At 44.0% G+C, this 144,179-nt stretch overlaps 2 protein-coding genes across 2 annotated transcripts; one reads left to right on the forward strand and one right to left on the reverse strand.

Annotated features, from left to right (window-relative positions):
* The first annotated feature begins 1,873 nt into the window (after positions 1–1,873).
* LOC112221079 (palmitoyltransferase ZDHHC9) lies at positions 1,874–46,247 on the forward strand. The gene is made up of 9 exons (XM_024383177.2): positions 1,874–2,732; positions 21,920–22,080; positions 33,599–33,757; positions 35,171–35,308; positions 36,033–36,081; positions 36,578–36,680; positions 41,394–41,497; positions 42,258–42,354; positions 42,844–46,247. The coding sequence occupies exons 1-9, from the start codon at positions 2,569–2,571 to the stop codon at positions 43,066–43,068; spliced, it is 1,200 nt and encodes a 399-aa protein (XP_024238945.2). The 5' UTR covers positions 1,874–2,568; the 3' UTR covers positions 43,069–46,247.
* A 7,386-nt stretch (positions 46,248–53,633) lies between these two features.
* On the reverse strand, positions 53,634–66,758 carry LOC112221080 (SAM and SH3 domain-containing protein 3). The gene is made up of 8 exons (XM_024383179.2): positions 66,567–66,758; positions 63,798–63,887; positions 61,924–62,058; positions 59,205–59,343; positions 58,747–58,904; positions 55,734–55,952; positions 55,314–55,458; positions 53,634–54,532 (listed from the first exon to the last, which is right to left on the reverse strand). The coding sequence occupies exons 1-8, from the start codon at positions 66,633–66,635 to the stop codon at positions 54,288–54,290; spliced, it is 1,200 nt and encodes a 399-aa protein (XP_024238947.1). The 5' UTR covers positions 66,636–66,758; the 3' UTR covers positions 53,634–54,287.
* Between the last annotated feature and the right edge of the window lie 77,421 nt (positions 66,759–144,179).

Genomic DNA, 144,179 nt, shown 5'->3' on the forward strand with positions numbered 1-144,179 from the left:
CAGGTTAAGGGATTCACCATGAAAATCATGTGCAACGCTATCAATAATCAACATTTATCATTGATATAGTTTTTTTGGTGCGAATTGTCATTCAGTTATCAGAAATACAATTATTTAACATACAAATAACCTACATGGCATAACCTACAGTATTCCAGAGTATGTTTTATATAAATCAAATTGTTTTGTTTTTCAATTAATATTAATCCCTGATTTTACCTCACTGTTTAGAGAGGGTAAAACATTCTAAAAGCCTACATCCTGACATCCCAAGTGACATTATGATTCAGAAAACAACGGTGAATGATATCGGATTAAACAATAAACTCAAGTTTAAAACTACTCATCGATGGTAGCCTCTGACAAGTCATAAATTGGCTGATTGAAATAGACAGAATCCCTGGTGGTGATGATGTAGACAGAATGGTTCCCGCTCTGCTTGTTTACTACCTCCGGTCCAGCCCTTCCAGAGGATCTGCCAAACCCCCTCCCTTCTCTGACTCCTCTAGTTCCTTTACGACCCTCTCATCCTCACTGGAGTTCCTGCTGATGCTCTTTAAGCATGGGTTACGCCCTGCACAGTGGATCTCCTTATGTTCTGATAGAATTTGCTAATTTGCCTAAATTGTGAAAATGGGCACTTTAATAAACCAATACTGATCAATACTAATTTCCCCCTATTTGATGACATGTAATACAATTTTTCCATAGACTAATTTTATTATGAAGGATATAGATTTTCTACCGATGCTTTTCTGTTCAGGAGTAGGCTAACATCTGTGTGCTTTGTTCTCTATGGAGAATGCATATTACAGACACAATTATGTTCTTTGTTGTTTTTTTATTGACAATGATAATAGAGACTCTAGCCTAGAGTAGAACACAATAGAATAGAACACAGTAAAATAAAACACAGAATATAACACAATAGAATAGAACACAACAGAATAGAACACGGTCAACTAAAACGCAATAGAATAGATCACAGTAAAATAGAACACAATATAACAGAACACACTCTAAAAGGCCACTCTAAAATGTGCAGTTTTGTCACACAACACTATGTTCCAGATGTCTCAAGTTTTGGAGGAGCGTGCAATTGGCATGCTGACTGCAGGAATGTCCACCATAGCTGTTGCCAGAGAATGTAATGTTAATTTCTCTATCATATATCGACTCCAACATTGTTTTAGAGAATTTGGCAGTATATCCAACTGGCCTTACAACCGCAGACCACGTGTACGGCACAGCGTCAGCGACGGTTTTGCTGATGTCAACGTTGTGAACAGAGTGCCCCATGGTGGCGGTGGGTTTATGGTATGGGCAGGCATAAGCTATGGACAACGAATCCAATTGCATTTTATCATGCAATTTGATTGCACAGAGATACTGTGATGAGATCCTGAGGCCCATTGTCGTGCCAATCATCCGCCGCCATCACCTCATGTTTCAGCATTATAATGCACGGCCCCATGTCGCAAGGATCGGTACACATTTCCTGGAAGCTAAAAATGTCCCAGTTCTTCCATGGCCTGCATACTCTCCAGACATGTCACCCATTGAGCATGTATGGGATGGTCTGGATCGACGCGTACAACCTTTTTTAAAGGTATCTGTGACCAACAGATGCATATCTGTATTCCCAGCCATGTGAAATCCATAGATTACGGACTAATTTATTTAAATTGACTGATTTCCTTATATGAACTGTAACTCAGTAAAATCTTTGAAATTGTTGCGTTTATATTTTTAATTGGTAGCGTAATATCCCAATGTTTCAAATAGAGAACTCAACCTCCTTTGTTCCTTGCTTTCTGTACTGCCCCTTTAAAATAAGACATTTTAATCTAGGCGTGTTTCCTGCACCCATTGATTAGAAACGAGACAAACTCGCATCGCGTCTTGCGGGAAATCAAAACACCTTATTTAGGCAACGATTATTTATGATATAGAACTATTGTTTTTTTTTTTTTTTTTAAATGTGTTATGTCTTACTGAATAGACTAATATCAACATAAACCAAGCGATGACTGTCATGTGCGCGCATGTATTATCAGTTTTATGGATGTCACTCGGTCAAGGTCCACGCTCCTGATGCGAGTAGCAAGACTGGAATTCTTTCCTTTGGGCCAAAAAGATCTGACTCAAACAAATTCCGTTATTAAAGGGGAGAATTTAAGATACTGATTACTGTTCTACTCTAGAATGGAAGCCCTCTGGCACTGGAAGGATGTGGACGCACTGAAACGAGGAGAACTTTGATTGTCGAAAATATGGATAGATGCATGGATTTGTTAAAATGAATGACACGAACGACAAGTGCTTCACAATCATGTCATTTCAGAACAGCTAACGTGGAGTGTTCATAGGAATACGCTTATTTGTGAGCTGAATCGCCCGTATAAAAGGTGAAGGAAAAAAAACATCTCACGGATATTTCCTGTCTCAGGGAAATGTACTTTACCGTATAATTTTCGTTTTGAAAGTCAAGTAAATTTTGTAATTTACATCCAGTGGCCTATAAACATATGTCACTATAGCTTACTGAGTTGATCGAAAACTGTCAGCATGTCGGCGGTAATGATGACACGGAAGGTACGAAAATGGGAAAAGCTCCCAGGGAAAAACACTTTCTGCTGTGATGGACGCGTAATGATGGCCCGGCAGAAAGGCGTCTTCTATCTAACCTTATTTCTCATCGTTGGCACCTGCTCCTTGTTCTTCGCATTCGAGTAAGTAGATCTGTTTATCCATTGTTTATTTGGGCGATGATCAAACAACCAAGCAAGCTGTCAAAATAATTCGGCCGTGTTTTCTCAATAAATTCTGAACAAATCAATGTCCCATGACGTTTCCTTAGGTGTGTAAAATGTTTTCTAGGATGAGGTACTTTTAGGGCCGCAAGTCTGATGAAACTAATAACATGTAGTAGGCCTAAAATAGCCTTTATTTACCCTGTACCAAGCTATGCATTAAGTGATGAGGCATATCAAATATTGAAGAAAAAAAATTCTCCCCACGAAAATCGTTGGCTGAGTGGTATCGGACAGAAACCATTATTGATTAATATCTAGTCTTTCATATTTAATTCCCTTACTGTCCAGTGAAAGGGGCCCTAGCTAAACATTAAGCATTGCCTTTCAGAACATAATAATAAAACATCAAACCTAGCTTTACAGCCTGGTCTCATAGACGACGTAACATAGTAAGTGTAAATCCGTAACACTCAAATTAGTATTATATGTTTAGGAGAGCTACATATGACATACTTTGATTGTGGTGGATGAAAATCTAGGTAACAAAGGTTGCGTGTTTGAATCTCATCATGGACAACTTTAGCATTTTAGCTAATTATCAATTTTTCAACTACTTGCTACTTTCCAACTACTAGCATGTTAGCTAACCCTTCCCCTAACTGTAACCATTTAACCTAACCTGCACCTGTATTTGACTTGGCAGGTGGAGCTAGCTGGCCAGGTGTTTTACAACTGAGGTTTCAGAGTGAAACCGTAGCCCCCCAGAAACAGACTGGCCAAAGAGCAGTTCGGGCAATTTTATTTATTTTACCTTTATTTAAGCAGGTAGGCAAGTTGAGAACAAGTTCTCATTTACAATTGCGACCTGGCCAAGATAAAGCAAAGCAGTTCGACAGATACAACGACACAGAGTTACACATGGAGTAAAACAAACATACAGTCAATAATACAGTATAAACAAGTCTATATACAATGTGAGCAAATGAGGTGAGAAGGGAGGTAAAGGCAAAAAAGGCCATGGTGGCAAAGTAAATACAATATAGCAAGTAAAACACTGGAATGGTAGTTTTGCAATGGAAGAATGTGCAAAGTAGAAATAAAAATAATGGGGTGCAAAGGAGCAAAATAAATAAATAAATAAAAATTAAATACAGTTGGGAAAGAGGTAGTTGTTTGGGCTAAATTATAGGTGGGCTATGTACAGGTGCAGTAATCTGTGAGCTGCTCTGACAGTTGGTGCTTAAAGCTAGTGAGGGAGATAAGTGTTTCCAGTTTCAGAGATTTTTGTAGTTCATTCCAGTCATTGGCAGCAGAGAACTGGAAGGAGAGGCGGCCAAAGAAAGAATTGGTTTTGGGGGTGACTAGAGAGATATACCTGCTGGAGCGTGTGCTACAGGTGGGAGATGCTATGGTGACCAGCGAGCTGAGATAAGGGGGGACTTTACCTAGCAGGGTCTTGTAGATGACATGGAGCCAGTGGGTTTGGCGACGAGTATGAAGCGACGGCCAGCCAACGAGAGCGTACAGGTCGCAATGGTGGGTAGTATATGGGGCTTTGGTGACAAAACGGATTGCACTGTAATAGACTGCATCCAATTTGTTGAGTAGGGTATTGGAGGCTATTTTGTAAATGACATCGCCAAAGTCGAGGATTGGTAGGATGGTCAGTTTTACAAGGGTATGTTTGGCAGCATGAGTGAAGGATGCTTTGTTGCGAAATAGGAAGCCAATTCTAGATTTAACTTTGGATTGGAGATGTTTGATATGGGTCTGGAAGGAGAGTTTACAGTCTAACCAGACACCTAAGTATTTGTAGTTGTCCACGTATTTTAAGTCAGAGCCGTCCAGAGTAGTGATGTTGGACAGGCGGTTAGGTGCAGGTAGCGATCGGTTGAAGAGCATGCATTTAGTTTTACTTGTATTTAAGAGCAATTGGAGGCCACGGAAGGAGAGTTGTATGGCATTGAAGCTTGCCTGGAGGGTTGTTAACACAGTGTCCAAAGAAGGGCCGGAAGTATATAGAATGGTGTCGTCTGCGTAGAGGTGGATCAGAGACTCACCAGCAGCAAGAGCGACCTCATTGATGTATACAGAGAAGAGAGTCGGTCCAAGAATTGAACCCTGTGGCACCCCCATAGAGACTGCCAGAGGTCCGGACAGCAGACCCTCCGATTTGACACACTGAACTCTATCAGAGAAGTAGTTGGTGAACCAGGCGAGGCAATCATTTGAGAAACCAAGGCTGTCGAGTCTGCCGATGAGGATGTGGTGATTGACAGAGTCGAAAGTGTCAATGCCTTGTCAGTGTGCCTGTCTAAATATTTTTTGGTTTGTTGCAGATTTATCATTCATTAATAAAAATAATTGAGGCCTCAAGTAAAAGTGGTCCAGTGTCCAGGCTGATGACTAGTTTTGCCCTATAAATACAAAATGTTTTCCTCCATGAAATGTAATGCATGATATTCTAACAGCTGGAATCAAGTTTTACCAAGTAATTCTACTGGACAGGGACCGTCACTGCTAGGCTTCTTGGCCTAATGTAATTATCCAGTGGACTGCTGAGGAGCTACAGCGGTGGCTGCAGACTGTAGCTCCCTGGGGCCTCTGGCCTTACAGTAAATGTGCAGCCCTTTCCATCTGTGTGTGCTCAATGGGAGTCTGGGTCGTGTTCATTAGGCACCAAATGTAAGAAAACGGACCGAAACAGGGAGGGGCTATATCTGGACTCGTCCAATCAATAACGCTCAATTTTATTTTACGTTATTGAAACATTTTGGCATAATGAACAGAACATGTTCTCTGAATCTCCACAGAGGGAACTGTTGTCTCGCCCCGGAGCCAGAGTGGAGACTGATATTGCTGATCCCACTAGTTTAGCGCCTGAGGTTGGACCAGGCCCAACAGTAACTAATGGCCAGATCGCCGTTAGCACACTACGTTCGTATTACAGTTGCCCTATAATCATCTCTCATGGCGAGGCCTGAATATTAACATAGAGATTGAGCTGGGGAACAGGGGCTGTAATTCAAAACTCTCCATTACAGAGCAATTTGAGCCATATCAGATCTAGCCCCTTGACAGGCTAATGACAATTTGCTGAAGAAAGAGGCACTGTGGTTTTCATGCTTTTCAGGAGGCATGTTTGAGAGAGTAGCTCACTACCACTAACCAACATCTAGTCACTCCTCTATCGGAAACTGAAGTGATATCTGGGATCTTTCATTTCCACTATACTATATCTCAAAAAATATTAAATGTCCTAACATAGTGGTTCCCAAACTTTTTATAGTCCCGTACACCTACAAACATTTAACCTCCAGCTGCATACCTCCTCTAGCACCAGGGTCAGCACACTCTCAAATGTTGTTTTTTGCCATCATTGTTCGCCTGCCACACGCAAATTATACAATACATTTATTAAACTTAAGAACGAGTGTAAGTTCATCACAACCCGGCTCGTGAGAAGGAGCTCTTATACGTAGGACCAGGGCACAAATAATAATAATCAATAATTTTACTCTTTATTTAACCATCCTACATATAAAACCTTATTTGTTCATTGACAATTGTGAATAACTCACCACAGGTTAATGAAGGGAGTGCTGGAAAGGATACACATAACTCTGCAATGTTGGGTTGTATTGGAGAGAGTCTCAGCCTTAAATCATTTCCCCCACACAGTCTTGTGCCTCTTTAGTTTTCATTGTAGTGAGGGCAGAGAATCCACTCTCACATAGGTATGTGGTTGCAATGGTCATCAGTGTCTTACCAGTGCAATTTGCCAAGGCAGGATCCTCTGAGCACAGCCCAATCCAGAAATCTGGCAGTGGCTTCTGATTAAATTACATTTTCACAGAACCGCTTGTTGCAATTTCGATGAGGCTCTCTTGTTCAGATATTGGTAAGTGGACTGGCATGAAAGGGATAATGAATCCAGTTGTTTGTCATCTGTTATATCACATTTGACATTGTCTGTAAGCTTGAGTTCATTTGCACACAAAAAATCATACAATGATGGAAACACCTGTGTGTTGTCCTTGTTAATGCAGACAGAGAAGAGCTCCAACTTCTTAATCATAGCCTCAATTTTGTCCCGCATATTGAATATAATTGCGAAGACTCCCTGTAATCCTGGATTCAGATCATTCAGGCGAGAAAAAGCATCACCCAGATAGGCCAGTTGTGTGAGAAACATCATGCAAGCAGTCAGACAAGTGAAAATTATGGCCAGAAAAGAACTTTAAGCTCGTCTCTCAATTTAAAAAAAAAAAAACGTGTCAATATTTTGCCCCTTGATAACCAGCTCAATTCTGTATGTTGTAAAAGCATTACATGGTCGCTGTCCATATCATTACATAATGAAGAAAATACACAAGAGTTCAGGGGCCTTGCTTTAACAAAGTTAACCATTTTCACTGTAGTGTCCAAAACCTATTTCAAGCTGTCAGGCATTTCCTTGGCAGCAAGAGACTTGGTGGATGCTGCAGTGTACCCAAGTGGCGTCTGGAGCAACTGTTTGCACGCACGTTACCACTCCCTGTCATGGCTTTTGCGCCATCAATACACATACCAACACATCTTGACCACCAAAGTCAATTTAATGTCACAAAGTTGTCCTGTACTTTAAAAATATCCTCTCCTGTTGTCCTGGTTTCCAGTGGTGTGCAGAAGAGGATGTCTTCCTTAATTGACACCCCATAAAAGTAACGGACAAATACCAGGAGCTGTGCCAGGCCCGCCACATCTGTTGACTCATCCAGCTGTAATGCAAATAATTCACTGGGTTGTATGCGAAGCAGTGATTGTTTCAAAACATCTTCTGCCATGTCACTGATGTGTCGTGAAACAGTGTTGTTTGATGGAGGAATTGTCTGTATAGTTTTTTTGGCCTTTTCCCCCGTGTTGTCCCAGCCATATCCGCAGCAGCAGGAAGAATTAAGTCCTCCACAATAGTATGGGGCTTGCCTGGTCTAGCCACACGGTAGCTCACCATATAAGACACTTCTAGCCCCTTATTAATGGTATCTGTTGCTTTTATGTCTTACTACTCGAAAGTCGTCTTAATTCTCGCTCAAACTCCCTCGGCTTATTTTTCAAAATGGCTTTTTGGTTTCTAAGTTTCTGCGCAAGAGTTGTGACGGTTTCATCGAGTTGTGACGGTTTCATCGAGTTGTGACGGTTTCATCGAGTTGTGACGGTTTCATCGAGTTGTGAAGGTTTCATCGAGTTGTGACGGTTTCATCGAGTTGTGAGAGAGTACTTTTGCACATAAACTCAGCAAAAAAAGAAACTTTCTTTCAAAGATAATTTGTAAAAATCCAAATAACTTCACAGATCTTCATTGTAAAGGGTTTAAACACTGTTTCCTATGCTTGTTCAATGAACCATAAGCAATTAATGAACATGCACCTGTGGAATGGTCGTTAAGACACGAACAGCTTATAGAGGGTAGGCAGTTAAGGTCACAGTTATGAGAACTTAGGAGGCCTTTCTACTGACTCTGAAAAACACCAAAAGAAAGATGCCCAGGGTCCCTGCTCATCTGTGTAAACGTGCCTTAGGCATGCTGCAAGGAGGAATGAGGACTACAGATGTGGCCAGATAAATAAATTGCAATGTCTGTACTGTGAGACGCCTAAGACAGCGCTACATGGAGACAGGACGGACAGCTGATGGTCCTCGCAGTGGCAGACCATGTGTAACAACACCTGCACAGGATCGGTACATCCGAACATCACACCTGCGGGACAGGTACAGGATGGCAACAACAACTGCCCGAGTTACACCAGGAACGCACAATCACTCCATCAGTGCTCAGAGTCTCCGCAATAGGCTGAGAGAGGCTGGACTGAGGGTTTGTAGGCCACAAACCAACTGTCGCTGGACCAGACAGGACTGGCAAAAAGTGCACTTCACTGATGAGTTGCGGTTTTGTCTCACCATGGGTGAGGGTCGGATTCGTGTTTATTGTCGAAGGAATGCGCATTATACCGAGGCCTGTACTCTGGAGTGGGATCGATTTGGAGGTGGAGGGTCTGTCATGGTCTGGGGTGGTGTCACAGCATCATCGGACTGAGCTTGTTGTCATTGCAGGCAATATCAACACTGTGCGTAACAAGGAGACATCCTCCTCCGTCATGTGGTACCCTTCCTGCAGGCTCATCCTGACATGTCCCTCCAGCATGAGAATGCCACCAGCCATACTGCGCGTTCTGTGAGTGATTCCCTGCAAGATAGGAATGTCGGTGGTCTGCCATGGCCAGCAAAGAGCCCGGCCCTCAGTCCCATTGTGCTCGTCTGGGACCTGTTGGATCGGCGGGTGAGGGCTAGGGCCATTCCCCCCAGAAATGTCCGGGAACTTGCAGGTGCCTTGGTGGAAGAGTGGGGGAACACCCACAGCAAGAACTGGCTAATCTGGTACAGTCCATGAGGAGGGGATGCACTGCAGTACTTAATGCAGCTGGTGGCTACACCAGATACTGACTGTTACTTTTGATTTTGACCCCCCCCCCTCCCCCTGTTGTTCAGGGACACATTATTCCATTTCTGTTAGTCACATGTCTGTGGAACTTGTTAGATTTGTCCTTGTAGAATATTATGTTCATACAAATATTTACACATGTAAATTTACACAGTTGACAGTGAGAGGATGTTTCTTTTTTTGCTGAGTTTATAACACACTGTGGCTGAGGAAAGGCTCTACTCCCAAATATAAGTGAACCCCAAATCAGTGTATTTCTCATCATATTTGGACCTCTTCGATGGTCCATGTCCCTGTCTGTTCGGAGCTTTCTCGGGTAAGGGGGCAGTAGCTCTTTGGCTGCATCAGCTTCACAACTGTGTGTCCATGCTAGCTGGGCTAACAACATGTAGAATTACTGATGCTAGCATTGGATGTGATCGTTGACACAGAACAACTTGTTTCGTCAACAGGTGCAGGTGTACTGTTGGCAGTAGCAGTACTACCAGTAGAGATGGTATGTGTCTCTGTGGATGCGGGGCTAAATTTTATTTAACCATTTATTAATTTTCGAGTAAATGGAAAGAGCAGCAGCTACGGTTTGGCTACATACAGACCGTTAGTGGAATTATTTGACTAGGCTACCTGTATTTGACATTGTTATTTCGCTGAACACTAGATGGTTTAATTTTATTTTTGGCAGTGAAACGTGGCTACTCACATTGGAAAATATAAATGTATTGATTGAAAATGTGGAGGTGAATCACATTTTTACTTGCGGGTACGCGCAATGGGAATACCTGTCCTAACACATAGATGTCTACATCTTAAAATGCCCATGGATCATGGGCCAGACAAGTCAAAATCACGTAAAAATAGAGAGACATCTATATAGACGGGACTTCTCCAATTCCCATGGATCTGGCCTTGTCCCATGAGCTCTTTGGACTGTATGTACAGTACAAGTCAAAAGTTTGGACACCTACTCATTCAAGGGTTTTTCTATTTGAAATAATATGTATTTTTGACATTGTAGAATAGTGAAGACATCTACATGAGAAATAACACTTACGGAATCATGTAGTAATCAAAAAAGTGTTAAACTATATTTGTTTATATTTGAGATTCTTCAAAGTAGCCACCCTTTGCTTTGATTATAGCTTTGCACACTCTTGACATTCTCTCAACCAGCTTCATGAGGTAGTCACCTGGAATGCATTTAAATGAATAGGTGTGCATTGTTAAGTTAATTTGTTGAATTTCTTTCCTTAATGCGTTTGAGACAATCAGTTGTGCTGTGACAAGGTAGGGGTGGTATAAAGAAGATATCCCTATTGGTAAATGACCAAGTCCATATTATGACAAGAACAGCTCAAATAAGCAAACTGAAACGATAGTCCATCATTACTTTAAGACATGAAGGTCAGTCAATCTGGAGCATTTCAAGAACTTCAAGAAGTTTCTTCAAGTGCGGTCGCAAAAAAACATCAAGCACTATGACAAAACTAGCTCTCATGAGGATCGCCACAGGAAAGGAAGACCTAGAGTTACCTCTGCTGCAGAGGACAAGTTCATTAGAGTTAACTGCACCTCAGATTGCAGCCCAAATAAATGTGTCGTAGGGTTCAAGTAACAGAAGCATCTCAACCTCAACTGTTCAGAGGAGACTGTGTGAATCAGGCCTTCATGGTCGAATTGCTGCAAATAAACCACTACTAAAGGACACCAACGAGAAGAAGAGACTTGCTTAGGCCAAGAAACACGAGCAATGGACATTAGACTGGTGGAAATCTGTCCTTTTGATCTGATGAGTCCAAATTGGAGATTTTTGGTTTATTTCACATTTATTTAACCAGGTAGGCTAGTTGAGAACAAGTTCTCATTTGCAACTGCGACCTGGCCAAGATAAAGCATAGCAGTGTGAACAGACAACAGAGTTACACATGGAGTAAACAATTAACAAGTCAATAACACAGTAGAAAAAAAGAGTCTATATACATTGTGTGCAAAAGGCATGAGGTAGGTGAATAATTACAATTTTGCAGATTAACACTGGAGTGATAAATGATCAGATGGTCATGTACAGGTAGAGATATTGGTGTGCAAAAGAGCAGAACAGTAAATAAATATAAACAGTATGGGGATGAGGTAGGTAAAATTGGGTGGGCTATTTACCAATAGACTATGTACAGCTGCAGCGATCGGTTAGCTGCTCAGATAGCAGATGTTTGAAGTTGGTGAGGGAGATAAGTCTCGAACTTCAGCGATTTTTGCAATTCGTTCCAGTCACAGGCAGCAGAGAAGGTGTTGGCTTTAGGGATGATCAGTGAGATACACCTGCTGGAGCGCGTGCTACGGGTGCTTGTTGCCATCGTGACCAGTGAACTGAGAAGGCGGAGCTTTACCTAGCATGGACTTGTAGATGACCTGGAGCCAGTGGGTCTGGCGACGAATATGTAGCGAGGGCCAGCCGACTAGAACATACAGGTCGCAGTGGTGGGTGGTATAAGGTGCTTTAGTAACAAAACGGATGGCACTGCGATAAACTGCATCCAGTTTGCTGAGTAGAGTGTTGGAAGCTATTTTGTAGATGACATCGCCGAAGTCGAGGATCGGTAGGATAGGCAGTTTTACTAGGGTAAGTTTGGCGGCATGAGTGAAGGAGGCTTTGTTGCGGAATAGAAAGCCGACTCTAGATTAGATTTTAGATTGGAGATGTTTGATATGAGTCTGGAAGGAGAGTTTACAGTCTAGCCAGACACCTAGGTACTTATAGATGTCCACACATTCTAGGTCGGAACCATCCAGGGTGGTGATGCTAGTCGGGCGTGCGGGTGCAGGCAGCGAACGGTTGAAAAGCATGCATTTGGTTTTACTAGTGTTTAAGAGCAGTTGGAGGCCACGGAAGGAGTGTTGTATGGCATTGAAGCTCGTTTGGAGGTTAGATAGCACAGTGTCCAAGGACGGGCCGGAAGTATACAGAATGGTGTCTGCGTAGAGGTGGATCAGGGAATCGCCCGCAGCAAGAGCAACATCATTGATATATACAGAGAAAAGAGTCGGCCCGAGAATTGAACCCTGTGGGCACCCCCATAGAGACTGCCAGAGGACCGGACAGCATGCCTTCCGATTTGACACACTAAACTCTGTCTGCTAAGTAGTTGGTGAACCAGGCAAGGCAGTCATCAGAAAAACCGAGGCTACTGAGTCTGCCGATAAGAATATGGTGATTGACAGAGTCGAAAGCCTTGGGAACTCCTTCAAGACAGTAGGAAAAGCATTCCAGGTGAAGCTGGTTAAGATATTGCTAAGTGTGTAAAGCTGTCAACAAGCAAAGAGCGGCTACTTTGAAGAATCTCAAATTTAAAATACATTTTGATTTGTGTAACACTTTTTATTACTTACTATATGATTCCATAAGTGTTATTTTATAGTTTTGATGTCTTCACTATTCTACTATGTAGAAAATAGTAAAAAATACCCTTGAATGAGTAGGTGTGTCCAAACTTTTGACTGGTACTGTATGTCCATTATGGACTGTATGGCATGACAATAGGCGTTGGCTACAGCACATGGAATTATGGAATGAGGTTGCCATGGATCATCTATGGGACAGATTCTGCAGCTGGACACGGAGGGTCTGTTGTATCTGGCGACAGTTTGACATTCCTCATTTAGCAAGAATGTTACTAATATAGTAGACTAAACTACTAGTCTTATGTGAGTAAGGAAACAATGATGGAAACCCCTTTTGATGGCTGTGCTTTCATGGTTTACACCAATAGGCTACTGGTCAGGATAATCATCGCTGGTGTAGCATCCTCTTTTTACTAGAGGTCGACCGATTATGATTTTTCAACGCCGATACCGATTTTTAAAATTTGTATATTTTTTAAATATATATATATATATTTTTTTTTGTTTTGTTTGTAGTAATGACAATTACAACAATACTTAATGAACACTTATTTTAACTTAATATAATACATCAATAAAATCAATTTAGCCTCAAATAAATAATGAAACGTGTTCAATTTGGTTTAAATAATGCAAAAACAAAGTGTTGGAGAAGAAAGTAAAAGTGCAATATGTGCCATGTAAGAAAGCTAACGTTTTAAGTTCCTTGCTCAGAACATGAGAACATATGAAAGCTGGTGGTTCCTTTTAACATGAGTCTTCAATATTCCCAGGTAAGAAGTTTTAGGTTGTACTTATTATAGGAATTATAGGACTATTTCTCTCTACCATTTGTATTTCATTAACCTTTGACTATTGGATGTTCTTATAGGCACTTTAGTAATGCCAGTGTAACAGTATAGCTTCCGTCCCTCTCCTCGCTCCTACCTGGGCTCGAACCAGGAACACAACGACAACTGCCACCCTCGAAGTAGCGTTACCCATCGCTCCACAAAAGCCGCGGCCCTTGCAGAGCAAGGGGAACAACCACTCCAAGTCTCAGAGCGAGTGACGTTTGAAACGCTATTCGCTCGCACCCCGCTAACTAGCTAGCCAGTTCACATCGGTTACACGAGCCTAATCTCGGGAGGTGATAGGCTTGAAGTCATAAACAGCAGAGCTGCTGGCAAAACGTACTAAAGTGCTGTTTGAATGAATGCTTACGAGCCTGCTGCTGTCAGACTGCTCTATCAAATCATAGACTTAGTTATAACATGAAAACACACAGAAATATGAGCTGTAGGTCATATCCGGAAACTATTTTTTTATTTTACCGTCATTGAAAATAAGAATGTGTTCTTAACTGACTTGCCTAGTTAAATGAAAGTGTTAAAATATATTTTTTAAATTGGCCAAATCGGTGTCCAAAAATTCCTATTTGTTATGAGAACTTGAAATCGACCCTAATTAATCAGCCATTACGATTAATCGGTCAACCTCTACTCTTTACACTGAATATATGTAGTTGTTTTCAGAGGGGAGATAGATCTAACCATGGGTTCGTTCTTTAGGCACCAAACTAAAGAAAACCGTCTGAATCTGAGTGCAACTGAGCGGTCCTATCTGAGCTTGGCCAAGAACAAAGGCTTGTGTTCATTTTCCATTTTCGTTTGCACACTGTTCTGCTTTATGTACCCTAACAAATCACAGCCCAGTTCTGACAGCCCATGGGCAACAACTTTAGAGGAATCCTACGATTACATTACTCTAGGAGATCCGGCTTAGTTCTCCTTCCACTAATTATATTGATGTTTGTCCGTGAAGATCCAACACACACATCTTCCTTGGGAATCAATTCACTGCATTAGGGCCAAGTTCCTTTCATGTTAGTTTTTGGATTAAAAAGTAGCAACAGGGCATAGATTGGAGGACAGAGAGGCAGTGTCCTCTTGAGCAGGCTGGACCCAGTCCAAGAACAACCAACCAACTGGGTAAACCTCTACTTATCACCAACCATCAGCAGTCTAGTGATGGAGGCTCCCCCTGAAGAGTAGCTGCCCTACTAATGAGCAACACCTACACAAAACAGATGAACCAAATTGGTAGAAACAAATTGTAGGATGAAGCGATCTCCATGCTTTTGTTCCTTGTTCCAGCATTGATTCGTACAATAGGATTGTGTGGTCTTTGTATGTTTTGCAACAAACAGAAATGAGCATTTCTTATTGGTCCAGGTCCCTAATTTTCTGTATTTTCTTCTGTTTGATGCTAAATGAACAGGCTCAGGCTTTGATAGTCATTTGGCTCTGTGAACTGAAGGCCTGGCTGCTGCTGTACAAGTCCTCATGGGGGTGGCTAGTCTAGCAGAGAGGCCCTTGGCTTCTCCCGGTCAGATCCCTCAAATATTGTGTGTGGCTCGGGAGGGGGAGAGATTGCACTGCCAAGTGCTGACCTTAGTGTGACTCTGGCCAGAGGATATCTAGTAACAGACCTGAGGTCCCCCCGGGTATCCATCTTCCCCTCTGTGTGTGTGTCTAAATTAGCCAATTAAATGTGTTTTTTATGATTGAACAGGTAAAGGTAGTCACTCCCTGGTTGTCTGTTTTCTTCTTCATTTTGGTGTCTAATAAACACAACCCAGTCAGTGCCCTGATTTCATATTCAGAACAACTATCTATTTCCAATTATCATAAAGTAGTCTTTCTTCCCTAAAATATTTGTTTTAGGTTTTGTTTATAGGGAGAGGGAATTTCAGTGAAATGATCCTGTTCATAACTGTACTTCAAGTCCAGGAGGTGAGCTAGGGGGAGAGACTTTCCATGTTTTTCACCTCCATCCAAGTGCTTTGAAATGGAAGACACATGCCACCATTCTCCCAAGAGATGTCTGTTGTCATCTCTACAAAGGACTCAGGTGTGCGGTACTGCCTCATAGCCACTCTGGCAGCATTTTGGGTCTTACGGTTTCGGTCCCTTCTCAATTAGTAGATATTGATCTACTGGGCCCTGGTCAGAAGTAGTGCACTATAGGGGAAAGGGTGCCATTTGGAACACAGCCGTTGTATTGCAGTGGCTTGTTGGGTCCTTATTGATTCTCCACACTACTATGTTCCTTTTTCCTCTCTGTCAGAGGTCACTGGTGTGGTATTTCATGTAATCACATCATTGTGATCTGATTTATTAATGAATCACTTTGCTCTGCTCCACTGTTACAACTTTTTGTTGCTGATGCAACTTGTTTCTGAACATTAATATCAGACAGTTTTCAATTCCAACTGGTTTATTTGATTGTCCTTAAGTTGAGAAACCAATTGTAGTGTTATTTTTTTTTTTTATAGTTCATTATTATATATTGATGTCACTGAACTGCACCCTAAACTGTAGGTTGGGGTTTCTTTCTTATTGTTCAAAGGGCAATGTCCAGACTGCACCTTTAGTCTTGTGGCCATTCTTGGTCTCAAGCCAATATGTCATGAAGACAACCGGGCACAAACCTTGGTAAGCTCAGATAGGAGATTTATGTCTAGCACAAACATGACATGTAGAATAAGGAATCACACACTACCTGCAGAACATGCCCCAGTTGTTGCTGAGATGACTGTGGCCTAGAGATCACTAGGGACTCTGGTCAGAATATACAGCGGCGAATATTATGGAACTCTTTCCTGGGTCAGAGAACTGTTTACTGTGTGTGTGTGTGTGAGAGAAAGCTTACAAAATAGAGAGGTTGCACAGCAGGCCTACTGCATAGTACATAATAGTACATAAGTACATAATCACTTCTGCTTTCCAACAGACAGCTAGCGCCGGTGTTATGTATTCATAAAGGCTTGGTATGAGATACTCAGTGAAGGCAAATGTCAGGAGTGGCAAAGCTAAGGCATGACATATTCCTTGGTTCAACTTTTTTTTAAGGCTGCAACGTCTCCACCTTAGAGGCCTCTCCTCATCTCCACTCTTGAAATACATGATCAGCCGGTTTCCCAGACACAGATTAAGCCTAGTCCTGGGCTAAAAAGCAGGAAATTGGGCAGATAAGTCTCAAACTGAGAATTGCTCCCATTTTCATGGACACCTCAACTACAGTTGAGGGGAACCAAAAAAATATTATTTCTTAGTTCTTGTTACTTAACAAGTCCTGTACCTATCCTCTTATCAGTGTTGAGTGTGAAGTTAAATGGTTTAAAGTCTAGATTAGAGAGCCCTCAATCAAATGTCCCTCCCCCTCCAGTGGTTAAAATTTAACAGTAAAGTGTTTACTCTGCATCTGTTACCTATTATAATTGATACCAGGTAGTGGTTGATATGTTAGCTCTGCTTTCAATGTATTCAAAGAACTGGCTGTTACAAGCCTCATGTGTTAGGAAAGTGTGTGACAAATTGTACAGGTTGTATGGCATGCAGGTTGGGCTCAAGGCACAATTTTAAAGGGATAGTTAAGAGAAATTACATATTTAGATTTCTTAAAGGAATTTTGTTGCTCAATGACTTGGTTTGATGTTATTTTGAGATGACTTGAGGGCATAAATATAGCCTACTTTGAACACTAATTTGAGGAGCCTTTCTCACCGACGACAACGGGAGAGAGAAAGAACAAACAAGGGAATATATGACAACATATTAAAGGCCCAGTGCAGTCAAAAAATGAGATTTCCTGTTTTTTATATATATTTCCACACTGAGGTTGGAATAGTATTGCTAAATTGTGAAAATTAGGATAATGCTGATTTTTAAATGTAAGATCTGTTTGAAAATAATGCCTGTTTTGGAGGGATGTAGTTGTGGCCTGCCTTGTGATATCACCAGGTGGTAAATTAGGTTGTGTCTACTGTTACATGCGAGTTCGGCTATCAGAACATAAAGCTTGCAATGAAAAGACTGGTCTAGACCCACAAGTTGCTTTGTGGTCTGATTGTGTTCAGATCTGTCTGACCATTTCAGGAGGTGGTCAGGGATGCATTGTGTGGAGATTTCTCCTCAATCTGGATTCTACCAGAACTCCATTATCAGAATGCTAAAGTTGCATGAACTGTCAGGTCCAGAGACAGCCTTAGTTAATAGACCAATAAGAGTTCCAAACCCCTCGGCCAATAACAGCTAGTTTTCAGTTTTCCCCTCCCCACCCAGACCACTCCCAGATAGTCCTAGCAAAATTCTTGCTTGAGAAATTGCTATTTTTGTTTCTTTTTCACCACGTTTTCAATTTAAAAAATCATAGTAAGGTGCTTAATTATAACCCAGCAAGGATTTGATGTTGAGACAAAAATGGCTGCATTGATCATATTGAGAGATTTTCAGAAGGCAAATAATACTGAACACAGAATATGACAATGAGTGTTGAGTCTGAACTTGATTAATTACGCTGTTGATGAAAACTGAAACAGCAAAATGAAAAGAGCCATGCTTAAATTTGACTGGTTTATCGCATTGTTAATTTTTTTTTAAATATAGCTCAGTCCATCTGCCTCAGGGCTTAATCTAGTGGAAATGTATATTGATTGGATGGATCTCTGCTCCTTTTCATTTTTCCATTAGTGTTGAAAAGGTAGCCTGTTCCCAGATCTGTTTGTGCCATCTTTCCAACTCCTATGGTCATTGTCAAGCAAAGGAGTTGGACACAGCGCAAACAGATGTGGAACCAGACTATTAAATAGGTACTGGGTGGAAATGTATGGCACCTGTATGCAGACTTACCTGTCTAATCTACATAGTGCCTTTTGCCCCACTAAGTTCAAAGTAATAAATCCTGAAGTCAAGTCAATCTCCATAATGTGAAAGGAACAGGTAGACTTTGTCACCCTGTGTTTTGTTGACTCACTCTTGTACGCTGTAGCTACACCCCTCCCTCTTACCGAACATTTTCACTATGATGTATGAGTGTTTGAGTCAGCATAAAATGGCACCCAAACAAAAAGAGGAAATGAAACATTTTTAAATGGGAACTGAATATGACAGAACCAGCCTAACCAGTCAGTGTCTGGGGCTTCCATCATAAACGTGCCTTGTGCATGTGTACCAGACTGATTTGGGAGAAAGTTTGTTCTTCAACTAGAACGTATTTTCTTGGATTGATTTTGTAGGAAGATCCACCATCTTTATACATCAGGATCCACAAAAATATGGTTTAAAAAAATATAATTTCCGTTTGCATAATCAAACCCATATCCTGTTACACCAGTTACACTGTGAAATACACTCAAGACTCATCAACCTGTCCAACATGGACATTGGCCTGTACTGTATGACCAGATGTGGTAATACTTTCCCATTTTGTCTTCATAAGGAATTATATGCGTCATGTATAGCTCATAAGGCGTAATACATGTGCTTATGCATTATGAAGAGGGTGTTCATAGGCCATGTTATCAAAATACATCTCTCCACATGGGGAGCAGTACATTATAATGCATCATGCACAGCTTATATGGCATTACAAATGTGATTATTATGAAGGGGGAAGTGTTCTATATTAGTACAAGTCAAGATTGGACACCTACTCATTCAAGGGTTTTTCTTTATTTTCACTACTTTCTACATTGTAGATTAATAGTGAAGACATCAAAACTATGAAATAACACATGGACTAATGTAGTAATGAAAAAATTGTTCAATCAAAATATATTTGAGATTATTCAAAGTAGCCACCCTTTGCCTTGACAGCTTTGCATACTCTTGGCATTCTCTCAACCAGCTTCACCTGGAATACTTTTCCAAAAGTCTTGAAGGAGTTCTCACATGCTGAGCACTTGTTGGCAGCTTTTCCTTTACTCTGTGGTCCAACTCATCCTAAACCATCTCAATTTGGTTGAGTTCAGGTGATTATGGAGGCCAGGTCATCTGATGCAGCACTCCATCATTCTCCTTCTTGGTCAAATTGCCCTTACACAGCCTGGAGGGGTGTTGGGTCATTGTCTTGTTGAAAAACAAATGATGGGATGGTGTATCACTGCAGAATGCTGTGGTAGCCATGCTGGTTATTAAGTGTGCCTTGAGTTCTACATAACTGACAGTGTCACCAAGAAAGCACCATCACAACACCACCTCCATGCTTCACTGTGGAAACCACACATACGGAGATCATCTTTTCACCTACTCTGCGTCTCACAAAGACATGGCGGTTGGAACCAAAAATATAATTTGGACTCATCAGTCCAAAAGGACAGATTTCCACCGGTCTAATGTCCATTGCTTGTGTTTCTTGGCCCAAGCAAGTCTCTCTTATTCTTATTGTTGTCCTCTAGTGATGGTTTCTTTGCAGAAATTTGACCATGAAGGCCTGATTCATGCAGTCTCCTCTGAACTGTTGATGTGTCTGTTACTTGAACTCTGAAGCATTTATTTCGTCTGCAATTTCTGAGGCTATTATCCTCTGCAGCAGAGGTAACTCTTCCTTTCCTGTGGTGCTCCTCATGAGAGCCAGTTTTTCATCATAGCACATTATGGTTTTTGCGACTGCACTTGAAGAAACTTTAAAAGTGCTTGAAATTTTCAGAATTGACTGACCTTCATGTCTTGAAGTAATGATGCTGCTGTTTCTCTTTGCTTATTTGAGATGTTCTTGCCATAATATGGAGTTGGTCTTTCACCAAATAGGGGTGGTATACAGAAGATAGCCCTATCTTGTCACAACACAACTGATGTACAATGTAGAATATAGTAGCAATAAAGACAAACCCTTAAATGAGTAGTTGTCAACTTTTGACTGGTACTATATATATATTCTTACATTGTGGATGTATGATCTCTCCACACGGGGAAGAAGGAGAGCAGCTTCTCTATTAATAGCTCAATGCAGTGGCCTGTGGTGCTTGCCAATCTGCCGCAGCACTTTACAGAATGGCTTTGCCACCATGACAGGAAAAAGGGCTTTTTTTGTGGGGCGTCCTGGCTGCAGAGTGGCGTCCTGAGTCTATTGGCAGTTTTACAGTTTAGGCGTGCCAATTGGACTCGTGTTAATACTGCTCCTCCCCCCTCCGGAGGGTGAGAGCATTTAGAAGTGTAAACATGGTCTCCGGCTGTTGTTGATTCTTGGGCCATGGCTGCAGTGTGTGTGTGAAGCCCTAGGGAAGGGTTGCAGACCAAACTGTTTTAACTGCATGCTGCGTCAGTAAACAACTTCTGAACACCGTTCTACAAGGACGTGTAGAGGCTTGTTTCTCAGTGCCGACTGTTTGTGCAGCGCTTTCGTTGACAATTAGGGGATTCTAATAGTCGCATGTGTAAGACGAGGTCTTCTTCAACCTCTGGTGTAGTTATCTTCTCAGCCGTATTATTGTGCTGCCACAGATTTGCTCCTGGGCCATGTAAATATATATATTTTTTAAAATCAGATATTGAGCGTGTTTTGATGTGAAATTGAAGACTAGAAATTCAAATGTTCCACTCACAATTCATGAGGATTTGCATCATCATAACTAAACAGAATAATCACATGGTACTGTAACTACCGTGCTTTAGCTTAATGTTTCACGAGTCAATTACATTATCAAATCAAATTTATTTATAGCCCTTCTTACATCAGCTGATATCTCAAAGTGCTGTACAGAAACCCAGCCTAAAACACCAAACGGCAAGCAATGCAGGTGTAGAAGCACGGTGGCTTGGAAAAACTCCCTAGAAAGGCCAAAATCTAGGAAGAAACCTAGAGCGGAACCAGGCTATGAGTGGTGGCCAGTCCGCTTCTGGCTGTGCCGGGTGGAGATTATAACAGAACATGGCCAAGATGTTCAAATGTTCATAAATGTCCAGCATGGTCAAATAATAATAATCACAGTAGTTGTCGAGGGTGCAGCAAGTCAGCACCTCAGGAGTACATGTCAGTTGGCTTTTCATAGCCGATCATTAAGAGTACCTCTACCGCTCCTGCTGTCTCTAGAGAGTTGAAAACAGCAGGTCTGCGACAGGTAGCATGTCCAGTGAACAGGTCAGGGTTCCATAGCCGCAGGCAGAACAGTTGAAACTGGAGCAGCAGCACGGCCAAGTGGACTGGGGACAGCAAGGGGTCATCAGGCCAGGTAGTCAGTCCTGAGGCATGGTCCTAGGGCTCAGGTCCTCCGAGAGAAAGAGAGAATTAGAGAGAGCATACTTAAATTTACACAGGACACCGGGTAAGACAGGATAAGTACTCCAGATATAACAGACTGACCCTAGCCCCCCGACACAAACTACTGCTGCATAAATACTGGAGGTTGAGACAGGAGGGGTCAGGAGACATTCTAATCACTCACTATGGAGTATTCAGTCAACATTGAGAGAGTTGTGTGGTGCTGGAATATTATTAATCTATGGTCCTCTTGTCACATCTGCAGGTGCCCATACCTGGCAATCCACCTGTCCCCTGCCATCCCGGTCTTCGCGATCCTCCTCTTCTTTTTCGTCATGGCCATGCTGCTGAGGACCAGCTTTAGTGACCCGGGCGTGTTGCCGCGCGCACTCCCCGAGGAGGCCACCTTCATCGAGATGGAGATCGGTGAGAAAGTTTACCCTACCTGTGTTATCATCCTTCCATTGGCCCTGTATAGAAACAACCCCTAGGCCATATCCCATATATACACTGAACAAAAATATAAACGTGACATGTGAAATGTTGATCCCATGTTTCATGAGCTGAAATAAACGATCCCAGAAGTGTTCCATACACACACACACACACAGCTTAATTATCAACAACAGCAAAAGGTTTGTGGCATATCAAGAAGCTAATACAACAGCATAATAATTGAACAGGTGCACCTTGTGCTGGGGATAATAAAAGGCTATTCTAAAATGTGCAGTTTTGTCACACAACACAATGCTGCTGATGTCTCAAGTTTTGAGAAAGCATGAAATTGGCATGCTGACTGCAGGAATGTCCACCAGAGTTGGTGCCAGAGAATTGAATTCCCATTTCTCTACCATAAGCTGCCGCCAATGTAATTTTCGAGAATTTAGCAGTACGTCCAACCGGCCTCATAACCGCAGACCATGTGTAACCACGCCAGCCCAGGAACACCACATCTGGCTTGTTCACCTGCGGGATGGTCTGAGACTAGCCACCGGAAAGCTGATGAAACTGTGGGTTTGCACAACCGAAGAATTTCTGCACAAACTGCAAGAAACCATACCGTGCAGACGGCGTGTATGTCGTCGTGTGGGTGAGCAGTGTCAATGTTGTGAACAGAGTGCACCATGGTGGGGTTATGGTATGGGCAGGCATAAGCTACAATTGCATTTTATCAATGGCAATTTGAATGACAATGATCCTGGGGCCCATTGTTGTGCCATTCATCTGCCACCATCACATCATGTTTCAGCATGATAATGCACATCCCCATCTCGCAAGGATCTGTACAGATTTCCTGGAATCTGATTGGTTTTCTGATCCATGTCCCTACCTTTAAAATAAAATGCATGCATGCACACATGCACACATGCACACATACATACATACATACATACATACATACATACATACATACATACATGCATACATGCATACATGCATACATGCATACATGCATACATGCATGCATACAGTACCAGTCAAAGTTTGGACACCTACAGATTCAATTCTGTATACATCTGGCCCTTTAGATAGTGTGTTAACAAACCACTGTCGTGACGTTGTATTAGTTAATGTGACAACTGTTGCTCATCGAATGATTACATTTTTCTAATTACATGATTTAACTGAATCAAGCAATTATTAACCTGAGGCACCATGGGAAAAGTAGTTTTTATTGAGTTTCTATTTCCCAAATTAACTCATAGAATATCAGAATATCGATTATACAACAGCCGCTAATTAACCAGTTGCCTCTGAACAATCTCGTTCTGAACGTCTTATAGCCTGTGAATCTGCACGGACCCGGGTCCCACTAATGAATTCATACCACACCAATCTCAATTGAATATTTATTTACTAAAAAGCTAAAATGATGATAAAAGATAGGCTATTGATTAGAACTTAGTATAACGGGCCAACACACTATGGCGTGTGTTACCCACAATGGGAATTTCAAAAGAGAGAGAAAAAGAAAGTACACGAGAATATACATTTGGGTGAATTTGTCAGCTATGCTATTCTAACCCTAGCCTTGCCCAAACTGCCCCCCTTATGGGTCAGAATATAATGATGTAATTACGTGGGGACGATCTCCGGGGATTCTCTGCGTGGACCGTTCCGTTGTTCGATGACTCACTTCTTCTGCGCACCTCCCTGCTCGTCCTCCCGTTGTCAGTGTCCTTTTTGGCTTAGGAGTCTGTTCCCTCACCCCTTTCTCTGGAAGGGGTCTTCTGAGGACAGACAGCTCTGTAGCTCAGAGCTCACAGCGTTGGAATGAAACCCTTTCGATACCACGATTCGATGGGAGATGGAGGCTAGGTGGTTCGACTTGAATTCACCCACTTAGACACATCTACTCATCCGTAGCTTGGGTAGAAAAGGATTTCTTTGTCCTCAAACTTGCGTTGCGTTCTGGGTTGGTTGACTTTTTCAGACCCTGCTGCAGCTGGGGTTACGTAGTCCTGTTATAAATTCTATACTCACAGGTTTTATACCCTTGGGTCAGAAGTGGGCGTAGTCGCCTGACCTGATCAAGACAGTCATGACACCACCAAACGAGCTTCAACGCCATACAACACTCCCTCCTTGGCCTCCAACTGCTCTTAAATGCTAGTAAAACTAAATGCATGCTCTTCAACCGATCGCTACCCACCCGCCCGACTAGCATCACTACTCTGGGTGGTTCTGACTTATGTGGACAACTATAAATACCTAGCTGTCTGGTTAGACTGTAAACTCTCCTTCCAGACTCACATTAAGCATCTCCAATCCAAATATAATTCTAGAATTGGCTTCCTATTTCGCAACAAAGTCTCCTTCACCCATGCTGCCAAACATACCCTCGTAAAACTGACTATCCTACCGATCCTTGACTTCGGTGATGTAATTTACAAAATAGCCTCCAACACTCTACTCAGCAAACTGGATGCAGTCTATCACAGTGCCATCCGCTTCGTCACCAATGCCCCATTAACTACCCACCGCTGCGACATGTCTGCTCTCGTTGGCTGGTCCTCGCTACATATTCGTTGCCAAACCCACTGGCTCCAGGTCATCTATAAGTCTTTGCTAGGTAAAGCGCCACCTTATCTCAGCTTACTGGTCACCATAGCAACACCCACCCGTAGGACGTGCTCCAGCAGGTATATTTCACTGGTCATTCCCAAACCCTACCTTGGCCGCCTTTCCTTCCAGTTCTCTGCTGCTAATGACTGAAACGAATTGCAAAATCACTGAAGTTGGAGACATATCTCCCTCACTAACTTTAAGCGTCAGCTGTCAGAGCCGCTTACCGATCACTGTAGCTGTACACAGCCCATCTGTAAATAGCCCATCCAACTACCTACCTCATCCCCATATTTGTTTTTGTTTATGTAAAACCTTGAATGAGTTGGTGTCCCAACTTCTGACTAGTACTGTATATCTATGACCAACAGATGCATATCTGTATTCCCAGTCATGTGAAATGCATAGAATAGGGCCTAATGAATTGTTTTCAATTGACTGATTTCCTTATATGAACTAACTCAGTAAAATCTTAGAAATTGGTTGCATTTTTTTGTTCAGTGTATTTGTAGATTTGAAACCCAAACTTGAATCAATGTAATGTGACATTTTCTGTAGCTCTTAAAGAATTTTAGAGTTTAAGGTAAGCAATATTGTGAGCGTTCCATCTAGCCTATCAGAGATAAGGTAGAGCTACTGTCATGCTGCTCAGGCCTATCTAATCCTCTCCGATGTACATGAAGTGCCTAAGGGGTAGGGGCAAGCGAAGTCTCTTCCGGATGTGGGGCCTAGGAGGACTGTGGCCCACCACCCAAGGCGATTTAAGAAGCAAGTGAAGTGTAAAGCATTTTAGAGTCATGAATACTGCAGCAGACGTGTGTGTCAAGCAGCAGTGTGGAGACCAGAGCCCCTGCCTGTTGGTTAATTCATGTTTGTTATGCTTTATGCCACTAAAGGTTAGCTAATCATCCATGTTGTTCAGAGCTTATCCCCTAGTCAAAACCCTGCATTGTTACCAACTTTTTCTGCAATTTGAGGTGTACTGTTTCGAGCCTTGATGACGTCTGAATTCATCAGTTTGGCCCTCCATGCCGTTCTCATTACCTAGACAACATTAGTATGCATTCATTATTATGACGGCACAACCAAATAGGAGGGTTTTGCAGACGTGTCCTTCCTATGTTCCCACGTATAAGCTTGCCAGATGTGGCTCTTAATGAACATGCTGCACTTGTAATGGCCTTTGTTTTTGATAACCTGACCACTCCCTAGTGGACTATCCACTCTTTTAGCCAGACTCTCTTTCCTGTCCATCTCTTGAGGGAAAAGCCTGTCTGCTCTGCAGTAGCCCTGCCACAGCCCAACCCTTTCTCCCTCTCTATCTAGCTGTTCAATGTGCAGGGAATATTCACAGTGCCCTTCATGCATCCCCCATATGGTCGAAAGGCTTGGGTGGGGGACTCGTCAGAGTTCGTCTACAGATGAGCGGTCTGGAAATGATTTGCCTATCCTGCAGGTGGTCCACTGAGAGTGCCTTTGCTGGCAGTGCTCCTTTTTTGTCACGGCTCTGACTCAAGCCTTCCAGTCAGAATGCATAGAGATGCTAACATGCTAATGGATATTGCTTGTTTGACTGATTTGCTTCCTTTGTGATGGCTCTGACTCAGGCCTTCTAGTGAGACAACAGTGAACCATGTTAAAGGCGATTGCCTATTAGGATAACATGTGAATTGTTATTGCCTGTTCAGCTAATGGCTATTTAGCTAACATGCTATTGGGCTAACATATTAATGGATGTAGGGATTTTGTCTAACAATGGCCGTAATGGCATTACTTAGAACAGCAAGGCCGTTCAGTTTGTGTGACATGACCTTGTTTAGTATTTTGAGTCACAGATTGCATTCTGCAGCAGGATCCTGCCCTCAACCTATTTTGCTCTCAAACTGGTCTTCCTCATCGTACACTAGTCTCAAAAAATCTGACCCTAGTCAACAGTGACTTGGGTCTGTGTTCAATCATATACTTTTTTGGCATAGAGGAAATACGTCACTGCCTACAGTACGTCACCATCTTATCCGCTTGAATAAAATACTAAATAGTATCTAGCAAGATGGAGATCAGAGGTTATTTTTAATGAGTGCATTTCGCAAGTGACTCATTTGCATCAACTACCTTAACTAAAACCACTGCAAAGGTTTTGCCTGCAAACTTTGATTTTGAATCGTGACGTTCTAGCATGCCTGCCTCGTTTTATTGGTAGAGTCGCCAGAAGAGTTTTCATCTTGCCTTTACATCCCCAAAATGTCTTGAATGTGCCATCATTGGCCAGCGTGGCAATCGGTGGGGTCTGTGATGGGAATGTGGGGTGTGTTAATGGGAGACAGGCAGGTGCAGATGTGTAGGCTCTAGAACCCAGGCTGCCCGGCATATAGATGAAGGCTCAGCTGTGGTGCTCTGTCACTTAGACCCGTTAGTAGCTGGCTCCTGGAGGACAACTTATCGGATGAGAGCCTATCCTCCTGGAATATAAAATGGGCCGACCAGGACCAGCTCTTCACAAAGGGCCGCATGTATGGTCTCATTCACCGCTGAAGTGCTCCCTTAATGAATTAACAAAGCAATGGTTTTAAGTGGAAAGTGGTTTGATATAACTTACTGTGATTCGACATTGATTTGTTAAAAAGCCTGGTGTTTCTTTAAACATGTTTTGCAGCATTTGGTGAAGCCATTTGACCACCGTCTTGTGTCCTGTACAGTACACTGTGCTGATTTGTCCTGTACATGGTGTTGATTTGTACGTTTTTCATCAATGGTGGTAGCAAGATCCTTTTTAATAATGTATTCTGCTTTCTTGCAGAGCCTCTTGTTCAATCATACAAAGACTTTGGGGGTGGTATGGCCTCTATGCTTTTAGAGCAAACTGTGTAAATGTTTGATTTTGTTCAAGTTCTGATGTCTCTCCACCTATCCTAGCATTCATTCCCCCTGGTAGTATTCAGTAATGTTATTTGAATAATTAAAATGTAAGTGATTTACACTACATGCAGTTGAAGTCGGAAGTTTACATACATCTTAGCCAAGTACATTTAAACTCAGTTTTTCACAATTCCTGACATTTAATCCTAGTAGAAATGTCCTGTCTTAGGTCAGTTAGGATCACCACTTTATTTTAAGAATGTGAAATGTCAGAATAACAGTAGTGGTTTTTCAGCTTTTATTTCTTTCATCACATTCCCAGTTGGTCAGAAGTTTACATACACTCAATTAGTATTTGGTAGCATTGCCTTTTTAAATGGTGTAACTTGGGTCAAACGTTTCAGATAGCCTTCCACAAGCTTCCCACAATAAGTTGGGTGAATTTTGGCCCATTCCTTCTGACAGAGCTGGTGTAACTGAGTCAGGTTTGTAGGCCTCCTTGCTCACACACGCCTTTTCAGTTCTGCCCATGAATTTTCTATGGGATTGAGGTCAGGGCCTTGTGATGGCCACTCCATTACCTTGACTTTGTTGTCCTTAAGCCATTTTGCCACAACTTTGGAAGTATGCTTGGAGTCATTGCAAACCGTAGTCTGTTTTTTTTATGGCTGTTTTGGAGCAGTGACTTCTTCCTTGCTGAGCGGCCTTTCAGGGTTTGTCAATATAGGACTCGTTTTTACTGTGGATATAGATACTTTTGTACCTGTTTCCTCCAGCATCTTCACAAGGTTGTTGTTCTGTGATTGATTTGCACTTTTCGCACCACAGTACGTTCATCTCTAGGAGACAGAAGGCTTCTCCTTCCTGAGCGGTATGACGGCTGCGTGGTACCATGGTGTTTAATACTTGCGTACTATTGTTTGTACAGATGAACGTGGTACCTTCAGGCTTTTGGAAATTGCACCCAAGAATGAACCAGACTTGTGTATGTCTACAATTATTTGATTTATTTTGAATTTTCCATGATGTCAAGCAAAGAGCCACTGAGTTTGAAGGTAGGCCTTGAAATACATCCACAGGTGCACCTCCAATTGACTCAAATGATATCAATTAGCCTATCTATTTGTCAGTTTCTTCTGAAACTCATCAGTCTATTCTTGTTCTAAGAAATTAAGGCTATTACATGACTTTTTCTGGCCACTCTTCTGTAAAACCCAGCTCTGTGGAGTGTATGGCTTAGTGGTCCTACGGACAGATACTCCAATCTCCGCTGTGGAGCTTTGCAGCTCCTTCAGGGTTATCTTTGTTGTGCCTCTGATTAATGCCCACCTTGCCTGGTCTGTGAGTTTTGGTGAGCGGCCCTCTCTTGGCAGGTTTGTTGTGGTGCCATATTCTTTCAAAATAATGTATAAGGGATTTAACGGTGCTCTGTGGGATGTTCAAAGTTTTGTATATATTTTTATAACCCAACCCTGATCTGTACTTTCCAACAACTTTAACTTTGTCCCTGACCGGTTTGAACAGTGCCTTGGTGCTGCTTCATGGTGCTGCTTGCTTAGTGGTGCCCCTTGCTTAGTGGTATTGCAGACTCTGGGGCCTTTCAGAACAGGTGTACGGTCGTGGCCAAAAGTTTTTAATGACACAAATATACATTTTTGTTTGTATGATGGCAATTTGCATATACTCCAGAATGTTGTCATTCTTGAAAAAGAAGGGTCAACACTGCAAATATTGACTCTTTGCATCAACTTCATGTAATTGTCAATTAAAGCCTTTGACACAAAAGAAATTAATGTTTGTGTCATTCTCAAGACTTTTGGCCACGACTGTGTGTATATACTTAGATTGCACACAGGTGGACATTTAACTAATTACGTGACTTCTGAAGGTAATTGGTTGCACCAGATCTTATTTAGGGGCTTCATAGCAAATACATATGCACGCACCACTTTTCTGTGAATTTTTTTAGAATATTTTGACACAAGTGTTTTTTAAAATCACTTCACCAATGTGGACTGTTTGTATGTCCATTACGTCACATCCCAAAAAAAATCAATTTAAATTACAAGTTGTAATGCAACAAAATAGGAAAAACATCAAGGGGGATGAGTACTTCTGCAAGGCATTGTAGCACGTGAAAATCTTCTATCATCGGTTGCAACACTCACTACCAAGTTCCAAACTGCCTCTGGCAGCAATGTCAGCACAAGAACCATTTGCCGGGAAACTCATGAAATGGGTTTCCGTGGCCGAGTAGCCACACACAAGCTTAAAAGATCACCATGCACAATTTGCTGGTGTGGTGTAATGCTCGCCGCCAGTGGACTCTGGAGCAGTGGAAACGTGTTCTCTGGAATGATGAAGCGGGATTCATCATCTTGCAGTCAGACGGACAAATCTGGGTTTGGCGGATGCCAGGATAATGCTACCTGCCCCAATACGTAGTGCCAACTACAAAGTTTGGAGGAGGAATAATGGTCTGGGGCTGTTTTTCATGGTCTGGGATAGTCCCCTTAGTTCCAGTGAAGGGTAATCTTAACGCTGACTCTGACATTCTAGACAATTCTGTGTTTCCAACTTTGTGGCAACAGTTTGGGAAGGCCCTTTTCCTGTTTCATTATGACAATGCCCCCGTGCACAATGCAAGGTCCATACAGAAATGCTTTGTCGATCGGTGTGGAAGAACTTGACTGGCCTGCACAGAGCCCTGACCTCAAACACACCAAACACCTTATGGATGAATTGGAACGCCGACTGCGAGCCAGGCCTAATCGCCCAACATCACTGCTCGACCTCACTAATGCTCTTGTGGCTGAATGGAAGCAAGGCCCCACAGCAATTTTTCCAACATCTAATGGAAAGCCTTTCCAGAAGAGTGGAGGCTGTTATAGCAGCAAAGGGGGGACCAACACCATATTAATGCCAATGATTTTGAAATGAGATGGTCGATGAGCAGGTGTCCACATACTTTTGTACATCTAGTGTTTGTGAAACAGGACTATATACTAGAGGTCGACCGATTTAAAAAAAAAAAAATTGGAATGGCCGATTTTAATTAGGGCCGATTTTTCAAATTTTCATACCGATCGGTGGTAATCAGCATTTTTTTGACACCGATTATGGCCGATTACATGCACTCCACGAGGAGACTGCGTGGCAGGCTGACTACCTTTTTACGCTAGTGCAGCAAGGAGCCAAGGTACGTTGCTAGCTAGCATTAATTTGATCTTATAAAAAAACAATCAATCTTAACATAATCAGTAGTTAAACTATTAATATCAACCATGTATAGTTATCTAGCTTGTCCTGAGTTGCATATAATCGATGCGGTACCTGTTAATTTATCATCGGATCACAGCCTACTTCGCAAAACGGGTGATGATTTAACAAGCGCATTCGTGAAAAAAGCACTGTCGTTGCACCAATGTGTACCTAACCATAAACATCAATGCCTTTCTTAATCAATACACATGTATATATTTTTAAACCTGCATATTTAGTTAATATTGCCTGCTAACATTAATTTATTTTAATGATGGAACATTGAAGGTTGTGCAATGTAACCCCAATATTTAGACTTGGATGCCACCCGTTCGATAAAATAGGGAACGGTTCCGTATTTCACTGAAAGAATAAACGTTTTGTTTTCGAAATGATAGTTTCTGGATTTTACCATAGTAATGACCTAAGGCTCATATTTCTGTGTGTTTATAATTAAGTCTATGATTTGACAGAGTAGTCTGACTGAGCGGTGGTAGGCAGCAGCAGGCTCGTAAGCATTCATTCAAACAGCACTTTCCTGCATTTGCTAAAGTAGAGAGAGAGAGAGAGTGAGACTTACCTGGGAATATTGATGACTCATGTTAAAAGGAACCACCAGCTTTCATATGTTCTGAGCAAGGAACTTAAATGTTAGCTTTTTGCATGGCAAATATTACACTTTTACTTTCTTCGCCAACACTTTGTTTTTGCATTATTTAAACCAAAGTGAACATGTTTATTTATTTGAGACTAAATAGATTTTATTGATGTATTATATTAAGTTAAAATAAGTGTTCATTCAGTCGTTGAAATTGTCATTATTACAAATATATATAAAAATCGGCCGATTTTCTTTTTTTTAAATAAGAACAATCTATCAGCTTTTTTTGGTCCTCCAATAATTGGTATCAATGTTGAAGAAATCATAATCGGTCGACCTCTACTATATACCATGACACATTGTCCCAGGTCCAGGCTAATAAATAACAATAACATCATGATTTTTTTTTTTTTTTTAAATAAATGTCATTCACTGACATTCTTAAGGTTCAACTATTCTGGTGTGTGTACTTCCAAAGCCCTTCATCTTTATCAGCCGGTGTGGCTCAACTCACAGCTTTACTGTGTAGATATTCAACACAATAGGAACCTTGATTTCCACCGGCTTTGAATACAATTCTTTTGAAGTGGAGCTGGCAACAGGCAGTGGAGCTGGCAACAGGTAGTGGAAGATTCTCATTACACACTCTACTATATATTTGTCTAGTAGAGGCACTGTGGGTCAATTTAAAAGAAAAATGTATCCTTTGGTTTAGTCTGGTATATTTAGTCGACTGAATGTGTACTGTACAAAAATATAAACACAACATGTAAAGTGTTGGTCCATGTTTTATGAGCTGAAATAAAATATCCCAGAAATGTTCTATACGCACAAAAGCTAATTTCTCTCTAATTTTGTGCACAAATCTGTTTACATCCCTGTTCGTGAGCATTTCTCCTTTGCCAAGATAATTAATCCACCTGACCGGTGTGGCATATCAAGAAGCTGATTAAACTGCATGATCATTACACAGGTGCAACTTGTGCTGGGGACAAAAGGCCACTCTAAAATGTGCAGTATTGTCACACAACACAATGCCACAGATGTCTGTGTGTAATTGGCGTGCTGACTGCAGGAATGTCCACCAGAGCTTTTGCCAGAGAATTGAATGCTCCTTTCTCTACCATAAGCCGCCTCAAGATGTTTGGCAGTATGCCTAACCGGCCTCACTACCACAGACTACGTGTAACCATGCCAGCCCAGGACCTCCACATCTGGCTTCTTCACCTGCGGGATAGTCTGAGACCAGCCGATGAAACTGTGGTTTTGCATGGCTTAAGAATTTCTGCACAAACTGTCAAACCGTCTCCGTGAAGCTCATCTGCATGCTCGTCGTCCTCACCAGGGTCTTGACCTGACTGCAGTTCGATGTCGTAACCGACTTCTGCAGTGGGCAAATATTCCCCTTCGATGGCCAATGGTATGCTGGAGAAGTGTGCTCTTCACGGATGAATCCTGGTTTCAACTCTATCTAACCTCCATGTTTCAGCATGATAATAATGCACAGCCCCATGTCTCAAGGATCTGTACACAATTCCTGGAAGCTGAAAATGTTCTAGTTCTTCTATGGCCTGCATACTCAAAAGACGCCACCCATTGAGCACGTTTGGGATGCTCTGGATCGACGTGTACGACAGCGTGTTCCAATATCCAGCAACTTCGCATAGCCATTGAAGAGGAGTGGGACAACATTCCACAGGCCACAATCAACAGTCTGATCAACTTGATGCGAAGGAGATGTTGCGCTGCATGAGGAAATGTTGGTTACACCAGATACTGACTGGTTTTCAAATCCATGGTGACCAAAATATGCATATCTGTATTCCAAAATCCATAGGGTCTAATGAATTTATTTCAATTGACTGATTTCCTTTTTGAACTGTAACTCAGTAAAATATTTTGAAATTGTTGCATTTATTTTTTGGTTCAGTGTAATTTCCCTGTGGTCTGTGACTCCTAAATGTGACCAACCTTGTTTAAAACATGACTGAATAAAAATGATCATTATTCCTGGTTAAAATACAATTTATACCAAGAGTAGGCTAAACCTGTATTTGTGAAACTTGCATTACACAGTATGATAATGACTGGATTGTTAACTGAGTATAAACCAAAATGGGCACCTTTTGTTGATGTCTCCTTTCCCTCTGTTTTTCACAGAGGCGACCAATGGGAACGTCCCGGCTGGGCAGCGACCTCCACCTCGGATCCGCAATGTCCAAATCAATGGGCAGATCGTCAAACTGAAGTACTGCTACACCTGCAAGATCTTCCGACCACCTCGTGCCTCACATTGCAGTATATGTGACAACTGCGTGGGTAAGGGAGAGCACTCTTCTCCTCCTGCTCTCTTCAGTTTTTAATTCATTTTGTTATCATAGAAGAATTCACTCTGACACTGGGTATTGTGTTGGGGACTAGCTTTTCTTTTATCAGTGGGTGAAGGACATATTCTACAGAAGTTTTTAAATGTTTGCTCAAGACTTGACCTTGCCTACATTGATTTGTCAATGTTGTTAAAACCACACACAGGGCAGTTCCATGTAAAACGCCTTCCTTCCAGATAATAACCACGCCCACTAGTTTTATTCCAAATGTGATTTGATTCTTTTTTTACAAAAATAATTCAGTGAAATACAACACAGACTTGATTGCATTGAGGAAGAAGATGGGTATTTTTGTTTCGTCTTGCTCCTGGGCAAAGCTGTATGTACATCAAACCCTCTCCCTTCCTTGATTGTATAGAGCCCTTAGTGCAGAGTATCCTGTAAGGAGTCAGGCTACTGTGTCATGATGGGGCTGTGTGACCCAGACAGACTGCAGCAGGTGCACTGGTCCCACACAGACGGCCCTGTGTTCTAACCATGACTGTGCATAGAGGCACACACTGATCCTCCACCGTCTTCTCTATCCTCACTCTGTACTTGCGGGCGTGTGTGCCATATATGATTTAGTAGTCTATTATCTACACGAGGCTCATATACCGTACATCAACAGATCATCTGATGGTTCTTCCTCATTGTTATTATGCTCCAATGCAGAAGTCTTCCCACCTGCATGCTGTCATAATTCTCATTTAAATAATGTTGTGAAACTATCCAGGGTGTGCTTGTTATCTGCCACAGGGAGAACCGTTTAAAGAAAGATGTTTTGCCTCGGAAGCTATCTGACCCGGCATTGACTCTGGTAATAATGAGATGGGGGTCACTATATTCAGACCAGAGGGAATTATAAGGAAACGGCTCCTATTGCTTGTAATAACCGTGCGCTCGTCTTTGAGGGTTAGTGACCTTTTGTAGCAGAGGACATTTGGATAATGGCTGCTTTACCTTTGTTGAACAGGTTGTCAGAATTAGTTGTCAATGTCTACCTAGCTAAATGCGTGGAAGGCAATGGGATGCCAATATGTTGGTCTGCCAAATTCATTACTGGTCTGTGTGTGTGTGTGTGTGTCTCTCTGTTATAGCCTGCAGTTTACTCTTTGTTAGTCAAGTGTGTCTCTCTCTTTGTTATAGCCTGCAGTTTACTCTTTGTTAGTCAAATGTCTTTTACTATCTTTGATACATTAAACCAGCAGAACTTTGGGGAAGGGTCTATCCTATGCACTCATTGGCATCTCCAAGTTAAATTGAACTAAGTTAGTTTTTTTGTGTCTGATGGAGTGGCGTTTGATCCCATGGCCCCAGAACCTCTTCCCATCGGTCTTTAACCTCATCCCCCTCTTCTCTACAGATCGCTTTGACCATCACTGCCCCTGGGTGGGCAACTGTGTGGGCAAGAGGAACTACCGTTACTTCTACCTGTTCACCCTGTCCCTGTCTCTGCTCACCATCTACATCTTCACCTTCAATATCGTACACGTGGTGATGCGTGAGTATTCTGGAGCTACGGAGTGTGTGTGTGTGTGTGTGTGTGGGGGGGGTCCAGGTCAGTTTCATTCTAAGGTAGGTCCAGGTCAGTTTCATTCTAAGGTAGGTCCAGGTCAGTTTCATTCTAAGGTAGGTCCAGGTCAGTTTCATTCTAAGGTAGGTCCAGGTCAGTTTCATTCTAAGGTAGGTCCAGGTCAGTTTCAGACCATGACAGATTTCAAGACATGGTGTTTACAGATTGGTGGATAGGAAATGCACAGGTTTGCAGGAAGCTGTCACTATTGATAGTTGAGGGAATGTAACCAAACTGGATGGGGCCTGTCAAGTGAGTGATGTGGGCTAAATATGGTGATGAAACCGAGACCTAGTTCAGCTGAGGCTTGACTAAAGCGTGAAGTGACATGCAACGCTAACTGCCTGGATGACACACACACTCTCCTTTGTGTTCCTATATGGGCCTTTACAGACAGCAGGAGGCAGGGAAAAGCATAGAGCATTTAAAGTCAGAATAATTAGCTCCAGGCTTCTGAGCTTAATTCAAGCCTCAGTCAGCATGCTGTCAATGTTGTCCCTAATTTGTATTAATCATTTCTTTTTTTTAATGGTGGAGTGAATGAGAGGGGAATATTTAAGTGCATGTCTTAGAGCATATTAGATGTGTGTGGTGTGTTTGAGAGCTTGAGTGTATCACAGAAACCCTCTTAACTATGTACACGTCTCTACAGGCTCGGTGAACTCCGGGTTTGTGAAGACACTACAGGACACACCTGGGACATATCCTTTCAGTTCCACAAAGTTTGGGGTCACTTAGAAATGTCCTTGTTTTTGAAAGAAAAGCAAAAAAAAATGTCCATTTAAAATAACATCAAATTGATCAGAAATACAGTGTAAACATTGTTACTATTGTAACTGAAAACGGCCTCAATACCATCTGTTTATTGACCCTTAGGGCCACCGTAGCTTCCCCCTTAGGGCCACCGTAGCTTCCCCCTTAGGGCCACCGTAGCTTCCCCCTTAGGGCCACCGTAGCTTCCCCCTTAGGGCCAATAAAAAGTGAATACACTATTAATAGTGAAGACACTAATAATACAGAATTTAGTTTGAGTCAAATTGAGTTATAAGCTGAATTGTCACTGGGACATGGAATGTCAAAAGACCTAATAAATCATTAGTGATTGCAGTAATGTCATGAAAGACCTATCCTTGACCTGTGGACTTTGAGAGCTTGTAGTGCAGTATCTGTGCTGTTGTTTCCTTAACCTGATCCCACTGTGCTGGAAGTGCTGGTGTGCTTCTTCACCTTGTGGTCAGTGGTGGGACTGACAGGCTTCCATACTTACCTGATCTCCCTCAACCAGACCACCAATGAGGACGTGAGTATCTATATTCTCTACCATTCTCTATATTATGTTTCAATAGTTTAAACTAGCATCCTCTATCTATCACTGGTGATTTAAAGAATGGAGATATGGAAAGGGAGGACATTTTAGATTGACACAGCTGGTCGTCTTGAAAATATTAGACCTAGGGCAGCAGCACTAGGTCAGGGAATCATGATGGATTATCTTGGTCAATTAGATTTAACAATAATAATAATTATTCTGTGGAGTGTCCTTTTCAGACAGACAACTCTTCCAACAAATCACAAGTTTGGGTAGACAGGGCTTAAAATTGTGCTCATTTAAAAACTCTTGCTATAGCCAGTAGGCAGACCTGCCCAGAATGTTGCGATATAAAACCAAAGTTTGCAGGCAAAACCTTTGCAGTGGTTTTAGTGAAGGTGATTGATACAAACTAGCCACTTGTGAAACTCACTCTCTTGCTAGTTACTATTTTGTGTCCGGGGGATGTTTACGCTAGGGCAACAAGTGGATAAGGCAATGTTGTAAGAAAGCCGGATGTCTCCACTCTGCCCTTTCCTCTCTGCCAAACCACGTTTAAGTACAGGCGGGTATGCTGGAACATTGGTGCATTGCGGGAGGCAAGCCGTCTCTCTAGAGACACTACACAGCTGGACACTTGAGTAAAACGTTTTTACATGACCACAGATCTGGGTTCAGATGAACCCTTCCCTTAGTATTTAACCATAAGGAGCTGCAATAAGATCGAACCCTGTGTCAGTTGTTAGGATCTTCTTCACTCCAGGGTACTGATAATGCTAAAAGGGGAGTGCTAACATGGCGGGGCTTCATGTGGCTGGAAAGATACACACCTAGGGTGGATAGTGTAAACATTAGTTATACCACCTGTCACCTAGGCAACCACACACCCTTTTTGTGCTTTGCAGTCATAGTTGGCACTAAAAGGCTGGAATCAATCAAATTCATCATAGCAATGTTTATATGACCATTGCATATGAACGGCAATGCAGGAGTGACTGAAGTTTGATACATGGCACTCTTAGATACTCAAATCCGTGGGTATTACATAAACAAAACCATAAAAAAAATAATAATTAAAAAACCTTTTGAATATTGAGGCATTTGACAAGTTTGTCAGTGTCGCTACCGCCTTCCCTTGCCCTCACTCCCAGCTGACCTTGTGTTGGTGTGGCGGGAGGATTCTGCTCTGCAGTAGTGTCCTGTGTATGCAGCCGTACAGTGCCTTCGGAAAGTATTCAGACCCCTTGACTTTTTCCACATTTTTGGTACGAAATAGTTTTTCCCCTCATCAATCTAGACACAGTAGCCTATAATGACAAAGCAAAAACGGGTTATTAGACATTTTTGCAAAATAAAAAAAAACTGATCACATTTACATGAGTATTCAGACCCTCTCATCAAGTGTGCTTGGGTATGACACTACAAGCTTGGCACACCTGTATTTGAGTTTCTTCCAATCTTCTCTGCAGAACCTCTCAAGCTCTGTCAGGTTGGATGGGGAGTGTTGCTGCAAAACTATTTTCAGGTCTTTCCAGAGATGTTTGATTGGGTTCAAGTCCGGGCTCTGGCTGGGCCATTCAAGGACATTCAGAGACTTTTCCCGAAGCACTCCTGCATTGTCTTGGATGTGTGCTTAGGGTTGTTGTCCTGTTGGAAGGTGAACCTTCGCCCCAGTCTGACGTCCTGAGCGCTCTGGAGCAGGTTTTCATCAAGGATCTCTCTGTACTTCGCTTCATTAATCATGGCCTCGATCCTGCCTCGTCTCCCAGTCCCTGCCAATGAAAAACATCCCCAGAGCATGATGCTGCCACCACCATGCTTCACCTTAGGGATGGTGTCAGGTTTCCTCCAGATGTGACGCTTGGCATTCAAGCCAAAGAGCGCAATCTTGGTTTCATCATACCAGAGAATCTTGTTTCTCATGGTCTGAGAGTCTTTAGGTAACTTTTTGGCAAACTCCAAGTGGGCTGTTGTGCCTTTTACTGAGGAGTGGCTTCTGTCTGGCCACTCTACCATAAAGGCCTGACTGGTGGAGTGTTGCAGAGATTGTTGTCCTTCTGGAAGGTTCTCCCATCTCCACAGAGCAACTCTCAAGCTCTGTCAGAGTGACCATCGGGTTCTTGCTCACCTCCCTGACCAAGGCCCTTCTCCCCCGATTGCTCAGTTTGGCCATGCGGTCAGCTCTTGGAATATTCTTGGTGGTTCCAAACTTCTTCCATTTAAGAATGATGGAGGCCACTGTGTTCTTGGGGACCTTCAAAGTTGCAGACATTTTTTGGTACCCTTCCCCAGATCTGTGCCTCGGCACAATCCTGTTTCGGAGCTCTACGGACAATTATTTTGGCATCATGGCTTGGTTTTTGCTTTGACATGCACTGTCAATTGTGGCACCTTTTATATAGACAGGTGTGCCTTTCTAAATCATGTCCAATCAATTGCATTTACAGCAGGTGGACTCCAAGTTAGAAACATCTCAAGGATGATCAATGGAAACGGGGCACACCCGAGCACAATTTTGAGTCTCATAGCAAAGGGTCTGAATACTTATGTAAATAAGATATTTCAGTTTTTATTTTTAATACATTTGAAAACATCTGTCTAAAAACCTGTTTTTGCTTTGACATTATGGGCTATTGTGTGTATATTGCTGAGGACTTTTATTTAATACATTTTAGAATATAGCTGTAACAACAAAATGTGGAAAAGTCAAATGGTCTGAATATTTTCCGAAGGCACTGTATGTCTGTATCCAAGTCTCTCCCAGATGTGCTGGCAAGAGGCAGAGATGGCACCAGTAGTAGCTGTTGAGAGCTGCAGAGCTCTTTCTCTACTTTAATGTTTGTATTATTCCTCTTCTTTCTCCCCCTGCGCGCTGCCAGCCATATTTTTACTGGTATTGAGCAGTGTGAGCAAAATGAGCCACTGTCACTTTGGTAGCAACACAGCACCGTGGCTGTCAGCCCGCCTTGTCTGTCATCAGGCTAATAATAGACATATCAATACCTGCAGGACCTTGGCCCGCAGCCAAACGTGTGTCGTAATGTGACTATCATTAAAGCGATGACATGCTATTTTTCGAATAATTAACTGTAATTATTACGTGATTAATTTAATCATGTAACAATCAACTCATTGGTAACCTGGGGTACCATGGAAAAAGTTTGAGTTACCGTTTACCGAATTAACTCAAGAATAGATCCGAATATCTCTATCATAGCAGTCAATCATATCATATCAATCTTATTCTGAATGTTGCATAATCCATTAAATCTGCACAAACCCTAGTCTACATGACTCAGCGATAGAAAAATTGGCTTAGTTAGTAAATAAATAATTAACTAAATAATCACACTTAATTACATAAACACACCCACGATAGATTATACATTGATTACTAACAATACGATAAAAAGTCCCTAGTGGACTAACCCGGTATGATGGCTGGTTACACATTGAAATGGGTGGGGAGAGAAGGAGAGACAAAGGAATTCAACGATCGTATAAACAGTTGAATAATACGCGCATCGAACATATGGATATTTAGCACCCTAACAACCACTCATTTGTATTTAGAAATGCAATGTACATATTTTTCACTTGTATGTCTTTGTCGTCTCTCTGAAATCACCCGATCCGTCTGTGACGAATAGTTTGACGGTGTTTGTGTAAGTCTCTAGTTGTCCACCAGAGGTCACCATGTCCTTAGTAGTTGTAGTAGTAGCTTTCTTTGTTCTGGAAGTGTTCGTTAGACTGGATACATCAGACATTCCAATGGTCCTTTGATAGGGAAATGTGCTTCTTTTCTCGTCTTCGGTCAAGTTTCCTTGTCTACGTTACATGCTGAGCTGCAGGTGATGCATGTCTAGTCTTCTCTGAGTTTGAGGGTCTTACCATTTTCTGGTCTTGATGTTTTTTAAAAAACATTTTGTAAAGTGTGGACCAAACCCTCACGTTCTATGGCCTCAATGGTTGATTATTCAGGGTACAGCTAGACCCACTACACATCGGCAGCAACCCGGCATGTTATGGTCCTTTATAAGCACTCTGGCAAAAGGGGTGTATCATCCTTATGACATAATGCCTGTGCTCATGTGGGTGTGGTTACTGGCTGGGTAAAACTTTTTATATAACAACAATTATCTCATTTAGAAGGCTAAAATCACATTTCATCTTCACAAAAGTTTAGCAATTCTGACATACACGTTGTGAAAGCTCTTAAAGTTACAATGTTTTCGTTAAACCGTCTTTAATGACATCACAAATGATACGACATAATCATTGTTTGCATCCCCACCGACAATTTCCCACTTTCTTTATGTTAGGAATAATGTTTCATTATCCACTTTTGGATGTTGAAGTTCTTTTGGCAAGAGTCTATACAAGAGTCTATACAACTCAGACATTCCATTATTGGAGAGGCAGAGGGAGAAAGTTAGAAACCATTTACGACTGGTCGTTAAGTCATAAAACCGACCCAACTTCAGGTCTCTCTCGGTAAGAGTGTTTGCATCTGGCTGAAGCAGGGTTGGGCTAGATTCCAGAACTGAAATTCCAATTTCCTCATTTAAAAAGAAAGACTTGGACTTGGATTGAAATGGAATTGACCCTAGGTGGAATAGATGACACAATAAATGTGTACCTTGCTATATGTGTTTCTACTGTATTTTTTTTTTTAAATGGGGGACTGTATTTTGTGTTCAACAGATCAAAGGCTCGTGGTCTGGAAAGAACCGGGTGCAGAACCCCTACAGCCACAAGAACATCATCAATAACTGCTGTGAAGTGTTGTGTGGGCCTGCATACCCCAGGTACTGTGCTGTAGGACCACTAGTGCAGTGTGGGCCTGCATACCCCAGGCACTGTATTGTAGGACCACTAGTGCTGTGTGGGCCTGCATACCCCAGGTACTGTACTGTAGGACCACTAGTGCTGTGTGGGCCTGCATACCCCAGGTACTGTATTGTAGGACCACTAGTGCTGTGTGGGCCTGCATACCCCAGGTACTGTATTGTAGGACCACTAGTGCTGTGTGCGCCTGCATACCCCAGGTGCTGTGCTGTCGGACCACTGGTGCTGTGTGGGCCTGCGTACCCCAGGTACTGTACTGTAGGACCACTAGTGCTGTGTGGGCCTGCATATGTCAGTTACTGTGCTGCAGGACCACTAGTGCTGTGTGGGCCTGCATATGTCAGTTACTGTGCTGCAGGACCTCTAGTGCTGTGCGGGCCTGCGCTGTAGGACATCTAACTGCCTTGTCTCTGCTCAGAGGATGAACTAGTGTGTAAAATACTCTGCTTCTGTGTTCTTCTCATGGTCTCTCTCTTTTTTTCTCTCTTGCTAACTTGTCTCTGTAATATTCTTCTTCTCTGTAGCCACCCTCTGTCGTCCTCTTCCGACCCTCACCCATCCCTCCCTAGTTTCTCTTTTTATTCCCCTCATACCGTAGCCTCTCTTCATCCTCCTCCCTCCCTCCCTTGTCTCTATCTTGTTCTCTCTCTCCCTCTCCTCTCTGTTTCGGTAGTGAATAGGGTGGTGTTGATGACTGATTTGTCTGTCTTCCCTTGGCAGTGTCTTGGACAGAAGAGGGCTGATGCGGGATGATTTGTCTGTTCCCACATCCGCTGCCGAGCCTGCCACCAACAGCAATCCAGTGCCACAGACCACAGTAAGCACACACACTAACTTACTGTGTCTGGCACTAAAATCGTTCCAGCTTGCCAGACACAAAGCATAGTACAGTGAGCGTGCATAAAATATAGCCTAAATCAATAGAGCAAGAGGGAACAGAGAAGGAAAGCAAAGGTGTACAGGGAGAACAATGTACTGTAGAGCAGAAACTGTTTTCCTTTTTTATAGAGATAGTATTAAAGTACTCAGCGGCTCATTGTTCTGTAGCCATTTTCTGCCTCTGTACAGATGCCATTTTGCACCTTGCAATGTCTGCAGTTGCCATTCCGTGCCTATGTATAGCTTATCTACTGTTGCACCTCACTATGTCTAGCTATTTTGTGCCTCGCTTTGTGTCTGTATATTTCTACTGGTGCAATGTTTTGCCTTTTCACTTGCCCTGAATTCTAATACAGGCCAGCTATCAATAGTTCCTGGTCTTTGTTTACAATTAGAATCTTCTTATGGTGCCATGTTCCCTCTGCAGAAAACTACAGCTCCACTCATCCCCAACGAGCACACCCCTGACGACGCCAAGCCCAGCATGGCAGACTCTGCCATCGCTCATGCAGAGAAAAGAAGCCCGTCTCCCAGGGAGGAGAAGCTGCCCACTCTACCCAAATCCTCGCCGACTCCCACCAAAGTCCCGCCCTTGGCCTCACCTGAAACTGACGCGGAGGCCTCAATTATTGCCAAGGATAAGGCACTCTAGCTGCATGGTGGGGTTTTTTCCTTGCCCCTCCCACAGTCAGTCACAACCTTTCCCTAAAGCGCTCTGTCTGGACCTGTGAGGGAGACACTTTAATCAGCTGCTATATGAGTGAGAAGCATCTGCCTGTAATGAGTGGAGAATAACTGCAAGGCTCTGACTCCCTGCTCATTCCACCAGATATGCAGAGTTGGTGCCCCCACCAAACCTGCATCCCCCCTAACTTAGTGACTGCAGGACTGCTTGATTGACATTTACACTCCAGAAGGATGGTAGCTCGGCACCTTTCTCCTCCCCCTGAACATTGCATGGAAAACACAGATAATGGGGAAACTAGGAACTGTGAACCCACTGGATGCAGGTGACTGTATATCCTGGGTAGTGTTCGGCTGAAGGGGTCCTAAAATACCCAGGCGCCTCTGGATCGTGGCTACCAGTGGACTCTGATTGTTAATGCTACTGTTTCTCTGTCTTTTGTTTTATAGCTGTGATGATTTTTTTTTAATGTGAAGAAGCCAGTTCTAAAATACTTAGCATTGCAAAATATCTGACAAATACACTTATTGTAAAGCCTCTAACACATCCACACTATTAGTCTGTTCTCAGAACCACACCGATCAGGCCCCTATGCAATCCATGGGAAGCTGGGCAGTTGGCACAACCGCTATTAGGATGATGAGGAAATAAGGACTGACAGCTAGTTTAGGGTGTTGAACAGTAAAACATGGCAGAGAAAGGAAACACTAACCATCGTTTATGGTTGAGGTACAGAGGCAAACATTTTGTCTCTCTTCAGTAAGTGATTCTAATGAACATCTCTAGAAATGTTGAGATTAAGGTGCCACCGTGGTTACTATCCTTCCATTTGTCAGACACACACACACACACACACCAGGGTTGGGGCCGTCATTATAAATTCAGTCAATTCAGAGGATAAACTGAAAGGGGGAAAAAAGGTTGAATGATCTTCTGAAATGGCAGGCTGTTTCCAGGGGTAACATCAGAGTTCCTGTATCTAGCAGTTTTTAAAAAATGGGAGGAATTTCCGTTGACCCTCTGAATTGACTTTATTTAGAATTACGGCCCCAACTTGTGTGTGTGAGAGAGACAGAAGGCCTGATTGCTGTTGACAATAGTTACAGTGCCTTATCAAAAAGCTGCGCTGTCACATGCAACTATAACTAAGATGGTCTAGCTACAGAGACCCTTAGACTCCAGGTCGAGCTACAGAGACCCTTAGACTCCAGTTCATGACTCAGCACTCCAAATCGTACATGCCAACTGTAAATAACGTCCCTTTTTATACAGTTACAAATGAGACTTCGAGACAGCAGAGAATGAAGTAAAGCCATTGTTTAAATGTAAATAATATATGTAGGTGTTGAAAAAACTATTTGGTCTATTGCTGATGAAAAGGGAAGATTGAGAGAAGAGAACCAGGTCGTCTCTGTTTTTGAGTGTATGTGGCCAGTGTTAGATTTTTGCCTGTGAATGAACATCCACCCTCCTTCTTGCAAGTCATGCAACTTTTTAATTTTTCCTCTTAGCTTCCACTGTCAACTTGGTGCCCTTGCTCCTTATCATCCACCTATTGCTGAGGACAGCTTTCATTATCTCCATTCCTCTTCCTCTCTGTGTTTCCCAGGGAAGATATTCAGTACACCAGCCATCTGTGGCGGGCTCATTATCAAACTGGAAAAGTGAGACGGCAGCTGCTTTCTCTCTTCTCTTTCTCATCTGTTCATTTCACACCAAACGGAGCAGAGGATTGAGGGTTTGTGGGAGTCGGGCAAGGTGTGTGAGAATTTCAGCAGCTTTTCAACTAGGCTAGGATTCACAAATGACGGTCAGTGACAATTGGGGGATATGTTAAACTGCTATTGGTTGACAATGGAGAGAGTTTGTATTACTCATTGTGTTGTATGTAAGGCAGAGTAATTGTGCTGTATACTTATATAGAAACTCTAGTTAACAATGTTGAGTCTTTCAGCCATCTGTTAGGCCCAAGATGATAATTTATAGATCAATAGAATAATACTTTAGTAATCTGATTTAATTCATATAAAGGATTGCAGCGCTACTGTATATGGCCAAGCAGTATGTTTAAACTTCTGTTAATTTGATTTCATTTCACAAATCGTTCCAGTGCATTTGAATTAGGAATGTGAGTAGGGGAGTTACTAGTTGTTACAATTTACACTCAATAACATTACAACAGTAACCCAGACTCTGTCCTGATTTGAACTATAAGTAAACACAACCATCTAGGCCCTTGCAGTGTTTTTATCACTATTTTAATTTGCTCAGAAGGTGTAGGGTGAGGTTTCCCTAGATGCAGATCTTGATTCAGAATTTTACTTACTAATGGTTAAGGTTAGGATTGGGGGACGGTAAGCTGATCCTAAACCTGTACCTAGGGGAGATTTCACCCCAGAGCTGCCGATAATGTAAGCTGCCTTTTTGAAACAGACAACAAAGGGATGTTTTAATCAAAAAGTGGTAAAGATTATTTTCTGAATTTCTATGTATGCAATTGTGAGAAGGCCTTTCGGGAAATGTCTTCTATTGTAATCATTTTTTTCCCCCAAAACCTTTTTTCATCTTTCGGATCAGTTCTTAGGCTTTACCCTCAAACCAATCTTCCTATCAATTGAAGTTGAAAGAGTTTTTGTCCCTGAATAGTTTTCGGTTCTGGACAGTTGTAAAGATTCGCTCTCGATAGATAATTCCCTGCTGTATTGCTTCAATGGAGAGTGTGACTGTACTTGTGATTAACTAATGACAAGAGGAATGTTCATGTGAAAGTTTAAGCTGGTTGAAGGCTAATTGAACGGATCGGACCCTTTTACTATATGCTATATCTCTATGGGTATATGGTAATATTACATCAAATGACCTGAGACGTTTGGAATTGTTTATCTCAATGTTGAGTAAACGTTTCGATGTATGATTTGGATTTATGTTACATGTGCACTACGAGGGTCTCCGATCAGAAGGCTCCGATCTAGATATGACAGTACATAATGCATACAGTACAAATACAATACCACTGATGGAATTATATTTATGTTCACTTTGTTTAGTAATAGCACTGTGATTATTTATATTTCATGATATTTCCATCACTTTTTACATGATTGATTGGCGTATCTGGTAATTAAATTATATTGTCTTATTAATAATGTTGTCTCTAAATAATTGCATGAAAAGGATTTTGTCTGCTTGAAACAATCTGTCAAATAATTTGCATACAGGGAGGGGCCAGGAAATCTGTTCACAATCCAGGTTCAGTGGAAAGGACACATTTAAATACCATGTTTAGAAGCAGAAAACGTTGAACAGCTAGTAAATGTGTCATCTTGATCAGATCATAAAAACCACGTTAATGCAAAGTGTAAATGGGGCTATAAATAGACATTCTTTTGAGAAAGAGAATCTGCAACATGTGACCTTCTGATCCCTATCTCAGTGACTACTTTTTAAACATGTGTATTTGTGCTTATCAACTCTCTTTTTCAGGACCCTGTCTTTCAAAGATCATTTGTAAGAATCTAAATAACATCAGATCTTCATTGTAAAGGGTTTAAACACTGTTTTCCATGCACCATAAACAATAAATTAACATGCACCTGTGGAACAGTCGTTAAGACACTAACGCTTACAGACGGTAGGCAATTAAGGTCACAGTTATGAAAATTTAGGACACTAAATAGGCCTTTCTACTGACTCTAAAAAAACACCAAAAGAAAGAAGCCCAGGGTCCCTGCTCATCTGCGTAAATGTGCCTTAGGCATGCTGCAAGCAGGCATGAGGACTGCAGATGTGACAAGGGAAATAAATTGCAATGTCCGTACTGTGAGATGCCTAAGACAGGGAGACAGGGACGGACAGCTGATGGTACTCGCAGTGGCAGACCACGTGTAACAACATCTACACAGGATTGGTACATCCGAACATCACACCTGTGGGACAGGTACAGGATGGCAACAACTGGATTTAAAATGGCGCTGGAAGAAATGGCAGCAGTTTTACGGGCACCCAACCAATTGTGCTATTATGTAGGTTTTTTTTTGTACATAATGTTTCTGCAACCGTATCTTACGGCAAAAAAAGAGCTTCTGGATATCAGGACATTACTCGAACACCCGACAAGGCCAACATCCCAGTTATTTGCAAGAGGAAGAGACGCAGGTACAGAGGGCACAGGGCGAGGTGCCTCGTAAACATCCGCAGAAGGCGAGTGGGAAAGCAGCTGTTACCGTCAATATTACTCGCCAACATGCAATCATTGGACAATATATTAGACTAAGTACGATCACGAATATCCTACCAACGGGACATCAAAACCTGCAATATCTTGTGTTTCACAGAATCGTGGCTGAATGATGACATGGATATTCAGCTTGCGGGATATAAGATAGAACAGCACAATCCGGTAAGACGAGGGGGCGGTTTGAGCATATTTGTAAACAAATATGGCTCTTTATTTACCACCACAGAAAGATGCTGGCACTAAGACCGCAGTCAGTCAGCTGTATAAGAAAACAGGAAACCGTTCAACCAGAGGCGGTGCGCCTAGTGGCCAAAGACTTGTGCAGGGAAACTTAAATCAGTTCTACCTAACTTCTATCAACATGTTAAATGTGCAACCAGAGGGGAAAAAATTCTAGATCACCTGTACTCCACACACACAGATGCGTACAAATCTCACCCTCCATTTGGTAAATCCGACCACAATTCTATCATCCTGATTCCTGCTTACAAGCAAAAATTAAAGCAGGAAGCATCAGTTACTTGGTCTATAAAAAAGTGATCAAATGAAGCAGATGCTAAACTACAGGACTGTTTTGCTATCACAGACTGGAACATGTTCTGGGATCCCTCTGATGACATTGAGGAGTACATCACATCAGTCACTGGCTTTATCAATAAGTGCATCGAGGATGTCGTCCCCACAGTGACTGCACGTGCATACCCCAACCAGAAGCCATGGATTACAGGCAACAGTCGCACTGAGCTAAAGGGTAAAGCTGCCGCTTTCAAGGTGCGGGACTTTAACCCGGAAGCTTATAAGAAAACCTGCTATGCCCTCCGATGAACCATCAAATAGGCAAAGCGTCAATACAGGGCTAAGATTGATTCGTACAACACCGGCCCTGACGCTCTTCTTATGTGGCAGGGCTTGCAAACTATTACAAAGGGAAGCACAGCCGTGAGCTGCCCAGTGACACAAGCCTACCAGACAAGCTAAATCACTTTTATACTTGCTTCGAGGCAAGCAACGCTGAGGCATGCATGAGCACATCAGATGTTCCAGACGACTGTGTGATCATGCTCTCCATAGCCGATGTGAGTAAAACCTTTAAACAGGTCAGCATTCACAAGGCTGCGGGGCCAGACGGATTACCAGGACATGTGCTCTGGGCATGTGCTGACCAACTGGCACGTGTCTTTACTGACATTTTCAACATGTCCCTGATTGAGTCTGTCATACCAACATGTATCAAGCAGACCACCATAGTCCCTGTGCCCAAGAACACAAAGGCAATCTGCCTACAGACCCGTGGCATTCACGTCCGAAGCCATGAAGTGCTTTGAAAGGCTGGTAATGGCTGACATCAACAACATTATCCCAGAAACCCTAGACCCACTCCAATTTGCATACCGCACCAACAGATCCACAGATGAGAACATCTCTCTTGCACTCCACACTGCCCTTTCCCACCCGAACCAAAGGAACACCTATGTGAGGATGCTATTCATTGACTATAGCTCAGTGTTCAACACCATAGTACCCTCAAAGCTCATCACTAAGCTAAGGATCCTGGGACTAAACACCTCCCTCTGCAACTGGATCCTGGACTTCATGACGGGCCGCCCCCAGGTGGTAAGGGTAGGTAGCAACACAATCTGCCACGCTGATCCTCAACGCTGGAGCCCCTCAGGGGTGCATCCTCGGTCCCCTCCTGTACTCCCTTTTCACCCACGACTCCATGGCCAGGCATGACTCCAACGATCAACAAGTTTGCAGATATCACAACAGTGGTAGGCCTAATCACTGACAAAGAGACAGCCTATAGGGAGGAGGTCAGAGACCTGGCCGGGTAACAACCTATCCCTCAATGTAACCAAGACTATGGAGATGATTGTGGACTACAGGAAAAGGAGGACCGAGCACGCCCCCATTCTCATCGACAGGGCTGTAATGGAGCAGGTTGAGAGCTTCAAGCTCCTTGGTGTCCACATCAACAACAAACTAGAATGGTCCAAACACACCAAGACAGTCGTCAAGAGGGCACGACAAAGCCTATTCCCCCTCAGGAAACTAAAAATATTTGGCATGGATCCTCAAAAGGTTCTACAGCTGCTACATCGAGAGCATCCTGACTGGTTGCGTCACGGCCTCTGACCGCAAAGCCCTACAAAGTGGTCTTCACTGACGAGTCGTGGTTTTGTCTCACCAGAGGTGATGGTCGGATTCACGTTTAACATCGAAGGAATGAGTGCTACACCGAGGCCTGTACTCTGGAGCGGGATTGATTTGGAGATGGAGGGTCCGTCATGGTCTGGGGCGGTGTGTCACAGCATCATCAGACTGAGCTTGTTGTCATTGCAGGAAATCTCAACGTTATGCATTACAGGGAAGACGACATCCTCCCTCATGTGGTACCCTTCCTGCAGGGTCATCCTGACATGACCCTCCAACATGACAATGCCACCAGCCATACTGCTCGTTCTGTGCGTGATTTCCGGCAAGACAGGAATGTCAGTTTTCTGCCATGGCCAGCGAAGAGTTCGGATTTCAATCCCATTGTGCACGTTTGGGATCTGTTGGATCGGAGGGTGAGGGCGAGGGCCATTCCCCCAGAAATGTCTGGGAACTTGCAGGTGCCTTGGTGAAAGAGTGGGGTAACATCTCATAGCAAGAACTGGCACATCTGGTGCAGTCCATGAGGAGGAGATGCACTGCAGTACTGAACGCAGCTGGTGGCCACACCATATACTGACTGTTACTTTTGATTTTGACCCCCCCCCCTTTGTTCTGGGACACATTATTCCATTTCTGTTCGTCACATGTCTGTGGAATTTGTTAAGTTTGTCTCCGTTGTTGAATCTTATGTTCATACAAATATGTGTTGGGTGGATGTTACACATGTTAAGTTTGCTGAAAATAAACGCAGTTGACAGTGAGAGGACGTCTTTTTTTGCTGGGTATATATGTACAGTACCAGTCAAATGTTTGGACACCTCAAGGGTTATTCTTTATTTTCTACATTTTAGAATAATAGTGAAGACATCAAAACTATGAAATAACACATGGAATCATGTAGTAACCAAAAATGTGTTAAATAAATCAAAATAATTTGAGATTCTTTAAATAGCCACCATTTGTGTTGATGACAGCTTTGCGCACACTTGGCATTCTCGCATTCCAGGTGACTACCTCATGAAGCTGGTTGAATTTCAAATAACAGGTGGGGTTGGTATACAGAATATAGGATAGGCGTCCCGTCAATGGGACAGCTGTAAATCATGCTGCGCCTTGTGTCATGATCGCAGATTTTAGAGAAACAACAAATGTTACATATCGGTGTCTTATATCATCTGGAAGCTTAAATTCTTGTTAATATAACTGCACTATCCAATTTAGAGTAGCTATTACTGCAGAAAAATGCCATGCTATTGTTTGAGGTGAGCTCCTAACAACAAAACACTTTTTTTCACCGCGATAGGTTTGATAAATTCACCTCTGAAGGTGAAATGTGTACTTACATTATGAAATATTGCTCTGATTTATCATCCAAAGGGTCCCAGAGATAACATGAAGTGTTGTTTTGTTCGTTAAAATCATTTTTCATATCCTAAAAAGGTCCATATAGCATGCACGGTCAATTTTTGTATTTCCACTCGTTCAATTTGCAAAGAAAGGAATCAGTGAAAATGTAACCCTAAATGTTTCAACCAGCCAAATCACGTTCGTATGTATTCCTCAGAGATCCTAGAACGTTACCAGACTTCTATATCATTAGGGGTGTAGTATATCCCATAGGACACCATATTTGGTCAGAGAGCTTAACCTTCAAGGCACGCCGACTTTGTCAAATGAGCACCAATCGGGGCCAAACAAAGCTAGCTAGATAGCCAATGAGGAATGAGGCAACCCTGTATATGTTGTAAAATGTAGCTACTAACCTTGTACGACAGCATGCATTTTCCTTTTGGACAAAACTTATAGGGCTACTAATACTGGAAAAGCTAAATCAAAGTCCAAGTATAAAGATTTGATGATATTCTTGCAGAAAAATGTAATATGAATGCAAATGTACCTTTCACGATTTGCCCATATGTACCTGGGTGACTTCACACTAAATGCCATGTAGCTTGCTCATACTTCAAGTTATCCGTCTGAAACGTTGCACATACACTGCTGCCATCTTGTGGACACCATTGGAACTACAAGCGGAGTGATGGCTGGAACTGGGACCTCTTGCATTTCAAAGATGGTAGAGAAGATGGCATCCAATTCACATTTCCACAACCTTCAAAGTGTTTCCTTTCAAATGGTACCAAGAATATGCATATCCTTGCTTCAGGGTCTGAGCTACAGGCAGTTAGATTTGGGTATGTCATTTAGGTGAAAATTGAAGAAAAGGGGGCTATCCTTAAAGAAGTTTTAACAAAAGAGCAATGACCACTTCAATAGAATAGATGTAGCTGGTAAATTCACTCTGGCCATCTTCTCCAATTTCAGAGCACTCCTCTGTCTGCCAGAGTGCTGATGAACCGACAAATTTACAAACGCTCAACACCTGTTGAATATGGCCAATGTCAGTAAATGTTGGCAAAAAAAGTGTAAATTGTTGCCAGCAGTACAGTTGCAGTCACCATCGATCTGCATAACATCAAAAACAGCCTAACCAGCTCTGCTAGGGCGAATAAAATGGTCAGTGAGCTGTTCTCTCATGTGTCTGGAAGTAGCTAGCAAGCTAGCTAAAGTTATCCAGTTAGCTTCGGTGCTTGATTGTTGTTAGGACAGAAGGCTCTGCTCAAACCTTAAAGGGATGGGTGGGGCTTAAGAGGTTGTGAATGGGTGGAGACAAAGAAGAGCTCTCCAGTACGTACCAAAACATTCAAAAGTGAGGGTACAAGCTTATCAAAATTAGCAGAATTACTTTGCCATTGTTCCTCATGCAGTGTATGATATACATTTTGTAGCCCTGCGTCTCTACTTTTATCCAATGTAAAAAACACAATTTCAATTTTTGCTACCTAAGATCAGATCAAGGCGGTCGGTCACAGATCGCCATATTTGGTAAAAGACCAAGTCTATCTTCTGTATACCAACTGATTGGCTCAAACACATTAAGACATGTAGCTAGGTAAACGATTAACCATAATCCCAACTCCTGACGTTACCAACCTGCATGAATCTGCAGGTGGCTAACCCACCAGGTTCAATGTTAGCTAGCTAACATTAAGCTATAACTAGCAAAGCAAATGGCTCTGAGATACGAATAATAAGATTTGACCTGGTGACATATGCTGTGTTTAGACAGGCAGACTGATTCTGATATTTTACCACTAATTGGTCTTTTGACCAATCAGATCAGCTCTGAAAAAAGATCTGTGATTGGTCAAAAATATAAATTTAGTGTAAAAAAATAATTGGTCTGGCTGTCTAAACGCAGCCCTTGTGTGTTACAAACGGCGTTTAACACCTTCTTCCCTGACCCCCCCACACTACCTCACTTACCCTCCAACCTTCCTCCCTGACCCTCCACACTACCTCCAATCTACATCCATGACCCTCTAACCAACCTTCCTCTACACTACCTCCATCCTACCTCCCTCCCTGACCCTCCCCACATCCCTCCAACCTTCCTCCGTGACCCCCTACACTACCTCACTTACCCTCCAACCTTCCTCCCTGACCCTCCACACTACATCCCTCCTACCTTCCTTCCCTGACCCTCCACACTACCTCCCAGTGAGCCTTGTCTTTACTGGACTCAACCCATTGACCTGACACTAAGCTCTGATCCAACCAGTAAATTCTCCGGACTACTTTCGAAGGTTGTCAAAAAGATCTGCTCACAATCAATTATTTGAATCATCTTCAATGGTCAAGAAATTTGAGCACAATCAGAACGTGGATAAAATCAGGACACATGTTGGCACCAGGTATAAACGGCACTATTAACAGTGCTCTCTGTGTGCAGTGGTAGGGTTCTGTCCTATAGTGTCTCTTGTGTAATGCCCAGGTTAATTGACTATAAACGGTTTAATTTCAAATTGAATACAGAAAAGTCTACCTAACAACTATGACAGACAATACAGATGTCAATTAAGAACAAATTCTTATTTACAATGATGACCTACGCTGGGCAAGTTGTGCGCCGCCCTATGGGACTCCCAATCATGGCTGGTTGTGATACAGCCTGGATTCGAACCAGGGTGTCTGTAGTGACGCCTCTAGTACTGAGATGTAGTGTCTTAGACCGCTGTGTCACTCGGTAGCCCTTTAGCTTTGGTGGTGTCAAATGTGTAAAAGTTATACAGTCCAAATATTCATGGTTTTATTTAAGTTTATTTCCCAAATAACAGATGCAAAAAAACATTACATATCAACACAATTAAAATGTTAAAAATGAACAGAGAGCTTGACAGAATAAAGGATTTTTTTTAAAGTGACAGAAAATGTATATTTCCTACCTATCCGTTGATGGGAATATGAAATACGTGACCATATCAGGTCAGAAACACATTGAAGAATAATACAATTTGTATGTCCTCACTAAGGTCTTTAATATCCATGTCAGAACTAATAGTAGCCTGGAAAGATGACAAGAAGGCTCTGAGTTGATACAAAATCCACTCAGGCCTGCTCAAATGACATGGTATCAGTGAAAAGGATGACACTTGCGCAATCAATTAATATTTACAGCTTGACCACGCCAAGCTTTCAAAAGTCTTGTATTCTTCCAAAACATTTCCAACAGTTACTGGTGAAGCTCCGGCTGCTGCCTTGTGACCTTTGTTTTAAAAGTGTGCAGGCCACAAATGAAAAGACACTCCCTCTCAATATATATGGCTTAATCCTGACTATCACTCTATCCTGATAGTTTGAATCAATCAACCAATTGTCGTTGGCTTTTGATAAAATGTCCATCAGTACAGTCAACCAACCAAGGCTCATCATTTCCAGAGCCTCTCTTCAGTATTCAGGTGACCACCACATCCACTGTAAGCTCCTGCAGTTGCTCCTCAACAGAACTCAGCTGCCCCTCTTCATCCTGGTGCTGCTCTGGCTCCCGGTTAGACTTCTGCTCTGTACCTGGCTCTCCCTCTGGTTCATGGCGCCCGTTCTCCAGGTTTTCTGTGCTCTCGAAGCAGCCCGAGTCCCTGGGTACATCACCCTTCTCCTCAACGCTACTTACCTCCTCCTCTGGCTCAGACTCATCATCCGCTGAGAGGGACAAAGACAAGACAACCATCACCTCAAGTGTTGGTACAAATGCCATTATTTCAGTATGTGCCTCTAACGTTTTGACTTGACTTTTAAATTGCCTTAAAGTCAAGTGCAGAGCGGTCAGTGCAGTGTGGTTCGTTTGAATCCTGGCCATAGTGTATAAAATTACAACAGGGAAGCATGTCGGAGTTGCTAGCCCCTCAGGCTAAGGGCCAACCAAGTGGTTATGTTCCAAGCAGAGGAAACAGCTAGAGAAAGGTGTTTAAATGAGGGCTAATGATCTGGCTGGAGGAAAGAGAGCTTCCATATCAAAAGTGTTTCTGAGGGCCAAATGGGGTTTCCTACAGGCTAATGAGCACAACGAGAAAATGTGAGCGGAATGTTGTACCATTACTGCACAGTGAGCCTCATAATATTAAGCTAATTAGCGAACAGTTTTCCCAGAAAGGAGAGAAAGCTGGCGATAGCACTGTACAGAGAAAAGAGTACACTTCTAGGCCTTGCTGAAAATGTCCTGCATTACATTACATCTTGAAGTACCACATAAGAGGCTATGAGGGAAGCTCCCAAGTAGAAGGTGAAATTGACTGTATATACAAATAAATATATACAATTTGCTGATTGATTTTAAGTACATTATTGCATCGACTAGCTGCAGTAAATAATGGTATCTGTGTGTGGTGGGCCTCCTGTAGGTGTGTTTATGTGTGATCCTAATGTGATCATGGGCGTCCTATAGTGCGAGTACGTTGTTATATGGAATGGATAGTGGACCTACATTCACGCAGCAGCTCAGTAGCAGTCAGGATCTTTGTACGTTGTTCAGCATCTGTGATGTTGAGCTCATTGAGGTGGGACTCCTTCAGTCCGCTAAAGTCCTCCAGGCTCTGGAAGCCATGCATAGACAGCAAAGAGCCCAGCTCCTGAACGACAGGGAGAAGCATCGCATTAGCATTACACAAAATCCAAAAAGAAAGGTTAATTGACAGGGAATTATGAGTGCTTCGAATGAATTGCAATTATATGAGATGCGTGGTCAGGTATTTATCCAATTTCACTAAGGTCTTTATACAGCTCTCAGTGTTTAAACTCTTCCCAACTCAACTGATCCAAGTTAGTAATGATTGCTCTTTGATTGCGTTCTCTAAGCCACCCGTCTATTTGAATCTCTGAGATTAAGAGGATATGATTGTCTTACGATGAGACCGATCCTCTCCAGAACTTCCTCCAGGGTCTGGGGCTTGTCTTTGGCCATGGAGCGGCGGTTCTTGCCGGAGCACCTCTTCCTCATGGGCGGTGTGGTCTCGTCCGGTAGGATGTTGACGTAGATGAACTTAAAGGTCCCCACCTTGTTGTTGAGCTTCCCCGTCCATGTGCCCACCGGGTCTTTCTCAATTATCTGGATGATGTCACCTTTCTGCAGGAGAAACAGTGAATGATGACTACCTCCATCCAAACACAATCTGCATTACAGTTACATAAACAGTGAATGATGACTACCTCCATCCAAACACGATCTGCATTCCAGTTACATAAACAGTGAATGATGACTACCTCCATCCAAACACGATCTGCATTCCAGTTACATAAACAGTGAATGATGACTACCTCCATCCAAACACGATCTGCATTCCAGTTACATAAACAGTGAATGATGACTACCTCCATCCAAACACAATCTGCATTACAGTTACATAAACAGTGAATGATGACTACCTCCATACCAAACACGATCTGCATTCCAGTTACATAAACAGTGAATGATGACTACCTCCATCCAAACACAATCTGCATTCCAGTTACATAAACAGTGAATGATGACTACCTCCATCCAAACACAATCTGCATTACAGTTACATAAACAGTGAATGATGACTACCTCCATACCAAACACGATCTGCATTCCAGTTACATAAACAGTGAATGATGACTACCTCCATCCAAACACAATCTGCATTCCAGTTACATAAACAGTGAATGATGACTACCTCCATCCAAACACAATCTGCATTACAGTTACATAAACAGTGAATGATGACTACCTCCATCCAAACACGATCTGCATTCCAGTTACATAAACAGTGAATGATGACTACCTCCATCCAAACACGATCTGCATTCCAGTTACATAAACAGTGAATGATGACTACCTCCATCCAAACACGATCTGCATTCCAGTTACATAAACAGTGAATGATGACTACCTCCATCCAAACACGATCTGCATTCCAGTTACATAAACAGTGAATGATGACTACCTCCATCCAAACACGATCTGCATTCCAGTTACATAAACAGTGAATGATGACTACCTCCATCCAAACACGATCTGCATTCCAGTTACATAAACAGTGAATGATGACTACCTCCATCCAAACACGATCTGCATTCCAGTTACATAAACAGTGAATGATGACTACCTCCATCCAAACACGATCTGCAGTTACATAAACAGTGAATGATGACTACCTCCATCCAAACATGATCTGGCACGACTCCAACACCATCATTAAGTTTGCAGACGACATAACAGTGGTAGGCCTGATCACCGACAACGATGAGACAGCCTATAGGGAGGAGGTCAGAGACCTGGCCGGGTGGTGCCAGAATAACAACCTATCCCTCAACGTAACCAAGACTAAGGAGATGATTGTGGACTGGAGGACCGAGCACGCCCCCATTCTCATCGACAGGGCTGTAGTGGAGCAGGTTGAGAACTTCAAGTTCCTTGGTGTCCACATCAATAACAAACTAGAATGGTCCAGACACACCAAGACAGTTGTGAAGAGGGACAAAGCCTATTCCCCCTCAGGAAACTAAAAGGATTTGGCATGGATCCTCAAAAGGTTCTACAGCTGCAACATCGAGAGCATCCTGACTGGTTGCGTCACGGCCTCTGACCGCAAAGCCCTACAGAGGGTAGTGCGTACGGGGCCCAGTACATCACAGGGGCTAAGCTGCCTGCCATCCAGGACCTCAACACCAGGTGGTGTCAGAGGAAGGCCCTAAAAATTGTCAAAGACCCCAGCCACCCCAGTCATAGACTGTTCTCTCTACTACTGCATGGCAAGCAGTACCGGAGTGCCAAGTCTAGGACAAAAAGGCTTCTCAACAGTTTTATCCCCAAGCCAGAAGACTCCTGAACAGGTAATCAAATGGCTATTTGCGTTATGTGCCTCCCAACCCCACTTTTTACGCTGCTGCTACTCTCTGTTTTTCATATATGCACAGTCACTTTAACTATACATACTACCTCAATTGGGCCGACCAACCAGTGCTCCCGCACATTGGCTAACTGGGCTATCTGCATAGTGTCCCACCCACCAACACCCTCTTTTACACTACTCTCTGTTCATCATATATGCATAGTCACTTTAAGCATATCTACATGTACATACTACCTCAATCAGCCTGACTAACCAGTGTCTGTATGTAGCCTCGCTACTTTTATAGCCTGTTGTTTTATTTCTTTACTTACCTATTGTTCACCTAATACCTTTTTTGCACTATTGGTTAGAGCCTGTAAGTAAGCATTTCACTGTAAGGTCTACACCTGTTGTATTCAGCGCACGTGACAAATAAACTTTGATTTGATTTGAGTTACATGCTATAAGATCACATACATTTGTGGTATATGTCACTCTATACTTCACTGAGCTACTCTAATACTACTGTAATTGTACCCTACAAAGGGCAATGTCATTGGGATATTTTTTAGACCAGAGGAAAGAGTGCCTCCTACTGACCCTCCAACACCACTTCCAGCTGCATCTGGTCTCCCATCCAGGGACTGACCAGGACCAACCCTGCTTAGCTTCAGAAGCAAGCCAGCAGTGGGATGCAGGGTGGTATGCTGCTGGCAATACTACAGTAATTGTACACTTCACTGAGCTACTTTAATTGTATACTTCACTGAGCTACTATAATACTACTGTAATTGTATTATTCACTGAGCTACTGCAATACTACTGTAATTATGTGATATGTCTAATCTGATCAGCGCTCAGTAAGACTGGCTCCTACAGAGAGTCAGCCATGGATAATGATTAAGGAACCATTCTTTTATTTCACAATCTGTTAACAAGTTCCCTAGGGAGGGTCTTACTTGGTAGTCTGCCTGAACCAGTATAAATGCTGAGTGTACCTTCAGTCTGGTTAAACTAGTATAAATGCTGAGGCATACTTAAATCTGGTTAAACCAGTCTACTTACTTGGAGCTTGAGGGACTCAATGTCGTAGGGGCTGGGGATGAAGTCTGTGTGGACGCGGGCGCGACCACAGAAGGGGCCTGTGTAGGGAGGACTGGACTCCTCCAGCCTCATGCTGTCTCTCTGGCTGTAGCCACTGTCTAGGCTCTGGCGGTCCCCACCTGCAGCACGCATAGACAGACAATCGCAGGCATTGTCAGCTTGTCTAACAGCCTTATAGTCCCATGAAGGGTTTCCCTGAAAATAAGAAGCTGAACTATACTCAAAACTTTTAGCCATACCATTCCAATATTCCCAAGCTTGTGGCTGTGCCATGATTGGTAATGGGAGCGCCCAGCAACCCTGGACATGTCTATGATTAAAATTCATATCTACTATAGGCTTCTGATTTGAATGTAGTGGGGGTTAGCTTTATGTACTTGACTTGTTAGACAGGTTCAATAAAATATATTTTAGTTTACACCCAGAGAGCTGGCGAGAGAGGGGGCTGTAGATGGTGTCCTCTGAGCCTGTGGAGCACACGGAGGTCCTATTGCCTGCTGTCAGGTCTGGCATCCAGTCTGTGGTGGGGGACGGGGAGCCCTCCTCACCACTTTCCCCCTGTACATAGAGGATATTGATTAGTGTTCAACAACAGACAGTGCATTCAGGTCAACATTTGCCCTAACCACAGACATACTGTATATTCATTATACAATATTTTGTTATATATATGGCCATAAAATGAGGCTGTAGTACATATACAGACAGCTTGACAACTGAGGGCCTTCAGAAAAGTCTCCAAAGTAGACTGTGCTGTAGTGTGGCCTCATATGGTAGAACATCTTGAAGCTGTGAAAGTCTGAACCTTTTTGGGTGCTGTTTGAATGTGACCACTAGGGGGAGACATTGTCAACCTTTTGAAAATATTCAGGAAAAGAGGTACTGATACATATAGAGTGCGAAGTCAGAAGATTACATAGAGTTTAGCCAAGTACATTTAAACTCAGTTTCACAATTCCTGACACTTAATCCGAGTAAAAATGTCCTGTCTTAGGTCAGTTAGGATCACCACTTTATTTTAAGAATGTGAAATGTCAGAATAACAGTAGAGTGGTTTTTTAGCTTCTATTTCTTTCATCACATTCCCAGTGGGTCAGAAGTTTACATACACTCAATTAGTATTTGGTAGCATTGCGTTTAAATGGTTTAACTTGGGTCAAATGTTTCGGGTAGCCTTCCACAAGCTTCCCACAATAAGTTGGGTGAATTTTGGCCCATTCCTCCTGACAGAGCTGGTGTAACTGAGTCAGGTTTGTAGGCCTCCTTGCTCGCACACTCTTTTTCAGTTCTGCCCACACATTTTCTATGGGGTTGAGGCTTTGTGATGGCCAATACCTTGACTTTGTTGTCCTTATGCCATTTTGCCACAACTTAGGAAGTATGCTTGGGGTCATTGTCCATTTGGAAGACCCATTTGCGACCAAGCTATAACTGATGTCTTGAGATGTTGCTTCAATATATCCATATTTTTCCTTCCTCATGATGCCATATGTTTGTGAAGTGCACCAGTCACTCCTGTAGCAAAGCACCCTCACTACATGATGCTGCATGTTGCATCCCCCCCGTGGTTCACAGTTGGGATGGTGTTCTTTTGCTTGCAAGCCTCCCCCTTTTGCCTCCAAACATAATGATGTTCATTATGGCCAAACAGTTCTATTTTGGTTTAATTAGAGGACCAGAGGACATTTCTCCAAAAATTAAGATCTTTGTCCCCATGTGTAGTTGCAAACCGTAGTCTGGCTTTTTTTAATGGCGGTTTTGGAGCTGTGGCTTCTTCCTTGCTGAGCAGCCTTTCATGTTATGTCGGTATAGGACTCGTTTTACTGTGGATATATATACTTTTGTACTCGTTTCCTCCAGCATCTTCATAAGGTCCTTTGCTGTTGTTCTGCGATTGATTTTCACTTTTTGCACCAAAGTACGTTCATCTCTAGGAGACAGAACGCGTCTCCTTCCTGAGCGGTATGACGGCTGCGTGGTCCCGTGGGGTTTATACTTGAGTACTATTGTTTGTACAGATGAACGTGGTACCTTCAGGCATTTAGGAATTGCTCCCAAGGATGAACCAGTCTTGTGGAGGTCTACAAAAACAATTCTGAGGTCTTGGCTGATTTCTTTTGATTTTCCCATGATGTCAAGCAAAGAGGCACTGAGTTTGAACGTAGGCCTTGAAATACATCCACAGGTACACCTCCAATTGACTCAAATTATGTCAATTAGCCTATCAGAAGCGTCTAAAGCCATGACATCATTTTCTGGAATTTTCCAAGCTGTTTAAAGGCACAATCAACTTAGTGTATGTAAACTTCTGACCCACTGGAATTGTGATACAGTTAATAAATAATCTTGTCTGTAAACAATTGTTGGAAAAATTACTTGTGTCATGCACAAAGTAGATCTCCTAACCGACTTGCCAGAACTATAGTTTGTTAACAAGACATTTGTGGAGTGGTTGAAAAAGGAGTTTTTTAATGACTCTAACCTAAGTGTATGTAAACTTCCGACTTCAACTGTGTAATATATATATATATATATATATATTATATTATATTATATTATACACACACACAGCATTGTTTACTGTTTGGGGTTTTAGGCTGGGTTTCTGTATAGCTCTTTGTGACATCGGCTGATGTTAAAAGGGCTTTATAAATCAATTTGATTGAAATTGGATTGATATGTAGATATATCCATGATCACTCAAATGAAGTGTCTGTCATTTTCAGGGTTAAATATCTATGCCTAAAATTGTGTTTTTTATTTTACACATTTAAAACTATATTTGAATATAAATTAATTGTGCAATCATACATTATGTTCATATTTACAATATAATTGTCATTTTTGTAGACAACAGGTCAGTTATGATGATTTTTTTGGTAAGAAGACCTACCCACGATGTTAGGGTTGTGACTAGATTACTTTTCATAACAGGTGACCATTTTAGCTCACCCTAACCCTTTTCCTAACCTTAACCTAATTCTTGTAAAATACCACTTTAATTCTCCTAACCTGTTATGAAAAAGTAACTTCCGGTCATCGCTGTACTCCACCTACCTGATGTTAGCTTTGGAACATTCTTTGCTAAGACCAAACCAGATATACTACATTACCCATAATACATCACCCTACACTTACCCCCTCTGCCAGAGCCTTCTGTACCCTCTTGGAGGTTTTACGGGTCATGGTGCGTGAGATGACGTTACGCCACGACTTCTTCCCCTGCTTGCTGCCACTCTTCACTGCCTCCTCCTCAGACACATCCTCCGGCACCTAGAGGGTTACTTTTGGTTACCATTTCAACATCTACTTAAGTGAATTTTTGTAAGGTGGGGGTGATGTGCACTGCTGTTATCTGTGTAGGATCACAAGAATTGTGAATTCTCAGACACAAATTAAGTGCACAGGGTCACCTAACTGTTTTTATTCACTAAAATTATAGTTATCACAGTAACTTGGGTGGGGATGTGCTCTAGTGGTTCACACGCACGCATGCTGCGATTCACACACACACAGATTGCAATGTGTGACGTGAATCGGTGATTGGGACACTGTCGGTGAAAGTGCTTCCAGTAAAGCTTGGCTGTGATGAAAACTTGTGTGTGTCACTGGCAGCAGGCCAGAACATTTTGACCTGAAGGCGCCGTCTTGGTGAGAGAACAGAACAGAGTAGAACATAACAGAGCAGAGTAAAACAGAGCAGAGTAGAACAGAGTAGAACAGAGCAGAGTAGAACAGAGCAGAACAGAACAGAACAGAGCAGAGCAGAGTAGAACAGAACAGAGCAGAGCAGAACAGTGTAGAACAGAGCAGAACATAACATAACAGAGCATGGTACAGTCAGCACCACAGAGAGTTATACTAATTCCTCCTCACAGGGCTACAATCAGACAGTACGGCTGTGTAGTTAACATGGAAGCCTTCAGCCCCAAATTCAGCATAACAGACCACATGTGCTGTAAACAAATACTACAGATTTCTCACATACATAGAGCAAATAGAGACATACTCTCTCACGCTGACATGCATTTGTACACACACACGGGGCACATGCACACAAACCGTCCACACACTATACATGCTTGTGCACAGAAAGACAGGACTGGAACAAAATAATCCCTAAACAAAATCATAGGAGCAGCACGTGGGTCGATAGCTCATAATTAAACCATGTCCCTCACAGTTAATGGAACAGATAGGTTCTGGAGATGTCATTAGCTCTAGTGAATGGATCCCACTGTGAAGAACCAGACTGTCTCGAAGACAGCAGCCATAAGTTCCCTGCTTGACTTCACAGAGAACATCCTGCTTGTTTATTTCAGTCCCGTCTCTCGACGTTTACACACAATTCTAAGCTTCATCCTCTGTGAACTTCCTCTCCTTGTCGAAAACTCCTTCTTAACTGCTGTCTCTGTCTTCTAACCTCCAGTCATACAGTTTGTAAAACTACAGTAGCAAAATAACAGTGCTGTCTATTTCCGTTTGATGTTATTGTCATCAATGTGAAAGTGAGGAAGTACAGAACTTGGCTATTGGTTGTTTGACAGGTCTTTGTTTTGGGCAATTTTGGGAAGCATAAATTGCAAACTTCCTTCATGGTTAGATATTCAAACACTTTCGTGAGTTCGCCCTTTGTGTTCATTAAATAGACAGTGTGCGGTGAATGTGGGTATGGATGAAAGCAGTATGTCCCCCGTCGAGGAACAACCACTTTTAGAATTTCAGTAAACAGAGAGACTGAAACAAACTATGTATTTCCATAATCAATGGTTGGTATTAAACTGTTACATGATGGAACTGTGATTACGTTTGGCTGCTAATGGAAGACAACAGAGGCTTTTGTTTGTAACAGAGGTAGTTTGGTGAACCATGCTCGTGTGATGAATAACCTTGTCTGAGCCCTGAAGAATTGCATTAGCTTCCCAAGGTAATGCCTAGGCTTTAGCTCCGCGCGCTGACACAGCGTAGTGGAGACCCGAATTCAAAACCAGTCAGTCACACTGTAAACTTACTGTGTAGTCCAAATTGAACTCCTTGTCCAGCACTACAGGGGACTTGGGCTTCATGAAGTCCTTGAAGCTGCTGGACCTCTGCAGGGTGAGCTGTGGAGACAGAGAGAAATACACAGAGGACTCATGTAGAGGAGACCAGAGAAATACAGAGGACTCATGTAGAGGAGACCCAGAGAAATACACAGAAGACTCATGTAGAGGAGACCCAGAGAAATACACAGAGGACTCATGTAGAGGAGACCCAGAGAAATACACAGAATACTCATGTAGAGGAGACCCAGAGAAATACACAGAAGACTCATGTAGAGGAGACCCAGAGAAATACACAGAGGACTCATGTAGAGGAGACCCAGAGAAATACACAGAGGACTCATGTAGAGGAGACCCAGAGAAATACACAGAGGACTCATGTAGAGGAGACCCAGAGAAACACATTTGAGTCATAACAGAAGACCCTCTCAACATACAGGTCACATCTTAAAGTCTTAAGCCTATAACATTTAATCAAAGATATTTAGGCACCCAGAGAGTTCTTCTAGTAAACTTCACAGAGACAGTTGGGATAAGAGGCAATGAGCCAGGAGAAGATAGAACATCAGCATGATGTCTAAAATACAGAGCCAAAATGTCATTGTGACCTGGGTTACTGTCACTGTGACCTGGGGGGTTAGGCCTTGTTGCCGTTTAGGCCTGTGTTACAGTTTAGGCTTCTTTGGGGGTTTAGGCCTGGGTGACTGCTTAGGCCTACTGTTAACCACTTACAGTAATGACAATATTTTAAACATTTTACATTTTTGTAGCAACAACAAACTCTGTATCATCAAGTTTATTAAATGACAACTTAACAAAAACCTTTCCTCTTATATTATGTAGAGCCTAGATCCAGCTAAATGTATCTGACCATTAGTCCTCAAAACATTTGAAACAATTGTGTGCAGAGAGAGAGAGAGAGACAGACAAATGTCTAGTCTATTGTTTGCGTCCTGAGATAGCACCTATCACACTGATGTTTCACTATACCTGGTATCATGTCCTTCTCTGTAGAGATTCACAGAATACATCACTACATCAGACAGCCTTAGTCATAACGCTAGCTCGGCTGGTCGTCATGGGATATGTAGTTATATATTACGGGATATGTAGAATGACCCACTGCTTACGCAGATATAAAGAGCCTAGACACAGATCGATAACATTATGGAATACTGTTCCCAAATGATCAAACAACCGTTATATGGCAAAGATAAAAGCTGAAGTCAGGTATATTGTGTTGAGGCCTAGTCTGTGTTGAGGCCTAGTCGGTGTTGGAGCCTAGTCTGTGTTGGAGCCTAGTCTGTGTTGGAGCCTAGTCTGTGTTGGAGCCTAGTCTGTGTTGGAGCCTAGTATGCTTTTATTTGCTCTATGCCTCTACCTCTAATCTCTCCAATGCATTTGAACAAACCTCTTCTTTTGTCTTGACATCTCTGATTCTACACTTCAGTTATGAATTTCAAATGTTCCCAACTGTATACTCCAACTTGGAGTAATTACACATATGATTTGGTCTCAATTTGATACTGTACTTGTTGCTGTCTAACATTTTTCATTGTTGCAGTTCCCTATAGAGATAAGCAGCCATTACTTTCCACATGAGGCCATGGCCTATCTTCACCTCTCCTTCTTGCCCCTAGTTAAAACCCACAGGAAGTGGGTACATGTTGGCCAACTGTTGGCAGCTAATCGCTGTAGATGTCTAGACAGCCTTGGTGGCTGTGAGAAGACTACATACTAATCAAACCACTGAACCAAAGGAGGGGAACAACCACTCAGAGACGAGAGTTTTAAGTTTAAAATGATAGGCATTAGTATAATCTAATATCCATTAGGTGATCTTGCTGAGGAGCAAATCATTTGCCTTCTCAGGCCTCAAAACACACTGAAGCCCATGTTTCAGGTACATTGACTCTACAGTGTCTCTGCTCCTGAGTCTATACAGTTGACCTTTCTCATCCAGGACTGATTATAGTCGCAAACTATCACATGTGGTGGTGAGGAGGAGCAATGGCATTAAGGTAATGAGGTGTGTTATAATGAAACCTGGATAGGAGCGTGGAACATGGGTGGCGGATGGAAAACAAGGGCACTGGTTAAGCGTAGGAGGATAGCTGTTACCCAACCAAGCCAGTAGAGCTTTAGAGCATGAAGCCACGAAACTCTGACTCAAACTGAACTTAGCGTCTATGTCCAAGGCCAACAGCAATGAATCATACAGCAATATTAGAGAGGAACTAACGTGTTGTGCCGTGAGAAGCATTATTTCATGTTTTTAACCCTGACAACCAAGGCTTCCATCTATTTCAGTTCTACGTTTTAGAATGTTTTTTCAGGTCACCACAAAAGTTTCTTCCTCTAAGCCTGTGTAGAACATCCTGTCAGTCTTTGCAGCCCATGTAGGCAATAGGCTAAGAGGTGTATCTCAATGTTGGGGTTAGTCCAGTATAATGGAATGAACCAGAGAAAGTAGCACTCTTCTAAATTACTCTCCACGCCGTGTTCATTCATCAGCAAGATAGAGCAACACAAAGTGTCCATCTGGTTCTATCATATATTTTCACACAATGTACTTATTTCACTTGTTCACTTCTCATTTGGACAAATAAATAGGCCTATGCATTTTTGATAGACATCTGAGTCCAAAGCCCTTTTTGCAGTGTGCACACAGCCCTTCTCCTCTTGTCATTGCACTTCGTATCATCATCACTCACAGACAGACAACCCAAACCTCCTCACCTTCTTCTTCTGCACCTTCTCCAGCACCTGCTCCTTCTCTGAGGCGTTGGAAGGTTTTCGCCGTAACATTGTTCCTCTATGGTTCCTCCTGCAATTCTTTGTGGTCAAAAGTGGAGAGACGGGCACCAATGCAGACTTCAGCGGCTCCTATCACTCTGTTGTCACTGCTAGAGGACAAAAACGTAGAGACAAAAAGAGTGACTTCCTGTTTGACAGAGACTGAGAGGAAGTCACATGACCACACAGGAAATAGAGAAGCAGACTTCTGTAGGCACTTTGGTTTGAGTTTGCCAGAGAAACTCAACTTTGCTTGTATTTTTCTTTTCTTTCTTTTTCTTTTCTGAATACCTTTCTGTCCTAGGAGTTTTGGTTCTACACCGCTGGTGAAAGAGATGATTCATCTCTAGGTTCACAAAGAGTAATGGTTGATCTATTCAGAAAAAGTAATGGATCTAATCTCATTTCTCTAACATAGGGGATAATTAATATAAAACAGAGATGACCATTATTTCCAAAAACATGTCCCGTCGTGACAAAAATGCAGAACTAGTGATTGCCTTCCTCTCATGCTGGTCTATATTTGCCTATTACAAAACAAGAAAAAAATCCCATCTATCCGAGTGGGAGAAATGAATCATCTTCGCATGTTCTGCCAGTCACATTCTGTTAAAAGTCTCTAAAGAACACATCCCTGGGTCGCTCCTCTATTCAGTTCGCAGCAGAAGGTGACTGGAACGGGCTGCAAAAAACACTCAAACTGGACAGTTTTATCTCCATCAATACCTTCAGAATAAATCATGGACACTCTTACTGACACTCATATCACATGTGCATATACTGTAATTTATACCATCTAATGCACCTCGCCTATGTCGCTCGGCCATCGCTCATATTTATATGTACATATTCTCATTCGGTAGTTGTTGGGCAATTGTTAGATTACTTGTTAGATAGGTGTGTATTAGGTAGTTGTTGAGAATTGTTAGATTATTTGTTAGATATTACTGCACTGTTAGAACTAGAAGCACAAGCATTTTGCTACACTCCCATTAACATCTGCTAACCATGTGTACATGACCAATAGAATCGTATTTTATTTTATTTGATCATCAATTAAATTGTGAGTTTTAATACTTGGTTGCAAATAATTTGCAGTCAATGACTGCCTGAAGTCTGGAACGCATAGACAACACCAGATGCTTGGTTTCTTCCCTGGTGATGCTCTGCCAGGCCTTTACTGCAGCTGTCTTAAGTTCTTACTTGTTCTTGAGGCGTTTTGCCTTCAGCAAGTTAAATGCACGCTCATTCCACATTCCACTTCTTTACCTTAAAAAAGTATTGGGTTGCTTTCACAGTATGCATCGGGTCACTGTCCATCTGCACTGTGAAGGGCCGTCCAATGACTTTTGAAGCATTTGGCTGAATCTGAGCAGATAATATAGCCCTAAACACTTCAGAATTTATCCTGCTGCTTTGTCAGCAGTCACAGCATCAATGAATACCAGTTCCATTGGCAGCCATACATGCCCACAACATAACACTACCTCCACCATGCTTCACAGATGATGTGGTATGCTTTAGATCATGAGCAGTTCCTTCCCTTCTCCATACTCTTCTCTTCCCATCATTCTGGTACAAGTTGATCTTTGTCTCATCTGTCCATAGGATGTTGTTGCAGAACTGTAGACTTATTTAGATGTTTTTTTGGCATACTATAATCTGTTCTTCCTGTTTTTGAGGCTTACCAATGGTTTACATCTTGTGGTAAACCCTCTGTATTTACTCTGGGGAAGTCTTGACACAGATACACCTAAACTAACCTCTTTCAGGACCCTGACCCAAAGATAATTTGTAAAAATCCAAATAACTTCACAGATCTTCATTGTAAAGGGTTTCAACACTGTTTCCCATGCTTGTTCAATGAACCATAAACAATTAATGAACATACACCTGTGGAACGGTCATTAAGACACTAATAGCTTACAGACGGTAGGCAATTAAGGTCGCAGTTATGAAAACCTAGGACACTAAATAGGCCTTTCTACTGACTCTGAAAAACACCAAAGGAAAGATGCCCAGGGTCCCTGCTCATCTGCGTAAACGTGCCTTAGGCATGCTGCGAGGAGGCATGAGGACTGCAGATGTGGCCAGGGCAATAAATTGCAATGTCTGTACTGTGAGACGTCTAAGACAGCACTACAGGGAGACAAGACGGACAGCTGATCATCCTCGCAGTGGCAGACCACGTGTAACAACACCTGCACAGGATCGGTACATCCGAACATCACTCCTGTGGGACAGGTACAACAACTGCCCCAGTTACACCAGGAACACACAATCCCTCCATCAATGCTCAGACTGTCCGCAATAGGCTGAGAGAGGCTGGACTGAGGGCTTGTAGGCCTGTTGTAAGGCAGGTCCTCACCAGACATCACCGGCAACAACGTCGCCTATGGGCACAAACCCACCATTGATGGACCCGACAGGACTGGCAAAAAATGCTCTTCACTGACGAGTTGCTGTTTTGTCTCACTAGGGGTGATGGTCGGATTCGCGTGTATCGTCGAAGGAATGAGCGTTACATAGAGGCCTGTACTCTTGTGCGGGATCCATTTGGAGGTGGAGCGTCCGTCATGGTCTGGGGCAATGTGTCACAGCATCATCGGGCTGAGCTTGTTGTCATTGCAGGCAACCTCAACGCTGTACGTTACAGGGAAGACATCCTCCTCCCTCATGTTGTACCCTTCCTGCAGCGTCATTCTGACATGACCCTCCAGCATGACAATGCCACCAGCCATACTGCTCGTTCCGTGCGTGATTTCCTGCAAGACAGGTATGTCAGTGGTCTGCCATGGCCAGCGAAGAGCCCGGATCTCAATCCCATTGTGCACGTCTGGTACCTATTGTATCGGAGGGTGAGGGCTAGGGCCATTCCCACCAGAAATGTCCGGGAACTTGCAGGTGCCTTGGTGGAAGAGTGGGGTAACATCTCACAGCAAGAACTGGCTAATCTGGTGCAGTCCATGAGGAGAAGCACTGCCATACTTAATGCAGCTGGTGGCCACACCAGATACTGACTGTTAATTTTGATTTTGATCTCACCCCTTTGTTCAGGGACACATTATTCCATTTCTGTTAGTCACATGTCTGTGGAACTTGTTCAGTTTATGTCTCAGTTGTTTAATTTTGTTATGTTCTTACAAATATTTACACATGTTAAGTTTGCTGAAAATAAACGCAGTTGACAGTGAGAGGACGTTTCTTTTAATGCTGAGTTTACCTCCTAGAGGCTGTTCTTGAACCGGCCAACTGTTGTGAAGGGGTTTTTCTTCACCAGGGATAGAATTCTTCTGTCATCTACCACAGTTGTTTTCCGAGGTCTTCCAGGCCTTTTGGTATTCCTGAGCTCACCAGTGCGTTCTTGCTCTCATTAAGAATGCACCAAATAGTTGATTTGGCCACACATAATGTTTTTGCCATCTCTCTGATGGGTATGTTTCAGCCTAATGGCGGCTTGCATCACTGGCAGTGACAGCTCTTTGGACTTCTTATTGAGGGTTAACAGCAACAGATTCCAAATGAAAATGCCACACTTGAAATTAACTCTAGACCTTTTGTCTGCTTACTTGTAAATTAATTTATTAAGTGATAATGCCCGAGAAGCCAGTGTTTGTTAGATATATTGGCACGGGTGTCTCCCTTGGGTCCAGATGATTCTTTGTGGCCTCGTTATATGCGAGAGTGCCGTATCTGAGAGAGAGAATGCATTGTTAGAATATTGTTTTCCAGTAGCCTAATTACGAGTGCAACTTCGAAATAACACAAACAGGCTGTGAACAATATACCTTAGACCGTCCTCATCTGTTTTTACGAGGAATGAGTTGGGCTTTAGTTGTCTGTTCCCCTCTTTTCCTCTTCGACCCAGATGTTACTGGAGGTTGAACCACACTTTCTGGACCAGACCCCCTTGGTGACCCGGGATTTAGAGCCTAGTTTTGGAGCTGGGCCATGTCCTTATCGGGGATGGGAGGGTGGCTGTTAGTGATACATTTTCCTTGCCGCCTTAGCTGTTTGATGTTGCCCAGAAATACATGATTTGAGGTGGTAAATTCAGTGTCCTTCATATGGCACCAGCTGTGACCGATGGGTGGGTCATATAGAAACCGGTTGAGCCCACTACGGAGTGCCAGGTAGCCTGTGCTGTATGTCTCCCCCTTCCCATTTGGCACATTTCCATAAAAATGTCAAGAAGGATGATAAACTTCCTTAGTGATAGTTATGAAGTTGCCATTTTTTAATTCTCTGTTAGCCAGCCCTCGAAGCAACGCAAAGCCCAGTTTGTATTCTTAACTGGGTTGTTTTCTTTCTTCTTTTTTGTGCTTCTTTAGGCTGTTCAACGCAGTATCATCCAAATCTGCATGCCTGGGTATTATTGCTCTCTCCTTTCCCCACTCATCCATAGTCATGCCGCCGAAAAGATCAAAAGAAATGTTCCACTCATCCATTTTAGTTTTCACCCTAACATACAGTACTGTTCAGGAGTAAAACTCTACCCTAACATATAGTACTGTTCAGGAGTAAAACTCTACCCTAACATACAGTACTGTTCAGGAGTTAAACCCTACCCTAACATGCAGTACTGTTCAGGAGTAAAACCCTACCCTAACATGCAGTACTGTTCAGGAGTAAAACCCTACCCTAACATACAGTACTGTCCAGGAGTAAAACCCTACCCTAACATGCAGTACTGTTCAGGAGTAAAACCCTACCCTAACATACAGTACTGTCCAGGAGTAAAACCCTACCCTAACATACAGTACTGTCCAGGAGTAAAACCCTACCCTAACATACAGTACTGTCCAGGAGTAAAACCCTACCCTAACATACAGTACTGTCCAGGAATAACACCCTACCCTCAACATACAGTACTGTCCAGGAGTAAATCCCTACCCTAACATACAGTACTGTCCAGGAGTAACACCCTACCCTAACATACAGTACTGTCCAGGAGTAACACCCTACCCTAACATACAGTACTGTCCAGGAGTAAAACCCTACCCTAACATACAGTACTGTTCAGGAGTAAAACCCTACCCTAACATACAGTACTGTCCAGGAGTAACACCCTACCCTAACATACAGTACTGTTCAGGAGTAAAACCCTACCCTAACATACAGTATTGTCCAGGAGTTAAACCCCATTCTGTCTTGAAAGCTGCCACCCATTTTAACTCCTATCTACCACCATCATTAGAGTGTTGAAAGTGATATTCACTTGTTGGACAACACTGTTACAATGACTACATCTACCGTACTTAATTGGACAGTTTTGTCATCCCAATCTCTGGCCAGAAGAAGATGAGTAGTGTTGATATAGAGGTGCCAGTTGAGGTTGTGTTGATATATATATATTTTTTTGTTTGTTGTCATGTTATCAGACATTCTTATCCAGAGCAACTTAGAGTAGTGAGTGCAGACATGTTTTAGTACTGGTCCCACGTGGGAATCAAACCTTGGTGTTGAATGCACCATGCTCTACCAACTGGGCCTCACAGGATAGAGGTGCTGGTTAGGAGTTCCAGCACTGAGTCAGCTTTACAAAAACACCCACAGTATTTCTGTCAAAGCAGACCTGAACCTTGGAAGTGAAAGCCTTCACGAGATGACACATTTAGAAACTGAAGCCGCTGGGCTGGTGCAAATCCCTGCCACAGCAGAATCACGCAGCCTGCTCGACCAGAAACACATCCATGTTGATTCTTGATGAGGTATACAATGTGACTGCTCTGTAAGGAGAGAGGTCTGTCAAATCATGGCCATCCATTTGAGTTGCAGGATCAGTTGTCCTTAACCACGGATACAGGGTTAGGTATTTTCTATCCCATAATGGTTAAGGTTAGGATTGAAGGACAGGGTAATATGGTCCTAAATCAATGTTCAAGGACATCTTCTTCCTTGATCCAATAACATCCCAAAAAACAACCGATGGAGGATAAAGACAATGTGTATACATTTGCGTGTGTACCTTGCATGTTGGACAAAACAACCATTAGGATGCCTACCAAGTGGAATTAGACAAAACAGGAAGTCGACGTGTGTTACATGTAGCCTGTTAATTTGGGGGGTTGGTAATGTAGGCTGTTATTTTGGAGGGTTGGTAATGTAGGCTGTTATTTTGGAGGGTTGGTAATGTAGGCTGTTATTTTGGAGGGTTGGTAAACCACATGACAAGAGAATGCCCCAGTTTCATTTTCTCTTCATTCGAATGGAAGTTTGCCAAAATGTTTGTGTGTTTGTACAAAGGTTTGAGGAAGAAAAGGATAAATAAACAATATTCAGCATAATATATACTGGTTTAATAGAAAGAACAAACAGTAGCTATTCAAGAGGATACACAGTATAACTATACTCTTCATTTTGGGACATGGGCACTATGTGACAGTTGAGACAGTATATTCACTATAACTATATTCAGGCCCTTTGCTCACACAGAGACAATGAGCTCATATTTTCAACATCAATTAGTCATTGCATTGTTCCTCTTTCTCCAGTGGCCTCTAGCAACAGACCCAACCACTTGAAACACACAGAGTGTTAATGGGACAGTGTCATCTAACAACAACAATGGAAGCCCCTGAACAACAGAGCAAAGCTATCTTTCTCTTCTTGTGAAAACACTTCTTTTTTTTGCACATCAAAGAAAAGCATGCAACAGGGCGTCTCAGAAAAACCCACATTCACAATTTCCTGCAGCTCTGACAGATCTGTTGTCATGCAATGGCCCCCGTCTCGCTGGCAGTAGTTCTTCACATGGCACAGCTAGACAAACCTCTCAAGCTTGGGGGTTACTCATATCAGACAGTGACAGTGGCTGCTTTTAGAGACACTGATTAACACTCAACGTGTGATGATGATCCCCATTATCTGTCCCTTACAAAGTGCTAACAGGCACAGATTACACTACAACATTCCCCTTGTCATCATGACCATCTTGTGCTATATTGAATTTGTTTGATTCAACTTTTTCTTCAGGGACAAACTATGTTTGATGTGCAATCAAAGCAAACACAGAGAGTAAGTAGTAGACAACATGCGGGTTAACAAATAGTAATCATAAGTATTACAATTGTTCTTAATTAATAAACTACAAATCCATTTACACTGACTACAGGCAAGGAGACCTGCCATGGAAGCAGCTATCTCCACCTGCTTCCATGGCAGGGTCTTGTCCCCTGCCATTACCTCCTCCCAGGTCCAGGATGTCCTCCACTCCGCGTTCTCCTGGGTCCAAGATGTCCACTGCTTTTTAGCACGCTGCTTGGACCTTTCTTGGTGGGTTGTTTTGTCACAGTCATCATAATGAGGAGACCAAGGCGCAGGGTGGTAAGCAAACATAACTCTTTAATAAAAGAGAGAACACTGAACAGAACTAAACAAAACTAACAGTGAAGCAATATGGCCAGTGCAGAACAGGCAACTAAACATAGAATAACAACCCACAAAAGACCAAGGAATATGGCTACTTAAATATGATCCCCAATCAGAGACAACAATAAACAGCTGTCTCTGATCGGGAACCAATTCAGGCCACCATAGACCTACATTTACCTAGAAAATACTAAAACCCCATAGATATACAAAAAACCCTAGACAAGACAAAAACACACATACCACCCTCGTCACACCCTGACCTAACCAAAATAATAAAGAAAACAAAGATAACTAAGGTCAGGGCGTGACAGTACCCCCCACCAAAGGTGCGGACTCCCGGCCGCAAACCTAAACCTATATGGGAGGGTCTGGGTGGGCATCTAACCTCGGTGGCGGCTCTGGTTCTGCACTCCGCCCCCCTTCTTTACACTGAGTCCGCTCTTGTAGCACAGACCCGTGGATCATCGTCGGAGGCTCTGGACTGCGGATCCTCGCCATAGGCCCCGGGCTGGGGACCCTCGCTGCATAGATCATCGCCGGATGTTCTGGACTGGTGACCTTCGCTGGAGACCCCGGACTGTGGACCTTCGCTGGAGACCCCGGGCTTGGGACCGTCGCTGGAGACCCCGGGCTTGGGACCGTCATTGGAGGCTCCGGGCTGGGGACCGTCGTTGGAGGCTCCGGAATATGGCCCGCCGTTGGAAGCTCCGGCCTGTGGCCCGTGGTTGGAGGCTCCGGACTATGGCCCGTCGTTGGAGGCTCCGGACTGTGGCCCGTCGTTGGACTGTGGCCCGTCGTTGGAGGCTCCGGACTGTGGCCCGTCGTTGGAGGCTCCGGACTATGGTTTTTACGTTGGAGGCTCCGGACTGTGGCCCGTCGTTGGAGGCTCCGGACTGTGGCCCGTCGTTGGAGGCTCCGGACTGTGGCCCGTCGTTGGAGGCTCCGGACTGTGGCCCGTCGTTGGAGGCTCCGGACTGTGGAACATGGCAGTTGGAGGCCCGGACTGTGGCCCGTCGTTGGAGGCTCCGGACTGTGGCCCGTCGTTGGAGGTTCCGGACTGTGTCCCCGGAGCTCCGGACTGTGGCCCGTCGTTGGAGGCTCCGGACTGTGGCCCGTCGTTGGAGGCTCCGGACTGTGGCCCGTCGTTGGAGGTTCCGGTCAGGGCGAGTGCGGGGAGGAGGAACAGAGCGTACTGGACCCTGGAGACGCACTGGAGGCCTGGTGCGTGGTGCCGGAACTGGTGGTACTGAGCTGGTGACACACACCTCAGGGCGAGTGCGGGGAGCAGGCACAGGACGTACTGGACTATGGAGGCGTACTGGAGGTCTGGGGTGTAGAGGTGACACAACCCGTCCTGGCTGGATGTTTATTAACCTTCAGTCATTAGAGCTACATGCTATAATACAGTCCTAATAATGACCCAATGTGCATCACAGAGATTCTATCAAATTACACACACACAGTAATTCCACTGACCCAGTTTCCATGGACTCCTTTCTGACATTTTGCAATTGGGATTCTACATAATAAATAGCACATGTACTGTAATAAAGGAAATGAATTTAAATGAAATATGTACATCTGTAATGGGCATCATGTCAGTGTTATTGCAGATGTTCATTAAGCTGACACTAGCTGTGATGACAGGTGCAGATGTTTTATCATGACTGATGATGATGTCTTGATGATATCTGCTGTCATTAGAGTAAGAAGACATCATGACAGAGGGTACAAGTAAAGTGTCACCACCCCGTGTGTTTCTTACCTGTTGCGGCTCATGAGGGAGGTGTCAAGCCGCTCCCTGTCACACGGGACTAATGACACGGTGTCAAAGGTGAGGTAATTATGGCCATATTGCAGGAGACAAATACAAAGGGCAGAAAGTCAATGATTGTCCGTCTTTGGCTGTGTTTCTAGCGGACTACATTGCAGACACTGCAGCCAGATCTTATAACATCTGGGCTCTTTACATCTGACAGTTGACATCATATTATGTATAGGAAGCATACAGTATTTTCACAGCTTTAATACATTCCCATCATAGTTAAAAATGTATCAGTATTTAGCCACACTTGTCTGATGTTTCCACATGTTCAATATAGAAGCTTTAGTTCTATAGTTTACCTTCCTTAGCGTGCGCTGGTACGATGCCAACAACATCTTCAATACGGGTCCCAAAGTCATTTTCCTTGTAATATCCTGGTTCTGGATGAGATACAATCTGCTCATGAAATAAAGATTTCCATTCTCTTCCTTTTCATGCAAGTCAAAATGGCAGCTCACAAATCTAAATAAACCTTATGGCATCAAGATGTTTATTACAGATAAGGAATCAGGCTTTTACAACCATAAGAAACATGACAATGACATTGGTTTGCTCTTTTCAGACCAAATCAGGAACACTCTTATTAAAATGGTGCCATCTAGAACCTAAAATGATTATTTGACTGTCCCCATAGGTGAACCCTTTGAAGAACCCTTTTTGGTTCCAGGTAGAACACTTTTGGGTTCCATGTAAAACCTTTTCCAGACAGGGTATTACATGGAACCAAAAATAGTTCTACCTGGTAACAAAAAGGGTTCTACCTTGAACCAAAAAGGGTTCTCCTATGGGGACAGACGAAGAACCCTTTCGGAACCCTTTTTTATAAGAGTGTACTGAAGATGGTAGACCAAAAAGAAACAATGATAAATGTATGTAAAGCCATCATACGCAGATTTCCACGCTGTGGCAAGCCCTGTGGCCGTGGTTCAGGTCCACTTCCCACAATGCCCGGCGCCCCAGCAACTCCATGTTTACAGCCATTGATAAACAAAGTGTTAACGTGCCCTGAGGGGTATACTACAAAGCAGGATCAATGAGCAGCTAATTTTGATACTTTGATACACAACCAGAAATAACTGTTGATTTTCTGGTTCACTAAGAAAGCTAAACGTATATATGTGTTTTTGGTTGTTGAGATAATTAGACCAAGCCCATTTCAAACTTATCTTTCTAAAAACTACAAATATTTCAGAATATTCAGCCTTCACAATTACTTCTTGTTTGCATAATTTAAAACAGGGATGGGCAACTTTGATGGGGGTGGGGGCCACAAAAAAATCTTAACTCATCATGAGGGGCTGTAGTTGCTCACGGGTATGCGTACCCACATCCATACACTCCCCCCCACATTGCGAGTAAAACATTTAGGTGGCACCCCTCGAGAGCGGAGATTTTTTTTTAAATACAAAGTTAATTTTGTGCAATTATACACATTTTGCCATGGAGTGTAGAGAACTTTATGCAGTTTTAAAGCAAGTTTGCTGCAATTCAACACATTTTCAATAGGGTAGAGAGAAATGTTCGCAGTTTTCAATAGGATATCAGAGTGAGACTGACAAACAAAATCAATGGGGCCCCCCCGGCCAGTAATTCAACTATAACAAGTTTAGATAGCTGGTCTCTAAACTAATTTAGCAATCTGATTGCCTATCAGTGACTGACATAACAAGAGAAAATCTGCTGGTGCACAACTACATTTTGAAAATGCATCTTGTGTATTGTACTATTACAACTCTCAACAGTATTGAATTGATCCGAGGACCACCAGTTGCCGATCCCTGCTTTAAAACATGTATTTTTCCTTCCTTTCTTGAAGTAATCACTGATTTAACACAACTGGATAGGTGACTGTGAAACTACATGTTTCCTCATATACCTTTCAATACATTCATAACAGATCAAGAGCCTCAAAGAAGGAAAAATGCATTTTCAAAGTGTTCATTGAACAGGTCCTCAGACAGACCCAAAGTGCTTTATGTAAAATAAATCACCTTGCTGGGGGACAAGTAGACAAAATACCGCCCTCTTGTGGTTGTATTGAATGTCACTCTAATTCTTTTACATATCCACCAGTAGTAACCCCTGACAGTGTGACGAGAATGAGCAGCTGTTTCTGAGCACTTGTACATTGCATTGCATTCACCTTCTGTCCCTGAGGGGAAGATGGTCCAAGAGATGCCAATATTTCCCATGAGCACACAAGTAACTGCCTCCTTTGGTGTGAGAGATATAGACAGGTGTTGATTAGAGACTTGGTTTGAAATTACTTGGTTTGAAATTATAGACATATGAAATACCTCTAGGCTCCATGAAAGGTATATGTACTGTATATAAAGCTGCTGAGACCCATAGGGTCACCTTAACACATAGCTGTACCATCTGCATGTCAGTGGGGGTCCTTCAGTCAACAGTTTGTGTGATGTCAGTGGTCTCATCTCTATGGGTCACAAGAACACGATATCAAAGAACACAAGTCATGGATCATTTGAATCAATATGGATAATAACTGAAGACTAATGTTTTCTTTCTAGGTCTATGGTTGATACTACACCCTCAGCTGTTCTCTACTCACAGATACTGGCCACCAGAGATATGGTTTATACTACACCCTCAGCTGTTCTCTACTCACAGATATTGGCCACCAGGGCTATGGTTTATACTACACCCTCAGCTGTTCTCTACTCACAGATACTGGCCACCAGAGATATGGTTTATACTACACCCTCAGCTGTTCTCTACTCACAGATATTGGCCACCAGGGCTATGGTTTATACTACACCCTCAGCTGTTCTCTACTCACAGATACTGGCCACCAGGGCTATGGTTTATACTACACCCTCAGCTGTTCTCTACTCACAGATACTGGCCACCAGGGCTATGGTTTATACTACACCCTCAGCTGTTCTCTACTCACAGATACTGGCCACCAGAGACATGGTTTATACCACACCCTCAGCTGTTCTCTACTCACTGATACTGGCCACCAGGGCTATGGTTTATACCACACCCTCAGCTGTTCTCTACTCACAGATACTGGCCACCCAGAGTCCACCGTCTCATCAAGTCAGCTTTCTACTGGTTGCATTAGAAGGGCTATAATACAACATTTGTGACAAAACAATAGAGTTAGTGGTACTGTGAGGCAGATACTAACATTAAGAGACAAGGTGGAAAAGATAGTTCCAGATACCTGTGGTGGGCCAGAGCAGCATTGGGCCCACTGGCAGATATGGTTTCAAAGCTTGGTGTGCCATCAGAGAATCTGGGTTCGCGCCCAGGCTCTGTCGTAACCGGCCGCGACCGGGTGGTCCGTGGGGCGACGCACAATTGGCCTAGCGTCGTCCGGGTTAGGGAGGGCTTGGCCGGTAGGGTGTGGCGCCCGGCCCGCCACAGGTTGCCAGGTGTACGGTGTTTCCTCCAACACATTGGTGCGGCTGGCTTCCGGTTTGGATGTGCGCTGTGTTAAGAAGCAGTGCGGCTTGGTTGAGTTGTGTATCGGAGGACGCGTGACTTTCAACCTTCGTCTCTCCCGAGCCCACGATGAGACAAGATAGTAGCTACTAAAACAATTGGATACCACAAAATTGGGGAGAAAAAGGGGTCAAATAAAATAATAAAAAAAGAGAATGACAAACTTGGATTAGCTAACACAACGTGTCATTGGAACACAGGAGTGATGGTTGCTGATAATGGGCCTCTGTACACCTATGTAGATTTTCCGTTAAAAATCTGCCATTTCCAGCCACCATAGTAATTTACAACATTAACCATGTCTACACTGTATTTCTGATCAATTTGATGCTATTTTAATGGACAAAAAATATATATATATTTCAAAAACAAGGACAATTTCTAAGTGACCCCAAACTTTTGAACGGTAGTGTACATGCAAACGTTAGGCAATGAGTTGACGTAGACTAGCAAGAATTGGTCTGAGAATGGTCAATATCAAAGACAGATGAAATATCTCAGATATTTAATTAACGTTGTAAAATGAATGGATTCACATGCAAGGCATAAAGCGTAAGTTACACGCATTAACAAGCATGACATGGCATTATTTTGAGCATATAATGTAAATCCTAAAGTTAATTTACAGGACAAAGCATGAACAAAAATATGCTTATTCCATAGACTGGATACAGGATACCATCGATATGCTTATTCCATAGACTGGATACAGGATACCATCGATATGCTTATTCCATTTATAACATCTGAAACTTTTAACCCAAAGCCAACCACCACTGACCAATCAAACAAAACAAAGTTTACAGTGTAACCTGACCACCAAGGCACAATCTTACACAGGGTGTCACAGCATCTAAGTGCTTGTGTGGGGGATGGAACCACTGTAAACGAGAGGACAATAACACTTCTTTGAAATGAATTATACAGATACAAGTAACCACAGAGATCATACATACATATATATAGCTAGCATCAGATGTCCTCAGTGAACAAGATTCCGATATTATAATACTATAGTACCTCACTTCTGGTATCTATCACATTCAATAGTCAGTCCTCTGAATACTGTAACAGAGAGAAACATTTTGCACCCTGTCGTCCTACTACAGGTGTCAAAGAGCACAAATTAGGGACGAGCCGACGTGTGCCCACATTGATAACTTTATGGGCTGCCTTAGGGATAGAGAAGAGGAAGGGGTCAAAGCCGATGTCGTCAGTGACCGTAATCTCTCGAATCAGCCAGTCAGTTGTACTGCTGACGAATATTGTGGAACAAAAGCAACAATAGGACTGATCAGTAATTTATTCCCCACATTTCTTAATGATTTTAGAACATCAAGTATGACTGTTTAATTAATGAAGGGATTAGTGTGAAATCTGTCAGTTTTATGCAGATTAACAACTTTTACAACTTTAAAATAGCTTCACTGATAAACATTGCTTGCTCTTTGGGGTTTTAGGCTGTAAAGCACTTTGTGACAACATCTGTTGTTAAAAGGGCTTTATAAAATACATTTGGTTGATGCCTATCACTATGAGCTTTTTTTGTGTGTGTTTTCAGTGGAATTCCTCTTTCCATTCATAGTTTTGTTCAGCTAGAGATAGGGATTTGAAATGAGAGGAGGTAGACAAGAGAGCAACACAGGCTGCAGGTCTAGTCAACACAGTCTGTTGTTCTAGTCTAGTCAACAGTCTGCAGTTCTAGTCAACACAGTCCGCAATTCTAGTCTAGTCAACACAGTCTGCAATTCTAGTCGAAACAACAGTAAGCAATTCTAGTCAATACAGTCTGCAGTTACAGTCCAGTCAACACAGTCTGCTGTTCTAATCTAGTCAACACAGTCTGTGGTTCTAGTCTAGTCAACAGTCTGCAGTTCTAGTCAACACAGTCTGCGGTGCTCGTCTAGTCAACACAGTCTGCGGTGCTCGTCTAGTCAACTCAGTCTGCGGTTCGAGTCTAGTCAACACAGTCTGCTGTTCTAGTCTAGTCAACACAGTCTGCTGTTCTAGTCTAGTCAAAACAGTCTGCTGTTCTAGTCGAGTCAACACAGTCTGCAATTCTAGTCGAGTCAACACTGTCTGCAATTCTAGCCAACACAGTCTGCAGTTCTAGTCTAGTCAACACAGTCTGCAGTTCTAGTCTAGTCAACACAGTCTGCTGTTCTAGTCTAGCCCACACAGTCTGCTGTTCTAATCAACACTCTGCCGGTCTAGTCAACACACTCTGCCGGTCTAGTCAACACACTCTGCCGTTCTAGTCTAGTCAACACAGTCTGCAATTCTAGTCGAGTCAACACAGTCTGCAGTTCTAGTCTAGTCAACACACTCTGCCATTCTAGTCTAGTCAACACAGTCTGCAATTCTAGTCGAGTCAACACAGTCTGCAATTCTAGTCGAGTCATCACAGTCTGCAATTATAGTCGAGTCAACACAATCTGCAGTTCTTGTCTAGTCAACACAGTCTGCAATTCTAGTCTTGTCAACACACTCTGCCGGTTTAGTCAACACACTCTGCCGGTCTAGTCAACACACTCTGCCGTTCTAGTCTAGTCAACACAGTCTGCAGTTCTAGTCTAGTCAACACAGTCTGCAGTGCTAGTCTAGTCAACACAGTCTGCCGGTCTAGTCAACACACTCTGCCAGTCTAGTCAACACAGTCTGCAATTCTAGTCTAGTCAACACTGTCTGCAATTCTAGTCTAGTCAACACTGTCTGCAATTCTAGTCGAGTCAACACAGTCTGCGGTTCTAGTCGAGTCAACACAGTCTGCGGTTCTAGTCGAGTCAACACAGTCTGCAATTCTAGTCTAGTCAACACAGTCTGCAATTCTAGTCGAGTCAACACAGTCTGCGGTTCTAGTCTAGTCAACACAGTCTGCCGTTCTAGTCTAGTCAACACAGTCTGCCGTTCTAGTCTAGTCAACACACTCTGCCGGTCTAGTCAACACACTCTGCCGTTCTAGTCTAGTCAACACAGTCTGCCGTTCTAGTCTAGTCAACACAGTCTGCGGTTCTAGTCTAGTCAACACAGTCTGCCTTTCTAGTCTAGTCAACACACTCTGCCGTTCTAGTCTAATCAACACAGTCTGCCGTTCTAGTCTAGTCAACACAGTCTGCAGTTCTAGTCTAGTCAACACAGTCTGCAGTTCTAGTCTTGTCAACACAGTCTGCGGTTCTAGTCTAGTCAACACAGTCTGCAATTCTAGTCTAGTCAACACTGTCTGCAATTCTAGTCTAGTCAACACTGTCTGCAATTCTAGTCGAGTCAACACAGTCTGCGGTTCTAGTCGAGTTAACACAGTCTGCGGTTCTAGTCGGGTCAACACAGTCTGCAATTCTAGTCTAGTCAACACAGTCTGCAATTCTAGTCGAGTCAACACAGTCTGCGGTTCTAGTCTAGTCAACACACTCTGCCGGTCTAGTCAACACACTCTGCCGTTCTAGTCTAGTCAACACACTCTGCCGGTCTAGTCAAGTCTGCGGTTCTAGTCTAGTCAACACAGTCTGCGGTTCTAGTCTAGTCAACACACTGCCTTTCTAGTCTAGTCAAAACACTCTGCCGTTCTAGTCTAATCAACACAGTCTGCAGTTTTAGTCTAGTCTACACAGTCTGCAGGTCTTGTCAACACAGTCTGCAGGTCTTGTCAACACAGTCTGCGGTTCTAGTCTAGTCTACACAGTCTGCAGGTCTTGTCAACACAGTCTGCAGTTCTTGTCTTGTCAACACAGTCTGCAGTTCTAGTCTAGTCAACACAATCCAGTCTCATCTCTTCTCACCATCTCTCTCCAGCTCACAGTTGTAGTCCATTTAGCGTTCAGCCTTGACCCAGTAGTGACTGTCTGTCCAGAGGACTGTTGTTCTGGGTCACCACTGCTGTGCCTGCTAGGGAGGGTTACATTACTGGCTGAGGCAGAGTTAAGTGTACTTTTTAATGCATAGGCTACTTACAGGACAGGTACATAACAGAGGGACTTACAACACTTCCAATGATTACAAAATGTATCAACTCATTCACAGCATTTTCATAACAGCATCATAATAGTTTTACTCTTTGTAACACTGGTGTTGACCTCTGTGCTTATCGTAAGCTGCCAGACACAGACTAATCTGGATGTCTGGCACATTCAAATATAAAATAAAATAGCCTCTTTTTCTCAGGGGAGAGATTCTAACAGTACTCAGAATGATCCATTATTCTGCCTGAGCTCTATTACAGAAATGGCTTTGATCATCTGTTCATGTCAGTCATTAGTCCAGGAATAGATCTCGCCATCAATCTGTCTATGGAAGCTCCCTGATTCAAATCTCATCTGTCACTCATCAATGGCCCTTTTATGGTGGGGAGGGGTTAATAGTTGTGAGAAGGAGAAGCAGTGAGGATGGAGGAGTGGAAGAGGGGAGTGGGGGACAGGGGTTGGTGGGGGGGTGGTAGGAGAGGACAGGGGAGTAGAGGAGGAGGAAGAGGAGGGAGAGGACAGGAGGACGGGAGGTAGTGGGGAGGAGGAGGTAGTGGGGAGGAGGAGGTAGGGGAGAGGAGGAGGTAGGGGAGAGGAGGAGGTAGGGGAGAGGAGGAGGAGGGAGAGGACAGGAGGAATAATAGGGAGGTAGTGGGGAGGAGGAGGTAGTGGGGAGGAGGAAGTAGGGGGAGGAGGAGGAGGTAGGGGATCCAGGAGGAGGTAGGGGAGAGGAGGAGGAGGGAGAGGACAGGAGGAACGGGAGGTAGTGGGGATGAGGAGGTAGGGGGAGGAGGAGGAATAAGGGAGAGAGGAGGAGGAAGAGGAGGAGGAGGGAGAGGACAAGAGGGGGGGGAGGTAGTGGGGAGGAGGAGGTAGGAGAGAGGATGAGGTAGGGAGGAGGTGGAGGAATAAGGGAGAGAGGAGGAGGAATAAGGGAGAGAGGAGGAGGAAGAGGAGGAGGAGGGAGAGGACAAGAGGAACGGGAGGTAGTGGGGAGGAGGAGGTAGAGAGAGAGGATGAGGTAGGGAGGAGGTGGAGGAATAAGGAGAGAGAGGAGGAGGAAGAGGAGGAGGGGGAGAGGACAAGAGGGGGGGGAGGTAGTGGGGAAGAGGAGGTAGTGGGGAGGAGGAGGAATAAGGGAGAGAGGAGGAGGAAGAGGAGGAGGAGGGAGAGGACAGGAGGAACGGGAGGTAGTGGGGAGGAGGAGGTAGGAGAGAGGATGAGGTAGGGAGGAGGTGGAGGAGGAGGGGGAGGTAGGGGAGAAGAAAGATGAGAGATGATGTGGAACTGAGTAGTAAGGAGGTGAGATGAATGGGAAGGACTGATACTGAGCCACAGGAGGAGAGGAAGGGAGTGTGGTATTTTAGGATGGAGGGGAGGGGAAGTAAGGGAGGAGGGGAGAAAGGGAGAACAGAGGAAAGAGAGACACCCACCTGCAGAGCCTGTGAAGCCTGTCATAAAGGCCATCTGTGCGTCACATGTACTCACTCTGTAGGAGATACACACTGTCAGCACCACACACACACACTTAGTCACCACGCGTGCACACATGCGCAAACACGCACACGTACGCACACACACAAACACACACACAAACACGCATCTGTCCCATGGATTATGTAGGCAGAGATATTAAGGGAACTCATAGCCTCCCTCAGGCCCTGCAGCCATATGGTAGTATTGACGGTGCGGGGCAGGTACTGAAACAAACAATGGAGTGTAACGCTTGTCGTCTGGGGAAGGAAAGGAGGACCAAGGTGCAGTGTGGTAAGTGTTCATATTATTTAATGAAATATGCAACACTAGACAACACAACAAACACGACAAACAAACAGTCCTGAAAGGTGAAACAAAAACACTAAACAGGAAACAACCACCCACAAAACACAATGGAAAACAGGTTACCTATTGACAGCTGCCTCTGAGAACCATACCAGGCCAAACACAGAAATAGAAAATCATAGACAAACTAACATAGACAACCCACCCAACTCACGCCCTGACCATACTAAAACAAAAGACCAAAACAAAGGAACTAAGGTCAGAACATGACATAGAGAGAGTCAGAGGGCTGAATTCCAACCTGAAAATCGATGAGTGAATCGCATATTGTCATGAAGGTATGATTAACATCAAAGTCACAATGTGGGATTTCTCAAAACAGGATTGGACGCAAATAGAGAGTTTCCTGGAACCTAAAGTTCCTCTATTTGTCCTGACTGAATGAATGAAGTAAAACAACAGTGCAACAGAGCAATATTTAGTGTAGATTCCAGGGTCTGTATTCATAAAGGGTTTCAGAATAGGAGTGCTGATCTAGGATCAGTTTAGACTTTTAGATTCAAATTAATTAAATTATATTGACAGGGAGGACCTGATTCTAAATCAGAACTCCTACTCTGAGTGTCAGATTTTACTAGGAGTGGTGGGTTGGAGTCAGGCGCAGAGAGCAGAGGGTTCGGTAAATCGTAATTTATTCTCCGGCACAAGACGGTCACGCCAAAATACAGGGCGCATAAAACAGACCAGCCCAAACACAGGACCAAACAGTCCGGAGAAAACAAACCCGAAAACACATCCACAACCAACAGAGTAACAATCCTTCACAAACCTAGGCGGACCTAACAGGCTTAAATAGACATAAATCAAGAAACGAAACAGGGAACAGGTGCAACCAATAAGACGAAAAGGAAAAAGGGATCGGTGGCGGCTAGTAGACCGGCGACGACGACTGCCGAGCGCCGCCCAAACAGGCAGGGGAGCCACCTTCGGTGAGAGTCGTGACAGTACCCATGACCCCCCCGACGCGCGGCTCCCGCAGCGCGCCGCCACCGGCCTCGAGAGCGACCCGGGGGACGAGGCGCAGGGCGATCTGGGTGGAGGCGGTGGAAGTCCCTCAGTAAGGTCCAAAATGTCCTTCACCGGTACCCAGCACCGTTCTTCCGGACCGTGCCCCTCCCAGTCCACGAGGTACTGTAGGCCACTCACCCGGCATCTAGAGTCCAGAATCGCACGTACTGTGTACGCCGGGGACCCCTCGATGTCCAGAGGGGGCGGAGGGAACTCCGGCACCTCACCTTGGAGTTGTAAAAGCAAGGTTAAAAATGTTTTATTTAACATTTATTTAACTAGGCAAGTCAGTTAAGAACAAATTTACAATGACGGTCTACCCCGGCCAAACCCTAACAACGCTGGGCCAATTGTGCGCCGCCGTATGGGACTCCCAGTCACGGCCAGTTGTGATACAGCCTGGAATCGAATCAGGGTCTGTAGTGACGCCTCTAGCATTGAGATGCAGGGCCTTAGACCGCTGCACCACTCAGGAGCCCAGTACATAAATTAAGTGGATTGGGGTATTGAAACCTTGGTTTGGCAAGGCCCAATGTTCCCAGCCTGAACCTGAAGGGGGCCCGGCTAACCGGTTATTTGTTCCTAACTTAGTCCAGTCCCGGGTCCTGTTTGGCCACAGGACTCTGTCCTTTTGAGTGCTCTTTGTGGTGTCGACCTCCACTCTTCCCAAAGCAAGATCAGGAGGTCAGCGTACCCTTGGCCCAGATGTTTGTCCGCCGCTGTCAACGTCCCTGGAGAAGAGCTCGGGCGGCAATTCTCAAGACCAACTCCAGGTATCATCAACAAGAGGACCGTCGTCAGACCCCAGCTCCCCGCTACCGCATTGGGCAGAGGGTATAGCTTTCCACCCCCCCCGGGACATCGATGGCCAGCCAGCATATACGGCTCTCCTGTCAATGAGTTGGGAGGCACCTTTAACGTGGGCTAATACATAGAATTAGTGGTGTGTGTGTGTCCGTCTGTGTGCAATACGTGTGCAGAAACATAGACTCAAGACCACTCAGGTAATTCCTCAACTTCAGGTCTCAATGGAAAATATAGGCTAATAGTCAGAATTTGATGAGAGGAGAGGCCTCACCTGAACAGAAGCATTCAGGAGACTCCCCAGCTCCTTGTCCAATTACTGCTTAGCAACAGTGACACCTCCATCTTGTACACTAAATCCTGTAAAAGCTCCTACCCTGGTAGACACCTGGTAAAGTTTGCAGACGACAGCACTGGGCAGTCTACTCCAGGATGAGGAGGTGGAGCACGGGCCAGTCTACTCTAGGATGAGAAGGTGGAGCACGGGCCAGTCTACTCCAGGATGAGAAGGTGGAGCACGGGCCAGTCTACTCCAGGATGAGGAGGTGGAGCACGGGCCAGTCTACTCCAGGATGAGGAGGTGGAGCACGGGCCAGTCTACTCCAGGATGAGGAAGTGGAGCACGGGCCAGTCTACTCCAGGATGAGAAGGTGGAGCACGGGCCAGTCTACTCCAGGATGAGAAGGTGGAGCACGGGCCAGTCTACTCCAGGATGAGAAGGTGGAGCACGGGCCAGGCTACTCCAGGATGAGAAGGGGCCAGTCTACTCCAGGATGAGGAGGGGCCAGTCTACTCCAGGATGAGGAGGTGGAGCACGGGCCAGTCTACTCCAGGATGAGGAGGTGGAGCGTGGGCCAGTCTACTCCAGGATGAGGAGGTGGAGCACGGGACAGTCTACTCCAGGATGAGAAGGTGGAGCACGGGCCAGGCTACTCCAGGATGAGAAGGGGCCAGTCTACTCCAGGATGAGGAGGGGCCAGTCTACTCCAGGATGAGGAGGAGGATGGGCCAGTCTACTCCAGGATGAGGAGGAGGAGGGGCCGGTCTTGTTGGACTATTTGACGTGGTGTGACATCTCTCACTTAATGCTCAATACAACAAAGACCAAAGAGATGTACATAGATTTTTAGGAAAGAATTGACTCCTTCCCCACCGACTGTTAAGGGACAAGACATAGATGTAGTGGAGGAGTATCAATACTTTGGCGGTGGACTAGAACACACTTTTTAAGGAAACTATTTTAATGTTGATTGTGTTCTATTGTCACTGTTTCATTATTCAGTATCTTAACATATTGTATCATTTGCTGGTACAGAAATGCTAATGTATCTCAGAAATATGTGAAGAACTTTTTTTAGCTGTGCTAGGAAGGTGCTCGGGGTCAAGCAGACAGGTCTGCAGGTAATTTATGACTTTATAGCCTTCACAAAATCCCACAAGGTACAGACCCAGACATCCTCTTTTACCAGGAGTTTGAGCTACTCCCCTTGAGGCGATGTTACAGGGCACAAAAGACATAGGGCCAAACGATCCTTTGTCCCAGCAGCAGTAAGGCTCCTGAATGTTTAAAACCAGACCAGAGGGCTGGCCTACATCTAACATTGTAGTTGACAGTGTGTTCTGTTGTGTATATAGTGGACAGATGATCATTGATCGCTTGTGAATTTTCTACAGTTTGTATTGTCTGTATATGACCTTGTCTATCTTCCATTATGCATTTATATTTTTGTTCAGACAAGAAAGATCTGCTGCTGAGTGTATCAGGTGTTTATTCATTAGTACACACCGTAGCAAACAGTAACAAAACATTTTGCAACATAAACAAGAGTTTGTTATTGTACACATTGAGATATTCCTGTTTTCGGCCTATTTGCTTCCCTTTGGTGCCTAATGACATTAACCCTGGAGAACCACACGTCCACATTGAATGACTAGGCCTACACTGGGCGAGGTTGTTAATGGCGCTGTTAAGTTAAAGATGAACTTGTGATGAACTTGGGAAGCTCAGCTGTACTTCAGCCTTTGATCAAAATAGCCTCTATGGGAGCCGAGAGGCAGAGTTATGATATGCAGATGTTAATGTTTGGTCAGTGGCCGCCATCTGTTGTGTACTGGGAAAGATGCTTACAGGTCAATAAAAACACACAGAGCACAGATGTTTTACCGTTGCTCAACTGCTAAACACACATGAACACCAGAATACATAACCTGGCCACAATAGCATCATGTGATGAGCACTAAATGGGATTTTTGTTGTTGTTGATATATATTAATTTATCTAATGATATAATTGAGAGACAAGTGATCCATCAAGCTACCAGAAGGGGTATTTGCTCCATGCGTGTTTCATGCAGATAGCATCTAAAGCACTTCAAGTGTTGTCTTGTTACTTCATCACGTTAAGATAAACATAACTTTATAGCCTTTCATTTAATGCTATGTTGCCATACTTTTCTCTAATCGGTGGCTCTGTTGCCTTCATCTGCAATGGATAACAGTGAAGAGCCTATATACAGCCTTTTTCATGTGTGTTATAACGTGTTGTGTAATGTGTGTTATAGTGTGTGTTATAATGTGTTGTGTAATGTGTGTTATAGTGTGTGTTGTAATATGTTATAATGTGTGTTATAGTGTGTGTTGTAATGTTATAATGTGTGTTGTAATGTTGTGATGTGTGCTATAATATTATAGTGTGTGTTGTACTGTTATAATGTGTGTTGTAATGTTGTGTTACAATGTGTGTTGTAATGTGTTATAATGTTTGTTGTACTGTTATAATGTGTGTTGTAATGTTGTGTTACAATGTGTGTTGTAATGTGTTATAATGTTTGTTGTACTGTTATAATGTGTGTTGTAATGTTGTGTTACAATGTGTGTTGTAATGTGTTATAGTGTGTGTTGTAATGTTATAATGTGTGCTATAATATTATAATGTGTGTTGTAATGTTATAATGTGTGTTGTAATATGTTATAGTGTGTGTTGTAATGTTATAATGTGTGTTGTACTGTTGTGTTACAATGTGTGTTGTAATGTGTTATAATGTTTGTTGTACTGTTATAATGTGTGCTATAATATTATAATGTGTGTTGTAATGTTATAATGTGTGTTGTAATATGTTATAATGTGTGTTGTAATGTTGTGTTATAATGTGTGTTGTAATGTTGTGTTACAATGTGTGTTGTAATATGTTATAGTGTGTGTTGTAATGTTATAGTGTGTGTTGTAATGTTATAATGTGTGTTGTAATGTTATAATGTGTGTTGTAATGTTATAATGTTTGTTGTACTGTTATAATGTGCGTTGTAATGTTGTGTTACAATGTGTGTTGTAATGTGTTATAATGTTTGTTGTACTGTTATAATGTGTGTTGTAATGTGTTATAATGTTTGTTGTACTGTTATAATGTGTGTTGTAATGTTGTGTTATAATGTGTGTTGTAATGTTGTGTTACAATGTGTGTTGTAATGTGTTATAGTGTGTGTTGTACTGTTATAATGTGTGCTATAATATTATAATGTGTGTTGTAATGTTATAATGTGTGTTATAATATGTTATAGTGTGTGTTGTAATGTTGTGATGTGTGCTATAATGTTATAATGTGTGTTGTAATGTTATAATGTGTGTTGTAATGTTATAATGTGTGTTGTAATATGTTATAGTGTGTGTTGTAATGTTATAATGTGTGTTGTAATGTTATAATGTGTGTTGTAATGTTATAATGTGTGTTGTAATGTTATAATGTGTGTTGTAATGTTATAATGTGTGTTGTAATGTTATAATGTGTGTTGTAATGTTGTGTTATAATGTGTGTTGTAATGTTGTGTTACAATGTGTGTTGTAATATGTTATAGTGTGTGTTGTAATGTTATAGTGTGTGTTGTAATGTTATAATGTGTGTTGTAATGTTATAATGTGTGTTGTAATGTTATAATGTGTGTTGTAATGTTATAATGTGTGTTGTAATGTTATAATGTGTGTTGTAATATGTTATAGTGTGTGTTGTAATGTTATAATGTGTGTTGTAATGTTGTGTTACAATGTGTGTTGTAATGTGTTATAATGTTTGTTGTACTGTTATAATGTGTGCTATAATATTATAATGTGTGTTGTAATGTGTTATAGTGTGTGTTGTAATGTTATAATGTGTGTTGTAATGTTATAATGTGTGTTGTAATATGTTATAGTGTGTGTTGTAATGTTATAATGTGTGTTGTAATGTTGTGTTACAATGTGTGTTGTAATGTGTTATAATGTTTGTTGTACTGTTATAATGTGTGCTATAATATTATAATGTGTGTTGTAATGTGTTATAGTGTGTGTTGTAATGTTATAATGTGTGCTATAATATTATAATGTGTGTTGTAATGTTATAATGTGTGTTGTAATATGTTATAGTGTGTGTTGTACTGTTATAATGTGTGTTGTAATGTTGTGTTACAATGTGTGTTGTAATGTGTTATAATGTGGGTTGTAGTGTGTTATAATGTGTGTTGTAATGTTATAATGTGTGTTGTAATCTTGTGTTACAATGTGTGTTGTAATGTGTTATAGTGTGTGTTGTAATGTTATAATGTGTGCTATAATATTATAATGTGTGTTGTAATGTTATAATGTGTGTTGTAATATGTTATAGTGTGTGTTGTAATGTTATAATGTGTGTTGTAATGTTATAATGTGTGTTGTAATGTGTTATAATGTTTGTTGTACTGTTATAATGTGTGTTGTAATGTTGTGTTACAATGTGTGTTGTAATGTGTTATAATGTTTGTTGTACTGTTATAATGTGTGCTATAATATTATAATGGTTGTTGTAATGTTATAATGTGGGTTGTAATGTTGTGTGTTGTAGTGTGTTATAATGTGTGTTGTAATGTTATAATGTGGGTTGTAGTGTGTTATAATGTGTGTTGTAATGTTATAATGTGGGTTGTAGTGTGTTATAATGTGTGTTTTAATGTTATAATGTGTGTTGTAATGTTGTGTGTTGTAGTGTGTTATAATGTGTGTTGTAATGTTATAATGTGTGTTGTAATGTTAGAATGTGGGTTGTAGTGTGTTATAATGTGTGTTTTAATGTTATAATGTGTGTTGTAATGTTATAATGTGTGTTGCAATGTTATGTGTGTTCTAGTGTATTATAATATTGGTTGTAGTGTTATAATGTGTGTTATAATGTGTCTTGTAATGTTATAATGTGTGTTATAATGTGTCTTGTAATGTTATGTGTGTTGTAATGGTATGTGTGTTGTAATGTTATGTGTGTTTTAATGTGTATTATAATGTTATAATGTGTGTTGTAGTGTGTTATAATGTGTGTTGTAATGTTATAATGTGTGTTGTAGTGTGTTATAATGTGTGTTGTAATGTTATAATGTGTGTTGTAGTGTGTTATAATGTGTGTTGTAATGTTATGTGTGTTGTAGTGTGTTATAATGTGTGTTGTGAAGTGTCCAGTAGTTTCAATGAACTGATAACACAGGATCTGAATGCTATGTTTGAGCCATTAGTGTCTCTGTTGTGAGACTTTATGGCTTAATGGGAGCACAACTCAATGGATGTCTCTTAATCTATTAAGAAGGAATATGGAGCCTTGTGTTTCTATCTGAACAGAGCAGACTGCATCATGTGTGTGTGTGCTTCACACTCCGGGAAAACAGAAACACACTCGGGGTCACCATCATGACCTTTAGTTTTCCAGCCTCCCCATTTACCAACTGTCGTGATAATAGAAGCCAAAAAGGTAGGAGCATAGAGTAAACAGAGAACTATCAGGGAATTATTAACAGGGAAACAGACCCAACTAATGGAGCCAGCCCCTCTCCCTGACTCTCTTCCAGAGTTATTACCTGCAGTGATAACCAGCCATAAACAACTGAATGGAATGTTTATGGCAGTATTTGTGATATGCTTATAGCCATTCCATTACCTGACCAGAGGGAGGCACATTTGCACCATACTTGTTTCACACAGAGAGCAATACAGTGAGCATAATGCATCTTGTCCTTCTTACTTTATTTCATTTTTATAAAGATTTTGTATTTGATGCTAATGTTGATGGGGCAGTGGGGTTTAAGCTATCACTACTGTCACAATATTAATTCCTTGAAAAATTGAAATGGCACTGAGGGCAATTTCAAAATGCATTTCCAAAAAGGTCAACCTGTCAGCTGTTCCTCAGTTGCTTTACCCACATAAAATATGGGAGAATCTCAATTGATTTTCCTTGATTCCTCGCGTCCTCTCTCCTCACCTCCTTCTCAAAACCCATTAGATGAGAAGGTCCATCCCCTCTGACCATCTCATCCAATAGGTTTTGAGAAGGAGGTGAGAAGAAGGGATGTGAGGAATCATGGAAATGAGATTGAGATTATCCCTAGGAAACAGGTTGAAATGACCTGCCTCTACCTATCAAACCAGTAGGGGGCACTAATTACCAACAGAACCTAGAGACAACACTCCCACTAGTCGTGTTTAAAGTGTACCCTGGTCTGATAGATGCATTGACCACAGTCTAATACAGTATGTGTGAGGTATGTTCAGTATAAAGGTCTATAGTCAGGATTCAGTGGCTGTCTCTCACTGTTATTCGTTCAAATGAGGCTGGTGGCAGCTCTCAAAGTTATGGACTGATATTAATAAATGGTAGCCCTGGCAACGCTTCCATGTTCAGTGGGTGAGTCGGAGTAGCTAGCTAGTACAGACACAGAGGAGGGTAGGGGGCTGAGGTGGGTTGGAGTAGCTAGCTAGTGCAGACACAGGGGAAGGGAGGGGGCTGAGGTTGGTTGGAGTAGCTAGCTAGTGCAGACACAGGAGGGTAGGGGGCTGAAGTAGCTAGCTAGTGCAGACACAGGGAAGGGAGGGGCTGAGGTTGGTTGGAGTAGCTAGTTAGTGCAGACACAGGTGAGAGTAGGGGGCTGAGAGGCCACAGACACCTACTGTACTGTTAGACCCAGCATGGATGCTTTCTAGCAAACCAGCCCAACCTATAGGAAACTGGCAAATGTCTTTGGACGAGACACAGTAAACAAAACAGAGCAATACATCAGAAATCTCCAAGAATGCTGGTACCATATCTATAATTGTAGCTTTCAACACTAGCTAAAACAAGTAAATAGGTTTACAGTCTACCTTGCAGATATTCCAAACGCAGGAGGCATGAGGGTTGTTAGGGGATGCAGCAAGGCTGAGGGATGTTAGGGGATGCAGAAAGGCTGAGGGATGTTAGGGGATGCAGGAAGGCTGAGGGTTGTTAGGGGATGCAGTAAGGCTGAGGGTTTTCAGGGATGCAGTAAGGCTGAGGGTTGTTAGGGAATGCAGGAATGCTGAGGGTTGTTAGGGGATGCAGTAAGGCTGAGGGTTGTTAGGGGATGCAGTAAGGCTGAGGGTTGTTAGGTGATGCAGAAAGGCTGAGGGATGTTAGGGGATGCAGCAAGGCTGAGGGATGTTAGGGGATGCAGAAAGGCTGAGGGATGTTAGGGGATGCAGGAAGGCTGAGGGTTGTTAGGGGATGCAGTAAGGCTGAGGGTTTTCAGGGATGCAGAAAGGCTGAGGGTTGTTAGGGGATGCAGTAAGGCTGAGGGTTTTGAGGGATGCAGGAAGGCTGAGGGTTGTTAGGGGATGCAGTAAGGCTGAGGGTTGTGAGGGATGCAGGAAGGCTGAGGGTTGTTTGGGGATGCAGTAAGGCTGAGGGTTTTGAGGGATGCAGGAAGGCTGAGGGATGTTAGGGGATGCAGGAAGGCTGAGGGTTGTTAGGGGATGCAGTAAGGCTGAGGGTTTTGAGGGATGCAGGAAGGCTGAGGGTTGTTTGGGGATGCAGTAAGGCTGAGGGTTTTGAGGGATGCAGGAAGGCTGAGGGTTGTTAGGGGATACAGTAAGACTGAGGGATTTTAGGGGATGCAGTAAGGCTGAGGGATGTTATGGGATGCAGGAAGGCTGAGGGTTGTCAGGAGATGCAGGAAGGCTGAGGGTTGTGGGGAATGCAGGAAGGCTGAGGGTTGTTAGGGGATGCAGAAAGGCTGAGGGATGTTAGGGGATGCAGAAAGGCTGAGGGATGTTAGGGGATGCAGGAAGGCTGAGGGTTGTTAGGGGATGCAGTAAGGCTGAGGGTTTTGAGGGATGCAGGAAGGCTGAGGGTTGTCAGGGGATGCAGTAAGGCTGAGGGTTGTGGGGGATGCAGGAAGGCTGAGGGTTGTTAAGGGATGCCTGAAGGATGAGGGGACAAATGGGGTTGTTTAGCCCTGGACCTCAGTCTCTCTCCACAATCCTTCACCCTGGGTGTCCTAACCCAGGGTTTCCCAAACTTGGTCCTGGGCCCCGCCCCCCAGGTGCATGTTTTTTTCATTCTCCCTAGCACTACACAACTGATTCAAATAACCAATTCATCATGAGGCTTTGATTATTTGAGTACCTCAAGTATCTCCAACAGCACACATTTTTGTTGTAGCTCTGGACAAACACACCTGACTCAACTCATTGAGGGCTTGATGATTAGTTGACAAGTTGAATCAGGTGTGTTTGTCCAGGGCTATAACAAAAATGTGTGCTGTTGGAGGTAGTTGAGGACTGGAGTTGGGAAATCCTGTCCTAACCAATACACAATGAGATGCTGGGATATAATTATTGTTTTGGTCCAAATTCCTTTATCTCTGTGGGATTGATATTTTAAATGTGACCATATTTTTTGTGAAGCAACAGAGACTGTTTGGGTTCTGTCAACGGAATAGAAATCAGAGACTTAGCCACAGACAGTAGATGCCAGAAAGCGCCACTCACTCTCTTTCCGAGCTACAGGACTCATCCATTGTAAACATCTGAAATATGTTATTATTTAACATGGATAGAGGGAAAGAGAGAGGGATGAGTGTCAGTATGAGAGAACTATCTAGGTCAAGTAGGGGAGATGCATTGTGCTGTGAGGTGTTGCTTTATCTGTTTTTTTTTAAACCAGGTTTGCTGTTTATTTGAGCAATATGAGACGGGAGTGCATGCAATAATGGCTCTATATAATACTGTACGCGTTCTTGAATTTGTTCTGGGCCTCCCGAGTGGTGCAACGGTCTAAAGCACTGCATTGCAGTGCTTGAGGCATCACTACAGACCCAGGTTTGATCCTGGGCTGTGTCGCAGCCGACCGCGACCGTCAGACCCATGAGGCAGGGATGTCCTTGTCCCATCGCGCTCTAGTGACTCCTGTGGTGGGCCGGGCGCATGCATGCTGACACGTTCGCCAGTTTACGGTGTTTCCTTGGACACATTGGTGTGGCTGGCTTCTGGGTTAAGCGAGTAGTGCGGCATGGCAGGGTCGTGTTTCGGGGGACACATGACTCTCGACCTTCGGCTCTCCCGAGTCCGTATAGGAGTTGCAGCGATGGGACAGGACTGTAACTACCAATTGGAAAAAAACTGGAGACTATGAAAAGACCGCTGGTGGCATGTCTGGTGGGGTAAGTGTGTGTGTCAGAGCTGTGTGTAAGTTGATTGTGCAAACTATTTGGAATTTTCAACACATGAATGTTTCTTATAAAAAGAAGAAGTGACGCAGTCAGTCTCTCCTCAACTCTTAGCCAAGAGAGACTGGTATGAATGGTATTTATATCAGCCCTCTGATTACAATGAAGAGCAAGCCATGTCGCTCTGTTCTGGCCCTGCTGCAGCTTAACTAGGTCTTTCCTTGCAGCACTCGACCACACAACTGGACAATAATCAAGATAAGATAAAACTAGAGCCTGCAGGCTTTATGGGGTGTGGTGTCAAAAAAGCAGAACATCTCTTTATTACGGACAGGCATTTCCCCATCTTTACAACCATTGAATCCATATGTTTTGACCATGACAGTTTACAATCTAAGGTAACACCAAGGAATTTAGTCTCCTCAACTTGTTCAAAACCCACACCATTCATTACCAGATTTAGTTTAGGTCTAGAATTTAGGGAATGATTTTTACAAAATACAATGCTCTTAGTTTTAGAGATGTTCAGGACCAGTTAATTACTGGCCACCCATTCAAAAACAGACTGCAACTATTTGTTAAGGGTTTCAGTAACTTCGTTATCTTTGGTTGCCAATGCGTATATGGTTAAATCATCAGCATACAGCATACATGGAGAGAGAGAGCGAGAGAGACAGAGGGGGAGAGACAGACAGACACGCAGACAGAAACAACAAAACAGAGACAGAGGTAATACAACTCCTCTTATGAGCTGCTGTATCAAAGATCTGGTAGCTTTGTGACCTCAGTCATGTATACAGAGTACAGTAGTAAACAGCTACTAGCCACTGTGGGGTCACTCACGTCTACAACCCTTTGTTTAAAATGCCACTTCAAGGTCCTCGGGAAGCACATTACAAATCAAACTGTTTCCCTTTGATTACATCTAGCCTATATGAATGTACAGATGTCGGATCTTAATTTGATCACCCTGTTGCAGAAGAACTTTACTGAAATGGAAAACTTTTTGTGTATTTGAGGTTTAAAAAGCCTTCTGAAGTTTGTAATTTCCACTTTGAAATTTCAGACCTGATTTTCCCTTACAAAATATGTATGAAACTCTACAAAAAATTCACATTTATTCACATTAGTCACATTATTTCCTGTTGCTGCAGGAATATTTTCCTGCTGTAGCAAATTGGTGCAAATTAAGATCTGTAGCTGAATCTTGGCATTGCTTCTTTGACAAAGTTTTTCTCCCCTCAAAATGTCGACAGCCGCCCCAAAAAGTCTTAAGTGCTCAAGATAAACGACGGAAATCTAAACACTTAACATTTTGGTCAGCATTGCAGAACAATTCAGATGTGATTGCATTTTGCCGCGTTGGAAAAATACAACCTCTTACAACTTATTTTTATGTGCACCATAGAGTGTCCAAAAGTTTCCAACATCTTGAAGGCATTACAGATTTCAGCACTGGCTTCGTTAAATAACCCTTCTCTTTCTCTGGTACACAAAACATAATTTTGGGTGCTTCAGCTGAGTAGGAGCAATATCTCCTCCTTTCATTCTGTTGACAAAGTGCTCTTCAATGTAGCCAGGAGCCAGGAGCACAACTGAAAGCAGATTGTGCAGACAGATAGGTGAGGCGAGGGATAACGTGTGCTGTAAATCTGGTGAGATAAACTAACACACTGAGGCTGAGACCCACAGATAGAGACAGAGTAACACATTACCATAGTATCACTGGTGTTGTGCTACATTGCGTTGATTACACCATTTGAAATTAAAGCATTTTTGACCTTGTAGATTGTTGGAGTGCGTTGGTGGTCAATCTTGAGATATGTTTAGGCAGTACTTTTCCTATGAACATACTAAGGCCACACCAGACACTACTGGGCTGGACACAGGAGAGGACTGAAAGACTCCCATGACTGGAATGTAAGAAGGATGACACTGGTGTCTGGTCAAGGGTGGATGCAGAGGAGGCATGGGTGATGTTGTCTGCCACTCTGTGTGCTGGATGACCAGGCAAGCTTTGATGCAGCTCGAAGCTCTGCTGTGTTGTATGTGTGCGCATCTTAGGTAATGGGAATGGGATAGTGAAGAATAGCGGGATTAGGAGGAGGTCGGGAGGGGTCAGGCAGGACTTCCCCCTCAGTTCTTTTGCGCCACACACACTGAGGCATTTTTTTTTTTACAAAATCAGCGGGTGGTCCCTGGGGTACCGACCCCTCGCTACGCATATACACATATAGAAGACACACACAGGCATGCACACACGTACACACACACACACACCTCATGCAACTGAGCTACGTTCCAATCAGCAGAATTAATGAAGAAGTATCATGTTTTACCGTCGAGGGGTGTGTGAGTCTCAGGGGGAACAAATGGGTGGAGACTGTTATTTCTCACGTCTGTCTTCAATAATGTAATGGACCCCGGGTTACGAGATAGCATAGTGAAGGCAATTTGCAGAACTTTGTGTCACAGCTGAATTATTTTGGCTGACAAGCCCATCACATGTAATCAGTAATACAATGTAAAGATCCTAATGCTACATCCTCATAAATATTTAGTCTATTCAACATACAAGGAAACATGGTGTTGAGATTCATCAGGGGTTATTTGCTGCAGGTGGTGTGTGTGTGTGTGTGTGTGTGTGTGTGTGTGTGTGTGTGTGTGTGTGTGTGTGTGTGTGTGTGTGTGTGTGTGTGTGTGTGTGTGTGTGTGTGTGTGTGTGTGTGTGTGTGTCAGTGGAGGCTCCTCAGATGAGGAAGGGGAGGACCATCCTCAGTGGATTTCAGATTCTCTTTTATAATGAAACATTAAAAGGTTATCATTTTTAGGTAAAACTATACTAAATATATTCACGTCACCAAATAATGGATTTAAGCACTATGTTTTGCAATGAAGGTCTACAGTAGCCTCAACAGGACAGTGTTGAGGCACCATGGTGCAGCCTGGAGGACACCCCCTTCCATAGACTTACACAGTAAACATGACAACCTCCGGAGGACGTCCTCCAACCTATCCGAGCTCTTGCAGAATGAACTGACATGTTCTCCACCCAATCAAAGGATCAGAGAATGAATCTAGTACTGAAAGCATACGATACAGCTAGCTAGCACAGCAGTACATAAAATGTGGTGAGTATTTGACTCAAAGAGAGAGAAAGACAATAGTTGAACAGTTTTTAACATATTAATTTCTTCAAAAAAACGAAGGAGAAGCAAGAGAGAGACAGAGAAATAGTGAGAGCTATCTCTATACTGTCTACATATATATATTTTTGTAACTTTCACATTCACTTACTTAGCTAGCAAATGCAGCTAGCTAGTTTAGCCTACTCAAACACCCAGCTCAAAAAGAGAGGGATGCTATGTTACCAAGCTGGCTATGGCTATAAACTCTTCCAAGTGAAGGTAAGCTTTTGGTTTTATTAATTTATTGCCACAGGGGCCCACCTGTGTAACTGCTAAACTGCTTGCTGTACACTGTACTGCATGATTGTAGCGGGTTTACTAACACGTTAGTTCTAATAGACTATGACGTGACAACAATGTGGACTGTGTAGCAGTTAGTAGTTATGATATGAAGATTTGGCTAGGAAAGTTTTTTTTCCCTGGTCACAGACTGCTGATGTGTTGTGCACTGAAGACACAAGCAAAGGGAAAATGTGAGAGGAGGAAAGTGTGTAGATGCGAGAAGTAATTATCTAAAGATCAAAGCGATCATGCTGTTTGTATGTGGCTGCTATGAAAATAAACTGTGTTTGCGTGTAATCAGGGGTATGTATTCATTCCTGTATTCATTCCTCCAATTCTATTGAAAAACTTTTCTTTAATGAAAGAAAATGTAACGAAACATGGATAAACATACCTGAATTTGTCCAGTAGAAACTCTTGTTTGCAACTGTTAGAATAATGATTACATCCTAGTTCAGCTAGATGCAGGAAAGAGTGTGCAAGGCGGTATTGAATGTGTCAATGTCGGTCACTTTGATTACTCAAATTTGTCTCGATCTGTGCACTTACATTGTAAATGTTCAGTCATGTAGCAACCTCATGATGGGTCGAGTGAAAATTTGAGTGTCATATAGTAGCCTAAACCTATCGATGTTACATTGAACTGGGTGAACGGAATATGAATGACAGTCAACCAATATGCTGTAATAGAAATAAGGCCATGCTCGTTAACAAAGAAATCTGACCGCCACTGGTGTGTGTGTGTCCAGGAGCATTTGTGTGTATGATAACAAGGAATCTGTAAGAGGTTTTTGCTATTAAGTATTCATGGCTAAAAGTGTTGCATTTGGTGATAAGCACACACACACACACATATCCAACGTCACCAGAAGCCTAAATGAACCTCAATGAACCAAAAAGGAGCCTAGAATGACCTAAGAAGATGATGATAACCCTTTATGGAGGTTAACACCGTGTTATGGGGAAGAAGACTGATAATAAACACCAAAGATAATTATTCACCTCTGAAGGAATTATGTGAACTATTAGAAGCAGGGAATTCATGTACTTTGGAATTACACTGTATGACAAATAAGAATAGTGTCAGAATGCCATCATTCTACATTCAGCGCAATTCATGTAGAAGGGGTTAGGCAAGACTTATTGGCAGCGACCAGTATAGCAGAGGAGAAAAAAACTCTCCTGTAGTTTTCCTTTACTCAATACAGAGCCACCTGTCAGCTGACGTTATTCTGTCCAACAAGCTCTCTCTCTCTCTCTCTCTCTCTCTCTCTCTCTCTCTCTCTCTCTCTCTCTCTCTCTCTCTCTCTCTCTCTCTCTCTCGTTAAGGACAAGAGCTGTGACTCACTGTAGCCGAGGTTCAGGATTTACAGCTGGAGCTGCTGAGGTGCTGCTGGCATGTTGTTCACAGAGCTTTTGGGAGATAACACTGTCGACTTGGTGTGGGGTGACAGGGTCTCACTCCACTAGCCCAGTGCTATGGACACTCCCCAGGGAGCCTGGTCCTGCCTCCCCCACTCTCCCAGAGTGGCACATTCCAAACCGTTGAGAGAATAACCAACAATTGTAATGAGGAATTTGAGAGACAACAAGGGCTCATTTTCCAAATGTATTTATGGTTTTGATAAACATTTGGAGACTAAATATAGTTTGCATGTTGTCAACATGGGCTCCCGAGTGGCGTAGCGGTTTAAGACACTGCAGCTCAATGCTTGAGGCGTCACTACAGACACCCTGGTTCAAATCCAGGCTGTATCACGACCGGGCGTGAATGGGAGTCCCATAGGGAAGTGCACAATTGGCCCAGCGTTGTCCGGGTTTGTCTGGTGTAGGCCGTCATTGTAAATAAGAATTTGTTCCTAACTGACTTGCCTAGTTAAATAAAAGTACAATTAAAAGCCAAGCTCAAGTAATCTGTGTTACTTGATCTTGGGTCTGGATGAAAGGACAGCTGGGGTGTCTGTCAGCAGACAGGGCAGTGTGCATGTAGCCTAGATACTGAGCCAATTTTTACCTTGTTGTAGAGAACATCTCTGTGCAACATTTCCACCCTGAGCTCTCCATTACAGAGTGATAAAACATGTGAACGCAAAGGCCAACCAAAAGGACCAATAAGTGACCTCGATACTGGGCCTGAGTGCACCTCATCTGAGCAATTTCACAGCAAAGGCTCACGGAGGTCATCGAGTCAACGGGAGGATTCTGTGTCCTCCCTTGACTGATACTGGAGTGCTGTAGTGCATAGCAGTCTAAGAGTGACAATGCCAACAACAAAAACATTCAATCAGCCATTTTGGCAAAGCCAGCCTTATTGTTTATTACCACTGTAATTCCAATGCACCACCATTCATCCATAAGATTATATTATCTGTAATTCCAATGCACCACCATTCATCCATAAAATTATATTATCTGTAATTCCAATGCTCCACCCTTCATCCATAAGATTATATTATCTGTAATTCCAATGCTCCACCCTTCATCCATAAGATTATATTATCTGTAATTCCAATGCTCCACCCTTCATCCATAAGATTATATTATCTGTAATTCCAATGCACCACCATTCATCCATAACATTACATTTGTCAAGATGTGTATGAAGGCGAAGTCAGGTGCAGGAGAGCCGAGTATTATAAATAAAGCGTACTTTATTATAGTTCCAAACCGGGAGCACAACAAAATAAACGCGCTCAAAAAACGGAACAATAAAGTAAAGCGCTAAACGAACATCACTAGACATGAAAACAATTACACCCAAAACATGTGTAACGATCGTCTTCGGGAGAAAGAGAGGAGGACCAAAATGCAGCGTGATGATTATCCATTTTTAATGGGATACTTAAACAACGAACAAAAACAATGAACCGACAAAAAAGAACGAAGACGAAACAGTCCCGTAACGTGAATACCAACACAGGACTGGCGGCTGGCGGCTCTGGCGGCTCCTGGCTGACTGGCGGCTCCTGGCTGACTGGCGGCTCCTGGCTGACTGGCGGCTCTGGCGGCTCCTGGCTGACTGGTGGCTCTGGCGGCTCCTGGCTAACTAGCGGCTCTGGCTGGTCCTGGCTGACTGGCGGCTCTGGCGGCTCAGGACAGACTGGCGGCTCGGGCGGCTCAGGACAGACTGGCGGCTCTGGCGGCTCAGGACAGACTGGCGGCTCTGGCGGCTCAGGACAGACTGGTGGCTCTGGCGGCTCAGGACAGACGGGAGACTCTGGCGGCTCAGGACAGACGGGAGACTCTGGGGGCGCTGGAGAGGAGGAAGGCTCTGGCAGCGCTGGACAGGCGGGAGCACCTGTAGGCAGAAGACGGAGAGACAGCCTGGTGCGGGTGGCTGCCACCGGAGGGCTGGTGCGTGGAGGTGGCACCGGATAGACCAGACCGTGCAAGTGCATTGCAGCTCTTGAGCACCGAGCCTGCCCAACCTTACCTGGTTGAATGCACCCCGTAGCCAGCCCAATGCGGCGAGGTTGAATAGCCCACACTGGGCTGTGCTGGCGAACCAGGGACACCATGCGTAAGGCTGGTGCCATGTACGCCGGTCCGAGGAGACGCACTGGAGACCAGATGCATAGAGGCGGCTTCATGGCACCTGGCTCGATGCCCACTCTAGCCCGGCCGACACGAGGAGCTGGGATGTAGCTCACCGGGCTAAGCACGCGTACTGGGGACACCGTGCGCTCCACCTCATAACGCGGTGCCTGACCAGTACGACGCCCTCTTTCTCCACGGTAAGCACGGGGAGTTGGCGCAGGTCTCCTACCTGCCTTAGCCACACTCCCCGTGTGCTGCCCCCAATACATTTTTGGGGCTGCCTCTCGGGCTTCCTTGATCGGCGTGCCAACTCCATATGCCGGTATCCCTCCTCACACTGCTCCAGAGAATCCCAGGCGGGCTCCGGCACTCTCCCTGGGTCGACCGACCACCTGTCTATCTCCTCCCAAATAGTGACATAGTCCAGATCTCGCTCCCATGTCCAGGAGTCCTGATATTGCTGCGTCTCCTGCTGCTGCCCGTTACCACGCTGCTTGTTCCTTTGGTGGTGGGTGATTCTGTAACGATCGTCTTCGGGAGAAAGAGAGGAGGACCAAAATGCAGCGTGGTGATTATCCATTTTTAATGGGATACTTAAACAACGAACAAAAACAATGAACCGACAAAAAAAGAATGAAGACGAAACAGTCCCGTAACGTGAATACCAACACAGGAACACTGGAAACAGGAACAATCACCCACACCCCACAATACAAAACAGGCTACCTAAATATGGTTCCCAATCAGAGACAACGACTAACACCTGCCTCTGATTGAGAACCATAGCAGGCCAAACACATTGAAACAGACAAACTAGACATACAACATAGAATGCCCATTCATATCACACCCTGACCAAACAAAACATAGAACAAACAACGCAAACTATGGTCAGAGTGTGACAACATGATGGGAAACAGAGGGTTAAATACAAGTAGATTGATTGGGGAAATGAAAAACAGGTGTGTATGAAAACAAGACAAGACAAATGGATATATGAAAAATGGAGCGGCGATGGCTAGAAAGCCGGTGACGTCGATCGCCGCCTGAACAAGGAGAGGAGCCGACTTCGGTGGAAGTCGTGACAGTACCCCCCTCGCCTCGACACCGGCCTCGAGGACGACCCGTAGAACGAGTTGCAGGGCGATCCTTCCGGCGACGGTGAAACTCCCGCAGTTGTTCAGGTTACAAAATATCTGCAACCGGAACCCAGCACCTCTCCTCCGGTCTGTACCCCTCCCACTCCACGAGGTACTGAAGGCCCCCCACCAGATGCTTCAAATCCAGGATGGAACGAACGATGTACGCCCGGGGATGTCCAAAGGGGGCGGAGGGACCTCCCGCACCTCAGATTCCTGGAGCAGACCAGCCACCACCAGCCTGAGGAGAGACAGATGGAACGAGGGGTTAATACGATAATAAGAGGGAAATTGTCGTTCACCCCCACTTTAAATGGCCCCACAAACCGTGGACCCAGCTTCCGGCAGGGCAGGCAGAGGGGCAGGTTATGGGTCGAGAGCCAGACCCGGTCCCCCGGTGCGAACACAGGGGTCTCACGGGCGGTGACGGTCCGTGCTGGTTTTCTGACAATGCGCGGATCGCTGGGGATGGACACGAGCGGCCGCCCATGTCTCCTCCGTGAGCCTAAACCAGTCGTCCACCGCAAGAGTGTCGGTCTGACCCTGATGCCAGAACCTGCTGTTACCCCAATACACACTGAAAGGGGGAGAGGTTAGTGGAGGAGTGGCGAATCGAGTTCTGTGCCATCTCGGCCCAGGGCACGAACGCTGCCCACTACCCCAGCCGGTCCTGGCAATAGGACCACAGAAACCTGCCCACATCCTGGTTGACTCTCTCTACCTGCCAGTTATTCTTGGGGTGAAAACCTGAGGTAAGGCTGAGCGAGACCCCCAGACGTTCCATGAACGCCCTCCAAACTCTCGACGTGAACTGGGGACCCCGATCCGACACTATATCCTCAGGCACCCCGTAGTGCCGGAAGACATGTGTAAACAGGGCCTCCGCAGTTTGTAGGGCCATAGGGAGACCAGGCAGAGGGAGGAGATGACAGGACTTAGAAAAACGATCCACAACGACCAGGATCGCTGTGAGAGAGGAAGATCTGTTAAGAAATCCACTGACAGATGTGACCAAGGTCGTTGTGGAACGGGTAAGGGATGTAACTTACCTCTGGGCAGGTGTCTCGGAGCCTTACACTGGGCACACACCGAGCAGGAGGAAACATAAACCCTCACGTCCTTTGCCAAAGTGGGCCACCAGTACTTCCCAGTCAGACAGCGCAACGTCCGACCGATCCCCGGATGACCAGAGGAGGGAGACGTGTGGGCCCAAGAGATCAACTGGTCACGGACAGCAGATGGAGCGTACTTACGCCCAACGGGACACTGGAGGGGAGCGGGCTCCGTACGCAGCTCCTGCTCAATGTCCGTATCCAGATCCCACATGACCGATGCTACCAGGTAGGAGGCCGGGAGTGTGGGAATCTGATCCATGGGCCGCTCCTCTGTGTCATACAGTCTGACGAGGGTTCAGTCTCCTCGCTGCCCGGATGTACTCCAGGTTGCGGTGGTCAGTCCAGATGAGGAAAGGGTGTTAAGCCCCCTCAAGCCAATGTCTCCGCGCTTTCAACGCTTTACCCACAGCCAACAACTCCTGGTCCCCCACATCATAGTTACGCTCCGCAGGACTGACCTTCTTCGAGAAGAAAGCATATTGGCGGAGTTTGTGGCGTGCCCGAGCACTGTGAGAGCACAGCTTCTATCCCAGCCTCCACTATGAATTCCAAAGAGGGATCCGGATGGACAGCACTGGAGCCGAAGTAAACAGAGCTCATAGCTGCGCGAAGGCCGTGTCCGCCTCAGCCGACCATTGCAACCTTACAGGATCCCCCTTCAGCAATGAGGTAATGGGTGCAGCAACCCGGCCAAAACCACAGATAAATCTCCAGTAGTAATTGGCAAACCCTAAAAATCGCTGCACCTCAACCGGATGAAATGCGGTCACTCTCCATCTCCACCCCTGATGTGGAAATGCAATACCCTAGGAAGGAGGGCGTGCTGAAAGAACAGGCATTTCTCAGCCTTGACATACAGGTCACGCTCCAACAGTCGTCCAAGTACCTTGCGCACTAAAGACATATGCTCTGCGCGTGTAGTGGAGTAAATCAGAATGTCATCGATATACACCACTACACCCTGCCCGTGCAGGTCCCTGAAAATCTAATCTACAAAGGATTGGAAAACTGATGGAGCATTCTTCAACCCGTACGGAATGACAAGGTACTCATAATGCCCTGTGGTGGTACTGAACACTGTCTTCCACTCGACTCCCTCCTGGATATGCACCAGGTTATACGCACTCCTGAGATCCAGTTTCGTGAAGAAGTGCGCCCCATGCATTGACTCAATCGCTGTAGCGATAAGAGGTAGCGGGTAACTGTACCCCACTGTGATTTGATTGAGACCTCGATAGTCAATGCACAGGCGTAAATCTCCATCCTTCTTCACAAAAAAGAAACTCGAGGAGGCAGGTGAAGTAGAGGGCCGAATGTACCCCTGACGCAGGGATTCAGAGACATATGTACCCATAGCCACCATCTCTCCTTGCGACAGGGGATACACGTGACTCCTGGGAAGCGCAGTGTCTGCCAGGAGATTTATCGCACAATCCCCGCGTCGATGAGGTGGTAATTGAGTCGCCTTCTTTTTACAGAAGGCGAGAGCCAAATCGGCATATTCTGAGGAGATGTGCACGGTGGAGACCTGATCTGGACTTTCCACCGTAGTAGCACCATAGGAAACCCCTACACACCTCCCTGAGCACTCTCGCAACCACCCCGTGAGAGCCCTCTGTTGCCAGGAAATAGTGGGGTTATGCAGAGCCAACCAGGGAAGGCCTAGTACCACAGGAAATGCAGGTGAGTCAATGAGAAAGAGACTGATTCTCTCCTCATGATTCCCTTGCATAACCATGACCAAAGAGATGGTGGCCTCCCTGATTAGCCCGGACCCTAATGGTTGACTATCTAGAGTGTGTACCTGGAAGGGTCTAACAATAGGAAAAATGGGGATCCCAAACCTAATGGCTAATGCTCAGCAATAAATTTCCCAGTTGCGCCTGAATCGATGAGCGCCTTATGCTGGGAATGTGGGGAAAACTCAGGGAAACAAACAGGCACAAACAGTTGATCAACAGAGGACTCTGGATGAGTGTGGTGCAAACTCACCTGGGGTGATGCCAGAGTGCCCTGCCTGTTGCCTCGACTCCCAGAGGAACCAACATGGCACCAACCGGCAGTGTGTCCTCTGCGGCCACAGATGGCGCACGTAATGGCTCCTCCCGTCTCCCTATGCGCTGCACCTCCTAACTCCATGGGCCCCCGGAGCAGGAGTGCTGGATGATAGAACCAACAGAGCCCCCTCTGAACGTCCGCGGGTGACCAGCAGGTTATCCAACCGGATGGACAAATCCACCAGTTGGTCAAAGGTAATGGTGGCATCCCTGCAGACCAGCTCATGTCGGACGTCCTCTCGTAGGTTGCATCTATAGTGGCTCTGTCGTTCCAACCTGCTCCAGCGGCCAAGGTTCAGAATTCAAGGGCGAAGTCCTGGGCGCTCCTCGTCCCCTGCCTCAAATGTAAGAGCCTCTCCCCCGCCGCTCTGCCCTCTGCTGGATGGTCGAAGACGGCCCTGAAGTAACGGGTGAAATCGTGTGTCCTTCTCTACAAACGGCATTTTCCCACTCCAGCGCTCTTCCTGTGAGGCAAGAGATGAGAGTGGCCACTCTCTCCCATCCCGAGGGAGCTGGGTGCGCAGTGGCCAGGTAGAGGTCCAGTTGTAGTAAGAATCCCTGGCACTATGCTGCCGTTCCATCATACTCCCAGGGAATGGTCTGAACAACGCGATCCATCATGGCACCAAGATGATGTAGCATGGCGGAATGTTCCTGGACGCGCTACTCGACTCCTCTAACCGGGGTACCTGATCCTGCTGACTAAATAAAGTGCACTTTATTATAGTTCCAAACCGGGAGCACAACAAAACAAACGCGCTCAAAAAACAGAACAATAAAGTAAAGCGCTAAACGAACATCACTAGACATGAAAACAATTACACACAAAACATGATGGGAAACAGAGGGTTAAATACAAGTAGTAGATTGATTGGGGAAATTAAAAACAGGTGTATATGAAAACAAGACAAGGCAAATGGATATATGAGAAATGGAGCGGCGATGGCTAGAAAGCCGGTGACGTCGATCGCCGAACATCGCCCGAACAAGGAGAGGAGACAACTTTGGCGGAAGTCGTGACAACATTGTACTGTATGTAATTCCAATGCTCGCCATTCATCCATAACATGACATTATCTGTAATTCCAATGTTAAGCCATTCCCTGATAACATTTATTTATTTTTGATATCCAAATTAAGCATGAAATGTATGTAACTCAGTAGTTTGAATAACATTTCAGCATTTCGTTTTAGATAGGAGGGCAAGACAGTTGAGAGGAGGAGAGGAATTCATATGTTCGGAAATCCTTGGAAGTGGCTTTGTTTGATTTTGTGATGCCGGACTCTTGGGTGGAAAATTATTGTCTTTATCCAGTTTGGATACAGTCAAAGTGAGGGAGGCGATCAGTGCTCCAGAAATAGCCATAGCCAAACCAGGGCGGTTTCAAAACAATGTGCCTGCCCACACAGGACTCCATCAGATATCCTGGGGTCGATATTCTAAACCCTTTAATGATGTCCGGACAGCCAGAAAAGAGCAGTGAGGTCAGATGAGAGCCTTGGAGAGCAAAAGGAAAACATCCAAACAAGTGAGTGGGTAAACATGAAAATACAGGGAGGAGGGGACAGACAGAGGGGAGGGGAGGAGGATAATGGGGAGGAGGAGCAGAGGGGAGGAGGGGGGAGGAGGATAATGGGGAAGAGGAGCAGAGGAGAGGAGGAGGGGAGGAGGATAATGGGGAAGAGGAGCAGAGGGGGGAGGGGGAGGAGGATAATGGGGGAGAGGAGTAGAGAGGGAGGAAGAGGGGGAGGAGGATAAGGGGTAAGAGGAGCAGAGGGGAGGAGGAGGGGGAGGAGGATAATGGGAAAGAGGAGCAGAGAGGGAGGAGGAAGAGGGGGAGGAGGATAAGGGGTAAGAGGAGCAGAGGGGAGGAGGAGGGGGAGGAGGATAATGGGGAAGAGGAGCAGAGGGGAGGGGGAGGAGGATAATGGGGAAGAGGAGCAGAGGAGAGGAGGAGGGGGAGGAGGATAATGGGGAAGAGGAGCAGGGGGGGGAGGAGGATAATGGGGGAGAGGAGTAGAGAGGGAGGAAGAGGGGGAGGAGGATAAGGGGTAAGAGGAGCAGAGGGGAGGAGGAGGGGGAGGAGGATAATGGGAAAGAGGAGCAGAGAGGGAGGAAGAGGGGGAGGAGGATAAGGGGTAAGAGGAGCAGAGGGGAGGAGGAGGGGGAGGAGGATAATGGGGAAGAGGAGCAGAGGGGAGGGGGGAGGAGGATAATGGGGAAGAGGAGCAGAGGGGAGTAGTGGGGGAGGAGGATAATGAGGAAGAGGAGCAGAGGAGAGGAGGCGGGGGAGGAGGATAATGGGGAAGAGGAGCAGAGGGGAGGAGGAGGGGGAGGAGGATAATGGGGAAGAGGAGTAGAGAGGGAGGAAGAGGGGGAGGAGGGTAAGGGGTAAGAGGACCAGAGGGGAGGAGGAGGGGGAGGAGGATAATGGGAAAGAGGAGCAGAGAGGGAGGAAGAGGGGGAGGAGGATAATGGGTAAGAGGAGCAGAGAGGGAGGAGGAGGAGGATAATGGGAAAGAGGAGCAGAGAGGGAGGAAGAGGGGGAGGAGGATAAGGGGTAAGAGGAGCAGAGAGGGAGGAAGAGGGGGAGGAGGATAATGGGGAAGAGGAGCAGAGAGGAGCAGCCATCAAAGAAGCTGTAGACCTGTTGCACTGCTCTGCTCATGTCTACACACCCAGTATCTTATAGTAAGCTTGAGAAGGGATTGATATGCTGCCTAGCCTGACCCTGTGACCCCTGAACCAATTCACCCTCTGCTAACAGGCGGCAGCCAAAAAAAGGTGCCCACCTCAACTGCAGAGGGATGTCTCTCTCTCTCTCTCGTTCTTTCTCTTGTCTCTCTCCCTCTGAAATCTTTCTGACACTTGCAAGTGCCCTGTCATGGCTGGCTCTGACCCTGCCACATTAGGGGAGTACTGGGTTTCTAGGCAGCCAGTCAAGTTACCCTATTGTGAGCACTGGTTTGGGGGTCAAGCTCTGCTCCCTAAGACACTGGAGCAGAGAAAGGGGTTGTGTCAAGGGGAGCTGTGTGCCCGTGAGCTGCCTTAATGCAGATACTGTATATTTAGTAAGGCAGAGTAACTAGTCGAAGTTCTCAGTTTCAATAAAGTTTCATTGAAATAAGCAACAGGCAAAGTCCTGAGGATGGCTGGGTGGTGGCAGTCGGATACTTTTTCATTTCATCAAACACCTGAAACCATTTCATCAAACACCTGAAACCATTTCATCGAACACCTGAAACCATTTCATCAAACACCTGAAACCATTTCATCAAACACCTGAAACCATTTCATCAAACACCTTTCCTGCAATCTAGAGCCATAATCATTATGCTTAATTCTATGTAAAAAAACACACAAAAAAAACCATACCTCTTGTGCTGTCTGTATCCTCCTGACTGGTGTTTTTTTTCAAGAAAATAAATATTATTCTCTGCAACTCTGCTAAAACAGGGGTAAAAGATTAAAAGGAATGTGAGTCTTATTCAGAACATGTAGTTATTGCTTGTTTTTCTAAAGTCTACCATCGTTGCCAGCAGGCATGCCAGCTAAGATACTTGGTAGCTAGTTACAGTATGAGGTTGGAAGATTGGAAACCTATCTGGGCTAGCTAAAGCTAACTTCATAAAATAACTAGGTGACTAGTAGTATTACAGAGAAACAACAACATTTAAAACAGGACAAATCTGAGGGGGCACGTGACGCTGTGGCCCCTAAAGGATGTGGACACCTTTTCAGCGAATATCTAATTCCAAAATCATGAGCATTAACATGGAGTTGATCCCGCCTTTGCTGTCATAAGAGCCTACACTCTTCTTGGAAGGCTTTCCATTAGATGTTGGAACATTGCTGCAGGGACTTTAGTGAGGTCGGGCACTGATGTTGGGCGATCAAAACTGGCTCATAGGCGGCGTTCCAATTCATCCCAAAGGTGTTCAATGGGGTTGAGGTCTGGGCTCTGTGTAGGCCAGTCAAGTTCTTCTACACCGATCTTGACAAACCATTTCTGTATGGACCTCGTTTTGAGCACGGGGACATTGTCATGCTGAATCAGGAAAGGGTCTTCCCCAAACTGTTGCCACAAATTGGAAGCACAAAATTGTCTACAATGTCATTGTATGCTGTAGTGTTAAGATTTCCTTTCACTGGAATTAAGGGGCCTTGCCCGAACCATGAAAAACAGCCCCAGACCAATATTTCTCCACCACCAAACTTGACAGTTGGCACTATGCATTCGGGCAGACAGGTAGCGTTCTCCTGGAATCCGCCAACCCCAGATTCGTCCGTCGGACTGCTAAATGGTGAAGTGTGATTCATCTGCTCCAGAGTCTAATGGCGGCAAGCTTTACATCACTCCAGCTGAAGCTTGACATTGCATATGGTGACCTTAGGCTTGTGTGCGGCTCCTTGGCCGTGGAAACTAATTTCATGAAGATCCTGACGAACAGTTCTTGTGCTGACGTTGCTTCCAGAGGCAGTTTGGAACTAGGAGTGTTGCAACCGAGGACAGACAATTTATACGCGCTACGCGCTTCAGCACTTGTTGGTGCTGTTCTGTGAACTTGTGTGGCCTACCAATTCGCGGCTGAGCCGTCGTTGCCCCTAGACGTTTCCACTTCACAATAACAACACTTACAGTTGACCAGGGCAGCTCTAGCAAAGCAGAAATATGACAAACCGACTTGTTGGAAAGGTGGGATCCTAAGACGGTGCCACATTGAACGTCACTGAGCTCTTCAGTAAGGCCATTCTATTGTCAATGTTTGTCTATGGAGATTGCATGGCTGTGTGCTCGATTGTATTCACCTGTCAGCAAATGGTGTCGCTGAAATAGCCAAATCCACTCATTTGAAAGGGTGTCCACATGCCTTTGACCTTGCAGTGTACATTGTTGAAAATATGTTGAAATTACATTGTGTAGAGATGATTAACACCTCTAGAGTGACAGATGCAGCACTGAGAAGGGGAATATTAAACACAGGATGGAATCTCACTGGGTAATGCTAGAAAACAATAAACCAGATTGTATCAGATGTGTTTGTGCATCGGTCCTTATTCGAATAAATGATAAAAGTACATTTTAGACTGTGGCACATTGAGCTTTGAAAAGCATTCTCTCCAAGTATGTCAAAACAATGGATAAAAGGATTAAATAGTATAAAGAGGAAATCTAATTAGCAGCTCTAAACCATAATGTTTACGTGTTCCTCCTAATTCAAGGCGTCTGGATAACTGTCCAGTTGAGAACCACAAATCCATTACTATCCATTCCATTATTTTCTATTGGAAAACAGGCTTTCAGTTTGGCAGGCTCTTGACAAAAAAAGATGGCAATAGATTCACGTAATTCACGTGATTTATTCAGAGGTACTGTAGATCCCTAAAAGGCAATATCATAGTGGAGCATTGATTTCTGAAACAAAAGCCTGGGTGATGAGAACCCCGATGCAATCCTGTCAGATGCACTACTTGTGTGGGTGTCCACAGTGACACAGTGGAAACATGGAGGCACAGCAATCTGCACGCACACACTGTCCTCCCTCCACATATCAACCAGTCTGCCTGTTAGCCCTGACCCTGTTGAATACCATCCTCTCACTGCTCTGGTGACGTGCGCTATTTTTATCTCATTATATCCCCGTCACGCCTTATTCATGCTAGATCACCTTTCACTGTCTGCCCTCTCATCTAACATTTAAAGGGGTATTAAATCTGACACCATTTTTCTGTTGTTTTTATTCAGTCATTCTCCCAGACTCTCTTGCAGGTTGCTGAGCGTGCATTGTAGACGTTCTACCATCAAAGCATGTGTGGAACCGTTGGAATGATAAGAAATGGACCATTGCATTTATTCTGATGATGGTTGAATTCTAACATCCTTCTGGGGTACATTGTTGTCTGCTTTTGAATGCTACATCAATATTGTGACCGTAAGGGTTCAACAGAACAGGGGATCAACAGAACATGGGTTCAACAGAACATGCTGGGCGAAAGTAAATCCCAAATGCAAATGGGGGATGGATCTGGACCGGGTCTGGACCCAGAGAAGAGTCATTCGGACAACATCGCATTTTGCTGTGTAAAATTCAATACATTATTTTTTAGACAGTGCGCCTAACAGTGCCTCTAACTCAGCAACCTCTCTTTCTTGCTCTCTCAAAGCTACACCCACCTCTACTAGTGCCCCATCTAATCCCGTCTCGTGGTTATATACAAATACAAGAGGCCGTGTACCCAATCACATTAATCCGCGGAACCTTGGGACAAGCAGCAGAAAGGAACAGAAAGATTTGACCGCAGCTCAACTGTAAATATCACAGATAGAAGGAGCTTAGTTACCAGTATCGTTGTTAATATGTTTTGTTAAAAAAAAACATTGACTCTGAAAACGGTATATTCAAAGACGAGTGGACGAAACAATATTAATTAATTCTCCCTGCAACTATCATAAAACCAGTGTGTCTGATATGCAGTGAGTCCGTAGCTCTCGTGAAAAGTGCCAATGTTAAGCGCCATTATGACACCAGGCATAGTAAATTCGATCAGATGTATCCCCTGAACACAGAGGTGAGAACAACTCAAATCCCAATATGAGAGGTCCACCACCTTGACAGGTCAACCACAATTCCCTGAGAGGTCCACCACAATTCCCTGACAGCCCAACAATGTGCAATGGAGTGTTCTCTAAGGATATCTTTGGTTTTGGGGAAAAAACAAAAAACCTTTTTCAGACGCTGATATGGTAAAATAATGCATGTGTGAAGTTGCTGACACCTTCCTTGAAGGTAAACAAAAAGATGAGCTCAGAGAAAAGGCAGAAAGACAGACTGTTAGACAGACAGCATGCCCAATCCTCCAAGCTAACTCTGTGCGAATCACTCCAGGGGTTGGAGAACATCTGCTGCAGAAAGTGGCATCTCAAGTTAGTTTGGCCGCTTCAATCATCTATAGGGCCCGAAACACATGACAGAAAGACATCTCCTGTCCCAGGGCATCAAACAAATGGTCAAACCAGATGACCAAGATTTCAAATGAGGCTCTCAGTGGATACGTGACCTCTAACCCCTCACTGTTGATTCATGATCTCAACGTGCAGTCTCTAAAAGTGAAGTAAAATAAGCAAAAGCCTTGGCTAAACAAAAGCAAGACGCTCATAAATCCAAGCAGCAGCCCGGCCAGCACTGTTGGGTGCCTTGTTGGTTTAGCACCGCTGGGTGCCTTGTTGGTTCAGCACCGTTGGGTGCCTTGTTGGTTCAGCACCGCTGGGTGCCTTGTTGGTTCAGCACCTCTGGGTGCCTTGTTGGTTCAGCACCGCTGGGTGCCATGTTGGTTAAGCACCGCAGAGGAAAGGGAGAAGCAGGACATGGTGGATCAGAAGGAATCCAAACACCCGCTGGGGCACCATCATGGAGAATTTCCTGATTGTACATCTAACCTTTCAGCACCTCCTCCAGCAGCCTGTGGCGTTTAACCCTGTGCTGCCCAGAGTACGTGGCAGCCCTGGTTATGCACACGCTCACTAGTCATTACGCAGTGCTGTGGCCGTGACCCTAAGTCCAGCTCAAAGAGGTTGTAGTGAGGAAGGATGGTAAAAGGAAGAGATTAGTGTTGCCTAATGGAAATAATGGCAAGGATTGAAATATGTGGCACTTCAAATGACCCCTCAACCATGGGTTTAACAAGGGAAGAAAACACACTCATATAAAGAAAGACAAGTTACTGTTCGTGGATTAGGAAAGAGTCATTTATTTTGTAAGTGCACCATGTTCGGGGTGGTATCACATAGCTTAAAGCATTAACAGTGCAGTCAAAGTGTTCACAAGAGGGGCCCATAAGCCCTCTCAACAGGTCCTGGATATCCGGGGGTTCCATCAAGAGCCATTACAGTCCGCGCAGAACCCTGTTACAGGTTTTCAATGCAGAGACACTGAAAGCAGCACTTTCAGAGGCAATGACTCTGATGTGTTTGTCACATACGATAACTCCACTGAAAGATTCCTCCCTCTGCCGTCTCACCATCACAGCAACTACTTTAATTGAGTGCCATTCAATGTTGGATCTGTTTTGTGTGGACAGCCTTGGTCCAATGAGATAGACTAGATCAAAAACAATGACCATCACATTTAATAGAACAGCGGTGATAGGTGGATGAGGAGTTGATCCCTTGGAGTCGATCCCCTTGAACGTAAAAGTTGCACACAGTATGGCGCACACTGGTTGAATTAAATTACATTGAACCAACATGGAATAGACGTCTGTGCCAAGTGGGCATGCTCTGGCACTCCTCATCCCAAATGTCTGCCCACATGGGACAGTGTCAAGGCAGAGTGTTTTAGTGCTTTGTTTGTGACATGACATGAGTAAGGTCCTAATGAACTCCATTGGTCATGGCTTTTGACTCTTCGTCAGTAGACAATCAAGTTGCCATGCATCCTGAGGGACCTTTCCCCTCCCTACCCCAGGCATGCCCATCCGTCTGTCTGCTAAGGCCTTAAATCACTGTCCCCATCAAACACAGCTGCCATGCTAAATGCCCATGCACTCAGTGACATTATCATACACCGTATGACATGTAGGGCCAGCAGTTTTCACTGGTCAGGAAAACCTCTAGGCCCTTTAAAGGGCCAATCTGCAGTTCTTACATCCATTTTTTGACATATAAATTAATGATATGTACCCATTGATTCTTGAAGGATATAACTTAGAAATGTCTCAATAGTTTAGTTTAACTGTCGTACCCCATCAGAACCCCAAATATAAGCTTGTTTTACTCCGATGTTTGTAAACAAATTAAATGTCAACACAAACTGTAAAGCCTCAAAACATGGTTAAAACTACAATGTTGATATCATGGATGGCCAGTCCTTGCATCCATAGCTCTGTCTATGAATTTGAGTGTGGGAACATTTCTCCAGACCATTCCCTCAGCTTTTTACCAAAACAGCGGTGGGTAAAATGCCTTGTTATTGTTTCAACTGCTGATTGCCCTTTTAAGAATGAGTGTCAGATCAAATGGTTTGGCAATTGCACTTTACCCACACTTCTTTATCCCTGCATTCAATATTCATCCCTGCATTCATACATTAACCAACAACTTCAAAGTGTCACACTCCAGTCGTCAGGTCAAGCACCTTTTGACCTCGGGGCGCCAGTCAAAACAAGGGGAAAACCCCGAAACAATAGGGGATAGGAGAGTATATTAAGTCTACAGGTGGTCAATATCAGTGAAACAATGCTTGAATTCTTGGCTGCCTGGGTGGATGTAGAGGCAACGACCAGGTTGACATTCTTCACCATTTCCTCACCCTATATTACCTTGAAGGTCTCTTAACGGCCCGCATAGTTTTCAGGTGACACATCCTTTACGGCCGTCACGCAGGGATTTCAGAGGGCCTTGGCAGCAGGTGTGAGGTGCGAAGCAGACTTTCCAAGGATGTCAAGTCGACGGAAGACTCATTAATGTCCTTCCCTTCGCTCAGCAAACAAAGGGACTGGAATTCAGGAGGACGCCTGCCGACATGCTGCAGATGGAGGAGATAGGCCTCTTTCAATAGGCTCCTGAACTCTGGGCCAAGATTGGGTGTATTCACTGGGGGTATTTGTTCTGTCACTGCAGGTCAATGGAAAAGCAGCATGGCTGATATAACACTTCTCTAAAGGACCTTGTGGGGATGTTATCCTCTAGACCTGGGCAACAGCGGTCAAAACGACCCTGATGGAAAATATTTGTGATCAACAATATACTTACGTGGCAAAAACGCAAGTCATTTAATGAGCCAATAGCAACGGGACTAATAATTAGCTTGTTTTGAATGAAAATCCGACATGAAAAAAGCTAAGGAACAGACAGACTGTGGTCAGCGAGGAGAAAAGAGAACATTTCCACTTCCTGTGGCTGCTCTCTGACTTTAATCACATTTTGAATATCACCATGGTGATTGCTGGAGATGGGCTTGAGAGCTGAAATTGCGCATAATTGCTCTGTCTCAGCTTGAGTGAGTTCTCCGAGGGTTTAAAGTACAGGCCTGACCAAATAATAAACCCTTAAAACAGCAGTGACGACAGCAAAAAAAGCTATTTCTGCTAGCAACACAGTCTGTTTCAGAAAGCATGTCGGTTGGATTTCTGCTAACTCAAAAGCCCACGTTCCCACACCATTTTGTTGCTCAGGTTTTTCTCTGTTAATCAATATTCACTAGATTTCAAGGGAGGTTTTTTGACCAGCATACAAGAATGTGGTTTTATCTTTTGGCACTATGCTGTTTGACATATGTGTTTATTTTCATTTTTCATTTTTGTTGTAAAGTAAACAATGGAATGTAGGGAACCTACAGGGTATCAGGGTCAAATCTGTACCACTCCTCTCAGCTCTCTGATGTCACCACCAAAACAAAAAAAAAAGAGATATTTTGACCGCAGGCTTGACCTTTTGACTTTGTACACTGGAAGTATAATCAACAAACCAGCCAAGTTAAAAGCTCAGTAAATCTAATGATGAGAACGAGGTCCATTACAGGAGGATTTGGGCGAATGTATTTCCTTGACTACTGCATGCGAAGGAAATTTCTACCTTTAGACTGGTCACCATGGCCACTGGAGAAGTGTAGTCTCAGCAGGCTTGTCAAGGTGTTTTAATTGGGGCTGGTGATGGATGACTCTATTACAGTACTCAAGCATACTGTGTCACCTCCAGCTGCACCCTGGCGAGGATATCACCTAATTGTTTGCATTAGAGGAAACAAATACATTTGCAAAACAAAAACAAAAATATCTTCCCTCAACACAAAAACCTCCTGACAATAAGAGAGGCACTTGATTACAGAGGAGAGACGCTGGGAGGAGTTGAGGAAAGTGTTGTTGGCTGTGGTTGTGCAGAGGGACTATTTTCTGTTGGATTTGACTGCCCTATGTGTAACATTATTGTGTTTAGAGGTAGGTGAAGGAGTCAATCGCAGGAGAGCAGAGATGTCCAAGTAGCGTCTTTTAATAGGCAAGTCCACCACAATAAGGTCAGGTACAATTCCAAAATAAACGCCCTCGACAAAGAACACAGTTACTCACGGAAGGAAGAAAAACAACGACGCTCCTTAAACAGGCCACAGGGGGTAATTATACACACAGAAATTAAAGCAAATGAAACCAGGTGTAAAAGAACCAAAGACAAAACAAACGGAAAAGGAAAAATGGATCGGTGATGGCTAGTAGGCCGGCGACGCTGACCGGAAGTTGTGGAAGTCCTGACACTATGTCAGGATCTGTCGTGAGGAAACACAGTCCAAACATAGGACCTGGCCAGAGACTTTGTTCAAATGGTTGCCTAGAAATAAATTCTGACAGCTATTCTTTCAACTAATTGGTAAACATTTCAACTGCATTAAATTATTACTTTTTTTAATTCCACAAAAAAATGAACACCCATCAAAATAAAGTGATCTTTCTTTTCTTCCTTGTGATGAGTTAAATCCCAGACTATGCATTAAGGATCTTATAGATGCAATGGAAAGACAATGTATTTTATTGAGCCCATTTCAGCCATTACTGTGTTTGACAGGTCATTACAGACATTTCTGCGGTTGTAACGTTGACGTCAAAAACGACAGGCACAAGCAAGAATATGAAAGAGTCGCACGATTAAAATGAAATCAATACAGCAGATTTAAGTGCCAAGTGGATTTTGAACCCCTCAAACACAGGAAAAAGACAGATCCTCAGGTGGGCAGGGCATGCGCGTTGCTAGTCACATTAGTCATGTCCGACAAGCCTCCTTACCACCCCATAACACCACTGAAGGTGGACGAGTTGAAGATGGGGTCGGTTAAAATGGCAGACTGTAAACCTATAGTACCAGCCAGGACAGATGCAGGTAGAAATAAGAAAATAATAAAGTTGAGGCGGGTAGTCACGATACCTCTCTGTACGGCTACATGTGTATGTACTAATGAATCCCAGGTGTTCACAGGTCAGAGAAGTGTTAAAACCTGAGGGGCCCTGCTCTGTCTGCCCTCGGGACAGCTCTGGCCTGGTCTGGGGTCAGATCCTGAGGGATACCACCACAGGATAATGACATGCTCATTCTGCTACTTGGAGGTTGATAGAATACAGCCTTGTTGTTGCTAGGAGGTGAAGACGTCCCTGGTTTGGGTGCTGTGGGGTGCACATCTGCACCCGTCTGGTAGGATCATTGGTACATGAGAAACCCAACTCTCCATTTAATCCTGAGAGGGAGACCGACACAGACACAGCCAGACCCTACAGACAGGGTAGGGTCACTCTCTGAATGTGCCTGCGTGCGTGTGTGTCTGAGGGGGCGGGTTGTGAAGATGTCAAGGGTCATTCACTTTGGGACTGATAAAAAATGTACCACCCACAATACATTTTTAAAGGACAAAAACCTTACACAGTTCCAGCTAGAAAAGTATCGCAGAGGATGAGAGGTACAACAAGATTTATGAAACATTAAAACACAGCACGCAGTGCTACTTCACATAAGTCATCAGTATCATGCATGCTTAATTGGATGTCATATCCTACCAAGATTATTCCAAACACGTGAAATGTTCATTAGGCTTTGTCTACACTTGATTGATATAAAGCATGCAGGGTATAGGGCCTATGGCTTGCATGTGCTGCCAATTTTCCTCAAACAAGTAGAACAGAATATGACTGCAGGGTGAATATGTCATTTAGGAACCTGATTAAATCTGCACTAAAGCAAGTTAAGGGCGTGTATGTGGTCAGGAGACTCACAAATCATCTGTTTGGTTATCTGCTTAATATTGTGGTTTATAATAATGTCTTTTTAATTCAACCCTTCCGGCTTCTTCAACTACAAAAACATGCAAATTGCGATGGGAGTTGCAATTTCCTTTTTGATGATGACTTTCTGTTTGATGATTTTTTTTCCCGCTTGCCAATTCATCGACCTGCCATTTCTCGAACACAAATCAAACAGAAATCAATCAGATCCGACCTGGCACCTAAACTCAAGGTGACATAAGCTGAGCTGTAGCGCTCTCTCTCTCCCTCTCTCTCTCTCTCTCTCTCTCTCTCTCTCTCTCTCTCTCTCTCTCTCCCCCTTTCTCTCTCTCTCTCTCTCGCTCTCTCTCTCTCAGAACAATTTAAATGTTGAGACAAATGGAATGTGTTGCAGCATTTCCTTTGTATTAATAGTTTATTATAAGTCGGTGAGAAACAAGGAAACGGAAGCCTCTGGGCATTAATCAAGGACGGGCAAATTCGTTACGAACAGAAACGTGAGAAATGGAGCCATAGTGAACCCCGCTGAACCCTCTTGAGCTCCTTGGGCACCTGTTTTCTGTAAACACCCCAGTAAGGATCTGCACTTACAACAGACACCCCCAACCCACCATAATACTCTCCCCACCTCCCACGCAAATTCCTGTCCCCAAGGGATTCAGACTTATCACAGTTCCATGGATCCTCTTCCCAGGATTATTCCCATTCTGCTCAGTGGCTGGTGGGTGCCAACGGGCCGCGGCGTCCGACACAGATGGGAGCACAGCCCTGTGATGTCTTCCATATGTCACATCACTCTCGTGTGTCGGCTCTTTTTTTCTTCTGTGTTTTTCTTTCCATCTCTCATCTTTCTCTCAGTTTCTCTTTAAACGGACTGACCAGGGAGGGAGAGGAGAGGGTGCCTCGTATGGAGGTTCGACAACCATGCCCGTTCACTAAATTGATCATTTTTTACTTTCAGCATAGGGGTGGATGCTAACTGCGAAGTACAAGCAAATGCACATTTTACAGGGGGGAGGCTGTTGTTGTCAGAGCTTTGGAAAAGGACCCAGGCTGCCTTTTCCCACCATAACTCCTTCCCATCATTACCTGTCACATCTCTTAGACGGCTTTAAACCACTCTTAGGAAGCTGTGACATGAATCCATGTATGACCCAATCAGAAGCCAAGAAGCCTTATTCCGGCTCGCTCCGACACCTCGGCCCTAGGAGGTTTTCGCTGGTCCAAGGCTGACACCTGAGAAGGCTAATATTCCCCACTCTGATTGTAATCCCTGAAGTAGATCTCATTAGCCAGACAGCCGAGTTGAACCCTGGCGGAACAGGGGCATCAAGCTGGGCTGTCAATCAACACCAATTGCCTTTAAACATCAGGAGAAATAATCTGACTCTACCTCTGTGGAGCTTTAAACCAGCAGCCATCAGAATTGATTCGACTCACACACCATACTGCCTTGCTTGCTGGAGGTGTTGAGATATTAAGGCACACAATCAAATAAATGGTTTTATAGTAAGGCATGCATAACATACTGTATATAAAAAGCACATGATTACAAGTCTCCTGAGTGTTAAAAAAAAGAGTTACTCAGAATTAGTTACGTATTTTCAATAGGCTACATAGCTGCATGGGGACCTAGACATGGCCCAGATCTTTTTTGCAACGGATCCAAACCCAAACTATTCATCTCATTTACTCTAAAGTTCTCCCCTGAGCCCTGTGAGACAAAGTCATTAATTGTACACACAAGTGCACGTTACTATGAGCTAACACACACGTTCAAACTCACATCATAATAACAAGCAATAAACCTGCACTTTCCGTTCTAGGGGAATTAGCTAGAGTTCATTTTCTGGACAAAAGGTGACTTGAGGTTCAGGTTCTCCAGTTAGCTAAGGTCTCTGACAGCTTTTCCAATATGATGTCTCTTGAAAGACACCTCTTCAGGCAAAAAGCACAAGCATCAAAAGCATTTGTGATTTCTCGGCTCCCTGGTGTGAAATAACAACCGATACAGTGCCACTGGCTAGAGCTTCAAACACTGGCCTCACTTTTCCTCGGGGTGACAGGAGAGAGAGAGAGAGAGAGCAGGGGCTTTTGTGAGGTCCTCTCATAAAGGTTGAGCGATGAGATCCCATCGCTCCCATAACATTCCTGCGCTGTTTGGGTAACACACTCAAAACAGAAAACGATACGGCATTTCCGGCATGTGCCCATGTCACCCAACACTGGCTCCACTTCCAGTCCTGTGCATTTCCCCATAAGAGACACAGGAAGAGAGAATGGGAAACAGGAAGAGCCAGGACCCAAAATGGCACTTCATGGGAAAGTCAGATGGACCAGTAACCTCGGGGCAAAGACTTGGAAGAAAATAAACAATTGCACTTATTTACTAATCGCCTGTCTGTATGTTATGTCTGCATTCTGTAACTTTATAGCTCAACAATGTGAAGCAAAATGAGAGGAAATCACTGCCAAGTTCCCCCCTTCTTGAATTGAGACAGTACCATGGGCATGGGCTTTCAGGGAAGTCAGGAACCAATACACGCAGTCAGTTAGGAAAGCAAAGGCTAGCTTTTTCAAACAGAAATTTGCATCCTGTAGCTCTCCTGGGACACTGTAAAAAGTCCATAGAGAAAAAGAGCACCTCCTCCCAGTTTCCCACTGCACTGAGACTAGGAAACACTGTCACCACCGATAAATCCACGATAATCGATCATTTCAATAAGCATTTCTCTATGGCTGGCCATGCTTTCCTCCTGGCTACCCTAACCCTGGCCAACTGCTCCGCATCCCCTGCAGCATCTTACCCTGCAGCTACTTTCCCAAGCCTCCCTAGCTTCTCCTTCACCCAAATCCAGATAGCAGATGTTCTAAAAGAGCTGCAAAACCTGGATCCTTACAAATCAGTTGGGCTAGACAATCTGGACCCTCTCTTCCTAATATTATCCGCTGCCATTGTTGCAACCGCTATTACCAGTCTCTTCAACCTCTATTTCATATCGTCTGAGATTCCTAAAGATTTGAAAGCTGCCGCAGTCATCCCCCTCTTCAAAGGGGGGGGGGGAAACTCTAGCCATCTTCATTGACCTGGCCAAGGCTTTCGACTCTGTCAATCACTGTATTCTTATCGGCAGACTCAACAGCCTTGGTTTCTCAAATGACTGCCTCGCCTGGTTCACCAACTACTTCTCAGACAGAGTTCAGTGTGTCAAATCGGAGGGTCTGTTGTCCGGACCTCTGGCAGTCTCTATGAGGGTGCCACAGGGTTCAAGTCTTGGGCCAACTCTTTTCTCTGTATATATCAATGATGTCACTCTTGCTCCGGATGGTTCCTTGATCCACCTCTATGAGGACGACACCATTTTGTATAAATCTGGCCCTTCTTTGGACACAGTGTTAACAAACCTCCAAACGAGCTCAATGCCATACAACACTCCTTCCGTGGCCTCCAGCTGCTCTTAAAAACAAGTAAACTAAATGCATGCTCTTCAACCGATCGCTGCCTGTACCCTCCCGCATGACTAGAATCACTACTCTGGACGGTTCTGACTTAGAATATGTGGACAACTACAAATACCTAGATGTCTGGCTAGACTGTAAACTCTCCTTCCAGACTCATATTAAACATCTCCGATCCAAAATTAAATCTAGGATCGGCTTCCTATTTCACAACAAAGCCTCCTTCACTCAAGCTGCCAAACGTACCCTCGTAAAACTGACTATCCTACCGATCCTCGACTTTGCCGATGTCATTTACAAAATAGCCTCCAACACTCTACTCAGTAAACTGGATGCAGTCTATCACAGTACCATCCTTTTTGTCACCAAAGCCCCATATACCACCCACCACTGCGACCTGTATGGTCTCGTCGGCTGGCCCTCGCTACATATTCGTCGCCAGACCCACTGGCTCCAGGTCATCTATAAATCTCTGCTAGGTAAAGCTCAACCTTTTCTCAGCTCACTGGTCACCATAGCAACACCCACCCATAGCACGTGCTCCAGCAGGTATACCTCACTGGTCATCCCCAAAGCCAACACCTACTTTGGACACCTTTCCTTCCAGTTCTCTGCTGCCAATGACTGGAGTTGGAGACTTACAGTGGGGAGAACAAGTATTTGATACTCTGCCAATTTTGCAGGTTTTCCTACTTACAAAGCATGTAGAGGTCTGTCATTTTTATCATAGGGACACTTCAACTGTGAGAGACGGAATCTGAAACAAAAATCCAGAAAATCACGTTGTATGATTTTTAAGTAATTAATTTGCATTTTATTGCATGACATAAGTATTTGATACATCATAAAAGCAGAACTTAATATTTGGTACAGAAACCTTTGTTTGCAATTACAGAGATCATACATTTACTGTAGTTCTTGACCAGGTTTGCACACACTGAAGCAGGGATTTTGGCACACTCTTCCATACAGACCTTCACCAGATCCTTCAGGTTTCGTGGCTTTCGCTGGGTAATACGCTTTCAGCTCCCTCCAAAGATTTTCTATTGGGTTCAGGTCTGGAGACTGGCTAGGCCACTCCAGGACCTTGAGATGCTTCTTACGGACCCACTCCTTAGTTGCCCTGGCTGTGTGTTTCGGGTCGTTGTCATGCTGGAAGACCCAGCCACGACCCATCTTCAATGCTCTTACTGAGGGAAGGAGGTTGTTAGCCAAGATCTCGCGATACATGGCCTCATCCATCCTCCCCTCATTACGGTGCAGTCGTCCTGTCGCCTTTGCAGAAAACCATGCCCAAAGAATGATATTTCCACCTTCATGCTTCACGGTTGAGATGGTGTTCTTGGGGTTGTACTTATCCTTCTTCTTCCTCCAAACACGGCGAGTGGAGTTTAGACCAAAAAGCTCTATTTTTGTCTCATCAGCCCACATGAGCTTCTCCCATTCCTCCTCTGGATCATCCAGATGGTCATTGGCAAACTTCAGACGGGCCTGGACATGCGCTGGCTTGAGCAGGGGGACCTTGCGTGTGCTGCAGGATTTTAATCCATGGCGGCGTTGTGTGTTACTAATGGTTTTCTTTGAGACTGTGGTCCCAGCTCTCTTCAGGTCATTGACCAGATCCTGCCGTGTAGTTCTGGGCTGATCCCTCACCTTCCTCATGATCATTGATGCCCCACAAGGTGAGATCTTGCATGGAGCCCCAGACTGAGGGTGATTGACTGTCATCTTGAACTTCTTCCATTTTCTAATAATTGTCCCCAACAGTTGTTGCCTTCTCACCAAGCTGCTTGCCTATTGTCCTGTAGCCCATCCCAGCCTTGTGCAGGTCTACAATTTTATCCCTGATGTCCTTACACAGCTCCCTGGTCTTGGCCATTGTGGAGAGGTTGGATTCTGTTTGTTTGATTGAGTGTGTGGACAGGTGTCTTTTATACATGTAACGAGTTCAAACAGGTGCAGTTAATACAGGTAATGGGTGGAGAACAGGAGGGCTTCTTAAAGAAAAACTAACAGGTCTGTGAGAGACGGAATTCTTACTGGTTGGTAGGTGATCAAATACTTATGTCATGCAATAAAATGCAAATTAATTACTTAAAAATCATACAATGTCATTTTCTAGATTTTTGTTTTAGATTCCAACTACCTACCTAATTCCCATATTGTTTCATTCACTTTTTTGCTCTTTTGCACACTAGTATTTCCAGTATTTCTACTTGCACATTCATCATTTGCATCATCTATCACTCTAGTGTTCATTTGCTAAATTTTAATTACTTTGCTACTATGGCCTATTTATTGCCTTACCTCCTCACGCTATTTGCACATACCGTATATAGACTTTTTCTATTGTGTTATTGACTGTATGTTTGTTTATTCCATGTGTAACTGTGTTGTTGTCTGTTCACACTGCTATGCTTTATCTTGGCCAGGTCGCAGTTGTAAATGAGAACTTGTTCTCAGCTGGCCTACCTGGTTAAATAAATGTGAAATAAAAAACCGATAGACAGACAGACCACTGGGCCCAAACTGGTTAAATCAACGTTGTTTCAACATACATTGTCAATGAATTATGACGTGGAATTTACGTGGAAAATACAATGGATTTGTAAAAAGTCATCAATACAGTAAATAGTCTATTAACTGTTGTTTTGAGGATGACATTTCAACCACAGGATTATGTCGTCATGGTAACCAATTTTCAACATGAATTTGTACCTTTGAAATGTCAGATCTTCAACGTAATATCCACCATAAGAAAAAAACAATAGGCTGGGCAGCACCAGTTGATATTTCTACAGCTATCCATTTGGTCTCCCATCCAGGGTTTTAATCAAGCCCTGCTTAGCTTTGATACAGATTTTGTCACTGACTACTACCAATGTGCTATGGTGAGAATGACTGTTGAGGAATCTCCACTTAATAGATTCACTGTTGCTATCAAAGTCATTTCAAAGACAGGTTCAACAGAGCAAATTAAATGTAACCATATATCATCATATATCATCAATGATGCTATTTAGGTCAATATAGCATTTGGGAAGACATCAACAGCTATTGTTTCAATTCAACTCAGAATTCAACTAAAAATAGACAATACAATAGGCTAGGGCTATTGGAATCTACAAATTAATAATAAACATGTTGGATTCACGTCTTCATCTCAACCAAAAATCTAAATTAAAGATTAGGACTAAATCAAATTAAACTGTATTTAAAGTGCATTTAAAGTTTGATTTGAGGTAGTCCTATTCCTCAACTTTGTTTTTTGGTTGAAAAAGAGACATGGATCAACATATCAATCATTCATTTGTAGACAAACTGGAATTAACGTCAGACTCAGTGGCACAGATGGAGATATCCAAGCATTTGTGTTTGTTTGACAACGCAACCAAATTAACATTAACATTTAAATTAGATGTGTAGTAGACATGTATCTAGATACGTGTATCTACTCTGTCAATGTATCTAGATACGTATCAAATCATCTTGAAAGGGAAAGAACCCCATTCTTACTGAAGGCTATCTGACAAACTAACAGTATTATTCTAACTTTAAAATGAGTAACTCATTCATGGCCACATTTTGAGGTTACTGTAACTATAAAAGTCGTATTATGTCATCAGAAAGCATGCATGTTTAAAACAGCATGCAAGGGTCGTGTAATCTGAGCCGAATTTCAAATCGCAATTATCATTTGCACCATGTACTTTAGTAATCTCAACTGCAATCCAGGTCATTTGGTTGTGCTATTAGATTCAGCAGTGAGAACACAAAATAAACTAAATATCTGACATTTTATTCCCATTTGAACTTTCTTGTGCTTTTAAATTGTTGAAAGTGCAGTGATATCACATTTAGGTGACAACTAAACCAAAAATCAAACATAACTTTTCCATTGGAATTTGGTTGTGCTTTAAGATGGTTGAAAGCATACTAATAACACACTGAATTTAAAAATAACTTTGGGCTGTCTTTTTGAGTAGGTGAAAATATTGTAGTTTGTAATCTCGTTGATCAACGTATAAACCAAATATTACCAAATTCTCCACGTTGAAATGATGTGGTCTGCCAAATGGGAGAGACAGACAGGAGGTAGAGGCTGGGTGGGATCATTCCTGATTCTTTGGCAGGAATGGGAGTCTGGACATAATGTGTTTCACCCCAACGATGAGGAGTGGGATGGGGCATACTGTCTGAGAGGATCAGGAGAATACTGCAGTGGTACCGCATGGTGTACTGTACTGAGCCCGGTAGGTTCAATAGCACTGCTGGACCGCCGCCTGAGAAACAGATGGTAGGGAATAACACTGTCCCCCCCACCCCACCCCAACACACACACCGAACATTAACTTCCTGGGCCAGTCTTTTTGCCTGCTTTGAGACTCAGTATCGGCCGGTCTGTCTGTCTGTATCGCAAAGGAAATCCCCCAATTATCCTCGAGAGCACTCCAAAGATTAGGAGATATACGTGAGTGAAACTGACAGGGCAGCTGAGCCTCATTAGCCCAACATACACTTCCATTTTGAGAATGGGGATCTGGTCTGGATTCCTTTAGTTATCTAACCAGTGTAGTGTTCTGTTGGGAGCAATGCTGCAGGTTAGCACTGTGACACTGGGACGGACAAACAGATCGGCCAACCTACTTGGCTAGCCCTGAGCACCTGATCCTTGGCCCAGAGGCCAAGTGATAAAGACTTTCATAATTAGACAATTAGCCATTGTAAGAGGGATCAATGGCCCACAGGATTATCAAAGCCAATTTGCACTGTTGAAATAGATTGCAAAGGATACATAATGTACTCAATCAGATTAAAAGAGGAATCAGTCCTCTTGCACACAATGCATCGCCTCGGTTTATACACTTATGCATAAAGCACAATCCAAGACAAGGAAAAAGCACCTCAAGAAGCACCTCGCTGTGTGCACCACTCAGTCGACACGGAAAAAGAACACAGACTATCATTACAGGGTAAGACAAGGGCACATTTTTCGCCGGAGGTGTTCTTGGCCTCTCTTGGAAAAGGGTTCGGGAACAGGCACATCCGTCTTCAGTCTCTGTACTCTCTCTGCTCTCCCTGTTCAAAGAACGCTGTCAACAGCAGGTTGCCATTTTAATATAAGCCTGCTAGCCCACACTGTACCCCCCACCAGCACCTCTAATCTGGTCGGGGAAGAAGGGATTTGATCTCGGTGGAAAGCAGTGGCATCCGAAAATCAAAAAGATTGTGAACATAAAGGAAAAGCCCTGGCGGTTTGACCTTGAGTTGTCGTTCTGATGTTGGAGGGACACTCTCCTGAGGCTGAGATGGTCACAGCATGCTGTCAGACACCTGGGTACTGAGGATCTCCTGTGGCAGCATGCAAGCCCTCTCATCTTCCACTTCTGAGTGAAGACTATCAGTGGCAATAGAAATGGTCGCCTGACAGATGATTCCATTTTTTATTTAGTCACATGCACAGGGTGGGAGATGTAATTGCAGTGTATTGTGAAATACTTATGCTCTGACCTCCAACAGTGCAGGTGTGAATGAAACAATAATAATAATAATAATGATAATTTATAAATATTTACAACTGTGACAATGATAAATATAAATGTCCAATGGGGTGGGGGCAGGGTAATTGTCCATTGAGTGGGGGGATAAAATGTCCATAAGGGGAGTAGATGACTACTTGGGGTCCTGTCCAAAGGGGGAGCAGCAGGGGGTAGGAAGTCTGGGGGGGGGGTAGCTGACTAGTGGTGGCTATTCATCAGCCTGATTGTCTGGGGGTAGCAGCTATTGACTAGTCTGTTAGTTTTAGCCATGATGCTCCTGTACTGCCCGTGTCTAAGTGATGGAGGCGGGGAGAACAGGTCGTGGCTCGGGTAGCTGAGATGATCTTCCTGGCCTTCCTGCAACACATGGTGTTGTAGGTGTCCTGGAAGGCAGGCAACACGCACACAATGTTGTGTTCGGCTGAGCGTACCACCCTCTGTATTGCTTTGCGGTCAGCGGCGGTGGAGTGGCCGTACCAGGCTGGGATGCAGCCCCACAGTATGCTCTCGATCGTGCTCCTGTAGAACACTGCAAGGGCCATCATGAAAAGGACACATTTTTTTCAGCCTCCTGAGATTAAAGAGTCGCTGTCCTGTCTTCTTCACCACGGTGTCCATGTGGTTTGACAATTTCAGCTCCTCCACGGCAGCCCCGTGGATGAGAATGGGGGCGTGCCCAGCCTGGTTCCTCCTGAAGTCCACAATCAGCTCCTTTGTTTTGCTGACATTGAAGGAGAGACCTGGCACCACACCGTCAGAGTGCCTATCTCCTCCCTGTAGGCCGTCTCATTATTGTTGGTAATCAGGCCTAGTACTGTCGTGTTGTCGGAGCACTTGATGATGAAGTTGGAAATGTGTGAGGCCAGTCGTGGGTATACAGAGAGTACAGGAGGGAACTGAGGACTCACTCTTGTTGGGCCCCTTGTATATAGCCTCGTTATTGTTATTTTATTGTGTTACTTTTAATTTTTACTTTTGTTTATTTGGTAAATATTTTCTTAACTCTTTCTTGAACTGCACTCTTGGTTAAGGGCTTGTAAGTACGCATTTCACGGTAAAGCAGACACATGTTGTATTCGGCGCATGTGACAAATACAGTTTGATTTGATTTGTGTTGAGAATCCTGTGTCGAGGAGGTAATGTTGTCTACCTTCACCACCTGGGGACGGCCAGTTAGGAAGTCCAGGACCCAGTTGCATAGGGAGGAGTTCAGTCCCCAGGCTGTGAGCTTTGTGTTGACCTTAGAGGTCACTATGGTATTGAAGGCCGAGCTGTTGTTGATGAACAGCATCCTCACATATGCATTCCTCTTGTCCAGGTGTCTGCAATTACGATTTTGTTGTCCGTGGATCTGTCGGGGCGGTAGGTGAATTGGAGAGGGTCGAGTGTGACAGGGAGGGAGGAGGTGATATGGTCTTTGACAAGTCTATCAAAGCACTTCGTAATAACGGAAGTGAGTGGTCAGTAGTCATTTAGTTCAGTTACGTTCCCTTCCTCGGGCACAGGGATGATTGTGAACATCTTGAAGTAGGCGTGGATAACAGCCTGAGCTAGAGATTGAAAATGTCCGAAAACACAACACCTAGCTGGTCTGCACATGCTCTGAGGGCAAGGCTAAGGATGCCATCTGAGTCTTGTGAGGGCTAACGCTTTTGAATGACTTATATACACTTAGTATACCAAACATTAGGAACACCTTCCTAATATTGAATATTGAGTTTCACCCCCTTCCCTTAAGAACAGCCTCAATTCCTCAGGGCATGGACTCTATAAGTTATCGAAAGCGTTCTACAAGGATGCTGCCCCATGTTGACTCCAATGCTTCCCACAGTTGTGTCTAGTTGGCTGTTCTTGACACAAACTGGTGCGCCTGGCACCTACTACCATATCCTGTGATCGTTAGGAGCCCCTGCCACATAGGAGCCCATGCCATATATCTGTGATTGTTAGGAGCCCCTGCCACATAGGAGACCCTGCCATATATCTGTGATTGTTAGGAGCCCCTGCCATATATCTGTGATTGTTAGGAGCCCCTGCCACATAGGAGCCCCTGCCATATATCTGTGATTGTTAGGAGCCCCTGCCACATAGGAGCCCCTGCCATATATCTGTGATTGTTAGGAGCCCCTGCCACATAGGAGCCCCTGCCATATATCTGTGATCGTTAGGAGCGACTGCCACATAGGAGCCCCTGCCATATATCTGTGATCGTTAGGAGCCCCTGCCACATAGGAGCCCCTGCCATATATCTGTGATTGTTAGGAGCCCCTGCCACATAGGAGCCCCTGCCATATATCTGTGATCGTTAGGAGCCCCTGCCACATAGGAGCCCCTGCCATATATCTGTGATTGTTAGGAGCCCCTGCCACATAGGAGCCCCTGCCATATATCTGTGATTGTTAGGAGCCCCTGCCACATAGGAGCCCCTGCCATATATCTGTGATCGTTAGGAGCCCCTGCCACATAGGAGCCCCTGCCATATATCTGTGATCGTTAGGAGCCCCTGCCACATAGGAGCCCCTGCCATATATCTGTGATCGTTAGGACCCCTGCCACATAGGAGCCCCTGCCATATATCTGTGATCGTTAGGAGCCCCTGCCACATAGGAGCCCCTGCCATATATCTGTGATCGTTAGGAGCCCCTGCCACATAGGAGCCCCTGCCATATATCTGTGATTGTTAGGAGCCCCTGCCACATAGGAGCCCCTGCCATATATCTGTGATTGTTAGGAGCCCCTGCCACATAGGAGCCCCTGCCATATATCTGTGATCGTTAGGAGCGACTGCCACATAGGAGCCCCTGCCATATATCTGTGATCGTTAGGAGCGACTGCCACATATGCCTAATGTACGCCAAATACGCTCCTCCACTTTGTCCCTATACTTATGTCTCGCCATCTTGATCAATCTGCGTAGGCCGTATTTGAACTGTTTAATCATACAATTGTCCACGGTCACCTTGCCATGTTTATAAGCACACAGTACCATCAGTACCTCATCATCTATGCATTTTTTATGAATCCGGTGACAGAGTCGGCATATTCATTGATGTTATACCCAGAGGCGACCCGGAACATATTCCAGTCCACGTGATCAAAACAGTCTTGGAGCATAGATTCTGATTGGTCAGACCAGCATTGTACAGACCTAACCACCGGAACTTTGTTCGTAGGTGAGAGGAGTAAAATGGAGAGTTGTACAGTCAATGTGTTGATAGTAATTAGAGAGCACGGTTCTTTTAATAAAGTCCCCCGCGACAATGAAAACTGTCTCCGGGTATGCGGTCTCCCATTTGTTCAGGGTCCAATGAAGATCTTTGAGAGAGTTTTTGGTGTCGGCTTGGGGTGGGACAAAAACAGCCATAACGGCAATCTTTGGAGAACTCTCTCGGAAGGTAAAAAGGGCGACATTTGATGATGTCGTAAGTTTCTGTACGTTTCCCCTCATCACATCACTTGTTATTGGTCATAAAGCAGAGCTCTCCATCTTCTTCTTGCTAGTGAGAGCTCTCTTCCTATCCGCTCGATAAACTATCAAACCTGCTGGTTGTATATAATCCTTTTGGAGGTCAGAGGAAAACCAGGTCTCAGAATCTGATCTGGAAGGAGATCCTCGCTCTGAGTTTGTCAATTTTATTCACTAATGATTGAACATTGGCAAGTAGTATGCTTGGTAATGGAGGATGGGTCGCTCGACGTCTCAATCTCACCCCCCCACGTCTGCCTCTCCGTCAGCATCTTCATTTCCAACTCTCTGGTAGGACTATCAGGCAAGGGTAGCCTAGTGGTTACAGTGTTGGACTAGTAACTGGAAGCTTGCAAGTTCAAACCCCCTAGCTGTCAAGGTACAAATCTGTCGTTCTGCCCCTGAACAGGCAGTTAACCCACTGTTCCTAGGCCGTCATTGAAAATAAGTATTTGTTCTTAACTGACTTGCCTAGTTAAATAAAGGTAAAAATTGTTTTTTTTAAAAACAGCACCTCACAGAAGAAGCTAGACCATTGTTCTTCTGTCTGTGGGAATTCAGCAAGGTCTCATTGACGGTGAGTACCCAGCAATTCATATTCCAATAGTTCTACCTGGATATACGAAGTCATGCACAAAACAAGCTGAGTAAGAACATTTGAGAAAAACACAAGATAAAACATGAGAAAAAGTATAGAATCAAATCAAATCAAATGTATTTATATAGCCCCTCGTACATCAGCTGATATCTCAAAGTGCTGTACAGAAACCCAGCCTAAAACCCCAAACAGCAAGCAATGCAGGTGTAGAAGCACGGTGGCTAGGAAAAACTCCCTAGAAAGGCCAAAACCTAGGAAGAAACCTAGAGAGGAACCAGGCTATGTGGGGTGGCCAGTCCTCTTCTGGCTGTGCCGGGTGGAGATTATAACAGAACATGGCCAAGATGTTCAAATGTTCATAAATGACCAGCATGGTCGTATAATAATAAGGCAGAACAGTTGAAACTGGAGCAGCAGCACGGTCAGATGGACTGGGGACAGCAAGGAGTCATCATGTCAGGTAGTCCTGGGGCATGGTCCTAGGGCTCAGGTCCTCCAAGAGAGAAAAAAAAGAGAGAATTAGAGAGAGCATAAGTGGGGTGGCCAGTCCTCTTCTGGCTGTGCCGGGTGGAGATTATAACAGAACATGGCCAAGATGTTCAAATGTTCATAAATGATCAGCATGTTCGAATAATAAGAAGGCAGAACAGTTGAAACTGGAGCAGCAGCACGGCCAGGTGGACTGGGGACAGCAAGGAGTCATCATGTCAGGTAATCCTGGGGCATGGTCCTAGGGCTCAGGTCCTCCGAGAGAGAGAAGGAGAGAATTAGAGAACGCACACTTAGATTCACACAGGACACCGAATAGGACAGGAGAAGTACTCCAGATATAACAAACTGACCCTAGCCCCCGACAAATAAACTACTGCAGCATAAATACTGGAGGCTGAGACAGGAGGGGTCAGGAGACACTGTGGACCCATCCGAGGACACCCCGGACAGGGCCAAACAGGAAGGATATAACCCCACCCACTTTGCCAAAGCACAGCCCCCACACCACTAGAGGGATATCTTCAACCACCAACATACCATCCTGAGACAGGGCCGAGTATAGCCCACAAAGATCTCCGCCATGGCACAACCCAAGGGGGGGGCGTCAACCCAGACAGGATGACCACATCAGTGAATCAACCCACTCAGGTGACGCACCCCTTCCAGGGACGGCATGAGAGAGCCCCAGTAAGCCAGTGACTCAGCCCCTGTAATAGGGTTAGAGGCAGAGAATCCCAGTGGAAAGAGGGGAACCGGCCAGGCAGAGACAGCAAGGGCGGTTCGTTGCTCCAGAGCCTTTCCGTTCACCTTCCCACTCCTGAGCCAGACTACACTCAATCATATGACCCACTGAAGAGATGAGTCTTCAGTAAAGACTTAAAGGTTGAGACCGAGTTTGCGTCTCTGACATGGGTAGGCAGACCGTTCAATAAAAATGGAGCTCTATAGGAGAAAGCCCTGCCTCCAGCTGTTTGCTTAGAAATTCTAGGGACAATTAGGAGGCCTGCGTCTTGTGACCGTAGCGTACGTGTAGGTATGTACGGCAGGACCAAATCAGAGAGATAGGTAGGAGCAAGCCCATGTAATGCTTTGTAGGTTAGCAGTAAAACCTTGAAATCAGCCCTTGCTTTGACAGGAAGCCAGTGTAGAGAGGCTAGCACTGGAGTAATATGATCAAATTTTTTGGTTCTAGTCAGGATTCTAGCAGCCGTATTTACCACCAACTGAAGTTTATTTAGTGCTTTATCCGGGTAGCCGGAAAGTAGAGCATTGCAGTAGTCTAACCTAGAAGTGACAAAAGCATGGATTAATTTTTCTGCATCATTTTTGGACAGAAAGTTTCTGATTTTTGCAATGTTACGTAGATGGAAAAAAGCTGTCCTTGGAATGGTCTTGATATGTTGAGATCAGGGTCCAGAGTAATGCCGAGGTCCTTCACAGTTTTATTTGAGACGACTGTACAACCATTAAGATTAATTGTCAGATTCAACAGAAGATCTCTTTGTTTCTTGGGACCTAGAACAAGCATCTCTGTTTTGTCCGAGTTTAAAAGTAGAAAGTTTGCAGCCATCCACTTCCTTATGTCTGAAACACATGCTTCTAGCAAGGGAAATTTTGGGGCGTCACCATGTTTCATTGAAATGTACAGCTGTGTGTCATCCGCATAGCAGTGAAAGTTAACATTATGTTTTCGAATAACATCCCCAAGAGGTAAAATATATAGTGAAAACAATAGTGGTCCTAAAACGGAACCTTGAGGAACACCGAAATTTACAGTTGATTTGTCAGAGGACAAACCATTCACAGAGACAAACTGATATCTTTCCGACAGATAAGATCTAAACCAGGCCAGAACTTGTCCGTGTAGACCAATTTGGGTTTCCAATCTCTCCAAAAGAATGTGGTGATCGATGGTATCAAAAGCAGCACTAAGGTCTAGGAGCACGAGGACAGATGCAGAGCCTCGGTCCGATGCCACTAAAATGTCATTTACCACCTTCACAAGTGCCGTCTCAGTGCTATGATGGGGTCTAAAACCAGACTGAAGCATTTCGTATACATTGTTTGTCTTCAGGAAGGCAGTAAGTTGCTGCGCAACAGCCTTTTCTAAAATTTTTGAGAGGAATGGAAGATTTGATATAGGCCGATAGTTTTTTATATTTTCTGGATCAAGGTTTGGCTTTTTCAAGAGAGGCTTTATTACTGCCACTTTTAGTGAGTTTGGTACACATCCGGTGGATAGAGAGCCGTTTATTATGTTCAACATAGGAGTGCCAAGCACAGGAAGCAGCTCTTTCAGTAGTTTAGTTGGAATAGGGTCCAGTATGCAGCTTGAAGGTTTAGAGGCCATGATTATTTTCATCATTGTGTCAAGAGATATATTACTAAAACACTTGAGCGTCTCTCTTGATCCTAGGTCCTGGGAGAGTTGTGCAGACTCAGGACAACTGAGCTTCGAAGGAATACGCAGATTTAAAGAGGAGTCCATAATTTGCTTTCTAATAATCATAATCTTTTCCTCAAAGAAGTTCATGAATTTATCACTGCTAAAGTGAAAGTCATCCTCTCTTGGGGAATGCTGCTTTTTAGTTAGCTTTGCGACAGTATCAAAAAGGAATTTCGGATTGTTCTTATTTTCCTCAATTAAGTTAGAAAAATAGGATGATCGAGCAGCAGTAAGGGCTCTTCGGTACTGCACGGTACTGTCTTTCCAAGCTAGTCGGAAGACTTCCAGTTTGGTGTGGCGCCATTTCCGTTCCAATTTTCTGGAAGCTTGCTTCAGAGCTCGGGTATTTTCTGTGTACCAGGGAGCTAGTTTCTTATGAGAAATGTTTTTAGTTTTTAGGGGTGCAACTGCATCTAGGGTATTGCGCAAGGTTAAATTGAGTTCCTCAGTTAGGTGGTTAACTGATTTTTGTCCTCTGGCGTCCTTGGGTAGACAGAGGGAATCTGGAAGGACATCAAGGAATCTTTGTGTAGTCTGTGAATTTATAGCACAACTTTTGATGTTCCTTGGTTGGGGTCTGAGCAGATTATTTGTTGCAATTGCAAACGTAATAAAATGGTGGTCCGATAGTCCAGGATTATGAGGAAAAACATTAAGATCCACAACATTTATTCCATGGGACAAAACTAGGTCCAGCGTATGACTGTGACAGTGAGTGGGTCCAGAGACATGTTGGACAAAACCCACTGAGTCGATGATGGCTCCGAAAGCCTTTTGGAGTGGGTCTGTGGACTTTTCCATGTGAATATTAAAGTCACCAAAGATTAGAATATTATCTGCTATGACTACAAGGTCCGATAGGAATTCAGAGAACTCAGTGAGGAATGCTGTATATGGCCCAGGAGGCCTGTAAACAGTATCTATAAAAAGTGATTGAGTAGGCTGCATAGATTTCATGACTAGAAGCTCAAAAGACGAAAACGTCATTTTTTTTTTGTAAATTGAAATTTGCTATCGTAAATGTTAGCAACACCTCCGCCTTTGCGGGATGCACGGGGATATGGTCACTAGTGTAGCCAGGAGGTGAGGCCTCATTTAACACAGTAAATTCATCAGGCTTAAGCCATGTTTCAGTCAGGCCAATCACATCAAGATTATGATCAGTGATTAGTTCATTGACTATAATTGCCTTTGAAGTAAGGGATCTAACATTAAGTAGCCCTATTTTGAGATGTGAGGCATCATGATCTCTTTCAATACTGACAGGAATGGAGGAGGTCTTTATCCTAGTGAGATTGCTAAGGCGAACACCGCCATGTTTAGTTTTGCCCAACCCAGGTCGAGGCACAGACACGGTCTCAATGGTGATAGCTGAGCTGACTACACTGACTATGCTAGTGGCAGACTCCGCTATGCTGGCAGGCTGGCTAACAGCCTGCTGCCTGGCCTGCACCCTATTTCATTGTGGAGCTAGAGGAGTTAGAGCCCTGTCTATGTTGGTAGATAAGATGAGAGCACCCCTCCAGCTAGGATGGAGTCCGTCACTCCTCAGCAGGTCAGGCTTGGTCCTGTTTGTGGGTGAGTCCCAGAAAGAGGGCCAATTATCTACAAATTCTATCTTTTGGGAGGGGCAGAAAACAGTTTTCAACAAGCGATTGAGTTGAGAGACTCTGCTGTAGAGCTCATCACTCCCCCTAACTGGGAGGGGGCCAGAGACAATTACTCGATGCCGACACATCTTTCTAGCTGATTTACACGCAGAAGCTATGTTGCGCTTGGTGATCTCTGACTGTTTCATCCTAACATCGTTGGTGCCGACGTGGATAACAATATCTCTATACTCTCTACACTCGCCAGTTTTAGCTTTAGCCAGCACCATCTTCAGATTAGCCTTAACGTCGGTAGCCCTGCCCCCCGGTAAACAGTGTATGATCGCTGGATGATTCGTTTTAAGTCTAATACTGCGGGTAATGGAGTCGCCAATGACTAGAGTTTTCAATTTGTCAGAGCTAATGGTGGGAAGCTGCGGCGTCTCAGACCCCGTAACGAGAGGAGTAGAGACCAGAGAAGACTCGGCCTCTGACTCCGACTCGCTGCTTAATGGGGAAAACCGGTTGAAAGTTTCTGTCGGCTGAATGAGCGACACCGGTTGAGCGTTCCTACAGCATTTCCTTCCAGAAACCGTGAGAAAGTTGTCCGGCTGCGGGGACTGTGCCAGGGGATTTATACTACTATCTGTACTTACTGGTGGCACAGACGCTGTTTCATCCTTTCCTACACTGAAATTACCCTTGCCTAACGATTGCGTCTGAAGCTGGGCTTGCAGCACAGCTATCCTCGCCGTAAGGCGAGTACAGCGACTGCAATTAGAAGGCATCACGTTAATGTTACTACTTAGCTTCGGCTGTTGGAGGTCCTGACGAATCGTGTCCAGATAAAGCGTCCGGAGTGAAAAAGTTGAGGGAAAAAAAAAATAATAATAATAATATAAACGGTAATTAAAAAGAAAAAACCGTAAAGTTGTCAGGTAGCAAAATAGGTTGGCAACAAAACGCACAGCAACTCGAAAACAAGTCTGCAAGTTGTGACCGGAAATGACGTTCTCAGAATGAAGAAACCTACAATGTTTTGAAGGAGCTCGAGGCGAGGAGCCATCTGTCGGCACCACCTTAGCTTAGATATGGTGTTAAAGTATGGAATGTAAGAGGATTTAGAATGAGATCATATTTATAGTGACACCAATGTAACTTCTATTCTGCGAAGACTTTTTTCAACAGCAAAAACTCTATGAGGTACTGTATTTGTCACATTCATTTGAGAGGACTGCTACCTAACTGAGCTAAGAATGTGTTTATTCTGTCTCAACCTTGAACTTCCAGGGAAAAATAGCATACTCAGTGTCTCATTGGCTTCAGCACAGGTGACTAACTATTGGATAGTACTATTAAATAGTACCCGCAAAACACCAGTCTCAACGTCAACAGTGAGGAGGCGAGTCCGGGATGCTGGCCTTCTAGACAGAGTTCCTCTGTTCAGTGTCTGTGTTCTTTTGCCCAACTTAGTATTTTCTTTTTATTGGCCAGTCTGAGATGTGGCCTTTTCTTTGCAACTCTGCCTAGAAGGCCAGCATCCCGGAGTCACCTCTTCACTGTTGACATTGAGACTGGTGTTTTGAGGGGACAATTTTTTTTTTTTCTGTTTTTTTAATGTATTTATTTTACCCCTTTTTCTCCCCAATTTCGTGTTATCCAATTGTTGTAGTAGCTACTATCTTGTCTCATCGCTACAACTCCCGTACGGGCTCGGGAGAGACGAAGGTTGAAAGTCATGCGTCCTCCGATACACAACCCAACCAAGCCGCACTGCTTCTTAACACAGCGCGCATCCAACCCGGAATGTGTACCGGGCCACCTTGGTTAGCGCGCACTGCGCCCGGCCCGCCACAGGAGTCGCTGGTGCTCGATGAGACAAGGACACCCCTACCGACCAAGCCCTCCCTAACCCGGACGACGCTAGGCCAAATTGTGCGTCGGCCCCACAGACCTCCCAGTCGCGGCCGGTTACGACAGAGCCTGGGCGCGAACCCAGGGACTCTGATGGCACAGCTGGCGCTGCAGTACAGCGCCCTTAACCACTGCGCCACCCGGGAGGCCCTTGAGGGGACTATTTAATGAAGCTGCCAGTTGAGGACCTGTGAGGCATCTAGACACTCTAATGTATTTGTCCTCTTGCTCAGTTGTGCACCGGGGCCTCCCACTCCTCTTTCTATTCTGGTTAGAGCCAGTTTGCGCTGTTCTGTGAAGGGAGTTGTACACAGCGTTGTACGAGATCTTCAGTTTCTTGGCCATGTCTTGCATGGAATAGCCTTAATTTCTCAGAACAAGAATAGACTGACGAGTTTCAGAAGAAAGTTCTTTATTTCTGGCCATTTAGAGCCTGTAATCGAACCAAAAAATGCTGCTACTCCAGACACTCAACTAGTCTAAAGGAGGCCAGGTTTATTGCTTCTTTAACAGGACAACAGTTTTCAGCTGTGCTAACATAATTGCAAAAGGGTTTTCTAATGATCAATTAATTAAAATTCTAAACTTGGATTAGCTAACACAACGTGCCATTGGAACACATTAGTGATGGTTGCTGATAATGGGCCTCTGTACACCTGTGTAGATTTTCCATTCAATAAATTATCTGTTTCCACCTACAATAGCCATTTACAACATTAACAATGTCTACACTGTATTTATGATCAATTTGATGTTATTTTAATGCACAAAAAGTGACCCCAAACTTTTGAACGGTAGTGTAACAATTTGTGCTGAGAGTCGGGAAGCAAGTTCAGGGAGTGAGTGTTTTAATAAAATAAATGGAACATAATACAAAACAAGAAACACTAACAGCACACAGACAAGAGACAGAAACAGTGATGCCTGGGGAAGGAATCAAAGGGAGTGACATATATAACCCTAACCCTAACCCCACCTCACTCTCACCACCAGGGGTGCCCTTGGGGGCTGTCTCCAGTTCCACTGCTCCTGAGAGTGGGGGGACACGTTTTAAAACATTTCGCAACAGAACACAAAATGTAGCATTTCTTACTGGACAAGTCTAGGTAGCCCCTCCTTGTTTCAGACTGTTTTCTTTAGTTTGATGCCTAATGAACATGACCCAGGGTTGGGGCTTTCTCTGCTCTCTGGCACAAAGGGAGCAGGTGGGAGGAGCTATAGGAGGACAGGCTCATTGCAATGGCTGAAATTGATTAATTGGAACGGTATCAAACACATCAAACATATGGAAACCACATTTGACTCTGTTACATTGATTAAATTCTAGCCATTACAATTAGCCCTTCCTCCTATAGCTCCCCCCACCAGCCTCCAGTGTTCTGGCAGGTGGCCCTCCTATTTCACAGGCAGAGAAGCTTCACATCTGGAGGCTCCGACTGCAGCTGGGGCAGCCTGGATGGAAAGTGCAGATGGATAGGTGCTTTGTGGCTCGGTGGAAGACCTCATTATCCTCTGTCCAGCCTCTACTCAAATAGTTTCCCTATTGGAGGCCATTAATCCTCTGGCCATTTCCAGGGTCACGTGTCATTTCTAATCAGTCAATCACTTACGCACGCATGTGCTCATGCACATTCACGCACTCTCCATGGAGACAGAGGGGTGTTGTTGTGGGACGGAGGCCGCCGTGCATAAGGTGCCCGCTGGATGTTTTCGCTACTGACACCACCAGAGTCAGTGAGTGGTAGTCTCAACAGTTCAACACTGAATGGCCAAGTCTGTGTCTGTGTAAATCAATCTCTTCCCACTGAGCACAGAGGTCAATTCAAAAGTCTATTCCACATTGGTTCAACGTAATATCCTTGAAACGGTGTGGAAACAATGTTGTTTCAACCAGTGTATTCCCAGTGGGTTATGTCTTCATGATGTACATGGGATGTTCTGGAATTTTTTAAAAACAACATGTTTTTAAGATAACAAGGTAGGATAACGTGAGAATCAATTTAATTTATGAGCAGGAAAAAAAGACTGGATATCTTTATATTTGTATTCCCTGATATACTGTACGGTATTTTGTATTCCCAAGTTCATCATAACAATAAAGGCTGAATAGAGACTTTATGGGTATGCAGGTTATTATGGTTTCCAGAGGTAGACCTAACTATATCTAATGTACTTCATTCCACAGCAGACAAACCAAACACCTGTCAAAACCTATTTAATAGAGCATAGCATAATACAGTAAGATTACAAAAGATTCATCAAAATGTCACAGAATCATGTGGGAGTGGGAAAAACTACAGCTCCCTCATTGTACAAAGTGCGGAAGTGGAACACGCTAAGATAAGCTATACACAGAATCCAGTCTCAACAAGAGCAACTATGTCATGCTTCCCACAAATAGCTCTCTCTGTTTTTTAGTGGTGCTAGCATTAGCCTAATTGCTCTACTTTAACTAATTTGTTGTAAATACCAGCAACAAGAGCAGTTCAGGTGGAATGTAAATGAGAAATTTCCACTAATGGCATATTGAACACATTTGTGATAATCAAACGATTAGTTAGGATGATGGGGTGAAATTATGTCATTTCGCAATTGTGAGGCATAATCATTATCTAACAACACGGGTGCCTGAATTAATGAAATTGATTTTTAAATAGAATTTGATTTTCCATATTTTAACAGTGCATCTGTAGTCCTATGGTTCTACAAGAAATACTGAGGAGCCCAAGGGAGTTTGGACCCTGTGATGATGACTCCAACAGCTGTCCTTATGCTTCTAAAACCCTTGTACTGTATGAGTGCACACACGCACGCCACCCTCTCATGCTGCCTTCCTGCTCCCCGCCTGCTTCAGGAAGAACACTGTAATCTTGCCTCAATGTCAAATGTGGCACTTCCACTATCCCTCATCCTCCAGAGAACATCCTCCTTGTCTTCGGGAAACACGATATCAAGTCAAAACAGCATGGAAACTGGAAATAACTTACAGGTTGAAAGTGCCTGGGACTCTTTGAAAACGCTGGATGACACAAAAAGATGACCGCCGCCCTCTCTGGTCTACTAAAAAACACAGCTGCTCTTTGACCATAAAATGTGAGATAATTGGTTTGGTTTACAGGGGCTAGAATCATTAATACCAATTTTTCATCGTCACGAATGTAGTGTAATGCCTCACTGCTTCCCACGTGTCTAAACAGCCGTGTGGAATATTTAGAAGTAGGAACTCCTCATCTTAACTAGCCTTCTCCATTGGCTCAACTCTACATCATGCACGCTGCTACACGCAATGTGTATTACTGTGTTGCATCAGAACTTGAGTGACCTGCTGCCATTATACCAGAGCTGCAGGTCGTTGATGGAGTCTCACAGGTGTGTTAGCTACTGAACATGGTACTTAATGTTCACTTGTGTGTGCCATCCAACAGTCAGTGACGATCCATTCTTGTCAGTTGTTGTTATTTTAGCCCTCCTCACTTTGGTTTGGTTGTAGGAACAGATTCTGTTCAGGAAGTTTACTGAACACTTTAATGCCAGCCATAAATCAGCCACTCAGTGGATTATCTAACAGAATCCTACGGAGCAGGCTGTTGGCTCCATTCCAACTCCCGCCAACAAAGGAGTGCCTCCCTTCTAGCTTCTGCCAAACGCGTTTCACTAGTTAAATTCACCTTGAGGTTGGTCTTTGGTTTGCTGTGCTTAGTGCTGTAACCAAACTTTCGGTTCTCTGCCTTTGAATGAAGCTTCCGTGCATTGCACGGGGGAGGCTTCCGATGCAAAAGTCAATAAGGATGGACATCATCAGGCTTGTTCCACTATAGTGCACAGAACAACACTTGTGACAGCTGCCTGAAATAGGCCCTGAAATACACCTCCGCTCTCCCAGGAATAGAGAAATAATGAGATGAGTGTCCTTAGCATTTTATATTTCTGATGTTTTTTCCAAGTTTTTCCACGACATGAGAAGAAAAACTGAGAATGGGCTACTCTCTATAGACAAATTGTATCCAGGTGAGGATGAACAAAGTCAGTCAGTCAAGTTGCCGGCTGACACCAACTTAATTCCGGAATGTGGCCAAAGTCCAATTTGGAACCATCAACATGTCTGACATCATCTGCTGTGATGAGATATAGACTGAGCTGCACTTGAGTTATAAAGGGTATTAAACCTGACACTTCTTCCCCTTTGGAGATTATGTGCTTACTTGAGAGCCTACTGGGCACCAGAGTGAGAGCAGGAAAAAAAG

The sequence above is a fragment of the Oncorhynchus tshawytscha genome, linkage group LG21 (genome assembly GCF_018296145.1).
Source record: "Oncorhynchus tshawytscha isolate Ot180627B linkage group LG21, Otsh_v2.0, whole genome shotgun sequence".
Classification (NCBI taxonomy): domain Eukaryota; kingdom Metazoa; phylum Chordata; class Actinopteri; order Salmoniformes; family Salmonidae; genus Oncorhynchus; species Oncorhynchus tshawytscha.

What these genes read in the sequence shown, in the direction of transcription:
- LOC112221079 (XM_024383177.2), top strand. Translation starts at nt 2,569, where the DNA reads ATGTCGGCGGTAATGATGACACGGAAGGTACGAAAATGGGAAAAGCTC. An exon ending in TCCTTGTTCTTCGCATTCGA is followed by an intron (nt 2,733 to 21,919) that starts GTAAGTAGATCT and finishes TCACATCTGCAG; the next exon opens with GTGCCCATACCTGGCAATCC. An exon ending in CTACAGGACACACCTGGGAC is followed by an intron (nt 36,082 to 36,577) that starts ATATCCTTTCAG and finishes ACCTGATCCCAC; the next exon opens with TGTGCTGGAAGTGCTGGTGT.
- LOC112221080 (XM_024383179.2), bottom strand. Translation starts at nt 66,635, where the DNA reads ATGTTACGGCGAAAACCTTCCAACGCCTCAGAGAAGGAGCAGGTGCTG. An exon ending in AGAAGGTGCAGAAGAAGAAG is followed by an intron (nt 63,888 to 66,566) that starts GTGAGGAGGTTT and finishes CTGTCTCCACAG; the next exon opens with CTCACCCTGCAGAGGTCCAG. An exon ending in AGTTCAATTTGGACTACACA is followed by an intron (nt 62,059 to 63,797) that starts GTAAGTTTACAG and finishes GTAACCCTCTAG; the next exon opens with GTGCCGGAGGATGTGTCTGA.